Below are 121,896 nucleotides of genomic sequence, written 5' to 3' on the forward strand. Positions count from 1 at the left end.
TCAACCTCCAGAGTAGCTAGGTGTGAGTCACTGACACCCAGTGAGTAATACATTACTGGCACCTAGTGGATTGTGCTGGTTTTTATATGAATTTATTCTTACATTAAAATCGATTGAACTCTACTTATAGAATCTATTTTACTATATGCTAATATAAAAATAATATTAAAATATGATGTTTTGCTCATAAAGCATATGCTCCATTCTAGAGACAGTCGAGTTCTGCAGACTTAATCTGTGTAGCTTCACTGGACAGAATGAAAACAGTGGGTGAGAAGTCTGTGGGGAAACTTACATACTGAATAAAAAGAACTAATACTGAAGACACATTTGAACTTTATGTGGGCTGCCAAAGCACTAGGTAAATTCTACATCATCAGGAATGTTCCAATTGGTTCAGAACAATTATGACCTCAACAACCACAATCCTTTCCTAAGTGCTTATTCTGTCTCAGTTCCTTCACATACAGTAGTATCTTGAATCTCTTCACCAGCCCTATAATGTAGACACTTTGCCCATTTTTTTTTTTTTTGGCCAGTCCTAGGGCCTGGACTCAGAGCCTGAGCACTGTCCCTGGCTTCTTTTTGCTCAAGGCTAGCACTCTGCCACTTGAGCCACAGCGCCTCTTCTAGCCGTTTTCTGTATGTGTGGTGCTGGGGAATCGAACCCAGGGCCTCACGTATGCGAGGCAAGCACTCTTGCCACTAGGCCATATCCCCAGCCCCACTTTCCCCATTTTATACATGAGGAAATTAGAATTGGAGAGTCAATAAATTGCCTGAAATATAGTTTTAGTAAGTGGCAAAATTATTTGATGCAGAGCATCTAATTTCATAGCACATACATCTATATGTATGTATGTACATCTAATTATTATTATTTTGTGGTGCTGAGGATGGATCACATAGACCTTGAACAGGCTAGGCAATTGCTCTGCCACAGGAGTACATCCCCAGCCAGTAGCACACATTCTTACTACAATTCTACACTACATTTAGCCAAGAAGAAAAAAGATCAGTGACATTTAATATGACTGGACCTGAGCTTTGTTGCTCAAGGCTAGCGCTCTACCACTTTAGCTACAATCCACTTCTGGCTTTTTGGTGATTTATTGGAGATAGTCTGTAGGACTTTCCTGCTCTAGCTGGCTTGGATCTGTGATCCTCAGCTTTCAGCCTCCTGAGTAGCTAGGATTACAGGCATGAGCCACTGGCAGAAGGAAAGAATGGACTCCCACCCTGATGATTTGTGATTCAGCTATTCTTCATCTCCCATTCCCTCCCAGTGGGGAGAGGAGGTTCTTATGTTCTTGCTTGTTAGGACAACATAAAAGCCTATGGAAAGCCAGTCTATTCAGTATACATTGAATTAAATGGTAGATGGATTGGAGTGTGATGAGTGGGACACATTCAAGCCACAGGTTTGAGAATAGGCAGAGTTCTAAAGCTTTTTAGGCAGCAAAGAAATGCTAACATTTTTTAATAAAAACACTTTTTATAAAACACCATAGGGGAAGTCAACATCATTGAGGAGTCAGGCCATTTTATCTCTTTCCTTCTCTGTCTAGCCCCTTTTCTGATGCCTCACTAACCTGAGAACTCAGATGACATAAAGAAATGGGTGTGGGCATGCCTGTGGCCCTGGACCTTACTTGGGCATTCAAAGCTTTCAGAGTGGTGCATGGTATTGAAATAATAAATAGCAAGCTAGAAAATAGGAAGGTTTGTGAAACTTTATACTATGTTGAAGTTGAATGGGGCTTTGAGCCTGGTTAATTTAGTATACTTAATTTGTTTCCTGTAGTTCTGTAACTTCAGTTACAGGGCTTTTTTTCCCCCTCCCTTACCCTTTTGTCTTATTTTCCTGTTTCGAAAAACAACAACGGGGACTGAGGAGATTTTTCCTTTGGCTTGCCATGGTCCCTTGTAGGTGAAAGAAGGCAGAGCAAGTAGTTAACTTTTTTTTTTTTTTTGGCCAGTCCTAGGCCGTGAACTCAGGGCCTGAGCACTGTCCCTGGCTTCTTTTTGCTCAAGGCTAGCACTCTGCCACTTGAGCCACAGCGCCACTTCTGGCCATTTTCTGTATATGTGGTGCTGGGGAATCGAACCCGGGGCCTCATGTATATGAGGCAGGCACTCTTGCCACTAGGCCATATCCCCAGCCCCAAGTAGTTAACTTTTAAACAACTCAAAATCTGCCAACTTGCTTTGTCTTTTCCTTTGAAAGAAGTAGGTTCAGTCTCTGGACAGGTTATATTATTTCTTTCACCCAGGTAAACTTAGATATTGAGAGTGTTGTATATAGGATATTAACAAATATTTTAGTAAATATGCTGTGCCCATGTGAGTTCAATTACATAGAAGGAACAGCTCTGATATTATTAGAGTCCTCAGGATTTAAAATGAAGGCTGTAGTTTACAGAAATAAACAAAAAAGATAAGCTGCTAGGTATTGACTTTTAACATCTCACATCTGGCTCAGAATCTCACTTTTATCTACTGAACCAATTTCATTTTTTCATTCAAAATCTACCCAAGCAACCTAAGGTAGATTTCCCCTAAGCAAAGAAGTGGAGATCAAATATCAAACAAATTCTAGCTTAAAAAAGTTAACACTTCTGTTAAGACGTATTTTTTTTTTTTACCATTTTGTAAGGAAGAGCTGTAAGTTTAATAAATGGAAATAGAGGAAATAACAGCTAGCATTAATGATAATCTCCAAGAACCGAGAAATATCCACATAGTTATTTGTGTGGATTGGTTAATATTTTATATTTAATTATCTTAGGGTCATAGACTAGAATCTTAGTGGTTTTATGTAACTATATCATAAATTATAGGTAGCCTACTGATCATTAAGACTCAGCCAGAAATGTGTATAAAAATTGGCAATGAGAGAACTAAGATGTTAAAGGGACAGAAAGGCATGACCTGTTTGTGAATCAGAGAAGATTAATATTTCAGATGTCATGTTTGAAAATGTAAGAAAGTCTTCAGGCAAACAAAAAGGAGATGTGAAAGAATTCTTGTCTGTATAGATTTCTGAGAATGATAGAATATTACTTCATAGCATAATAAATATATCATCTCAAATATTATTTCAGCATATTTATTGATCACTTGATAAGTCCGAAGTATCGAACCCAGCATTTTACATTCAGCATCTCACTTGATTCTCAGTGCAAATCTCTGGTGTGTATACCATTATTATTTCCATGTTCAATATAAGGAAACTGGCCCACATCTGTAATCCTAGCTACTCAGGAGGATCATGGTTCAAAGCCAGCCCAGGCAGGAAAGTCCCTGAGAGTCTTATCTCCAATTAACTACCAAAAAGGTGGAAATGGAGAAGCTCAAGTGATAGAGGGCTAGCTTTGAGCAAAGAAGCTCAAGGACAGTGTTCAGGCTATGAATTCAAGCCTAGGACTTGTTGGGAAAATGGAGGAGAGCGGAAAAGGAATAGGCCAAACTTGATCATCAACAGGCAAGGACTGTTTATTGAGGAACAGTGAGGGGCACAGACCTTCCTACGGGATTGGAGGTTGTGCGGGAGGGTGAATTTGGGTCCAGGCTTATATAGGGTCTGAGCAAGGAGGCAGGTTATTGGAAGCACCACTAGGTGCAGGAAGTTGGGGCCCACAAAGGGTTGTTTACAGCTGGGCCTAGGTGAGATGTCCTGCCCACATATCAAAGCAGGTTCCCATAGAGGTTTTGCCTTGCTGCATATCCAAAGCAGGTTCACACATTGAGGTTCCTGCCTGGTGTCTGTATGCACCTGAGGCAATAGGGTAGGAGTCAATCCTTCAGGACTAACACACACACACACACACACACACACACACACACACACTCTCTCTCTCTCTCTCTCTCTCTCTCTCTTTCTCTCTGTCTCTCTCTCTGTCTCTCTCTCTGTCTCTCTCTCTCCCCCCGTCTCTCTCTCTGTGTCTCTGTCTCTGTCTCTGTCTCTGTCTCTCTCTCTCTCTCTCTCTCTCTCTCTCTCTCTCTCATACACACAGAAAGATGGTGGGGGCAGGGGGGACTGAAGCTTGAAAGAGCATAAGTAACTTATCCAAAGTCACATAGCTATAAATTCAAATCTAGATTTTGAATTCAAACCCAGTTCTGTTAAATTCATGTTCTTAAAACCTGTAGATCTGAAGTGATTTCCTTGACTGGACTAGTTTCTAATATATCTATCATGAACAGACATGTTATGAACGGTACTAATACGGTAAAATGGTTTGCCTCAGGTGTCCTGCTTTGGGACCATTTGTCTTTTTTCTCTTGTCAGGTGAAACTTGCAAGAATACTGCTTGAAGAGCCCTATTGTGCCTGTCAGATTTGAAAAGAAAAATAAAAGATTTGTTAAACACCTTCTATATCAAAGATATTCCTATTCTTCTTTTTTGTTTTTTGGCAGTAGTAGGATTTGAACTCAAGTCATAATGCTCACTTGGGAAGTACTTTACTGTTCTGAGCCAAGCTCCCAGCCCAATATATCCTCTTTTCTTGTGAAATTCACATCTAACAAGAGACTTGCTTTGATATGTGGCAGGGCAATTCACCTAAGCCCAGCTGTAAACAATCCATTGTGGGCCAAGAAAAAGCCACCAACTTCCTAGACCTAATGGCACTTTCATTAACCTCTGCCTCCTTGCTCAGACTCTATAGAAGTCTGGTCCCAAATTTACCCCCTTGCCCAACCTCCAAACCCCCAGAAAACCCATTGCTGTTCACTGTTTCTCAATAAACAGTCCTGGCCTGTTGAGGATCTACTCCGGCCTATTCCTTTTCCGTTCTCCTCCATTTTCCTAACACTGTGAATTACAGGCACTAACAGAATGAATGGACAGAGACTTATGCGAACCTATGCTTAGAAAAATCAGAGGTCAGAAAAAGCAAAATCAAATCAGAATCAGAAATCAAAATCAGAATTTCCTTTGGCGTATGCCACATGGCTACTGTATATGATTTTGGTACACTAGGTATTGTATATATGCCTACCTGATCTAGGGAAGGGAAAGAAAAACGAGGAATTAAGATATTACAAGAAATGTACTCACTGCCCTATTATGTAACTGTATCCCTTTTGCACAACACCTTGTCAACAAAATTTAATAATAATTAAAAAAAAGAAGGTCAGGGACAGAGCCCAAGCCCTGAGTTCAAGCCCCAGGAATGGCAAAAAAAAAAAAAAGAAGAAATCTGTTGGCCAATTCAGGGCAGAGCTTAATATGCTCCAAATCTTTTCATTCTCTTCCTTCATTCCTTCCTTCCCAACCTCTTTTTGGCTACAGGTTTTCTCATGGGGGACGAGAGTGTTGGAGCTAAACCGCAGTGGTGCTTGCATGGCCCCGGGCACAGTGCTGACTGCTCAGTGCGTCCCTGTGCCCTCTGACCTCTGTGTCTGCTGGTGGGCGCCTCTGCCCTGGGTGGCCATGGTGGGGCTGGGCTCAAGCCTCTGGCAGAACCCAGTACGCGGTGTTCGATTCTGATCAGTGCCCTTGGCTTCCTTTGGGAAGCTGAGCCCAGACACAGGCAGCAGCTGCTTCCTCGACAGAGGCTGCGCTTCCGTGGAGGGAAGCAGACATTAAAAAACGTGAGGGCTCAGAGACATGGCTCAGTGGGTAGAGCACCACCCAATGAACAAACGCGTCAGACCTAGAAAGCAAAAGAAAGTGGGGTAGTTTTGAAACATGGATCATCTCCTAGTCCTTAGTTTTGTTTACTGTTGAGGCTGCTTTGGTTTTGTTGAAACAGGTTCTTACTGCATAGCCCAAACTGGCCTTGAACTTGAAATCCTCTGCTTTTGCCTGGCAAATACTGGGATTACTGGCCTGCTTGGCTCTTGGTCATTTCTAAAGATTCTCAGGATTTATTTAGAATATCTTATCATTCCAACGGGAACATGGTGGTTCAAGCAATTTAAACACTTTTTGCAATGTAGGAGGGATTTTCCACGCAGTTATTGCTTATTGCCTCTACGCTGGTATTTATGAATTCGTATTCATCCACGCTTGACGCTCTGTCTTCAGAGCCCGAAGGGTGATTTCCTCTTACAGGAAGCAAGGGTTTCCTTCTCCTCCCGTGGTATTAGTGTAAGCAGGGTATGAGATTTTACAAAGCTGTTGCAAATTGGGAAGTGGGTGAGGCCTAAGCAGTACCGCACCTGCCTCCCCCCAAGTCTGTAAGTAACTGATCCACTGCAAAAAGTAAAATAAAATAGTAAAAGAATCTCTGGCCTGGTCTAGAAAAAGGAAGTATTGGAATGTAGACCTTATTTGCAGAAACGTGATGTAACTTAACCCTTGTTATAATTATATTGTTATTGTGTGTGTGTGTGTGTGTGTGTGCTGTAATTCTGTTCTGGACCTTGTTTATGCTGAGCACACACACTGCTACTGAGCTACCTTTCTTTTTTTAATCCCAGATCAGGACTTGAACTCAGTACCTGATGCTTTTGTTCAACTAACTGAGCCATACTCGCAACCCCTAGCCTTGGGCCTAGGCCAACACAGATCCATTTTTCTCCTCTCTCCTCTCCTGCTGCTCCATTTTTTGAATGGGGTTCAGTTTCTTCTAAAGAAAAATCACTGGGGACTTGAAGCCTGCTTTGGTCAGCTCTGGCATCATAGCAATACTAGACCTGATCCATGAATGCGGGATGTCCTTCTATTTATTTATGTCTGCTTCCATTTCTATTAGCAGCGTTGTGGAGTTTTAAAGACTATGACTGTTTTCCTCCTAGATTAAGGAATCTACTTCCAAAGATTTCATTATCCGCTTTGATCTTGTTACAAACAAGAATGGCTTCATTTTGGTTTGTGCGGGTCCTGGGGCTTGAACTCAGGGCTTGGGTCCCAGAGCTTTTGTGCGCAAGGCTAGTGCTGTACCACTTGATCCACAGCTTTACTTCTAGCTTTCGGGTAGTTTATTAGAGATAAACGTCTCATGAATTTTCCTGCCTGTACTGGCTTTGAACCATGATCCTCAGAGCTCAGCCTCATGAGTAGCTATGATTACAGGTGTGAGCCACCGGCGCCCAGCCGGTATGGCTTCACCAGGCTACTTTGAGATTGCTCCTTGTTGATGTATGGGAATACAAATGACTGGTGGTGGGATTTTTCTACCCTGAAATCTTACTGGAATGTTAGCTCTGGCAATTGTGTTGTGGAGATTCGGGGCAGTTAGTCGGTTTTATCGTGTTATCCGTGTGCAGAAATGGTCTTTCTGCTTGTTTACCATTTTAGATGGCTTTTGTTTCTTTTCTTTGTTCAGAGTAGGAGTTTCAGTATTATGTTGAATAAAGGTGGTAATGTAAAAAAAAAAAAAGAAAAAGAAAAATTAGAGGTCAAATTCTTCTGGTTCATTTAATTTTCACATATGCTTTAAGGTTATCAGTTATTCTAGCTAATAAATAAAAAGGAAGTTGGTGGGGCCTGCTCTTGAAATCTTGTTTTTTAAATGTTAATTACCAGTACCTACTATTTTCCAAATACTTGCAAGGGCATTTTCCTAGAATCAGGTGAAAATGAGAGCAAGTAAGTGACCTACTTGCATCAGAAACTGCTTCGGGTTATAGAAGATGGGAAGTCAAGTGCATCCTGGAAAGCACAGCATCTGGTCTGGTTTTATGCCTCATCTATCAATCTGTTGTTACAGGAATGGAGAGCTAGCATTTCAATTACTGTTGCTTATGTTTGGGCTAAAGAATTCCTATGTTTGTTATTTTTACCCACTTTCCACCTCCTCCATTTAAGAAAACAAATAGAGGGGCATTTATGAAGGTCTCAGTTGAGTCCTAGAAAATTCATTCTGTGTCTTAAAACTTTTGCTAATTAGATAATAGCAATATTAGACACCATCTCAAAGCAATTCCCTGGTACTGATCAATGCTGACTTTACCCACAGATAATACCATTTGAACAGTTATTTTGCATATTATATGAAAGATAAACAGCAAAATATCATACACATTAAATGAGTACCTAAAATCTTGAAAATGGTTTTAGTAGCAGAAGCTAGGAAAAAATGTATACTTGGCAAAACTGAAAGGGCCATGTAGAAACTGTAAGGTTATTTGTGAATTAATGCTATCCTGAAAACCTGAGAAAAATCACATAACTCATTTCATTTAATCTTAAATCATATGTAAAGTTAAAAAATAGAAAACCATGGGGCATCAGGGGCTCATGTCTGTAATCTTAGCTGTTCAGGAAACTAAGACCTAAGGATCATAGTTCAAAGCCAGCCAGAGGAGGAAAGTCCAATTACCCACCAGAATGCTTGAAGTGGAGCTGTGGCTTCAAGTGGTGGAGTACTGGCCTTTTATACAAAAGCTCAGAGACAATGCTCAGACCCTGAATTCAAGCCCCAGGACCAACAACAACAAAAGAAAAACAAATTTACAACAATATGTTCTTTGAACTGTGCCATTGTTGTTTAGTTTTCTAGGCTTTTCATAGAATGAGGCTACTATCTTTTCATTTATTTCAAGATGTTAATTCCTCTCTCTCTCTCTCTCTCTCTCTCTCTCTCTCTCTTTCTCTCTCTCTCTCTTTCTACTGCCCCCCATCCTTCTGGCTGTTTTTTGACTGCTTTGAACTTCTTAAACTTGCTATGAAGTATTTTACCAATGAGCCACACCTCTAGCCCTTTTATGTGCTGCTTTTGGTTTTGTTTTTTACATTCTTCCTTCCTGACCAGGCACTAGCCTGGCTGGACCATGACCTACCTATTTTAGACTTCCTTCATAGCTAGGATGACTGGGGCTTACAACCATGCCAACCGTCATTTGAGAAGGGGTGGGGTCTCACAAACTCATCTGCCTAGGCTGGCTTCAAATCACAATTCACCTGCTCTCAGCCTTCTAAGTAACTAAGATAACAGGCATGAGCCACTGGTACCTGGAAAAATGTTGAAATTTTCCATTGTGTTTGACTTGATTCCCTCTTATTCTTGCTACTGAAGTCCGAGCATTTAGTCTTGGTCTCTCCCAGTACTCTCATGGCGTCTCGTATAGTTTCAGATTCTTGCTTTACTTTTCTTTCTCTACCCTCTATTTAATTTACCTTGTTAAAATAATAATTAAGATTATTCATTTCTGATGAAACCTTTTTATACCAACCAAGGTTACCAAGTAACTATTGTGCTGATATTGTTACTGCTATATAATTTTATATGTGCTGAAGTTTTCTTTCTAAATCACTGTCAAATGAGTTATTTCCAATGAGCAATGAATATAGTTAGGTTTATTTTTTTTTACTTATCCAAAGATTCCAGATTTTTTTCTAAAGGGATTTTACTCTAAATCTAATCCTAAAGCCCCACTGACTTGATTTCTTAAGGTATCCCAGCTGGCTTACTGGTTCATATGCACCACTTCTGACTGTTTTCTATATATGTGGTGCTGGGGAATCGAAGCCAGGGCTTCATGTATATGAGGCAAGCACTCCTGCCACTGGGCCATATTCCCAGCCCCACATGTAGTCCTGTTGTGAGGTCCATGGGTTGACAGAAAAAAGATTTTATTGAGCGAGAAAGTACTGGCAAGCCAGGACTGCAGGTCAGGATCTCAAGATGCAGTCCCGGGGCTCTCAGATGGCTGCTTATAATCCCCCAAACTACAGGAATTTTCCCTTTAGCTTAATTATAGGGGCTTCTTACTTCCAAGAGGTGTCACAACAAACAGGTCAGGGCCTCTTGATCATCACTGGAAATCATATAACCAGGTGGCAAAACAGGATGAAACACCCCAAGGGGGGGTTTACAGGTGTGATAAGCAAGTTGGGTGAATACAATCTACATAACTTCACAGCAGGGACAACCTTCAGAAAAGTTTTACATTGAGCAATACAGAACAGTAAAAGAAAAGTTCTACATTGATCACTCCAGAACAGTATTAGCAATACTTTGCTGTTGAAAAGCTAGCATTTCAATAGATTAATTATCTTAATCACTTTAGTCTTTACTCACTAGAGATGAGTTTCTGAAAGTGTAGTCCAAAACTGTACCTGAACCATCTCAGATTTTTTTTTTGACTGATGTATTGACAGATGTATTTTTCACAGTTGTAGGGTCTGAGACGTTCAGGACAAGCTGGTATATTCTATTGCTCCCTGGCTTACAGACAGACATATTCTGTCATGGTATCGTCACATGTCAGAGCTCACAGATGTTTAATATGATGAAGATACCTGGTCCAAAACCTAGAGCAATTGGACTAGAGCCTAAAAGGCTGAGAACCAGGGACTTTAATTTTCCTAAGTTGTTCAAGTTGACTCTACACAATGAAACTTGAGAATACCACATCTTCTGAATCCCCTTCCTCCTTCAGGTATCCATTCAGTGCATTGATCTTAGTGGCAGAGTAAACTAATTACTCCTATATATTAATGCCGAGAGCCAAACATCTTATATACATCTATAATCCCAGCACTTAAGAGACTGAAGCAGGAGGGCCATGATTTTGATGTCATCCTGGACTACATAGTAATAATAGCCTATCTTAATCCTCCCACCTCCCCTCAAAAAAGACACCCAGAATCTTTGACACTATTAGGAGGTCTGACATATTATTTCAGGAGAAATTTGTAGAAAGAAACATAAATATTTTTAAACTTTCTACAAATGAAATGCTTATATTAAATTATATTAAATTAAAAGGAAAGCCATGAACACTAAAAAATTCTGTTTTAATTTCCTGATTAATAGTATGCATAGTGAATTATTTAACAAGTCCCTTTTTTTTTTTTTGTCAGTCCTGAGGCTTGAACTCAGGGCCTGGGCAATGTTCCCGAGTTTTGTTCAAGGCTAGCACTCTACCCCTTGAGCCACAGCATTACTTCTAGCATTTTCTGTTTATGTGGGACTGAGGAATCAAATGCAGGGCTTCTTGCATGCAAGGCAAGCACTCTACCACTAAGTCATATTCCCAGCCTGTCCAGCTCCATTATACTTTGTATTGCCAGAGACAATATAAAATTATCCTAAGATGAAAAGCATATTGGGCTGGGAATATGGCCCAGTGGTAAAGTGCTCGCCTCAGACACATGAAGCCCTGGATTTGATTCCTCAGCACCACATAAACAGAAAAACCCAGAACTGGCGCTGTGGTTCAAGAGGTAGAGTGCTAGCCTTGAGCAAAAAGAAGCCAGGGACAGTGCTCAAGCCGTGAGTTCAAGCCCTAGGACTGGAAAAAATAAAAAACAAAACAACATGAAAAGCATGTGTTCACTTTGTGGTATTCTGGGACACCCTAGTTAATTTAATGATTGCTGGAAATGAATGCTTTGTAGGTGGAAAGGAAATAATCTGATTGTTTGGGGGCCCAGATATAAGAAGTTTAAAAATTTGCTAGATGAAAATATTAGGTCCAAAATGCATGAACAAAACACTGGAATGGAAATAAGAAGCTATTTATTTTGAAGCATATCGTGATGGTCAGCCTTGAGTACTTCATGCAGAAGTTTGCTTTGCTGTGCAATCACTCCTCAAATATTAGGTAGATGAACTGAAGTTAGATTAGTTTTATTAGAGTTCCACTACGTTGGTAGTATTCACTTAGATTGTTCTCAGTAGAGTGAGCAATTACTTATTATGTGGCTCACACTGGCCTTAAACTTGCTTATGTTGCACAGGCTAGCTTCAAACTTAAAGATCCTATGCTTCAGCTTACAAGTTCTGGGATTACAGGTATTCAGGCACCAATTCTGGAGACAAATTTTTTTTTGCTCTGGTGACTGTCTCTATTTTAGTACTGAAAGTTTAACATCCCGTAGTCTTGCAAACTGGACTGGTTGGTCACACTGGACCTTGATGTAAGTCTGATAAGGTGCTTAGTTGAACTAGTTAGACTCAACAAATGGAGATCTATTGTCTTCTTGAATTTCTTTGTTCACTCACCCTACTGATGGGTCTGATTATACACAACTGGGCTGCAAAACCTAAAATTCTTGCCTTCTGTATCTCTACCCTTTTAGTTCTGTTAAACCACGTACCCACAAACCTTCTAAACAATGACTTAGCTTGTCAGCTAGGAATAATTACAGACCCACTGGGAGGGTCTTCCATAACTGAGGGGCCTTGAATTTTTTGTGTGTGTGGTCATTTTCTTGGTCTCATAATCGTTCTGTACTTCTTAAGGTCTATCTTTCTCTCCAAATAAGAACTCCCAAACATGACTTCAAATTTTAAATTAAATAATTAACATAGACACATACATGAAGCCTTAAACACCCCAAAAAAGCATGGATATAAAACAGGAACCATTGTAAACATTCTTGTCAGTGAACGTAATCATAATTTTTAAGCATTCTTACATGTCTTCCATCCCATCTTTGTCCTTCAAAATCTTATGGATTTACAAAAATGCTCTATCTCTTTCACTTAGGATTTAAAATTTAATCGATATTAAAATACAATATCAAAGAGAACATGTTGAATACTTGGTCTGAATTCGGTTCTAATGAAATTTTGCTACTTACTAGGTCCCTTAGGAAAGTTAAAAGTTTAAGCTTTAAAACGTGTTCATCTAGTAATGAACTAGTAATGCTAAGACAGTGGCTCCTGTAGAGGGTTTTACATAAGGGACATAGCACATTGCCTGAACCCTGGCAGATACTCAGTAAACTGTATTATCCCTGCTCCTTTATTACAAGTCTATAACAATGGTAGCACCTGCTTATTTCAACAAGAGGCAGCAGAATTCTGCAATCCTCAGAGATGATCGCTAAAGCGGAGACACCAACAGTATTGTCTAGAGTGAGGAGGAGGGGGAAGGGAGCTGTCGATTCCGGTCTCACGGCCTCTATCTGAAGAAGTTACTCTTCTTATATTTGGAGGTCAGTGTCCAATGCCAACTCGCCTCCTAGAAGTCCGTGTGTTCAAAACACCAGGGCTGGCTTCCAGATTTGCTCCCTTCGGGCTTTGTGTGACCTATTCTCTCGTTCCGGGAAAAGGAGGGAAGGGAAAAGAGAAGTTATCTGAATGCAAAACCTGGTTACCAGATGCCCTATCTGGAATAGCGGTGACGAACTCCACTGCCAAGCTGCCGGCGTGGGCGGCAAAGTCATTTCTCTGAAGGACACTGAAGCCCCGCCCCCCAGGTATTCGTGGGTGCGGAGAGAAGAGGGTGATTTCATCCTAGGCACCGCCAGGGAGCTCGGTAAGCGCGTCCCTGCGCATCCGCGCTTTGGCTGAAGTACAAACGGAGCAGCAGCAGGAGGAGGAGGGCGGGGCGAGGAGGTGCAGGGGGGAGGGAGGTTGTCTTTGCACACCCTAGGTTTCCCTGTAATGTCAGGGAATGTCACTCAGTCCCACGCATAAAGTCAGAGACTTCTCCAATCTCCGACGCCTAGTAATTCAATCCAGAACCTTGACAAGTGCTACCTGCAGACACATCCACGTCGCGGAAAGCCTCAACTCAGCAGGTAGCCAGCGGAGCAGCCAGGTGCCCCAAGCACTCCCAGCTGCAACCCACCCTGCAGTTCCGAGGGCTCGGGAGGCGCCTGCTCCCGGGTAGCCGAGGCGGACCGACCGCGCATGCTCGGTGTCGGGGGCGGGGGGCGGGGCCGCGGCTCCGGCCGGAAGCGTTTTCTCCCAGACCGCATTTCCTTCCTGTGCAAGGCCGGGCGAGTGTCCCCCGTCGCGCCACTGCTTCTGCCTCGGGGTGAGTAGCGGCTTCCTGCGGGCTCTTGCTAGGCGCGTGCAGGATCCTTCGGAGATCCTTTAGGAACCGACTCCGATCTGGGAAGTCCAGCCCGAAAGGTCACCGGCGTGCCCTCCGTCTGCACCTCCGCGCCGCCCCCTCCAGCGCCTCGCAGCCCTTGGTACCGGAGGATTAACCTCCAAGGGCGTCCCGGGCCTCGCCTTGGCCTCCAGCCTGGACTCTTCGGGCTGGCTGGACGCGGCCCCCCCACCCCATGCCATCTCTGTAGACCATCTGGGCTGGGGGGTCCGGGGTTCTTCCCCAGTGACCTCCGTCCCCGGGCTCGTAGGCAAAGGAGGCCGGCGTGGGTCGGGTCTGAGCGCTGAGCCAGTGCCGTTAATCACTTTGTGCAAAAGAGGATGTGGGTCTTGATGGTGATGTTAATAATAACCTGCCCTCTCCGTGAAGGTTGGCGGGCCTCCTTTGTCCTAGGCTGCTGCATGCAGGACTTGGGACTCTGCGTTAGAAATCCTTCGAACAGCACTGCAGTGAAGTAGGAGAGAAACACTGCCGAATGAACGCCATGTTCGGCTCTTAATCTCTCCCGGAATTGCCCAGTGATGAAGCATGATTTCGCTTTCTATTCTGAAATGGGCACTCTTTAAAATTGAAACCGGTATCAGGTGCGCCTGACGTAACCGAACCATTCTATGTCTTGCAGAATTTAACACTTCTGAGTTATAGGTACATATTTGTATGTATTCGTGTTGTTGAGATTAAGTGTTTATATAAGATGGATCGGAATAGGCTCCCTTTCTGATGTGTGCAGCAGAGTCGTTTACTATGGATTAAACTGTAATGATACTGTGATTCTAACAGCCTAACATTACAGATATATTAATACTATATGAATGATAGATGAGCCTAGCATTACCGGTATGCCAGCATTATATGAGTGATAGATGAGTGCATCCCATCTGTGGTACTGTATAAAGTATTCTCAGTTACAGTCTGCAAAGCAATAAATTTCAGAATCATGTCAGGATTTTGATGTCGTTTGAAAAGATGGGCAAACTTTTGAGAAGTGATATTGTTAGTCTTTAATCTGTACTGTTTTCATGAATGATTTCAGAACGGGAAACTATTTGAAGAAGCCTTTTGTGTCTTCACATGTTTATAGAGCTAAAAATTTTTACTCTCTTCGATGACTTTGAAATGTGCTTTGATAATGGCCCTACTTTGTTCTTGTAGTTCAGTGAACATCCAGTGGGTGGCAGTTTCTTCACTACCAACTCAAACTTTAAACGAATGAAAACATTTTATTGAAATGTAACCACTATTCACAGTTTAATAAAAGCCCTTATTGCCCTATAAGATTCTTTCAAACTGTGAATAATACCTTACATATTGGTAATCATATTCCAACCACCTTTTCAACTTTACTCTGTCAGAATAAAGACTAAATAATCCAATGTTTGACTTAGGAGTGTTGCATAATCTCTCTCTCTCTCACACACAAGAGTACATGCTGGTGTTATTTGTGTTACATGACATTTTAGTCGAATGACTTCCTTTCTAACTGATATAACAAGCCAATGTAATTTTATCCTACCACTTTTGTATATCCACTATACAGGAGGTTTTATATAGGTGTTCAATAAGTGCTTATGGAATTAATTTACTTTAACATCAATAAAGCCTTCAGTTACTTTTTTATTAGGTTTAAATTAAATAATGTAGCTATTTTTGTGAATGACTCCTAGTAATAGAGGATTAGGGAATTTTGACTTAGGGAATTCCTTCTGCAGCCTGGCAGTAACTTCGTTGGAATGATTGAATGGGAGGTTTCTTTTCTCTTTAAGTTACAGTTTTATATTTTGAACAGATAGCTTTTAAATTGTCTTGTTTGACAATTAAAATAGTTATTAGTCCTGCTTCTAAGGCTTTAAACTGTTAAGTAGCATAGCTGTAAGGCCAGTAATCACACAAAAAAAAATGTAGTAGAGCTAAGTGTTCAATATAGAGAGTTTTTGTGATTTGAGATTTCATGGAACAGATGAAGTTGGTTTTTAAAGTTTGGATAAAATTTGACTAATTTTGAATGAATGAGAGACAATAGCCCATTAGCATGCAATGTGAATACTGGGCTGAAGGGAAAATCCATGTGAGATATAATATGTACGTATATAACATATGTATGTATATCTATTTCTGCATTTTTCCTTCATTGATTCTTCCAAGAGTTCTGTCAGCTGATGAAGAGGAGGACTGACTTAGCAATAGCAGATTTTTTGGGGGGGGGGGTCAGTTGAGGGGCTTGAACTCAGGGCCTGGGTGCTATCACTGAGCATCTGTGCTCAAGGATTACAGGTGTGAGTCACTAGTGCCTAGCTCCATGTGATATTTTTAGATGCTAATGACTCCAGCTATTGAATGTTCCCATTGAGAAATGATAAAAGATAAAATACTTCATTGACTAGGTAGTCTTGGCTGCTGTAAAGGAAAGGCTTGGAGGTCTTTTATTAAGGAGAAGCACATACTCTTGAATGGGAAGGAAGTATGGAAGAGGGATTTTAAAATGTAAAGAAGTAGTTGGAGCTGTTTTAGAGGCAATGATAGATATTTAATGGTAGTAAAAAGAGAAACAATTTTAGAATTGGATTTTAATATGTGCAGCAACTAATTTTTACCAGTTACTGAGATGTTCAAACTGATTTATTTCCTTTTTTAGGTGAGTGCAAAACGTGTGTTCTTTTTTTCCCATATGTATCACACAACCTTGTTATTAACGGCTTAATGTCAGTGTTTGAAACTCCCCAAATCTGATAGTCATAGCATCTCTAACTAACTTATTTTGTATAGTGACTGCTTTTGCCAGTGGAATGAATGCCATGGTAGCCTAGCTAGGATTGTTGTATGTATGTATACATGTATATATGTATACATACATATGTACATATATTCAATATTGTATATATACATACATATATATATATACTAATAAATATATAAAAGCAGCCACATTGCCTCCTTTCCTCCTCTGTTCTAATGAGAGTATTGTATTCTTTTTTTTTTTTTTGCCAGTCCCAGGCCTTGGACTCAGGGCCTGAGCACTGTCCCTGGCTTCTCTTTGCTCAAGGCTAGACTCTGCCGCGTGAGCCACAGCGCCACTTCTGGCCGTTTTCTATATTTGTGGTGCTGGGGAATCGAACCCAGGGCTTCATGTATATGAGGCAAGCACAGGCCATATTCCCAGCCCGAGAGTATTGTATTCTTATGGTAGACTTCTTGGCTGAAAGATTTTCAAAATTCTGTTGCTTCATCTTTAGTTGAACTGTTAGGGCAGTTGGGTGGCCCAAAATATTTCATATCAGTTATTGAGAAAGTGCTATATTTAATTAAATTTACTCAGGCATTGTAATCTTTCGAAGTCGGTATGAGGATGGGCTGGAGGCATGGCTCTGCAGTAGAGTGGGCCTGACTAGCAAGTGCAGGCCCATAGTACCCAAATCTAGGTACTGCCAAAACAAGAAAAGGTAAGTATGAGAAAAAAGTGAGCCCATTCACAGTGTGAATTTCACTCAGAAACATTTACCTGGTGTGTATATAGATGTCCATCGTGTTATGTTACACTTGGTAGGAGAAATTCTTATCATATTGGTCAATTATTTTGTTGTCGGACTAATTTTCTTCATTTTAGGGTTAGTCATTGTTTTCCAGATTTTGAAATCTTTACTTAAAAGATGAAAAGTAAATTAAGGATTTATTGTATTTTCCCACATGACACTACTTACTCTGTTATTTAATAAACCTGTTTCTAGTCTACTCCAGTTCTTAAGAGAAGCTTTACCTATATTTACATAAGATTTAAACATCAATTTCTCCTTAAAATGAAGTACTTTTTTTATGGTTAATGTCGGATTTTGACTTAGTTATTTTTACTTGCTTAGTTCAGTCTCCTTCATCAATCATACATATTTTTAATGCAATAATTACTTAGTGACATTTCTCTTTGTTTTTTAAGGTTAACAATCAAGATGGTACATGCTGAAGCCTTTTCTCGTCCCTTGAGTAGGAATGAAGTTGTTGGTTTAATTTTCCGTTTAACAATATTTGGTGCAGTAACATACTTTACCATCAAATGGATGGTAGATGCAATTGATCCAACCAGAAAGCAGAAAGTAGAAGCTCAGAAACAGGTATGATTGAAATATTTGAAGATCATTTGTCTTAGATGTAGTAAATATTTTTCCTCCACAACTAAGAATATAGTATAATTATAAATTAGTGAGAATTTTTATAAAACCCACAAGGGAATGCATTGTTACACATATTTGACATTTTCTCAAAAAGTACTAGTTTATCAACTGATTTCTTTTTAACTATATTTGCAACTTGTTAGAAGAAAACGATGAATGAAATACAATATTTTATTACAGAATAGTTTTGTCAGTTTATAAATGAAAAAATAGATACAACTTTTAACAAACTAGACAAAATAATTTATCTTAGGGGAAACAGTGGAAGGTGTGATATTAATCAAGATGCATTATACTCATAATCTGACTTATGGAGTTGAAACCGCTTTGCACAACTACTTAATAGTTTAAATAAATCAATCTTTACTATTTTGCTTGGAATGACATGTGAAATATGAATAATGTTGATTAACTGGCAGTCTTAAATTTAACAGACTACACTGAAATTTCAGCTGTTGCTTTAAAAAGTTACTGATTATTAAGTAAAGTTGTAATTTTTTATTTTTTCATCTGCTCTCTTCAGTGGAGGTAGAAGTAACAGGACCTATTAGAGTGGTCTGGTCAGGGTAGAGGGGAAGGGTTTATGTGAAGTAGAACCTTCAGGGAGAGGATTACATGGAAAAGGGCTCTGAATACCAAGCCAGGAGGAGAACTCCACTTTTAGCTTATTACTGTTTAAAATATCCAGAATGAAAAGACTGCCATGTGATTTGCTTGGTCAAGGGCTTCTTTGCATTCCCTCCACCTCCTTCCCCCCCCCCCCCCCCGCACTGCATTCTGGCCAGCTATTGAAATATGCTGTTGACCCATTGAAGACTTCTCTATAAGTGATGGTTAAACAAGGAAATAAATATGTTTGAGTGGGCATGTAACATAACTCATAGTAGTATGTAAGAGGATTGGAGCTAGAAGAGACTAGAAGCAAGATCTGTTAGACCATAGTGATAGCGAAGAGCTTGAGAATAGAGAGTCAGAAAAGGAATGGCATGGTTGAGAGAGACTCAGAGAATAAATAAGTGTTTGTAATTATGTGTGGAAACAAAAGAATCCTAAGGTTAATGTGGATTCTTTCCTTGAAATGATGAACCAGGCCATTTAGGAAGTCAGGTGTTGCCAGATATATTTTAGTTGGGGTATATTTCAGTTGGGAATGAAGGAATTAGAATGCAAATTGAGTGCAGAGATCAAATATGAATGTGAAAGGAGCAGGGTATGACTGTGGCTAGAAAAGACAGTACTGAATCAAAAAGCATGGATGGCTATGTTGGGGGATCACACCTGTAATCCCAAGCTATTCATGAGACTGAGATCTGAGGATCATTACTCAAAGCCTGCTCAGGGAAGGAAAGTCTGATCTCAAAAAACTGGAAGTGGTGTTTTGGTTCAAGTGGTAGAGTACTAGTTTTGAGCAAAATAGCTTAGGGACAGTGTCAGGTTCTGACTTCACGCCCCAGACTGGCATTGCAAAAAGAACCTGGATATAGCATACTTTGTGGTTGCTATATTATCACTGGAACATGTGCAGTTTTAAAGATGATGACTTTAAGATGGCACTGTTGCATCAAATCAGGAACATTAACCTAGAAGTAATTTTAGGTTGGCTTAAACAGAATATTTGTCAGTAACCTCTAGTATGATCCTGGGGAAATTTAGCCTGTGACAGGTTGGATATTTAATTGGCAATGAGAGGAGAAATTTCATTAGAGGACTTTACAGGGGTGAGGATTTTCAGGGCATATGACTCTATTTCATACAATGTCTATACTTGGAATAAAAAATGGATGGTAGATGTGTCTGTGTCTTTGTGATAGGGTCAAAAGAGCTAACTTTGCCTGGGCTGGTCTTGAATTTGTAATCCTCCTGCCACTGCCTCCTGAGCAGCTGATATCACAGGTGTACGATTACAGTAACAAGGAAATAAGGACAAGCAGGGCTTCTCAGACACAATTGACATTTTAGGTCTGATAATTATTTGAGTTGTGGGAGGGGGCTTTTCTGTGCCTTTTGGAATGACTTAGCTGCATCCTTGCCTTAACTGAGTAGTTGCTGATAGCACCCTGAAGTGTGAAAATCAGAAGTATTTCCAGATATTGCCAGATGTCCCTCCAGGGGCCAAAATGTCCCTGGTTTAATCTGCTATTTTAAAGCATTACCAAAAAAGAGCACATGTGGGATGGCTTTGCATTTATGGCAGCATAATGAAAAAGAATAAATTATTGTCTTTACCAGTGCTAAAATTGGTACTTTTCATGAAAGAATCATGAAACCAACATGAAAGATTTATAGACAAATGAAGCACATTCGTGAGGTTCAAGGAATCTATGAAGGCTGTCATATTTACTGATGATTTTACAGGTGCAGTCACAAGAAAACACATAAGGCTATATATGTGTGCCTGTACTGGGAGGTATATGATCTAATCAGATAACCTGTTTTTTCATTTGCCAAGAGGTTGTTCATTGTCCTGGTTTCCATGAAGTGAGACTTCACGTATTTTCTTTAGGAGCTCAGGATGGGAAAAGACCAAGAAATCTAGAAATTCCTTGTGTGTTTGTTCATTGCTTTTGAGATTTCATATGTATATATTTTGAAATGCCAGTATCAATATCAAAGAAAAGGAAGTTGATTTTTTTCTCTTTATAGGCAGAAAAACTAATGAAGCAAATTGGTGTGAAAAATGTGAAGCTTTCAGAATATGAAATGAGTATTGCTGCTCATCTAGTAGATCCTCTTAACATGCACGTAAGTATCTTTAATCTTTTTTTGTTTGTAGCATTTTTCAAAGGTCTGAGAGACCACAAACTGGGGTGGGTTAATGCTGTAGGAGTTGCACATGGTGACATAGATAGGATTTCTTACATAGATGGATAGGTAGACTCTGCAAAGGAAAATGAGAGTGAGATGAAGCCTGCAGAAAGCCAGGCATACTCTTCAAGTGTAGTCACACAGAACATTCTTCATTATTGTATCAAGTGAGAACACATGCAATATTGCTTCTCAGGAAGCTTCCTAGAGACTTGGTCTAGGGTTTCTGTTGGGAGCTATTCATTTGTACTCTCTCTATGTGTACCAAAATTCTAGATTGATTCCAAGAAGAAATAAACCATAAGCCACATTGTTGGTACAGTTTAGGCACAGTGAGCTGTTCTTATCAAGAAGTGGTAGGAGGGGCTGGGGATATAGCCTAGTGGCAAGAGTGCCTGCCTCAGATACACGAGGCCCTAGGTTCGATTCCCCAGCACCACATATACAGAAAACGGCCAGAAGCGGCGCTGTGGCTCAAGTGGCAGAGTGCTAGCCTTGAGCGGGAAGAAGCCAGGGACAGTGCTCAGGCCCTGAGTCCAAGGCCCAGGACTGGCAAAAAAAAAAAAAAGTGGTAGGAACCAACTTAGAAGAAAGCCTTTCGAAAGGTAGCAGTCTTAGGCCTGCTGTATTAATAACTCCGCAACACATTTGCTTACTAAAGTTTGTATTTATATATATTTGTCTTTGAGGTATATAAAACTTCAAGTCATGTGTTTGAACTATAGTTTGGATCTTTTTTTTTTTTTTGCCAGACCTGGGGTTTGAACTCAGAGCCTGAGCACTGTCCCTGGCTTCTTTTTGCTCAAGGCTAGCACACTTGAGCCACAGTGGCACTTCTGGCCTTTTCTGTTTATGTGGTACTGAGGAATCAAATCCAGGGTTTCATGCATGCTCAGCAAGCACTCTACTGCTAAGCCAATTCCCAGCCCCTGAATCTAAATTTTTATAATGCATTGTGATAGAAACATAAGATCCTGAATCCCAGTTTTTCTATTCATGGCCTTGTCAGATGATTTCCTTTTTATGTTCTCTGATGTATAATTTTATAATATAATTTCTGTTTCTTTGGAGGATCAGATATCAGATATTATGAATATTTTATGAGATATATACTCAGGTTTGCTTGTCTAATACATTGTTATATTGACATAAGTAGAATAAAGTATGAAAACTATTCTCCAAATGTAGAAAATAAAAATCTACAGTGCCTTAAACATCTGTGTGTAGAGAAATATAAACCCACTCTGCCATAAACCTTTTGGTGGGTGAATTGTTTGGTTTTGGTAGTTGGACTGGTGAGAGTTGGACTGGTGTTTGCAATTACTACCACTTGAGCTGCCACCCATCCCTAAAGCTCCATTTCAGTTTGATTTATGAATTTGAAATGATACCTCTTGGGCCCTAGCCAAATTTGTTTCTGAATAAGTCTACTAACAGTATTTTGTTGCAGGCTACTATTAGTGTTAGTTTTTCTTTAGATTTGCCTTTTTCTCCTCTGTTAAATTGTAAAGAAAGTAAATCTATTAATATTACTTACAAAATAAAAATTTTAAGCAAAAATCTTGAAAAAATATCTGTATACATATACCTATTTATAACAGTTTTCCTCTTTTTTTGGAGGTACAAGGGATTGAACTCGGGCTCACACTTGCAAGGCAGGTGCTTTACCACTTAAGCCATGCCTCTAGCCTCTAAGTGTTAGTTATTTTCAGGGTAGGGTCTTGTTTTATGCTTGTGCTGGCTGAACTGTGATTCTCCTCTATTTGGACTTCCCCATGTTGCTGGAATAATAGGTATATGTCACTGTGCCAAGCAGTAACAGGCACACACCCCGCCATTGTTTGAGATTGAATCCCATGATCTTTGATACCATGTCTGGCTATAACCCTTACCCGGTCCCTTCACCTTACAAGTAGCTAGAATTACAGGCTTGAGCCACCAAGTGCAGCAACATTTTCAGTTTTTGATAAAGAAAAATAGATGTCCAGTTTAGTAGGTATAGACATTATTTCTGAAGTTCTTATGTTGAATAAGACAACATCCTGTATGACACATGGTCCTGGTAAACTCTTCCCCTCGCCAGGGCTATAGGAGTAGTCTGAGCTATTTCTGTGTCTCTTAATGGCAGAGTATTCCCTCCTCATAAATGAAACAAATTCAGTTGATTAGATTACTGAATTGCAGATTTTTAAGTACCTGCTTTAGTGTGTCCATTCCTGGGGGTTGAACCAGGGCTTTGTACTGATGGGCAAGCTTTCTGCCATCGAGCAACACTCCCTTTTTCTAATAATAAAAAGGTGATGGCTAAATTTCTTACTCCAGTACAGAATTTTTAATTTTATTACTACTGTGAAATTTTCCCTTGTGTTAATATATGCTTTTAACCTTTACTGTTTATTTGTAATATCATATTATATCATTGATTCGCTGTTAAGGGAATTTTTGCTTTTTAGCTTTTGTTAGTATGCTTTAGTTGTAAAATTCATGTTCCTGTTGAACTTAACTTTTGCCAGGTTACTTGGAGTGATATAGCAGGTTTAGATGATGTCATTACAGACCTGAAAGACACAGTCATCTTACCAATCAAAAAGAAGCATTTGTTTGAAAATTCCAGGCTTCTTCAGCCTCCAAAAGGTATAGTATAGCATAATATAATGTAATAACGTGTGTATACACATACCTTCACGTAAGCCATTAAAACACTTAGAAAAGAGGTCTATTATAGAAGTGGTATTTTAGTGTTAGATTCTGAAAAGAATGCTGAGATCCAAGGAACTGTTTTATAAATGATGGTTTTTAAGTAATTGCCAATTCTTCATATGAAATTTAGATAAATTCTTTTCTTTGTTACATGTCATAGTAAATATTTAAAACCCCTTTTTGTTACTTCTAAGTAAGTTAAGATTTAAAAACACCCAAGTCAGTGGTTGGGCACTGGTAGCTTATTCCTATAATCCTAGCTACTCAGGAGGCTGAGATCTGAGGATCACAGTTCAAGGCCGGCACAGTTAGGAAAATCTGTGACACTTAACTCCAATTAAACACCAGAAAACAGGGATTGGCTCTGTGGTTGGTTCAAAGTGGTAGAGTGCTAGCCTTGACCATAAGAACTCAGGAACAGTTCAAGCACCATGACCGAAAAACAAAACAACAGCAAACCAAATCACAATATGGGTTTGTTTTGTTTTGAAGCTAAGGTGTCTTTTGGTTGTTTGATAATTCTGTTTTCTTTTGATTTTGTTGTTTTTCCCTTTCTGGTGACCCATTATTAGATTGTAGTATTAGAGTTAACTGGATGTTAAGTAACATTGTTTTAGGAAAACTTCCTTGTTCATAGGTGTAACTTTTAACAGCTTAGAGTGCTTATAGCTGCATCTCTATAATCCCTTTATTCTTGTCCATGAAAACATTAATTATACTTAAGGTTTATTCAAGACCATTGAAGTAAAGTGTACATGATGAGGAAAAGAAAGATGACCTGAGCATTATGGTGCACACCTGTATTTGCAGCACTAGGTAGGCAGAAGAAGGCAGAATATAGTCCATTGGTGTCTATATAGCAAATTCAAGACCAGCCTGAGCTATAGAAGTTGACCCTGTTTCAAAAGTAAAATGAGGGGCTGGGAATATGGCCTAGTGGCAAGAGTGCTTGCCCCATATACATGAAGCCCTGGGTTCAATTCCCCAGCACCACATATGTAGAAAATGGCCGGAAGTGGCGCTGTGGCTCAAGTGGCAAACTGCTAGCCTTGAGCAAGAGAAGCCAGGGACAGTGCTCAGGCCCTTAGTCCAAGACCCAGGTTGGCCAAAAAACAAAAAAAAAGTAAAATGAAAATTGGTTACTGATAAGGTAGTATATTTGACACTAATGAAAATCATCTCAAATTTGGGTTTGTCAGCCAGGCACTGGTGGTTCATGCCTGTAATCCTAGCTACTTAGAAGGCTGAGATGTGAGGATTGTGATTCAAAGCTAGCCTCACAGGAAAGTCTATGAGACTCTTGTCTCTAATAAAGTACTCAGAAAAAGTGGGAAGTGGCATTGTGGCTCAAAGTGGTAGAAAACTAGCCTTGACCACAGAGAGGCTCAGGGACAGAGCCCAGGCCCTAACTTCAAGCCTCAGGACCAGCAAACAATTTTTCCTCAATGTAATTGTTTTGTGAGTGCGAATTTTTAAGCTTCTTCAAAGCACAAACTTTTTTGATTTGTTGAAATGGGTTAGGAGAATGTCACACTAAATTAAACTAGCTAAAAGCTTTCTAAATAATAATACAAATATGTTACATTGACATTTATCACATTAAATATTATATAAAATATTAGCATGTTAACATTGTGACAACCACTTACAGGATATAGAAAAGGTGCCACATTAATATTATTGCTAGGCTCACTGGAGAGAGAATATAAAGCTTATTGAAATCTAAGATACATACAGGAATGGAAGACAAATAGTTCCGTGGATAAATGTGACACTCATAAATGTCATTCCGATCAAGTGAGACATTGCTATTGTGACTTTGCTATCGTAGCTGCATCTGCCAGAAGATATATAAGTTTTAATTGTGTATTCAATCTTCTGACATTAATTGCTGTTCAAGTAATAATAGTATTTGTTGCAGTCTGTGAGGAGAATTGGAAAATCTTAACCTGCAAGGAATTAGCTAAACTAGAAGTAGTTTATTCAAAATGAGAAGTCAATGAGAAGTCAAAAAATCAGATATTCTAAAAGTACTGAATACTTTTATGAAGTTATGTTATAGAAGTTTCTGAGTGAACATTTTGTTATAAAAAGCCTGAGAATTAATATGTATACATGAGTTTGCTATTTGCTACTACATTGTATAATCAATTCTGTGATAAAATAATGAAATGTAATAATCTAAACACCTGCAGTCATTCCTGTGTTTTCAGCTTTAAATAAAATATTAGATTGTTATTTTCTTTGTTTCTCAGGGCCATTCCACAAAAAGTATCAGTAGAAGATTCATATTATGACTAACACACATTTTAACATGTAAATGGATTAAATTAAAAATCTCAGTGTTTGAAAATATTAACATGTACTGGCAAAGCTTATAGATTTCTGCTATTAAAATCAGTAATAAGGGGCTGGGAATATGGCCTAGTGGCAAGAGTGCTTGCCTTATAAACATGAAGCCCTGGGTTCGATTCCTCAGCACCACATATATAGAAAATGGCCAGAAGTGGCGCTGTGGCACAAGTGGCAGAGTGCTAGCCTTGAGCAAAAAAGAAGCCAGGGACAGTGCTCAGTCCGAGTTCAAGGCCCAGGACTGGCAAAAAAATAAAAATAAAAAATAAGATCAATAATAAAATAATTGAATATTAGGAAGATGTATGTACAGAATTGTTAATTACCTCATAAGCTGCAGTAAACATATTCTTAAAGGTAGTAATAAAATACTCTTGATTTCCAGGTGTTCTTCTCTATGGGCCTCCAGGCTGTGGTAAAACCTTGATTGCCAAAGCTACAGCCAAAGAAGCAGGCTGTCGATTTATTAACCTTCAGCCTTCAACACTGACTGATAAGTGGTATGGAGAATCTCAGAAACTGGCTGCTGCTGTTTTCTCCCTTGCCATAAAGCTACAACCTTCCATCATCTTTATAGACGAAATAGGTATGTTTCCTGTATGAGCATTTGATTTATTTTTATTAGTTTTACAAAAGCATTTTGATTCAACATGTTATTTTATATGTACAGTGCATCCTGATAAGTGTCATCCTTTCCGTTATATATGGAAACATGAAATTGTGTTCGTGTATGTGCTGAGACCAGGCCTAAGCTCCACTTGGAAGGGCCTGATACTGTAGCGTCTTTGTTTCTCTTCTGCCTCTTGACATAATGTAGTATTATAAAAGCCACAAGTTAGGAATTGTGTTTCTAACTTACCAGGGATATCAGATCAGGATATCTGAAAAGGCATAGATAACCTTTCTCTGCTTCCTTGTAATTCTTCATAAAGCTGTCAGCTTTTAAGTCAGTGATTCTAAGTTATATACAGAGTAAATAATTCATTATTGGTTTCTAAAGTGAAGAACGTTCCCATTTTAGACTCCTTTCTAAGAAACCGTTCAAGTTCTGACCATGAAGCTACCGCCATGATGAAGGCTCAGTTTATGAGTCTCTGGGATGGATTGGATACTGATCACAGCTGCCAGGTATTTAAGCAAAGTCTTCCTCAATCTTGTGTTGTTTTTGTCACCAGTAGAGAATTTTGTGTGTTGCTTCCTATACTTTGGTACAAAATTTTTTTTTGTAGTTTTCATACTTATCATTAACTGATAGGATTCAAAACAGAGTTTTGGTAACTTTTGATACATTTTGATGATTGCTACCAGATTCAGAAGGAGAAACCCACACTCACTGTGTAGTTGGTGCTGGGTGACAGTGACATCCATTTGTGCCTCGTCACTCTGACTCCATCAGTAGTGGTAACCAAAAGAAATGTGATGACATTTGGTCACTCTCACCCATTTTTTCAGTCCATTTTCAATGATTGCTTCAGTCATGGCGCTGTATGTGCCTGCAGCTGGACATGATTGTCTTCAGCAGGCTTCCACATCACGATTGCTTTGTAAATGTACTGTTGCAAAGTAGCTTTTCACACTCATTTTTCATGTTTAGCTGTTAGTCCAGTTAATCACATGTAAAGCTTGTCAGTTTCACATTTGGTGGGAAATTTACTAGTTTTAACAAACTTCAGCAAGTTAATAAAAAAGTATGTTTGAGCCCTACATTTTTGGTAATAGACCCATTTAATCCAAATACAGAATTGAACTGTGTTGTGGAACTAACATTGCTTAAATTTGTATTTGTACTTAAACTTTTTTTCCTCCAGGTGGCAAACTAGTTAATTGAAAGTAATTTAGCTCTGAGGTTCTTGCATATCATCATTAAATGTAAAGAATAGAAAGAGTTTAGACTTGGTGGATATTTTAACCAGTTGAGGAGTTCTGCTTTAGAAATCTAAAACTCCTTAGGCAGAAATAAGGTATTACTAGAGAAATGCGTTTCTATACAATAATAAATCAAGGGCTGGAAATGTGGTTTCGTGGTAGAGTTCTTACCTAGCATGCATGAAGCCCTTAGGTCCGAGTCTTCAGTGCCACATAAACAGAAAAGGCCAGAAGTGGCGCTGTGGCTCAAGTGATAGACTGCTAGCCTTGAGCAAAAGAAGCCAGGGACAGTGCCCAGGCCCTGAGTTCAATTCAAGCCCCAGGACTGACAAAAAAATAAATAAACCATTTTCATTTGGGAGGGCAAAGGTTGATGCTATTAGATTATATTCAAGTTTTGAGGTCTTTTACAAATGTACTTCTTTTGACTTTGTCTTTTAGTCTTTTTTTTCTTTTTTTTTTCGGGGGGGGGGGGCAGTCCTGGGCCTTGGACTCAGGGCCTGAGCACTGTCCCTGGCTTCCCAAGCTCAAGGCTAGCACTCTGCCACTTGAGCCACAGCGCCGCTTCTGGCCATTTTCTGTATATGTGGTGCTGGGGAATCGAACCTAGGGCCTCGTGTATCCGAGGCAGGCACTCTTGCCACTAGGCTATATCCCCAGCCCCTTGTCTTTTAGTCTTTGACTAACTCCGTTTTTGTCTTCATTTGGGTTGATACAAAATGGTTACTTGTGTGTTTTTTTTTGTTGTTGTTGGTGGTGATTTTTTGTTTTTTCCAGTGCTGGGATTGATCCCAGGGCCTCAGCTATGCTAGAAAAACACTCTGCACTGAGCTACACTTACAACTCCCTAACCCAGCATTTTGGTATTTACTTTTACTTTCTTGCTTTTACTTGAAGTAGGATTACTTGAAGTTTTACTTAAAACTGAGAAGATAGCAACTTCAGTGCTGTGATAGTTCAGTGTGAGATGATGACTTGAAAATATGTAAGACTCTTCAGACTTAAGAATCATTCTTTTCAAAATATTGTTAAAAGATTTGAAGGGTCTTCGGACTTAAACGCCTATAGTGTATTTATTGAATTATATTTTGTGAAATACAATTTTTTTTATTAAGTTGTTGTACAAAGAGGTTTCAATTCCAGGGGCTAGGAATAACGCTTAGTGGTAGAGTGCTTGCCTTGCATGTATGAAGCCCTGGGTTGGATTCCTCAGTATCACATAAACAGAAAGAGCAGGAAGTGACACTGTGGCTCAAGTGGTAGAGTGCTAACCTTGAGCAAAAAGAAGCCAGGGATAGTGCTCAGGCCCTGAGTCTAAGCCCCAGGACTGGCAAAAAAAGAAAAGAAAGAGGTTTCAATTCCATATGTAAGGTTAAAAATACAATTTTTTTAAGTCCTTTCAATTTTTGGACAAAAGTACTCATTGAATTTGTAAAATAAAAGACTACTAGGAACATAGTTCATGTGATAGGTGTTTTCCCAGCATGTGTGAAGCCTTGGGTTCAGTTCTTACCCAAAATATAAAAACTCATTATGTTCTTCAGTAATGGTATTTGCAGCTGAACAGTACATACTTTAATTACTAGAAAACCCAGTAATATGTATTAATAGAAATCTAGATTTGCTATTAACAAATCTCATTAGGATTAACTTCCATTTTATGTATAAACATTTGAGTAATATTGGAAGAAAATTAAATTTCACAAAAGCCACATACTTCTTTTTCTTTATCTTATATGTCTCAGTAATAAGGAGTGCGAGGAATATTATTGGTGTGTTTAATACTTTGTGTTGTCTTTATATATTTAGGTCATAGTGATGGGTGCTACAAATCGCCCTCAAGACCTTGACTCGGCTATAATGAGAAGAATGCCCACAAGATTTCATATTAACCAGCCTGTAGGTGGTCTTAATTTTATTATATGGTGTTTTTTTTTTTTTTAACAGGTCTTTAGCTGTGGTTTTTAGTGAGGGAATGTTTTGCTTCATAGGAATCATTTATGATGGGCATGGAAGGAATTGGGTGGGAAACCCAATTCTTCTCTATCCTTTTCATTTTCTGAGTCAGGGGTGCTCTCTCTCTCTCTCTCTCTCTCTCTCTCTCTCTCTCTCTCTCTCTCTCTCTCTTTTGTGATCAGTGATTTTATTTCTCTTCCAAGAATGTAATTACCTCAAATTGGCCTAGATGTACAAGTAATGTAAGTAATGTACTTTAGGAGGATACATAAGAAAATTTAAATTATAGTTTTGAGTATTGTAGAGTAAAATTTGGTGACAAATGTCAAAGGATTGTTTTGCTCCAAAGGCTTCACATGAGGAGTAACTGTGGGGTATATTTGAATAATTATTGGCAAATAATTATTAGTGCCTCCCCTTTGATTGGGTAGTGATTCCAGAAACTAAGGTACTGTTTTAAGACTACAGATGTATGAATGAAAGCTGAGAGCCTGTAATCCTAGCTTCTCAGGAGGCTGAGATCTGAAGATGGAAATTCAAAGCCAGTCCAGGAAAGAAAGTCCCTGAGACTCTTATCTATAATAAAGCACTTGAAAACTGGAAGTGGTGCTGTGGCTCAAAGTGGTAGAGTGCTAGCTTTGAGCTGAAGAGCTCAAGGACAACACCCAGGCCCAGAGTTCAAGCCCCACAACCGATCAAAAAAAAAAAAAAAAAGATTACAGATGTATGGATGAGACTAAACTATTGCTTGTCTTCTTTCTAGCATTTTTTAAAAGCTACTCAGCTTTCTTTGTAGTTACAGTTACTAACAGGCATGAGCCATCAGCACCCAGCTTGTAAAGTTATTATGATAAACTATTGCCAGTCAAAACCTTTGGTTTCCCTGATGATTTTTACATACTTCATTGCTCCATTTGAAAAGTTCTTGATAAATCAGTGAAGAGTTGGCATAATATGAGACTATACATTGTGTTTAGTATAATACTTATTGAGCATTGGTATGTGTCAGTATGTATACTGGAGAATGGAATGTGACTTTTCTTCTCCAAGAACTATGTTTCAGGAGAAGACAGATAAATAAGTAATGTTAAGTATGGCTTACAGATGTGTATTTTTATTTTTATTTTTATTTTCAAATTTTTATTATCAAACTGATGTACAGAGAGGTTACAGTTTCATACGTTAGGCACAAATGTGTATTTTTAAAAGCTGTGAGAAGCGGAAATAACATAAACTAGTAATTTTATCTATGGAGATAGTAGAATTTACAGAATTAAGTTGGGCCTTGAAGGCTGGTAGGACAAGCAGGAACTTTCTAGCACTGTAAACAGAGGCAAGAAAGGGGTGGATCCACTCAGTTCAGAGAGTCAGTTTAGGAGCAGTTCATTAGAGCACCAAAGGGAAAGTGGTGGTGAGATTGGAAAGGTCAATTGCTGCCATGTTTAGGTGAGCTTTATTACATTTTTTAAAAGCAAGAGATTAGAATATTTTAGAGAAAAGTAGTTTATTTCAGTAATTGTCAACACCAGGATTAGTGGTCTTTTATCAGTAATTAGTTGTAAGCCTATGGACAACTAAGGTTTTTGATGTATAAGTAGTATGGAGCCTAGGACATTACATAGGATGTAGCACTTATTAATTAAAGTTGTAAATTTAATATAGTATGCACTGTCAACTGAGTTAATGAATTTCAGCAAAAACTGTCTACTGTTAATACAAGGTAATTTTTTCTGATGTAATGACAAAGTCAAAGTGTGTTATTGACCTTACCTTAAAACGTCTCTCTAAAGAAAGTAATTACTGGTAATCATATAGCATATCAAATAAACATTCCTACAAAGCACAATTGAGTTTTTCTGGTAATTTGACCTGATACTCATAACCAACTGTTTTGAGAATAAGGAAGAATTCAGCCATGATAATTTAAAAAGCCATCTATATTTACTCTATATAAGGTAATATGTAAAGGAGTTAAGCATAGTTCCTGTTTTAACTAAAGTTTGCTAATAAATATTAGTGAATATGGAGATTACATGTTGAAATGAAGAATTGAAAGGATATGTCTCCTAGTTTCCTGATAAAAAATACCCTACAGCATTGATAAATTCTCATAAGTAAATGAAAGAAAAGTATGAAAATCACAGAGCTATGTGAAAAGATATAGTCTTAGTAGAAATTCTTCACTCACTCAAATATTAAAGGCACATTATTTCCCAGTTCTTGTGCTATATGCACTTAAGATGCAGATTAAAAAATATAATTCATTAGGACAATCACTAATGATTACAAATTCTCAGGTTGAGACCTTGCTTTGACATCTATCAGAAATTTTGTCATTCCATATAGGTATTATCAGGTAGTTCACAAATAGTGAATAAGAAAAACTAGCTCATGCTGTTTATCTTATCTGTCTCTATAAGTTATCTATCTATGCTGACTGGAAATTGTCCTGTTTTTAGGCTCTAAAACAAAGAGAAGCAATCCTGAAGCTCATCTTAAAAAATGAAAACGTAAGTAGAGAATGATGATTTCCTCATCCTGAATATATTTATAATATAAAGTCATGTTAGAGAGAAAGTAATAATGTAGCTTTGAACTTGAACTAAATCACTAATAAAACCATTCATGAAACTTGTAATGAAACTTGTAGTCAAAACTATTCATGAAATCTTGTAGTGAAAATCTTCTCTAAGAAGCTTTAGGTTAAGTACATATGTGTGTGCATGCACGTTCCCATGTCTGTTTGTCTGTTTGTCTTGGGGGTTTAACTCAGGTTTTGGGCTCTGTCCCTGGGTTTTTTCTGGAAGGCCAGTGCTCTACCACTTGAGTCACAGCTCCCTTTCCGGCTCTTTTGTTAGTTAATTGAAGATCTTCAGAGTTCACCCTCCAGAGTAGCTAGGATTACAGGCATGAGCCACCAGTACCTGGCAAGGTTTCTTTTTCTTTTTACATAGTAATATATTCACGTGGTTCAAGCACTATAACATAGGCATTAAATGATATACAGGAAAAGTTTCCTCTGCTATATTTCATCTATATATCCTCAGATTGATATTAAGCCTATTAGAAGCAAATTGGAATATATTTTTCTCTGCATTTTTACATAAATCATGTTAATATTAGGCAGGCACACTATTACCTGCTTTTTACACTTACCTTTAAGATCATTCTATATTAGTATATAGTTTATAGCTTATATATTTGGTATATAGTATATGTATAGTTATATAGTTCATATGGTATATATTTTTCTGTGTTTTATTTTGTCTGCATAGATTGTACTACAAAGGATTCCAGGATTATAGTTCTATGCTGTACTTTATCAGTTCCATACTGAAGGGCATTTTGGTTGATTCTGTTCTTTTACTAGTATAAAAATAGTATATTGAACTTATGGCTATATGAACTTGTATGTGTCATTTTGTCATTTTATACTTGGGTAGGGATATGAGCAGAGTGAGCTTTTCAGAGGAGAAATTTCTAGATCCATCAGTAGGGTGTTTGTACTTGGGTTGCTATTGCCAAGTTGTCTATGACAGTTTCCTCATACAGCCATACCTTTTTCCCTGTAGCTTTGACAATAGAAGGTCATAGCACCTAACACCAACATGATTGGTGTGAAAAGCAGTTGTCTCATTAAAGTTTTTAATTTTCATTCTTAAGAGAATAAATATTGCTATAAATACATTTTTGATGATGTCAGTGTTAATCTCATGATTCTTAACAGAAAACAAAAATGATCATAAATGACCTCACATAAAATAAGAATAATGTGTGTGTATGTATATATATAGCTTAGTATTTTACCATCAGCTAACAGATGGTCATAGTTATCATAAATTATTTTTCTTGCTCATTTTCTCCTCTTAATCTGTGTATAATTTTAATGTGGTGGTTATTTTCTACAAAGCCTGTATTTGTACTGACTTAAATGGTCTGGCTGTAAACTTACATTGGAGAGCAAAACTTTTAAATGTTTAAGTAGTGTGGAGGTAGAAGAATATTAAAACATTACATTTCAAAAGAATTTTAAGTCAAGTTTGTTTTATAGAGCCTTTTTGCCAAGTATCTTGAATATATTATATAAGTGGCAACTCTATGGCTTTTCTCAAAGTAAATCCAGCAATGTTTGAAAGTGTTCTTTCCTATCAGCATATGCAGTTTGAACACTCTTGTTTCATTCTTAATGAAAAATAATGGGAGTTAAATGATAATTTTCTAAGCCTTTGTGGGTTAGATGAAGAAAAAAACCTCAACACTTTATCCTCAACGCTTATCTTTATAATCTTAGTTATTTGAGAGGCTAAGATTGAGAGGATCAAAGTTTGAGGCTAATGAGTAGAAGTTTGTGAGACACCTTCTCATGAAGGGCTGGTTGTGGTGTTTTGCATACTTGTTTTCCTTGCTGTGACAGAAAGTCTAACATAGGCAGATTGCAACTAGATGCCTGCCTAGGTAAGAATAGAGACCTTATCCTAAAAAGTAATCAGCAAAAAGTGGCTGGAGATGTGACTTAGCAGTAAGAGAAAATCTGCCTAGCAAGCTAGAGGCCCTGAATTCAAGCCCTAGAACCAACAACAACCACAAACAAACAACTTCTAGAAATTGTGAAAGGTTTGTTTGTTTGTTGGTGTTTGGCTTGAACTCAGGGCTGGCTCAGATCCACAGATCTCAGCTTCCTGAGTAGCTAGTATCAGAGTGACCCACCAGCTCCTAGCAACTGGGAGTTGTTTTTTGTTAAGTTGTAGGGCTTGAACTTGTGGCCTGCGTGCTTATGCTGAGCTCTTTTTGCTCAGTGCTAGCACTCTACCACTTTAGGCCATATCTCCATTTCTGGTTTTCTGGTGGTTCATTGGAGATAATCGTCTCAGGACTTTCCTGCTGCAGCTGGCTTTAAACTATGATCCTCAGATCTCAGCCTCTTGTGTAGCTAGAATAACAAGTGTGAGCCATCAGTAGCCAGTCTGAAAGTATTACTAAAAAATATTTCTCCTTCTGTGCTAATTTTTTTGTTTTTAAGATCAATATTTGGAAATAGCCTTTGCATGGTGTATTTTGCATTGTTTTATAAGCATATCCCTGTTTGTTTAAGGTGGATAGACATGTTGATCTCCTAGAAGTTGCCCAGGAAACTGATGGATTTTCAGGAAGTGACCTAAAAGAGATGTGTCGAGATGCTGCCCTTCTCTGTGTTAGGGAATACGTGAACTCTACATCAGAAGAAAGGTATGTGTATTTAGGCTTGACTTCTAGTATTTGGCAAGCCTTTTAGAACTTTTAGTTTTTATTATTATTTTGTTTCTGAAATAAAAGATAAATTTGATTTTGCAACACCACCTCCCTATTTGACAAAGGAGGGTTCTGAAAATGAAGGGAGGGAGTGCTATGGGGAAAAGGAGTGGCAACTGCTAGTCAATGGGCAGTAAGTATAAGGCCTTCAAAGCCCTCAGAATCATTTAGTGCATGGTCTAGCAGACTCATACACTTCTCATATATATGCCTTTTATCTGCCCTTGCCATCTACTTGTATTTGTACTTTTGTATGGCTTTTGAATGATATTACATATACCCTTGACAGCAAAAAATGTTACCCAACTCTATAAGAATGAAGGGAGGAAAGGCTGAATTTCTTTTACTGGTAACTATGAAATGGGTTGTAGAAAGCTGACAGAAACCTAGGTTTGTCCTCTGTTAGGAAAACAAGTTTTTCTAGCATCCCTAGATTTCTTCTGCATTTTGAAACTCTGCTTTATATAAAAATGAATGCCTGCCTTCTAGAAATTTCACATATAAAGAAAGGATTGTAAAGGTGTTGAGGACTTTGTATTTAGCAGACAAACCAGTGATCACGTCAGCAAACTGTACTTAAAGATGAAGTGTGATGAGCTTGAGAAATAAATTCTGTACCATCATTATTCCAGCAAAAATGTACTAGAATAGAGCTTTGGCCTTTAAGGAAGTTTCTTACAAGCCCACTTTCCCAGAACCTGTAACATACTGTGATTTTTGTTTTTCCAGAATATCAGCCCTCTAACAAAGAACTTTTGTGACTTAGTAAACCAGTATAGTTTGAGGAGATTGTATTAAATGAGTTAAACTGTTGCTTCTTTCTTCTCTCTAAGCTTCCTGAAGTTTCATTCTAGATAACCCAAACCTTTTTTTTTTTCAGAAACTTTTTTTTTTATTATCAAACTGAATTACAGGGAGGTTATAGTTTCATACCTTAGGCATTGGATACATTTCTTGTACTGTTTGCCAAACCTTTTTTTATAGCATGGTTTTCATGAAAGCATGTTAAGCAGTAGCTACATATATGTTGATTTCTGAGTTTCATGTTTGGTAGTAGTAACTATATGCATTAGTTCAGGAGCCATCCCCAGGCCCCATGTGGACAGTGGCGTCCAATTTATTTATTGCCAGAATAATTCAGCTACTGCAGCCAAGTATCTTCCTTCTAAAAATCTTTATTTTTGCTTGTCTTCTGTCACTTTTTGCCTGCCTCCCTCCCTTCCTGTCTGTCTATCTGTCTGTCTCTCTCTCTCTCTCTCTCCTTTTTCTCCCTTCTTTGGTTCTCTCAAACAGACTAACCTTATGACCCACACTAGCCTTGAACTTGTAATCCTCCCACCTCAGCCTCCCAAGTGTTGGGATTATTGTGGTGTACAGCATGATATCCAGATCCAAAGATCTTTACTCTTAGAATAAATAACTATTGAGTATATAAGTTTTGCTTAGGTAAATTAATGAAGACTTTTGATCCCTGGAAATTTCATATTTCAGTATGAAAAATCTAGCTAATAGATGGGTTATCAAGACTTTTCCCTGAATATTTCTCCTAAATGTCTGAATTACATAGGAGGTATAATATACTTGTTTTTTTCACAATTAAAATGGGGAATATTGGATTTTTTTTTTTATTAAAAGGGATGAATTTTCCTTCCAGTTTGTCAAAAGCTCAATATACATGAGTATTTGCCTAGGAATGCATAATTCAAAGGAGTAAATTTTTATTTCTTGATTGATTTCTTCTTGTTCTGGTAAACTGGCATACCTTTACATTGTGTAAAATTTTCATCTTATGATAATGTTATATACTTAATTTTTTTGGTGTAAAGTATTTGACTTTTTTAGCCAGCTATTTGACTTTCATGGTTTTTGTTTTAAGCAGCCATTGCTTTAAAAATATTGTTATTTTGGGCTGGTTTCAGTAGTTCTCTTACAACTTGAATATGCATAGGTAATACCAAGGGAATTGGCTCTAAGTATCTTTGGGATCTTGACTAGGAAAAGACCTTACTACTAAATTCTTGTAGAGTTGAAAACAAATTTGTTTAAAACATATTTTCGTTGTTTGATATGTGTGTGTGCATTCACACATGATGGAGCTGTGGCTTGAACTTAGGGATTTCGTACTTGCACTTTTTATTCAAGGCTGGCCTACTAGTGCTCTATCCCTTGAGCCACACCTCCACCTCCACTGCGACCCCCCCACCCCCACCCTTTTCCACCTTTTGCAGTTAGTTGGAGGTAAGTCTCAGACTTTACTGCCAAAGCTGGCTTGGAACCACAGACCTTAGATCTCAATTTCCTGAGGAGATGAATTACAGGCTTGAGCCACTAGTGCCTGGCTTACCAACCATATGCATTTTTTAAATATTGGGAAATATTTTAAGAAGGTGTATTTCTAAATTATTTGACAATTTGGTGGTTTTGTTTGTGTTTCAGTCATGAGGAAGATGAAATCCGGCCTGTGCAACAGCAGGACCTGCATCGGGCAATTGAAAAGATGAAGAAATCAAAGGATGCAGCATTTCAGAATGTTTTAACTCATGTTTGTTTAGACTAAGAGTAAAGGTCATTTGTACAGTTCAGTGATCTAGTTTGGTGTGTCCTCTCATCAGTTCATGGAAAGTGCTCACAGAACAGTGAGGGAGTCCATGTGTATGGTTTTATACTAAGTTATTGAGGTATAGGTATAAAAGCGGTATTACTATTTGTCAAAAATCATGAGGAGGAACAATTTAACCCAGCCTGAGTGTGGGTGCTTGTGTTTGACCTCTTTAGCCATATGTTGTTATAGCCTTATAGCATCTAAGCTGGTCTTAAGTCATGATTCATTGAGTACGTAATGAGCAGTGGGAATGTGGTTGGGTGCTGGTTCCTAGACCTGTGAGCATGTGTGTATGTGAGTGTGTATGGATGTCTGTATATTAAATGTATATATCCGCACATTTTTTATTGACATTCTGTAGATATATTTGAATACAGAAACTTTTTTTTACCCCAATTACTGAATCCAAAAGTACCAAGTAGTAATAGCACAACCAAGCTTTAAGGTTGTATCTCACTGGTACTATGATTCAGCCATTTCTGGTTGTCATTTGTTTTAGGCTTCCCAAGTTTCTGTCTGCAGTTGATTAGTTGAATTAGCCACAGCTGCATATGTACATGTGGCTCAAATTATAATGGTTGTTAGGATAATCAAATAAAATTACTTGTTCAGTGATCAGCATGGAATGGTTGTTAGGCAGACCGATTTCACCTCTTTCTGCTAGCATGTTGAGTAGACTTTTTTTTAAAAAAAATATTATAAATTGACTTACATTAGGGTGGAGCCTTTCAAAAGAATGGGTTGGAGAAACTTCAGTGACCTTCAGTACATGTCTGTATATGACTTTCCTTTCTTTTAATGTAACAGTTCTGTTTTAACCATGTTCTTTAAATGTTATTTAAAAGTTACATGTTCTTTAATTATGGTTAAATATAATTTGGTCGCCAAAAATGAAATAATAGTTTAAAGCAAGTAGCCATTACTAAATGTACTTAAAGATATTCATTTTGTAACTAATTTAAATGTTTTTTTTCTCATTCTGGCCTCATTAAGTACAAATGGACACATTAGAATTCCCATGTTATCTGTAGTAGTCATTCTGTGCTATGTGGATTACATAGGAAACATTTTGTTATTGTTCAAAATTCTACTAACCAGAATTCTGTCACAGGCACCCAAGCACGCAGCACGAGGAAAAGAGCACAACAACAGACCTTAAGCTGCCTTCTCAATCATCCAAGATTAAATTATTTCTCAGATGCGTGTATTTCCTTATGCCCTCAATCTTTACTCTTGAGCTCTTGAATGAATAGTCTTCCAAGAACCTGCTGAATAGTTTCTTCCCCCATTTTGACTTGGTGGGGAGAGTTTAGAGGAGAACCCTGTGCAACGAGCAGACAGTTAACTGATGATTGTGAGGGTGATGGAAAAAAGAATGCCAAATACAATAACCAAAAACTTCAAAATGTGTCCCATTTTTAATAACCGTTAGATACTATTATTCTGTAATGTATAATAAAGGGGTCCCTCTTAATCCATGAGCTTTTTACATTATTTTAAATATTGAGGGTTTTGTTTGTTTATAAAATTTGTGTATAGGAAGGTTTTACCTCACAATGAGGAATATATATGTGTATATATATATACATATATATACATACATATATATATATATTTTTTTTTCCTTTTGGCCAGTCCTGGGGCTTGGACTCAGGGCCTGAGCACTGTCCCTGGCTTCTTTTTGCTCAAGGCTAGCACTCTGCCACTTGAGCCATAGTGCCACTTCTGGCTGTTTTCTACATACGTGGTGCTGAGGAATCGAACCCAGGCCTTCGAAGATGTGTACGAGGCAAGCACTCTTGCCACTAGGCCATATGCCCAGCCCTCTACATAAATTTTTATAGCTTATGTTTTAGTAGCTAATCACTATCCTGTTGATTTGTTTTTGTTTTAATTCCCCCCCCCCCCCCGGGACATGGCACCTCTGAGTTTGTTTCTGTTAATTACATTATAAAACAAAATTAGAACATATAGGAGGCAACAACTTTATATAGAAAAAGACCACTTCTTTTGTAGTCCATGGGCTTTAAAGCAGAGAGAATTTTCTATTGCCACTTTGCATTATTTCAAATAACCCTCCTCTCCCCTCCTCAAGCACTGAAAGTATGGAGTAGGAGTACAGTCATTTGAACAACTAATGAAGCCTAGGTTCAGTCATCATTTGGGAACTGTGGGCCCCAGGAACTGGCCCTGGAAGAGCCCTGGTGGAGAAGCAAGAAAGCAACTCCCATACAAGTCTTCCAAGTTAGGGCAAATAGCTTGGAGGGCCAAGATCTGAGTCCCCACCTTCCCCATCTGCTCTTGAGTGGGGTAATGGTGCAGGGGTCAAACTGTCTAGTTTGTAGATAAGAGCACCACTTACCCATCGACCTCTTCTCTGCACAGGCACAGGCCTGGGGAGAACTCAATGCTGAGCTCCTCGCAGGTTACCTTCCTCAGCCTGTGCTGTCATGCATAGATCAGCGAACATCAACAGGGCATCTGGGAAATGGTAACTGGAAACAGTTTCTGGGAGTTAAAGGAATGAGGCTAGAGAACTGCTCATGGCAGTGTGAAAAAGTCCTGACTCTAGAAGCAAGTAAAAATAATGCTTCAGTAAGGCTAGTAAAGAACAGAGGGTGCCAGAATTCTTCATGCCTTTGTTTCCAGAGAGAAGTCCTCCAGAGGTAAGCAGAAAGCCTTTCCCTGACAGCATCTGAAGGCTGAAAGATAACAGGAATAGAGAAAGGCAAATTTAAGAAACCTTTTTCTCACTTCAGTTACCCTTTGGAGTGAGTGGGTAGTCACATTTTTCTCTCATGTCAGTTCTGGGCTGCATGGTGATGAAGAACACAAGGAGCTTTTGGAAAGCCTGATCTCAGGAATCATTGAGTCAGTAGGCTCTAGGAGTATAGTATGTGATAGGAGGAGCAGGATGTAACCATAGGCTGAGCCTTTCTTGTACTTGTTAGAAACGAACAGCCATCAGAAGTACAGGTCAAGAAATTTTTTTTTGTAATTTATTAATTATAATTTTTTTGACAAGGTGTGCAAAAAGGGTACAGTTACATAGTAGGGCAGTGTGTACATTTCTTGTGATATCTTACACTCTGTTTTTCTTTCCCTTCCCTAGGTCAGGTAGACATATATACAATACACAATGTACCAAGAACATATACAGTAGCCACGTGGCCTACGCCGAAGAAAATTCGCCTAGGGCTTTAAATGTAATGTCGACAATAGACAATATGTCGACAGTCTTACATGAACGTACATACATAGCTTTTGAGCTATTGTGATCCACTGAGTGGTCAAGTTTTGACCTTTATATGTTGAGTAGTTGTTTGGTTTTAGTTACATAATGTAAGGTCGCTGACCCAAACCTGTGGGAAATAACATTTGACAAGAAGATTTTGGTTTCATAGACCTGGTCTCTACTTTCTCCTCCTCCCCCCACCTTAACAGTCATATCAGGGAGATCATTCCCCTTTGTTTTCTGTGTTCTAGGCTTGTCTCGCCTCAACATTATTTGTTCAAGTTCTGACCATTTCCCTACAAATACCAATATTTCACCATTTCTAATCGCTATGTAATATTCCTTTGTGTAATATTCCTTTGGGTACCATATTTTTTAGATCCATTCATCTGTGGAGGGGCATCTGGGTTGTTTCCATATTTTGGCTATTGTGAATTGTGCAGCGATAAACATGGAAGTGCAGATGTCTTTTTGATATCTTGGGAACTGTTGTTCAGGATGCCTAGGAGTGGTATGGCTGGGTCATAGGGTAGGTCTATGTTGAGCTTTTTGAGAAACCTCCATACTGTTATCCAAAGTGGTTGTACTAATTTGCACTCCCACCAACAATGGAGGAGGGCTCCTCTTTCCCCACAGCCCCTCCAGCATTTGTTGTTGCCTGAGTTCAGAGTATAGGCCATTCTACCTGGAGTGAGGTGGTGTCTCATTTCCTTTACTGCCAGGGATGCTGAACATTTCCTCATATGTTTCTTTGCCATTTTTTTTTTTTTTTTTTTTTTTTTGGCCAGTCCTGGGCCTTGGACTCAGGGCCTGAGCACTGTCCCTGGCTTCTTTTTGCTCAAGGCTAGCACTCTGCCACTTGAGCCACAGCGCCACTTCTGGCCGTTTTCTGTATATGTGGTGCTGGGGAATCGAACCTAGGGCCTCGTGTATCCGAGGCAGGCACTCTTGCCACTAGGCTATATCCCCAGCCCTCTTTGCCATTTTTAATCTCTTGTGAAGTCTCTCTTTAACTCCTTTGCCCATTTCCTAATTGGTTTATTGGGCTTGGAGGGGCTTAGTTTTTTGAGTTCTCTGTAGATGACAGATATTAGGCCTTTGTCTGTTGCTGTGCTGGTAAAGATCCTTTCCCATATGGTTGTCTGTCTTTCTAGTATGGTGGCTATGTCCTTAGCTGTGCAGAAACTTTTTAATTTGTAGTAGTCCCATTTGTCGAGTCTCTCCCCTATTTGTTGTGCCCCTGGGACTATATTCAGGAAGTTCCTTCCTGTGCCTATAAGTTCTAGCGTCTTTCCTACTCTGTCCTTCAGTAGTTTCAAGGATTCAGGTCTGATATTGAGGTCCTTGATCCATTTTGAGTTGATCTTGGTGCATGGTGATAGGCTTGGGTCTACTTTGAGTTTTCTGCATATGGCTGCCCAGTTCTCCCAGCACCAGTAGTTGAAGAGGCTTTGTTTATTCCATGGTATGTTTTTAGCTCCTTTGTCAAATATCAGCTGACTGTAAGAGTGCGGTTTTATTTCTGGATCTTCAATTCTAATCCATTGGTCTTCAGGTCTGTTTTTATACCAATACCAGGCTGTTTTTGTTATGATGGCTCTATAGTAGAGCTTGAAGTCTGGTATTGTGATACCTCCTGCACTGCTTTTTTGCCTAGAATTGCTTTGGCTATTCTAGGTCTTTTGCTGTTCCATATGAATTTATGGGTTGCTTTCTCTATTTCAGTGAAGAATGTAGCTGGGATTTTGATGGGGATTGCATTGAATTTGTATAACAATTTGGGCAATATGGCCATTTTCACTATATTGATTCTGCCTACCCATGAGCATGGGAGGTCTTTCCATCTCCTTGTGTCTTCTTTGATTTCCCTTATTAGATTTTTGTAGTTTTCATTGAATAGGTCCATCACATCCTTGGTTAGGTTGATCCCTAGGTACTTTATTCTTTTTTTGGCTACTGTAAATGGAATTATTTCCATAATTTCCTTTTCTGCTTGTACCTTGCTGGTGTACAGAAAAGCTGCCGACTTTTGTGGATTGATTTTGTATCCTGCTACTTTGCCAAAATGGTTTATTAGGTGTAGGAGTTTGGGGACTGAGTTTTTTCGGTCCTTCAGATATAAGATCATATCGTCTGCGACTAGGGATAGCTTGATTTCTTCCTTGCCAATGTGGATCCCTTTGATGTCCTCCTATTGCCTTATTGCTATGGCTAGGGATTCCAGGACTATGTTGAAAAGAAGTGGGGAGAGTAAGTATCCTTGTCTTGTTTAGGGGGAATGGTTTGAGTTTCTCCCCATTTAATACGATATTAGCAGTTGGTCTGTTGTATATGGCTTTTATTGTTTTGAGGAATGTTCCATCCATTCCTGTTCTCTCCAGAGCTTTTAATAAGTATGGATGTTGTATTTTGTCAAAGGCTTTTTGGGGATCGACTGAGATAACAATGTGTTTCTTGAGTTTAGTTTTGTTTATGTGGTAAATTACATTGATTGATTTACGGATGTTGAACCATCCTTGTGACTGTGGGATGAAGCCTACTTGGTCATGATGTATAATTTTCTAGATCAGTTTCTGAATCCTATTAGCTAATATTTTATTGAGGAGCTTTGTGTCTGTGTTCATTGTGATATTGGTCTGTAGTTCTCTTTTTTTGTTGGGTCTTTGCCTGGTTTGGGGATGAGTATAATATTAGCTTCACAGAATGAGTTTGGGATTTCTCCCTCTGTTTCTATTTTGTGGAAGAGTTTGAGGAGTATTGGTATTAGCTCCTCACTAAAGGTTTTATAGAAATTGTTGGTGAATCCATCTGGGTCTGGGCTTTTCTTTGTTCGGAGGTTCTATTTTTTTCAAATTTTTATTATCAAACTGATGTACAGAGAGGTTACAGTTTCATATGTTAGGCATTGGATACATTTCTTGTACTGTTTGTTACCTTGTCCCTCATACCCTCCTCCCTCCTCCCCCTTTCCCTTTCCCCCCCTTGGGTGTTCAGTTCACTTACACCAAACAGTTTTGCAAGTATTGCTTTTGTAGTTGTTTGTCTTTTTTTACCCTGTGTCTCTCAATTTTGGTATTCCCTTTCAATTTCCTAGTTCTAATACCAGTATACATGGTTTCCAATATACTCAGATAAGATTACAGAGATAGTATAGGTACAACCACAGGAAGGTGATACAAGAACATCATCAATAATAGAAGCTACAGATACAGATGGGACGTTGAAAGTAGTTACAACTGTGATATAACAATCATTTCCATAAAATGGAGTTCATTTCACTTAGCATCATCTTATGTGTTCATAAGGGTATAGCTATTGGGCTCTTGTGATGCTCTGCTATGACTTGCCTAAACTTGTACTAATTATTCCCAATAAGTGAGACCATAGAGTCCATGTTTCTTTGGGTCTGGCTCACTTCACTTAGTATAATTTTTTCCAAGTCCTTCCATTTCCTTACAAATGGGGCAATGTCATTCTTTCTGATAGAGGCATAAAATTCCATTGTGTATATGTACCACATTTTCTTGATCCATTCGTCTACTGAGGGGCATCTGGGTTGGTTCCAGATTCTCGCTATGACAAATTGTGCTGCGATGAACATTGTTGTGCTGGTGGCATTACTGTGATTTTGTTTGTGGTCTTTTGGATAGATACCCAAAAGTGGGGCTGCTGGGTCATAGGGGAGTTCTATATTTAGCCTTCTGAGGAATCTCCATACTGCTTGCCAGAGTGGCTGAGCCAGTTTACATTCCCACCAACAATGAAGTAGGGTTCCCTTTTGGCCACATCCCCTCCAACAATTGTTATTGTTAGTTTTCTTGATATATGACATTCTTACTGGGGTAAGATGGAATCTCAATGTTGTTTTGATTTGCATTTCTTTTATGGCCAGTGATGTAGAGCACTTTTTCATATGTCTCTTGGCCATTCTCATTTCCTCATCAGAGAAGTCTCTTTCTAAGTCTTTAGCCCACTTGATGAGGGGGCTATTGGTTCTTTGCGGTTTTGTTTTGGAAGAAGGTAATATTTTTAGTTCTGCATACATTTTAGATATGAGGCTTTTGTCCGTTGAATGGCCGGTAAAGATCTCCCACTCTGTGGGCTTTCTGTTTATCTTGCGAGCTATGTCCTTTGCTGTGCAGAAGCTCTGCAGTTTGATGCAGTCCCATTTGTTGTTGGGAGGTTCTTGATTACCCCCTGTATCTCGCTGTAAGTTATTGGTTTATTTAGTTGATTTATTTCTTCTTGGTTCAGTTTGGGCAGTTTATACTTCCCTAAGAATTGATCCATTTCTGTAAAATTATTGTTTTTTACTGTGTGGATTGCTCTGGGGCCAGTGTTGTTGTTGAGGGGTGGCCCACCCACCTATGCAAAATGTGCCTATCTGAGTGGGCGCTGTCGCTGGGAGGCTCTTCCCTCCTGCATGGGGAGCGCCTATCAGAGCGGGTGCTGCCTCTGGGGGGCCCTGCCCACCTGTGCGGAGTGCGCCTACCAGAGCGGGTGTTGTAGTTTGCCTGCTTGTGCGCTCCCGCGGAGGGTTGGGCGAGAGATCCTCCTGCTGAAGGGCTAGCACGCTGGCCCACGCTGGCCCTCGGGGGGGCGGGGGGAGCATATGTGTGCACTCTAGTGCTTGCTTTGGGGACATGCTGCCCCGAGTTGTTGGAATGTGCTTGTGCCCTCACGCGAGTTTGCTGTGGGGGGCAGTATGTGTGAGCCCCAGCAGGGTCAAGTGTCTGGGCGTGGGTTGGTGCCCACAGACTCTGTGCCTCAGCTGTGAGGGGGGCGTGTGTTTGAGCCCCGGTGTCCCTGCTGGCCTGGTATTAAACACCAGTGAGCCTGTGACTGTTGTTCAAAAAGTCCTCAAGGACCAGGCGCCTTAGGTGGGGCTTCCAATGCCTACCAGTCTCTGGGCCCCTGTTGGGGAGGGGGCGAGGCTGGTGTGGCCCGGTTCAGGCTCCTCTGCTGCCTTGGCACTGCTCTGCCCCTGCTAGCTCCTATGTCCTCCCAGAGTCTGAAGGGACCTTTTGCTGCCTGATTTGGGGCTCCTTTATTCCCTCGGGGTAGGGATGGGGAGGGAGGGAGCTCTAGCTTCTTTGTAGGGTTTGGGTCTCTGCTAGAGCTGGTCTCCCGTTTGGGGGCAGGGTTAATGGGGAACTTACTGGTCCTGGATTGTGTGTCTGTCCCACACTGCTGTGGGCTTTTCGGGGGTGGGGTGCTGGGGTGTGGCAATCGGTCATTTGGTGGTGGCGGCCCCGGCTCTCCCCTTCTGTGCTGCCCAGTTCCCCTGCTGCTTACGTCTGATTCCAGCTGTTCAATCCCGCGGCTCCGGTCCCTCTCTGCCACCATCTTTCTCGGTCGGTCTGCACTCTATCTGGGGTCTGTGGAGCTTCTGCTGACTGGACTCTGCACTCCTGGCGTGACTTTTCAGCTGTTGGTTTGCTGGCGCCTGGTTCCCTTTCCCAACCTGGCCCAGTTCAGGCCAGGGTTGGCTGGTGGGGGGTGTACCTCGGAGATTTTCCGGTTCTGTGCAGGTTATAGGCTCTTCTTTTTTTTTGTTCTTTTTCATTTCCTGTGTTTCTCTGTTGCTTCTGGTTGTTGGGTTTGCTGGATTCTTGATGGGGTGTTGGGTGCTGGAGTTCCCAGCTCGCTATTCACTTGGAGTGAGTTGGGGTGCCTCCCTACTGTGGTGGCGCCATCTTCCCTCTCCCAGGTCAAGAAATTTTTAAGGGAGAAAAAGTACCTACGTAAACCTAGGAAAGACTGTTAAAGGTTCACTTATTAAAAATTATTTTATAGCAATAGAAAAGAGAATCCTTTATAATAGAAGAGGATAAAATAGGCCATTTTAGTTAGAGGCTCAAGCTAGGATTTCCTAAAATGCTTTTCTAGTGCTATATATTAAAAAAGAAAAAAAATCAGATGGGCACCTGTGGCTCACATTTATAATCCTAGCTACTCAGGAGGCTGAGATCTGAGGATCATGCTTCCAAAACAGCCTGAGCAGCAAAGCCTGTGAGACTTCAATTTACTACCAGAAAACTAGAAGTGGCTCAGAGTGGACAGTGCTAGCCTTGAGGAAGAAAGCTCAGGTATAGCATCAGACCAAATTTAAGCCCATGACCTACAGAAGAAGAAGAAAACAAAACAAAACAGATAAACTATTTAAGGGGCTGAGAATTGGGCTAAAGTCAAAGATGTGAGCATCAGTGTCTTAGATCTAAATTAGTACAAGTATACTTTTGAGTTGAACAAATCTATTTTTTTGGTAGCAAAAATAAGATTCTTGGTTCATGGGGCATGACAGAAAAGGATACCTCTGTCTCCCCATCTCTGCCTAGGATGAGGATTCTCATTTGCTGCCTCATGCTGTATTTGATCAAAGACCTTTTCTGTAGAGACAATTTGTCCTTCATTCTTTTCCTTGGCTGTATTACATTTGTTAACTTGAAGATGTTGAACCATCCTTGCATTCCTAGGATGAAACCAATTTGATCATGGTATTCTGTCTTTTTAATGTATTGTTGAATTCAATTTGCAAGGGTTTATCAAGAATTTGTGCATCTATGTTCATCAAGGACATTAGTCTACAATTTTGTTTTGTCATCAGGGTGATACAGGGTTCGTGGAATGAATTTGGTAGCATGACTTCCCTTTCTATATTTTATGGAATAATTTGAGGAGCCATGGTACTAATTCTGTGAAGGTCTGGTAGAATTCAGTAGTTAATCTGTCCCATGCTGGGCTTTCCTTTGTTGAAAGACTATTACTGCTTCAATTTCATAGTGACTTATAGATATATTTTGGTGTTCTGTTTCAGTCCAGTTCTGGTAGGCAATATGCATCTAGAAATTTGTTCATTTTTTTCTAAATTTTTTTTGGTACAATGTAACTTTTCAAAGTATTAATGATCTTCAGAATTTCCTTGTTTTTTGTGATACAATAATTTTTTCATCTCCAATCTTATTCATTTTGATTTTTTTTTTGCTTTCTTTTAGTTAGTTTGGGTAAGAATTGGATCGTTTTGCTTATCTTTTCAAAGAACAAACTTAGTTCATCAATTCTTTTTTTTTTGTTGTTTTTGGTCAGTATGAGGTCTTGCACACAAGCCTAGTGCTTTTGCTTGGCTTGCTTGCTCACAGCAGGTACTTTACCATTTGATCCATGCCTGTAGTCTAGCATTGCATTTTGCTACTTGGAATGTCGTCTCAGACCTTTTCTATTCTAGGTTGAAGCTTTAATTGGATGGAGGTACTAAATTTTAGCCAAACTCCTACCAACTATGTAGCATGTGTTGGTATTTGAGGTGGGAGGGGTTTGGGTTGCAGCTTTGGATTTGTGGTACCATTCCAAAGAGATTCTGGGATCTAATTCTGGAGAATGCATAGGATATCTGACCCCTCTCCTGACAACCAGGTGCAGAAGGATTGCCTAGATTAGCACTTTGTTTTTATACTTGTGTCTCTACCTTCATTGTGTTCCTGATGGCTGAATCATGACAATTCTCTTTTTCCCTGCAAATTCTCCCCACTTAGGTTAGGCACATACTTTCCAATACACTGTATCCGCACCCCAGGTCCCACCCCTATGATTAAGAACTGCCTGGCAAGGCTCTCTGCTGATCTCTGGAGGGCTTATTTTTCTCTAGAAGCAAGTGAAATTTGCTAGCTTCAACAGAAGTATTATTTTCACTTCTTTCTAGATTCAGATTAAAGTATACATATACCTTGCCAGGACTTTTTCCACACTGTCCTGAAAAGTTTGATGTGCTTCCTAGCACTGCTTACACCATCATGTCTTCATATACACACACACACTGCCTACTTTGTCCTTTAATTGGCAGTGGAGCCAAGTCCTAGGGACCAAATGGGAGTGCCTACAAATTGTAGCTTTGCATTGATCATTTATTACACTGGCTGTATTTGAGGTGAGGATCATTACATGAAGCCTTCAGGACTGACATAAACCCTATTCAAGGATAAACAAGCTGCATGTTTAAGGGGACAACCCAGTCACCTCTGAAAAGATCCATGTCAGTGCCTGACTGAGACCACAGGTCACTGACACCCGAGGTACAAGTTAGAAATGACATGAGCCAGGGAAAACAGTCTCTTCAGAGAGTTGTTGCTGCTGTCTGTAAGTCAGAAAGCCCTCAACAGTCATGGGATTGGCCCACACCTGGTGTCACAAGACATCATAGACAGGCTTGGTTCTGAAAATTTTTATTAAGAACAAGTATCAGTTGTACACAGAAACAGTCATTTGCACTAGGTGTAGTTAAGTCTTTACAGATCAAAATACATTTGATAAGGCACTACCATCCAGTTACATGTTTTCAATAAATACGCTTCTTTAAAAAAAAGACCTCTGATTAAATGTGTACAGGCACTATACTATTAAAAGACAAACTTTGCTGTGGCCATTGCATGTAATTTACTCTCAAAAGACTTTGTATTGATTAGCATTTAAAAAATGATTATGAAAAAAAGTCACAGTTTTCTCTTTCCAGTTTAGGTCGCTGCAATAGAGACCTAGGTATAAAAAGTGCTATTCATATATTCCTTATCAACAATGAATTATAAAGTACAAAAGAGTTCTCCCAGGAAACAAAGCAATCAGAGGATGTCTCAAAACAGCTTGAGTCTTTGGTAATGTTTGTTATTTCAACTGTGGGAACATGGAGGAGTTTGGGAAACACTTGGGGTTTCTTAATGCTTTTAGGCCTTTCCAAGAATGGTGCTTGCTTTTTTTTTGTGTGTGTGCCAGTCCTGGGACCTGAACTTAGCCTGGGTGCGCTCTCGCTCTCTCTCTCTCTCTCTCTCTCTCTCTCTCTCTCTCTCTCTCTCTCTCTCTCTCTCTCTCTCTCTCTCCCCTCAAGGCTAGTGCTCTGCCACTTGAGCCTTGTAGCTCCACTCTCACTTTTTTGCTGGTTAATTGGAGGTAAGAGTCTTATGGACTTTTTCTTGTCTGGAAACCATGATCCTCACTCAGCCTCTTGAGTTCTGCTGGGATTGCAGGAGTCAACCACCAGTGCTTGGCAAATATTCTGCTTTTTAATTTTTTAATAACTCCCCCCACTCCTGATCTAGTTTTGTTAAGCAGTTGAGGGAAATCAGAACCAGTTCTTGTGTTGTTTGGTCTGGGAGTTGAGCAGCTTGGACACCTCAGTGCTGCCAGTACTTGCAAATCCTAAATTTGTATTTGTTACATTGTTTCTGTTTGTTCACCACTGAGAAGAAAGAATTGCATTCCATATGATCTGTGGTCCTTTGGTCCTTTCCAGTTTTTGTGCCTGGCTACTTGGGTGGTGTGACTCTCTTGTGGTTGGAGTGCCTGCTGCTGCAGTCAGCCCCAGCCTCTGTAGGACACAATGACCACAGCAAAGGAGGAAAAATGACTTTCCATGATATGGCCAAATCCTTTCAGCAAAGCACCCTATACTATTAAAAGTTGCCATTTAAATAGAGTTACTATTTGCAGAAGGCCATTAAGACTTCTCTTACTGTTAGATTAACTTTTGTGGCAAAAGTAGGTTGCATAGATTAAATTCACATCATATAATTGATTTCTCTAGTCAGGTCTTCAACACTTAGGATGTTGAGAAGTAAGGCTATATACAATCATGAAGTAAAAGATTAGCAAGAATCTAGACATAACCCATATCTCATTTAGTTGGTGGGGGCTGTTTATATGTGTTACTACTGGAAGATGATATTAGGATTGAAGGTTGGCAAGATTAAGCTGCCAAATATGATCTACTTTCTGGCAAATAACTAGACATGAGGTTAAGATTTGAAGAAATCTGGGATTTACCTGCTTAAATGCAGTACAGAGACAGCTAATTTCTTTCTGAAATGCATAGTAATATTGCTTTTTCCTGCTAGCATTTAGCCTTCAGTTTGACGTTAATATATATAATGAAGTTGGTTTTAAATTGTAGGGACAAATTAAATTTTCAGCTCATTACAAAATATCATTTTAAAATCAGACATTGAGACACAATTGGATAGAAAGCATCTAAGATTCACAAAAATAGAAAGGTAATAGTCAAGGAGCACTTCAGGAAGAGACTCCTAGAGCCAGAGGGCACCTAGTTGATCTTTTCCAGAGACTTGTAGTAATCTGTCAGGACCTTCCATGCCTTGGGGGCCATGAAACCATCTGGAGGATTTTCTCCTTCCCTGGCGAGCTTCCTCATGCGGGTTCCTGAGATGAAGTCAAAGTCTTCATGCCTGTCACAGTACAGCAACACAACTCAGTACAGGTAATAACATCTACCTTAAAGATTCTTGGAGTTAGGTGATGGGATTTAGATCCATGTTTTTTTATTCTTTCTGTAAAATGCTGCATCTTTGAAAATGGGCAATATTCTAACTATTCAGCAATTGTTGGGAGAAAGGAAAATAACAAGTAGCCACAGTTTTCTGTGCACGTGTTCTTTCATGGAAAGTGTCTTGAGTCCAGAGACTGTCCTCTGTTTTCTTTACTACTTTCTGTGAGCTCTCAGCATGGAGATTTGATTTCATCATAAACACCCATTGCAATCTCTTTATGTATTACTTTTTTATGAGCCATGCTATTTTTTTTTGGGGGGGGGGGGACAGTTATGGGGCCTGAACTCAGGACTTGGGCACTGTCCTTGAGCTTTTTCACTCAAGGCTAGCACTCTACCATTTGTGGTTTTCTGGTGGTTAAATGGAGATAAGAATCTCACCGAAGAGCTGGGAATGTGGCTTAGTGGTACAGTGCTCACCCAGCATGCATGAAGCCCTGGGTTCAATTCCTTAGTACCACATAAACAGGAAAAGCTGGAAGTGGTGCTCTGGCTCAAGTGGCAGAGGATAAAAAACAAAACAAAACAAAACACAACAAAAGATCTCACTGAGTTTCCTGCCTTTGAATCTTGATCTTCAGATCTCAGCCAACTGAGTAGGTAGGATTACCAGCCTGAGCCACCAGTACCCAGCTGAGCTATGCTATTCTCTTTGTTACATTCTGTAGTATGTTAGACACTCAGTGCATGCTCAAGACATATGTTGAAAGAGCACAGTGTGTGTGTGTGTGTGTGTGTGTGTGTGTGTGTGTGTGTGTGTATAATGTTAAGAGATGAACTCTATGACTTTGCATATCTAGGGGTATGCTTTACTGAACTAAGCTATACTCAGCCCCAATAGAAGTGTTTATGGATTCATCTACTATATACAAGGACTGTTCTACAATCTCACAAGACATAAAATGTGTAAAATAAGGTCTTGACTCAAGGGACTCAACTGGGAGCATGCAGAAATGCAATGGAGAGTTTTCCAAAGGGTCAACAATTTTCTCCTCATTAACCATTTGTCAAGATGTCGATTACATAATTTTCCTCTATAAACCTACCTTGCTGGATCATAGAAGTCCATAGCTTTTTTGGTTTTATTGTAGGCAGCCACTCGGAATGGAATGATTTCCACAGAGGTGAGACCAGGAGCCATGCTCAAGACCTTGCCTCCATGGGTGGCTTCATACAGGTCTTTCTTGGTCTCAGGGTGAGGCATTCCTGCAGGATCCCTGCCAACGATGTAGAAATTGGCCCCTGCAATCATCCGACACCTACAGTGCCACTGGACCTAGGAAACAAATAAGAAGCATGACAGTCACTGCAGGCCAAGTCCAGGTGTATTATGGAGATTTCATAATTCTGCTTTCAAAGTAATTGAGTGACATAGGTCAACTAAAAAGTTGCAAGAAAGTGAGTCCTTAGACTTTGTGCTGTTTCCTTCTGGTTATATTGAGTCACACAGGAGCTTTAATGATATGAATTATCAAATCCTTGTCTTAGAACTGGAGGTTGAATTTCCTCATTCTTTTTTCCAAACAGGCTAGCAGGCCAGGAACAGTGAGATTACTGTTTCCCAGAGCTATATGGATTTCCTTTCCAGTCCTTTCCCATTCAACTAAACTATATTTAAGAAAAAGTATAAGCCCTAACATTTCATTATCCAGCTGCTAGTAATGAGCTAATTTACCTTTGAGCTCAAAGCAACACTTGCCCTTTTAAATTCAGACAGAAATACAAAGTGAAGGACAGGAGAGCTAAGGATCTCGAACTTTGATATGATTGAAGGGAATTCATTAACTCAGTTGGGGCCTTCAGAAGGTCAGAGCATTTGAATTCACTGTGCTTTCTGCAAACACATTCAAATCCACTACACTGCAGAAGCGATGGGCAAAAGAAAAATCTGTCCCATAGCTCACTCTGTTATTATGAAGGGAGACCTTTATCTCTCAAAGACACCCTCTCCTACAAGGCTCACGACATGTGAATCACTAGGAGAAAGTGGGACTAGTGAATATTATGGTAGACCAACTTGCCCTATAACCTAGATAAGCTTCATTATCCACTTCATTCACATGCCAACCGCCTCAAAGCAATGTATAACAGATTTGATGTTAACATCTTTCTAAATGCAAAATAGAAACATTATTGAATTTGACAAAGAATATCAGACACTCCAGCTCTCTGTGCATGAGGAAAAAGGAGCCCAAATACTCATTTACTCTCGACTAATGTTTTCCCCTGTGCAGAGTCCCACCATCAAGCCCACCTCAGTTGGACCCGCGTATAACATGGGAGATGGGAAGATGGCGACAATGGTTGACTTGGGATCTAAGACCCCTTCCTCTAGCACAGCCGTGTGCTGCTTCATCCGCCAGTCCAGAGGTACATCGTCATCTTTGGTCCAGCCCCCAAGAGGGTGTAGCAGAAGGACTGGGTGCTTATAGCCCCTCTCCAGGAGCCGGCGGCGTGTGTCCTGCATCAACAGAGCATGGCCATTGTGGACAGGATTGCGCAGCTGGAATGCAAACACTGCATCTGAGAAAGAAAAGCAGACAGGCTGAAGTCAAAGAAGCTTTGTGTTTGTTGTTCCAAGAACAGAAAGGAAATAATGAAGTTATGTTTCCTGTTCATTCATTAAATCCACTTGCCTTTGATAATCAGCTGCAAAATCTATCTGTGTCTTTAAAGGTGTTAATCCAGTACCACCCGCAAAGCTGTGGCTCAGACACAGACAGGGTACAGTGGGAGGAAGCCATGAGGGAGAATGTGACCCAGGCATGAAGAGTTGTTGCCAGAATGTTTCCTGCAAACCAGGGCTTTGACAGTCCTCTTGTACCTTGCTCCAGTCTTTATAACTGGGACTTAAAAATATTTTTGGCTAAAAAGCACTGACTCCTTACTTGACTCCATAAGTTAACTAAAAGCAAAAGGAAAGCTTGGCATCTCTAGCTTCATTCTGCATCTGTCTTTGCTCTGAGTTATCCACCTTGCATTAAGTTTGACTCCAGGAAAGACTTATCTTTACAAGAGCAGAGAAGGCTGCCTTCAAAGAAAGGAACAGCAGAGCCGCCTCTAGTCAGACCGCCTACCCAGCAACAATAACTTGGTTATCTGGACCAAATTGATTCCCTTAAGTGATGACAGTTGTAAAATTTCCCTAAGACTAAGATATTGATCAACCAGACCATTCTTTATCCAGGACTGTCCAAGAATTATGCATATCTTTCATATCCTGTCCAAATTCTTTATTTGAACCAAAAGCTCACGTATGTACCTGGAAGATGGCTGAAGTGCTTACTTTGCCTTGTTTGTGGTGTGCCTGTGTCATACAATAAAGCTCTCTTCTCTGCCTTCGCCACTCCCTATGCCATCACTACTCCCCATCTGGCATGTTGGGTGAGTAGGCAGACCTGATATGTGGAATCTTGGTGTATGGGCCTGGCACCTACACTTCACAATGAGATGAATAATGATGGGAAGACTGTCCACAGCCATGCATGGAGCAACAATCTACAGATATAAAAACAATTCCAACCTCACTTCAAAGACATTGTCATGGGCTGGGAATATGGGCTAGTGGCAAGAGTGCTTGCCTCGTAAACATGAAGCCCTGAGTTCGATTTCCCCAGCACCACATCTATAGAAAATGACCAGAAGTGGCACTGTGACTCAAGTGGCAGAGTACTAGCCTTGAGCAAAAAGAAGCCAGGGACAGTGCTCAGGCCCTGAGTCCAAGGCCCAGGACTGGCCAAAAAAAAAAAAAAAAAAAAAAAAAGACATCATCATAACTACTTCACTTAGAAACAGACTTACAAAAGCTTTTTTTTTTTTGTCTCTGTAATGTAATTTAATCCACTGCAGAATACTTGGGAGATATTTAAAAATGTAAAACAGAATATGAAAAGCACAAATCTATTATTTTTCTCTTCAAAATGTATACAGGAAAAATTAAAATCTTCTCTCTCATCCAACTCCATCCCCAACAGGAAACTACTTGTCATGGGCAGTTTGGTGCCACTGGAATCATTTCTGATTCCATACAGAAATAACACTGGGGCTTTTAGGATTCTTTTGCTTTTAAAAGTATGATTGTACTATACTCATTTTTATGCAATTTTCTTTTTCACTCACTGACTATGTTTTAGGTTAACTTTGTGCATATTTTAAGTTGCTGCACAGTATTCCAGTATGTGAATACTTTTTTTGTTTTTGCCAGCACTTAAGATTGAGCTTAGGACCTCTTATGGGTTTGTCTGTTGCTCTACCACTTGAGCCAGATCTCCAGTCATTTTTGCTAGTTACACATGAAGTCTCCAAAAGAAAAGGACTCTTCCACCTAGGATGACCTTGAACCTTGATCCTCTACATCTCAGCTTCCTGCATAGCTAGGATTACAGGCATGAGCCACTGGCACCAAGTTCATTCAGATTTACACTTTCTATAACATACACACCAGTGGATGCATTAATTTTTTAATGCTTATACCTTACATCCTTAACTTTTTAATCAGAGAGTAGCAAGGAAAATCAACCAATTCACTAGAGCCAGCCTACATACCAGAATTCATTTCTTTACATTTCTGTTTAAGCTCCAGAGGTGTTAGGCGGTATTGGTCCAGCCCATCATTCCATCGTATTCTCTCAAAGACCTGAAGGTCTCCACCAACCAGCCAATCCCCACTTTCCATCACCATCTAGAAAGAACGTGATTAAAGTTGTTAATGATTAACGTTGCTTTCTCTGACAAAAGTCCTTCTTTTGGACCAATTTTGGGTTACTATTGAAGAACTGATCCTAGTTCTCTGAAGTTTCTAGCTTAGTATACTTTCTCAGACTTTTAGGTCTTGTAACTTCTTCATAATCCTAACAATTGCTGGGACTGCAATTCAGTGGTAGAGCTCAAGGCCTCAGGCTTACTTAATTATTAAGATTCCTCCTTCAGGTGCTTTTATTTAGATACACATATCTATCATATATAAATTTCCATATTAGAAAAAAATGTTTTAAATGGCTAGTTGATTTAAAACAATAAATCCATTACATGTTAATGTAGTAACATTTTTAGCAAAAAAATTCCTCCTCCACCTCTGGGGTTCAAGACCCCATCCCCCCACTTCACCCAGGGAGATGTTAAATCCCAAATTGTGAAAGAAACTCGGCTTTACTCCTCCCGCCCGCAGAAGGAGCAAAGTGTGTCTTTATGGACTACGCTAAGTTGAGGAAAGATGCCGAAACCTCCCCCGTCCCCCCTCACGTGTCCGGAGTAGACGCAGGACAGAGATTTCGGGGAGCCGGTTTGGATGGTCCACCAGTCTCAAAGAAGTTTAATCAGGGAGGGGTTTATAACAGTAATGGCGGCAGGAAGGGGAGGGACTAATTGAATATTAACGATTGGCTAAATGGGCTGTCCCTCAGGTGATGTCACAGAACTTCCTCTATGGGCGGAGACCACAGCCCCCCCAAGGACCGGGTTTCTGGGGACGCTGCCATGATGGCATGCACGTGCTCGCCCCCAGGGGCAGGGGCTTCTCTTTCCGGTTGAAGCCAGAAAGAGGTGGGACGGGCTAAAGCCAGCTGTCCCTCATAAAGGCACAGCCATCCCTGACACCCACCAAATAATAAATATGGTGTTAGTTTAATGTACTTGCAATTCATTTGAATGTCTGACTTAACAGAAGACAGCTGGTTCCTCATAACTTCTGTGTTTAATTGATGGCAATACATTACTTGGGCTAAATAAAGGAAGCCCAGGTAGCTGGAAAAAGGAGAAGGATTTTCAGTCTTCTGATATTATTGGATAATTTTTGATACTACACCATATGTAACAAGCTGTGGTTTCTATTTCTTTTTTTCCCTTTCACTCTCCCTCTCCTCTACTTTCTGTTGGTTGCTCCTGGAGCTTGAACTTTTGCTGGGTTTTGTTTCTATGGGTTTTTTTTTTCGGGGGGGGGGGGCTTACAGCTAGCACTCTACCACTTGAGCCATGCCTCCAGTGTCAACTTTTTGCTGGTTGGTTGGAGTTTTGAGGATTTGTCTGCCCATGCTGGCATGATCCTCAGATCTCAGCTTTCTGAGTAGCCTTGTTCTTTCTTTCTTGAGGCCTAAGCTGGCCTCAAACTTCAGGATTCTTCTTGCCTGAGACTTCCAAGTTATTGCACTATGTCTGGCTTCAAGGACTAGGGTTTTTGTTTTGTTTTGTTTTTTTTCAAGGTGAGTTACCCTTTGGAATTTGAAATCTTATCAATACATATTTCATATTGTACTAAAAATCCATTTTTCTTTGAATGAAATGTTTACTCATGAATGATTCTGTAGCATAATGGTCAACTAGAAAATGTTGATTCACCAAGTTTGTCTTTAAAAGCTGATATATTTTACTTTAGGATTTAAGCATATTAATATACATATTTATTCATGACACTCCTAGTCTCAGCAGATAATTGTAAGTGTTGTGAGGCTGACAAGCTGTGGTAAATACACATTTTCCTGCTTTCCCTTGAAGCCTCAAGGTTAATGATTGTGAGATAATTAATCATTTCAATTGTTTCCCTTGAATTGACAGCACAATTTTTCATTTCGAAAAAAGCTAGATGCCAAATATCCAAGGGTGACTCCTGGGAAACAACTGGTAGAAAGACACAGAGGTAGTAAGGGTGTATCCCCACTCATATCCAATGCTATGAGCAGATACTGGGTTTAAATGACCTTCCTCCAAAAGGACTAAGCAAGGGTTGGCCTAGAGTGGTATTTCTCAACAGAGGGTGACTGTACCTATCCTCTTGACATTTGCTGATATCTACAGACAATGTGGTTGCCTAACTGGAGTGGGAGGGGATGTGCTACCTCCAGCATCTAGCATGTAGAGGCCAAGGACGCTGCTACACATCCTACACGGCACACAACTGCCCTCACCATGAAGAAGTATCTTTGTGAGAGTAGCCCAAAGAATTAGCCCATGATGTCAATTGTGCTGAATCTGAGGAAACAGGTTTGGAAAGGGTAACTGCAGAAGATTTGTTTCTGTTTGCATGGCCCTTTTTCTAAACTCTGTGCCCCGTCAAATCCTTTAACAAGAATATTGTGAAGAGTTGGTTGCAGTGGTTCATGCCTGTAATCCTAGCTGATTAGTAGGATGAGAGCTGAGGATCATTGTTCAAAACCAGCCTGGGCAGGAAGGCTCTGAGACTCTTTATCTTCAATTAACAACCAAAAAAGCTGGAAGTGGAGCTGTGGCTCAAGTGGTAGATCACCACCCATGAGCAAAAGAAGCTCAGAGACAGCACCCAAGCTCTGAATTCAAGCCTCAGTATGAACATATGCACACACAAAAAATGATATTGCCTAATAACTGTACTGTAAGCAATGTTGCTCTCATTGCTTAGACCACCCATGAAATTTTGAATTGATACCAATTCCCTGAGCATGGAGTTACTCCTTCTGTACACTAGGGGGCAGCCATATACTCTATTGCTCTATATACTATACTGCTCTCTTGGATGAAGACAGACTTCAACTATTTCAATTACCATCAGACCTAAAAATATGGCTGTATTATTTACCATAGCTAAGAGATGGAACCAACTCAGATGAATGGATCAAGAAAATGTAATATATATACACAATGGAATTCTACACTTCTGTCAGAAAGAATGACATCACTTCATTTGTAAAGAAATGGAAAGACTTGGAAAAAATATTAAGTGAAGTAAGCCAGACTCAAAGAAATATAGGCTCCGTGGTTTCCCTCATTTGTAATAATTAGCACACATCTAGGATAGTCCTAGCAGAGGATCACAATAGCTCAATAGCTATGTATGTGTGACCATATAAAATGATGTTAATTGAAATGAACTCCAAGATATTGAAACAAGAGGGCTTTTTTGTTTTGTTCTATGTACTCTGTGGAGTACTTTAGGGAACAACACTTTGGGAACATTTTTGTTTCTAAAACATTATATTAATGTATTACTGTTTTAAGGTGTTAAACATACACACAGTTTTTCCCCCTATAAATCTTGTGTATTCTAGGTTTGCTAAATGAACCTTCAGCAGTCCAAGTGTAGTCAGTGTATGTGGACAGTGTATGTGGTTATATTATACACACCCCATTTCCTACCATTAGTTCACTGGACGTGTTTACAGAAGATACTGACAATATTGTCACTGTCAAAGACACACCATTACTCTCCCTGGCTTCTAAGAAACTGAATGTAACTGGTGACATGTATCACAAGACAGAAGAAAAGAAATAACCACTTTAAGAGCTTCCTGGGGGCTTTAGTGCAGGTCATGTGGATGTTGTATCTGAACAGAGAAGTATCAGAGGCAGGATAATGACAGACCATGCTTCTTCTGGTTAGTAGGAAAAGATAAGATCTTGAGCCTGCATGATTACAGGCAGGAAAGAAGGGATCAGTGAAGCTTGGCACTTAATAGCCAGCCCTCAAGCAGCCCTGCATCAATGTCCAGAAATCTCAACGACTGTTTATCATCCCCTGAGAAAAACAACCCGCTTTGGATGTGTGGAAGACTAGAGCCACTACTTCTCTTGAGGGCAGATAGCTGTGTCCATTTTTTTCTTTTAAAAAAATTATGTATATATATATATATATATATATTTCTCAGTATACACCTTAACTTTCACAGTGATGAAGAAAATTATCATTCTACTCTACATAGCTTATGAAGCCTATGAACTTTAACAATAAAATAATTTTCTCCATTTTGGATGACGTGTGCATTACTTTCCTTTTGTTTAGCAACATTTGTTCCCTTTTTCACTCATTCCTTGCTTCCCATTCCCACCCATGAATTGCTGAGCTCCCTTTCATCAGTGTCCAGTGTAGCTGATGGTCCCTTCTGCTATATTATTATTGTTGTTGTTGTTATTACTATTCTCTGTGTCCAATAAATTAAAAAGCTTCTTGGCTTGACTATTGACCTCATGTTTTGATTAAAAAGGCCCCAGAGGCCACCAACAGGGGCCATGAAAAAGTCCTTCCTATCTTGGAACATTTCACAACTAAAGAAAAACAAAACAAAGCCCTAATTTTCTCCAGGGTCAAGGGGCTGGAAGAGCTGCTAGGCTTATTTTGGTGTCCTTGCCTTTTGGGAGAGAGAAGACTAAAAGCCAGTATTCCTTGTCCATGTTCAGAGACTTCCAGGCCTCCATGGCTGCTGACAGTTGCTCCAGCTGGGGCATTGGAGGGGTAAAATCAGTAGAATATGTCTCTCTTCATTTCTACCCTTGTGCCCTTATCTTAGATGAGGAATGGTTTTTGCATACAATTCCAGCTTTTTAGTGGCTAGTCCTCAAGACACCTGGCCATTATCCTATCTGCAGTTAGAAGCTGCCAAAGGGTTAGGAGAGGTTTGATCTACTTTGCTTTTGGAGAGTACAGGCCTTAAGTAATCTTTACCACACGAGCACATTTTTTTCATTCTCGAAATTATCCACTGCTAAAAATTTACAGCCTTTCCTCTGGGAAGTCAGCTACTATCTGTGCTAAGTATCCTTTATTGCAGAAATGTCATTGACCCATTCACTGACAGCAGAGCACGAACTCTCAGTTCTTTTCCCAGCGTTGGGAATCTGTCCAACAATCTGTCCACAATCTGTCCAACCAAGACCAGCCCTCACACAGAAAGACGTTCTTCACCACTTTTCAAAATCTCCCAAGGCAAAAATATATCTTAGAAATTCAAGCCTTCCCTACTTGGGAGGCAGAGAATGGGAAGTTCATGGTTTGAGGCCTGCTTAGGTAATAAAGTTAGCAAGACCACTTCTCCAACCCATAGTTGGTGCAGTGGCAAGTGGCTGTCATCCTATCCTACATGGAAGGGTAAGAGGGAAAGGATCAAGGTGCCAGGCCCAAATGGGCACAAAAGTCCAAGAGACTCCATCTCCATGGAAGAGAAGCTAGACATAGTGGTCCCAATGACAATAGAAAGCCTATAGTGGGAAGCTTAGGCATGTGCCCCTCAATAAGGCAAGGCCTTACCCTAAAAATAACCAGTGAAAACCAGGACTGGAGGTGTGATCCAGTGTATCTACCAGCATAGCAAGTAGGAGGCCATGAGTCCCAACGTCAGACCCACCAAAATAAAGAAATGAAAGAAAACGAGTCTTCCATCAATTCTTTTAGTCTTCCATGAAATTAAAACGAATTATTTCTGTCATTGGTAAAAGCAGATCAAGAAAGTCCTCGCAACGTTTTTGCCACTTACCTTGATATGGGGGTGTTTTGCAGATGTTGTGCCCCACACCCGGGAACAACGCTCCTCTTTCCGATGCTCGTAGAATTCGGGGTCTTGTAAGATAGCCACCTTCTGGCCACCATAGGTCAGGACAAATGCACTGCACCCCTCAAGGCGCGCCTTGTCATCTGTAGAGATGGGCAGCACGATGGGGATGCTCATGTTGATCACTCCGTCTGTGGAAAGAGCCGGCGGGAAGCATGAATACAGGATCCAAAGGGTGTGTCTTCCTTGATTTGTTGTTGATGTTGGTTTTTTTTCTTGAGACAAGGTCTCACTCTGTATCCCAGACTGGCCTTGAACTTGCCATCTTCTTGCCTCTGCTTTCAACTGCTAGAGTGACAAGATTGTACCACAACACCTGAAACAGGTGTGTTGTCACTTACGAGTGACTCAAGCACACACAGTGCCCCTTTGAAAGAGTCCCTGCAAAGGCTTTTAAGACCTGAATCTATTGTGGTTGCATCGGCTGCCCCAGTTTCCCTGAGAGGATGACAGGCAGTCCTGGGAGGGCCTCCCCAGGCAGGAGCCAGAGAGCAGGCGACAGTGGACTGAGGCTAATCACAAAGGTAGTAACCACAGTACAGGACCTCATTTTGCAGCGAAGAAGGGGACATTTCCTGAGCTCCTTCTTAAAATCTTTGTCCTGATCCCCAAAGTTCTAGAGTTTAAAGTCTTTAACAACTATATAAAATGTGACAAAACAAAATAAAGGTTGAAACAAAACACAAATCACTTTTTCATAGAAATGAACCTTTTAAATCAATGTTGGGCACTGTCAGTGCACTGAAAAGAAGGAAAAACAAACAAGATCATTTACATTAGCCAATGAGTCCCCCCAAACAAGTAGTTCTGTTCACAATGGTCCAGGTACCACAATGCCTTTAAATACTTTTGGAGACTGATGAGCTCAGTCATCTGAGACTCACAAGTCCAGTTAGCTCAACTAATAGAAGAGATGGGCTCTCCAACATGACAAAAAACTCAAAGCAGTGAAACATAACTTACTACAGCTCATGTTAATTCTTTAGAGGAGTCTCTTTCACCTTTCTACAGTACTTTGGAGGAACTGAAATAAGCCAACTTTTCTGATTTCTCACCATACAGCACAACCACTCAGGAGGTTTAGAGTGTGCTGCTCAGAGAAGCTAGAGCTTCAGCAGCACTAAGTCTATAAACAACTTGACCATAAAGAAAGAGACTGGAGTCACAGCAGAGGATGACAAGAGCCCAATAGCTATACCCTTATGAACACATAAGATGATGCTAAGTGAAATGAACTCTCTGTTATGGAAATGACTGTTTTATCACCGTTGTAATTACTTTCAACTGCCATCTGAAACTGTAGTTTCTATTGTTGATGATCTTCTTGTATCTCCTTCCTGTGGTTATCCCTGCACTATCACTGTATCTTATCTGAGTACATTGGAAACCATGTATACTGGTATTAGAATTAGGAAAGTGAAAGGGAATACCAAAATCGAGAGACACAGGATAAGAAGACAAAGGACTACAAACGCAATACTTGCAAAACTGTTCAGTGTAAATCAACTGAACAACTCATGGGCGAAGAGGGAAAGGGGGAAGGGGGATTTTTAAGGGAGTCTTTATTGTGTAACTAGGCTTTTAAAAGAAAATCAATGACAAATACCAGAGATGAATAATCTCTTCAAGATTTTACCTTTTCATTCTGGTACAATGCAGGCATTTGCAGTCACTGGAGATCTATATTTATTTCCATTTCCAGAACTACCAATTATGATAGCTTGAATTTAAATTCATGCATAATTACACATTGCCAACGAAGGTAGTATAAGCTCGTACAATCCAACCAGGTTCATCTACTTTAAATAGTATCTTATATGGATTTGTCCATTTTAAATGTATGGTAAACATTTTGGAAAGAAATTCCAGATGTATGAAACTACAAGTGGAACAACAGTCATTGAAAGAGGATCATAAATTTAAAAGAACTCAGGAATAAAACGTGTAGTCGTAATTTAGAAGCAAGTTTACTACTATCAGCTGAACGCATTATAAACAATAGCTGCACCAAATTCAGAAGTTTCCTGTTATTTGTACTCCAAACAACAGAAAAATATGGCAAAGTATTCATCGACTATAACTGGTTGGATCATGAGCTGATAACAATTCCAGCTAGTTAATTGAGATTTTTTTGGTTATCTCTTTGACAACTTTAAATTAATATGATGTATCTAATTACAGTAATTTAGCACTTGGAAAGGGAAAGTACATACCAGGAAGGACCATGCCTAGAGAAACACAAACATAAGAAACATATTTCAGCACTCCATCAAAATAATTTTAAAGCAATGTCAAGGAAAAAAAATTCCTATTATGGCATTTTACATAGACAACATAAAAAATTACCCTGAGCTCTTTGGTATACTATTGCAAAAACAAGTACAGGATACCAGATAGCAAAAAGGTGGTAACATTAGAATTCGTGTATCAGTATATTCCAAAGCATTGTTAATAATCCCTTTAATTTCAGCAAGAAGTTATCTCTTGCAAACATATGATGTTACAACCACTGTTAAATGATTCCTAAACCATGTTTTGATACAAAGTATAAAGACAAGGTTCTCTAGAATGTCCTGGAATCCCAAATGTTTAGGGGAGATAAGTATGTCCAGTAAAAGAAGCAATAAGTAGAGCCAGGAAAACATGGATGTGAATCTATGCTTCAAATAACTTGTTGTTTAACCTTTCCGATGCTTGCTTCCTCTGTAGACAGAACATCCTCACGGTGGTGTTATCCAGGTTCATCTGGATAGCCTATGTCAAATTTGGTGCACAGAAAGTGTTGGTGGCATGTGTAGAGACCACCAAAGGATGGATTCTCACAAGGCAGCTATGTCTTGATCCCATTAGTCAACATACGCTTATTCCAATTTTAAATTTATAAGTGACATTTATAAGAGAGTCTAAATCTTGGAACTTTATCTCCAGTGAAAGATAAATTGACATAATATATTGGTATTATGATAAAGGGTATTCTTGAGTAATTGATTGGGTAACACTTTACAATTACCCTAACACATGATTGTTTGAGAGATTTTTTTGACTTTGCTTTTGGGCTGAGTAGACTGAGCTTTATGTTTAAATTCAGGAGGAAATTGAACTCTTTAGGATATATGGTGAGAATAAAAAAAAAACATTGCAAATGATCAAGAAATTTGCCATTGTTTAATGACAAAGAAGAGTGGCTATATAAAACATTTCAAATTTTCAATGGTGGTAGTACAGAGTTTCATGAGGTGGATAAAGTTAAATGATGTCTACATGAAAGATATCTTGTTGCACCTCACCATATATAAAGAAATTATTTTTTTGAGCTTAGCTCTGCCTCCTTCATCCCAAAGCTGCCAAGCCAGGCACTGTCAGGAGCCTGTGCCTTCCTATAAACAGTCCAGTGCTACCACTGGCTTTCGCTAGACACTACCCAGGCTTTTGTCCAGGAAGAAGGAGGAAAAGCACAATGCCCTTCCAGGGAAGCAGTTCCATTTTGTCTGCTGTGTGCTCTGCCTCAGATTTCATTGAAAGAGTCCTCTGACTTAAGAAAGAAGTTTCACAGCCACAGATGTGATGGGAAGAAGAACCTGTTGCTCTCAGGCTCAGAAGAGAAGCCATACCAGCTGTGTAGCGATGCATACGTCCTTACAACTGCTCTACCCTCAGTATCTAGATAAATGCTGGTATATGAGGCACTCAGGAAGGATTTGGTGCTGGCTGATGACCTTACATGTGCTATTCAAAACTTATGTGATGGTGGATAAGCCACTTAGTCCGTTCAAGGTTCCAAGTTCTCTTAACTGTATTCAGTGTATGTGCGGGGTGGGTTAGAGGGTGTTCTTGGTGACAGCTAATGTGTATAGAACATCCACTATTGGACTACTGGTCTGGACATTCTTTCATACTTTCAGTACCCCAGTGAGTAGGTGAGTAGGTCTTGCAACTAACTTTCCTATTCTACAAATAAAGAAAATAAGACTAGAGAGTCTAAATAATTTTGCCCAGGGGTCTAGCATATAACTGGCATATGAATCCAGCCAGGTTGGCTTTGTAGCTCACACTTATTCCTTAGACTTTCTGCCTTTAGTTAGGCCAAAACTAAATGGAGACAGAGAATGGTAGATGTAGGCAGGACAACATAACCCTAGTATTTGTTTGTATGCTTGTGTATGTATGTGGTATATGCCAAGCCTGGGCTTGAACTCGGGGCATGGGCACTGTCCCTGAGCTTTTTTTGCTCAAGTTTAGCACTCTACCACTTGAGCCACAGCTACATTTTTTTTTTGGTGATTTACTGGAGATAAGAGTCACATGTACTTTCTTGACACAGCTGGCTTTGAACTGTGACCCTCAGATCTCAGCCTCCTGAGTAGCTAGAATTGCAAGCATTAGCCATCTGTGACCAGCTCCTAGTATCTACTTCTATCCATTGGTTTATGAGGATTCTTCTTAGAAGTGAGGCAGGGCTCTGAATCTGTCTAATTATAAATGTGTCCCATTGTCTCTGGTTATAGAGGCAGATGGCACAGCTAGCAGATAATTCCTAGAGGCAGGATATATGGGCTTGAACCTCTCTGAACATAGCTACACTGAAGCTGCAAGATAGTGGATCCTTACAAATTCCAAGAGTAATTCTGTGAAATACAAGCAACCTTCTAGGACTATTGCTCAAGTGGAAGGATATTTCCCTTCCTCTAACATTAACACAGGGAAGGGAAACATCCTTCCACTTGAGCAATAGTCCATTAACTGCCACAGCCCCACCAGAACCAAGAACTTAGTGGTGGGGTAACTGGGCAGTATCTGCACTGCTATGGGGCAGAGAATAACACAGATCCACATTGCAAGTAGTAATAGCTATGGGCTTGATCCAAGAGTACAGGACGCACCCTCTCGGAACTCTCACAAACACTTGGAAAGCACCAGAATTTTTTATGAGCCAGTTGGGACATGGACCCAAGGGACTCAAGCTGTAGAGGGAAAATGAGCTAATTTGTATCTCAGGCCAATGAGCTGGAGAATGAGCATCAAGATCACCTGGGAAGTGAGAACAATAGCAGGCACTACCTCCACCTCAGGGTAGTGGGGACCAAATAAGAAACAGAAATTCAGTGTGATATGCCCACAAAATGCAATGGAGATGGTATCAAAGGGAAGGTGCCAGTTTTGCCTAAGATATCCAGAGGGATTCTTGGCATTAGTTGCCCTTCATCATTTTGGGTCATCAAAAGCCCAAACTCCCAACTCAGGAAAATGCTCTTTTCTCCTCTTCTCATATTCTGACTTCTAGATTCGATTGGAAAGTACACCAAGGGAGCAAAAGACCAGGTTAGAGGATGTTGTAGACTCTGGATTTTGGTTTCATGCTCTCATGTACGAATGGTATGAACTTGAACAAGTCACTTAACCTGAGCTCAGTTTATCTCTTCTGTAAGGTGAGTAATAGTGGTCTGTTTTTTTGGTGGTGTTTTTTGTTTTTTTTTTGCCAGTGCTGGGGCTTGGGATTCAGTCTGAGCACTGTCCCTGGCTTCTTTTTGCTCAAGGCTACCACTCTACTACTTGAGCCACAGCACCACTTCTGGCTTTTTCTATATATGTGGTGCTGAGGAATGGAACCCAGGGCTTCATGCATATGAGGCAAGCACTCTACCACTAGGCCACATTCCCAGCCCCATAGTGGTCTGCTTTATAGGGCTTTGGTAAGAATAAAATGAAATAATGCCCTAGAAAATGCTTTGAAAGTAAAGAAATGCTATGCAGATATGCATTGTTATTATTGTTGCTGTTTTGAGGCAAGCTAGAAATAAACAAAGCATTTGTCTGAAAATGCTTTATTCCAGAATAAATATTATTTAATCTGAACAATGCAAGCCTCAAATTACAGGCCAATTAGAGCAGAGGAGTAAGGGGAGAAACCTTGCCCTTGACTACCCTTGAGTTTTGCGCCTGAGTTGATTCCCCCTCCCTCCCTTAAAGGGCTGAAGCCCTGTTCACAATTATTCTAAATCCATGTGACACAACCCTTATTGCTAACCCCCTTGGTGGCCTTGGCCCAAGGCCTTGAACTACATAAGCTGTGTTTGAGAACTTCAGGTAGTTTTAGGAAGGAAATGATCAAAGAAGGGTCCTAAATTCTTGTGTTACATTTGTGTAACATTTCCAACCTTGACTAGATCATTTTCCTAATAGCCATTAATTAGTTTGTGTTCAGAATGGGCACCTGTGGGCTTGGGGGCGGGGGGGGGGGGGTGAAGCCTTCTGGATATATTTTAAGTGGGTTTGAACACAGAGAGGAAAAGCTGTCTGATATATTTGGAGTGGGTTTGAACACAGACACCTCAGCACCCACTGAGGGAAGCAGGTGCTGTGGCACTGGAGAGAGGTGGAGAATGGGAGGTGCCTGGAGAGTCGGTAACCCTGGCTGAGCACCCTGATGTGCTCCATCACGGGGACAGTGGCTCTGAATGGTCAAGACCAGCCCAAACCAGGTGGAGATGAAAGACTTCACCTTCTTTTGGCTATGCATACAAGTAAAACCTTTCCTTTTTCATTTCCTTAGCTTTAGATAATCAATAATCTTTTGAGAACAAAAACACGTTAAAAAGGGAAGTTTATATGGGGTAAAATTGGGCACACATAAGTGATTCAGATTATTTTTCCTGTAAAAGTGATCAAGAGAAGATGAACAGTTTGTTAGCAAACTTTCTTTTTGTCCTTTAATAATTGAGAGTAAGAAACATACCATCTAGAAGTGTGTCAAAGTGGATCACTTGCAAGTACTCCTTCTCCCGCATGAAGCCCTTCAGGGGAGTGGCCCAGCCTTCACTGAGAACTTGGACCCACTGCAGGTCCAGCTGCAAAACACAAATGCCAGGGGAGATTCCATGAATCCTGTTTCTCAGACATCGATCCAGCCCCAGGGCTTTCCTTCCTCACTCAGGTAACAAGGGCATAAAGTAGACCTTTTGTGGGAATATATCCTGTTCCAACAGGTTATTCTGGCCTGTAACCTGAAGGCCAGGTTGATGTGAGTGGAGAACTTTCCTATGGAAGAGGGATAAAACCATGACAAATGGAGAGATGGTTTATTGAACACTTCAGGCTGTAACTAGCCTCCCAATGTGAAGCTGGGTTGAAATTTCACTGTTCATTTTTTCCCCCCACAAAAATTCTGATTTGACTCTGTGTGTGTGTGTGTGTGTGTGTGTGTGTGTGTGTGTGTGTCTGTGTTTCACTAGATGGCCTTATTGAGAGAATTGATCAAGTGATTGACTGTAAGAAAATGTCCAAAATTATTAGCATGGTACACAGCCCTTCAAGGTCTGGGCCCTCAGGGTGACCCATGGAGGGACTTTCACCTCTCTCTTTCCCCAGTTGGTACCTACTTGCCGACAATACTAGGCAATGTGCAGTCTAAACACACAGGTTTTCAGGCTTGTGTTTTATCCATTGGCCTACAAACTCTTCTTCAACCTTTACAACCCAGCTTATGGATCATTAGTTGGAAACCTCTCCTGTCATTCCTGTGACCTAACAAATGATTTACTAGATTTTTGAAGTTCTCCACCTCTCAGACCAATTTGTTTTGAACTGTCAAAACCACATTGTAATTGTTATGTGATTACTTATTTGCCTAGAGTATTAGAGTGCTTAGGGTTTATTTACAGAGTCAGGGTAACCCATTGGCAAGTTGGCTATGGCTTATTAGAGTATGGGATCTGCATGAGTTGAAGCAAGCTCCCTATTTACATTGCCCCTTACCAAATCGCCAAAGTTATAAGGAATAATAAAAAGGCACTGATAAAGATCTTGTATGAAGCAATTAATGCTAACCCATAGAAAGGTCACATGCATAGCAGCTGGCTGGCATTATAGCTTAGAGCTTCTAGGTAAAATCAGTGGAGCTTTTCCTCAGACTGACTCACAAAGGGAAAGTGTGATTTGAAGGGAGAAAAGATGGACACATTCACATCAAGGTTGCTATTTGTTTGCTTCAAATTTCTCCCTTTTTCTTACTATTTAAAGAATACTTATACCAGGACATAGTCTCTAGGCATTCACACACAATGAGACCAAAGGCAGACACTCAGGAAAGGAACAGAAAAGCACATTGTTTATGTGCATCTGATCATACAACTATTTATTGAAATGAACTCCAGGAAATGAAAACAAGATTTTTTTCTTTTTTCCTTTGTTTCCTTTATGTTCTATGTACTTGTTAATAGGTCTTTGGGCATGTAAGAGGAGCACAGAAATGGAAGGACAAAGGGTGAACAAATGCAGCAATGGTACCCACTGAACACTATGTTAAAAAGCCTGTAGGTGGGAATTGTAGGGAAAAATTGGGAGAGAGTGAAGGAAGGGGTGACATTATCCAGAAAGGAATGTACTCTTTACTTATATAACTGTAACCCCTCTTCACATCACTTTTATAATAACAATAAAAAATAAAAGAATATATTAGTTTCTGTAATCAAATCTATGTAGACAAAACCTTACATATTTAATATAATGTATTACCCTTGTACACATGGAAAAAATAAGTTTAATGTTTCTAGACCAGCAAGGTTATTAATTTCTGTACAATCTCAACTCAATACAGTTGTCAAGGATGCTTTTTTTCTCCAAAACTGATAGCATAGTAAATGTTTCAAAAAAATCCAAATTGTATACACACACACACACACACACACACACACACACACAATAATAGCAGTATCAAAAGGCATTTGCCTCTGGCTAAAGGTATCTCAATCACTGCCAGTTAATAATTATTGCCCCTCCCTGCAGCACAATGACAGCTGTGTAAACTGTCCCCTGCAAATATAGAGGTTATTTTCCAAGTCTGCCTCCATTCTAGGCACTGATCAGCTACTTAGTAGCAAGTCTTGAGGAGAGATTTGCTCAGAGGAGAGATGAGAAAAAAAAGATGGGCAGAAATAAAGTGATTTAGACAGTCCTTATGTGGCTCTTATATATCCCTTCCTTATTATCAAGAGTTTGTAAATGGATTATGACTGACATGAAGCCTGATTCTCCTCTGCCAGCCCGTACCCTCTTACCTTGGTGATTGACAATGATGGCAGAGTCTCAGACTCAGCTCGGACACGGTCAAGTTTGTTTTCTGGCACAAAGAGCTCATGGATGCCTTTGATTATAGTATGGGGTACAATGTTCTGAAATGAAACAGAATTGACAACAACAGTAAGTGACAACTGTAAAAAGAAGGCTTTCATAAAAAAGTACAGATTATCTTTCATAGCTTTAGTTAACAAATAAAAAGAAAGGTTAGGAGGAGACCCTCAAGTGAGAAAGTAGTGCGTGCCTTGTAAGTGCGTGTGAAGAAAGGTTTAAGTAAGCGATAACCAGGCCCTCACCTGCTCCTGGAGGAGCTCCACCACCTGTTGGACACAGTCACTCACTGAAGACAAGTTGGTTTTAAGGACACACTCGGGAGTTTCAGGCTTCTCATAATCAGAATCAATACCTGTAAATCCTGCAAGGTGTAAAGTGATAAATCACATGCATACCAACAGGATCATTTTTAATCAACAAGATATAACACATATTGAGATAATGTGCTAAGCAAAGAATTTGGATTATAACAGAAAAGGTCCAACAGCCATCCTTGACTTCTTGCCATATGTAAGAAAATTTACAACTGAATCATTAATAAAGTCCTGAGTTATGAATCACTTTTGCAAAGGCCAAGATCTCTACTACTGATTAACGTCAAAAAGGAAAGAAGGAGAAACTGAAAAGCTCTCCCCGCCCTTATGTCCTTATCTATTCTCCTTCTCTGAACTTTACTGCTTATGGCTGAGGTAACAGTCCTCAAGAGATTTTTCAGAACCACATTTTAATAGTCCCTGATCATACTGAGCACATTATGATTTGGTAACAACTTGTGTGCATTATATGCAATTTTGGAAAACAGACTTTGAAACTTCCAACAGACTTCTGAGGACAGAACAGGAAGACCAGCAGGCTCAGAAAGTTAACTGCTAGAGGTGCAGTAGCCACTTCCCATACCTTTAATCTCCCCGGCTCTGGCCCGTTTGTAAAGTCCTTTTACATCTCGGCTTTCACAAATATTTAGAGGCGCATCTACAAATATTTCAAAGAATGGGAGTCCTGCTGATTCATGGATTTTGCGGGCATTCTCACGATCCTGAAATATGGTGTGTTGAAGAATGTAAAAAAGAGTTTTACTTTGGTTTGAAGGTGTCTGCCCCCCCCCCCATTTTTTTTTTAATTTTGTCCATTGTGGGGTTTGAACTCAGGGCCTGCGCACTGTCCCTGAGCTGTTTTTTTCTAAAGGCTAACACTCTACCATTTTGAGCCACAGCACTACTTCTGTTTTTTGGGGTTCTTTTTGTTTTATTTTGTTTTTTTGTACTTAATTGGAGACAAGAGTTTCATGGGGATTTTTCTGTCTAGGCTGGCTTTGAACCTCGATCTTCAGATTTCAGCCTCCTGAGTAGCTAGGATTACAAACATGAACCACTGGTGCCCAGCCTGAACCCCAAATTTTATGTGTTGGAAACAGTTTTCAAACGCCCATGTTTTGGAGGTGGAGCTTTGGGGAAGTAATTAAAACCAGATAAGGTCATCAGGATGGAGCACCTAAGAGGGAGACTTAGGTGGAAGGATAACTTGAATCCAGGGGTTAGAGGCCAGTATAGGCATAACAAACTCCTGTTTAGGGTGTGGGAGGACTGCTGAGCTCCATCTTTGCATTGTCTGGTCATAGGATGCCCCCAACACATCATAAAACAGCAACAGCTTCTCAGATTCTGGCACTATGCTCTCCAGCTTCGTAGTTTCCCAGATTATACACTGAATACACCCCTCTGCTATGTAAAATCACTCTGTCATATTTTAAAACAACAAAAAAGGATTAAAACAAAATTTTACAATGAAACAGTTCATGACAAAACACTGTGTGCTTAGGTGTTTGACATCCTTGAACTAACTTGGGACTTGCGCTCTTCGAAAGTCCAGAAATGTCCCTTTGATAAGCACAACCATCTGAAAGATTTCCAGAAAAATCTACAGAAAACAGCCTCCCTCGCAGGACCATGCTGGTAGCATGGGAAGATTTCTTTCCGAGGATATGTTCAAAGAGCATTGCACATCATCTGTAGCTCCCAGCAGCTTCATGATGTAAAGCAAGAACAGTGACAGTGATGTCCACATTAAGCACACATAACCTGTGTGTCCTTAGCAAACAAAACAGTCTTTTTCAGGCAAGTGAAACTGTAGAGGTTTTGAGTTTTGTTTGAATTTGTTCTTTCAATTCTGACCAAAGACCTTTGAAACTATGAAAGGGTTTATGTCAACTGGGGACATGGCATCTGGAACGTAGGAACTCTATATAACCAATAGTAAACAGTAGTAAACAGTGGAAGTTGGGTGTGGTGTATTTGTATGTGTGTGGTGTGTGTATGCGCGCATGTGCATATGCAGTAGAGGCTTCCTTCCATGCTTCCTCTCAGCCCACTTTTCTGGGAGGACACTTGCACTACGGACAGAAATGATGTGCAGTGACAAGTCTTTTTACCTTGGCAAATGGAGAAATGAAGCTGGTAATACAGACCAGACCAGCATCAGCAAACAGCCTGGCCACCTCGGCAATCCGTCGGATATTTTCTTCTCGGTCCCCGGGAGAGAATCCAAGGTTTTTGTTAAGGCCATGGCGGACATTGTCTCCATCCAAGGAATAACAAGGAATGGCATGGGAGACGAGGTACTCTTCCAGAGCAAAACTTATTGTTGTTTTTCCAGCACCAGAGAGACCTGTCCAGAATCGGCAAGACTGGGTGATTCCAATTGCTTAAGATGATAAATTGGTAACTACTCTGTCCTCATTGTATTTCTCTGTTGGATCATAAATCAAATCCAAAAAGTACAGTTTATTGCAAGCCAAGTTCTTGTATTTATTTCTACTTTTGAAATGACAACTTGTTCCCTATTTGGATTATAACATTTCAAAACAAGTGGGGTTTATAAATGGGGAGATCTGGGGGCTACATCTGATTCTTTGTGTGTTCTATTTTGCCTGCCGAGCATGGTAAAGATCAGAGAGTTGTTTATTCAAATCCGGATTCGTGATAATGGTTGTCTCATCCTCTCAGATGGCTGCAAATAACCTCTGTGGAGAGAGACAGATAGCCCAAGAGGATGCCAAACCCACTTCCTTGGTAAATGTCACCAAACAACCATCTGATATCAGAGCTCACAAGCTGTTCTTTGGCTTCAAGATTTCTCCAAAGTGACTCTCAACATAGGAATGAGGAGAGTCACATTGACCTTGGTATGTAGACCTCTTGGGAATATATTCATACTCTTAAGTCTAACAATTCTTGAAGGTCTTTACATGCGAATAGAGTTACCATGACATCACACTGTCAAAGCACAAGTGGGAACACAGGGTAATTTCTAGATAAGGGAGAACACACTGAAAAAAGAAATACAGCTTACCAAAAATACTTAAGAGCTTACATCTGGGCCACTTTGAACACTAACACTATAAAATTTCATTTGCCCTAGAGAAATCTGAACCTGAAGAATAGCCCATGGTCCCAAGTTACAGTCAGACAGCATTCAATATGAATTAGAGAAGTTGGAAGGGAAATTAAAAAAAAAAAAAAAAAAACTAGACACCAGTGGCTCACACCTGTAATCCTAGTTACTCAGGAGTTTGAGATCTGAGGATCACAGTTTGAAGACAGCTGGGGCAGGAAAGTCTGTAAGACTCTTATTTCCAATAAACTGCTCAGAAAAAGCCAGAAGTAGCACTGTGGATTACGTGGTAGAGTGCTAGCCTTAAGCACAGAGAGGCTCAGGAGGGACAGAGCCAAGCCCTGAGTTCAAGCCCCAGGACCAGCAAAAAAAAAAAAAAAAAAAAAGTCATTTTGGTGTTGATGGGTTACTCCCATAATCCTAGGAGGCTGAGATCCAGAGGATTGCTTTGCAAGAAGTTCATGAGACCCCAGCTCCAATGAACCAACAAAAAGCCATGCAGAGGTTGTGGCTCAGCTAATAGAGTACAATCCAAACTAGCAAGCTGAGCAAGGTCCAGACACTGAATTCAAATTTCAAATTACAGGCAGTGCATTTAAACCTTGGTACTGGCAAAAAGAAAGAGGGAAAAAGAGCAGAAAGGAAGGAAGGAAGGATTGAATAAATGCCCTGGAAAAGACAACAGAAGGAAAGAGGCACAGAGGGTGGAAATTCTAAGGGGAAAACATAAAGTTCAGAAGAAAGGAAGTTTGGGGGGGAAATAAACATCTGCAAAGGGTAAATAGTTTCCATATTTTTAGTTCTATGTTAACATGGCTTTGAGAGAGGATCATCAGAAGAAATGGCTCCATGAAGCCATTTGTTAAAGCATTGTTGAGGATGTTATCTGTAATTCTGTCCATTGATAAGTGCACCTTAGAATTTATGTCAGGTTGTAGGGTAGGGAAAACTGGAATCTTGACTCTTCAGTGTGTTCTTTTGCATCAGAAAAATGAGATAAATAATAGGATTGTTTTGGTCCATTGTGGGGCTTGAAATCTGGGCCTGGCACTGTCTCTCATCAGGTCAAGACTAATGCTCTACCATAGTGCCACTTCTGGTTTTCTGGTGGTTAATGGAGATAAGAGTCTCACAGACTTTCCTGTCCCGGCTGGCTTTGAACCTCGATCCTCAGATCTCAGCTTCCTGAGTAGCTAGGATTACAGGCATGAGCTTCTGGCGTCTAGCTGAAATTTCTTTTGATTTTGTTTCAACTCTTAGGAAACAGCCACATCTCAGGAACTGTATTTAACTAGATTGTTTATATATTTATTTGAACTCATTAAGGTAATACTACATTTACTGAGAACTTCACTATGGGCAAACCACCATGCTACATATATTGGCAATTTATTACAATTAGTTCTCCTACACTTTCATAAGACAGGTGCCAATCTGTATGATTATTTTACAAATAAGAAAAGAGGCTTAGAAAGGAGAATTGGTTTTCAAAATTGGTTCACACAGCTAATGTAGGTGGAGCTGGAGCTCAAATCTCTGTCTCTGGATTTAAAGTATTTGGTTTCTTCTAGTCTATTTGGTTAATGCCCTAATCTCTGAAACCTAAGAAAAAAATAATAATTGAAGAAAAGGTGATTTTTTTTTCTAAATAGTAAAAAAAAATCACAGAAGAAATACACCTTGATATTTTTCCCTTCTGCTAAGTTCTTTTTCTGTTTTCCAGTGAGTACTACATCAGAGAAGCTAGAATTTATTGGTATGTCCCCACACAAAAGTTGTCATCACTAGTAACACAAACATATGACAGGAAAGAAATTTCTGGAATACATGTAGGTACTGCAATACATCAGGTCTCTTGGAGAGAGTTGGGGTGAAACTCTCAGGAATTTTGACAGGTAGGAACTGTGTATTTGATCAAAGCAGCTCAGTGTCTGCTGTTGGTCCTTACTCTATAGGATGGAGAAAGTTATTTTGATGCAGGGCCCAAGTATAAATGAAACAAGGAAACCAAAGGCACAGGAAAACAGTTGGAAACTATAAGAAGACTCATGCTAATTTGGACAGGAACAGGAACAAACAAACAAACAAAACACCTCAGAATAATAAGAAAAGGTACAAGGCAGGTCTTGCCCTGCCTTAGCCTTTAGAATTTATCCTCTGGTTAAAATCTATTTGCCTTTATGAGCAGAAAATAACACCTACACTGATTTCAGAAGCTGGACAAACATATTGTTCATCTACACTCATTTCTAGGTGAAAAGTTACATCTATACCAAGAACTTAGCTTTTCCTTTTGAGTCTGGGCCTGTGCTTGACTCATTCTCAGGAAATAATTTCCTAACTTGTACTTGGTGTACAGTTCAGGACTAGGGTCTTAGGAACCTCAGGGATTAATTAATTTCAGTTACATCATTAGCCCTTAAGTTTGACATTCTGTGGTTACAAAAACACAAGAAAAGAAAGGTTTAATGGGTTACTAGTAGGGGCAAGTTATTTTTATAGGTGAAGGACAATTGTAGGCCAACTGGATTTTTCCATTCTTGCCCATATTCTAGCTCTTCTTGTACAGATTCTTAGATTTGAATATAGGAAGAGAAACCGTTCTTTAGAATGTCAAAATATCAAAACACTTAAGAATATCTGTCTGTAAACATCTAAAATCTTGGTTACCCATTCCTTGGCATCCTATTGCTTGCTGTCCACTTTAGGAAAGGCCCATTCATAAATGTCAGTGAAAGTACTTAGATGAGCATGAAGATTACTGAGTTCCTTAGAGCTAAAAGAGGATGACATCATCAACTGCTCCATCATGTCCCACCAAAGAGGAGAAATTGGTCACCACAGACTTCCTTCAACTTGATAAAACTGATAGGAGAATTAAGACTAACATTTAGGCATTCTATGGCAACTTTTAGCCTCCTACAAAGTTAAATTAAACAGGTGCCATGTGAATACAATATACTAATTTTCTTCAAATTGTGTCACACCCTCAATTTAAAAATAAAAATATAGATATGTTGATATATAACATATATAAATACACACACATATACACACACAGAGGTTGATACCTGTCAGCCACACGGTACATCCTCGAAATCCGCCCCTTGTTCCAACCACCTGCCCTCTCTTATTCCTGCTCACGTGGTGGGCTTGATAGACCACATTGGTGGATTTCTGCTGAAGGTCCTATAAAACAAGACAAGATCAAGCACAATGTTTGATTATTAAAATGCAAAACATTCACAGGAGCAATAGAAATTCATTTTAATCCTTTTAGTTCAAAGCAGAAATATGTAACAGCTTGTAGGAAATGTTTTTTTAAAAAGACACCCTTGGGGCTGGGGATATGGCCTAGTGGCGAGAGAGCTTGCCTCGTATACAGGAGGCCCTGGGTTCGATTCCCCAGCACCACGTATACAGAAAACGGCCAGAAGTGGTGCTGTGGCTCAAGTGGCAGAGTGCTAGCCTTGAGCAAAAAGGAAGCCAGGGACAGTGCTCAGGCCCTGAGTCCAAGGCCCAGGACTGGCCAAAAATAAATAAATAAATAAATAAAAAGACACCCTTATCTTTTCTAAGACATTTCTTTCATTCCTGCAGACTATGCTGATCCATTAGCTATATATATATATGTTTTCCATAGCTTCAAACATATGTACCTACTTTCTTCGTTCCACTCAGTTTTCTTAATGTAATTCATGAGAAGTGTTCATTTCCATAAAGTAATTGTTCTTAAGTTACTGCATAACATCTTGTTAATTCATGTACTATAACCAGCTAAATACCTAATAAAATTAGAATGCAATTATGTCTTGCATACACAGTGTGCCCCACCTGTATCTCCTTTTCTATGATGGTCAAACAGAGCTCCAGGTATTAGTTTTGGTACTTTAAAAACAAACACGGTGCTGGAACATCTATCATGATCCTTTGAGATTATAATTGAAGTCAGACTATTTTGATGCTATAGTTTTGATTCCATAACACTTTAAGTCACACACCTTATAAGGTAGTTAGGGTAGTATGTTTGTTTCGATAAACACATGCTCTTCTCAAGTCTGATGGGCTTGAAGATAACCAATTCAAATACTCCAGGAGTGGAGGGAAGGCTAGGGTAGGGTCTCCATTTTTGTGGAGCTAGGGGTACATCGAGGTGGCAATATAAATGGTTGAGAGTTGTGTCCTTGTTGCTCCCATCCAGATAGCAGCAACTAGTGAGAAATTAGTCCTTGAGAACTCAGGCGACATCCTCACTAGAACTAACCTCGGCTCCCACTTTCCCCAGGTTTCATCTTTCAAAAGCCCAAGCAGAAATTAAACCATACCACTTATGATATTTTAGAGCTTAATTCAAATGTCTATAAATTGGTTGTAATAAAATCAGCCTAATATGGTAAAACAAGACTATGTGATCCAAAGTCTAAGCTCTAACTAGAAGATCTATGTCTAAAGAATTTTTTAAAATGTGAAACAAGCCAATAAAAACAGTTTGGAGCAGACTTTAAAAAATAACGTATGGGCCAAAGGAGAGAATCTATGATGATGGTTAAACAAACAGATTAGGAACCACTTGTATATGGCTGGAGTGTGGTAGCTGCATTTCTAACACAGAGGTGATCCAAGTTTGTGAGCTGTAGCAACATCAATGAACCCCTTACACAACACACATCTGAACTCTCTACATTTTGATTTTGGTTACTGCCCTGTCCCCTAAATAGGCAGAAATCCAGAATAAATTCCAGGCCCTGTCAATCTTCTGTGGGCACTTTGAGATGATTTTATGCACCATCCTAGCTTAAAATTACTACACAGGGCAGGGAGCCAGTGGCTCTCGCTTGTAATCTTAGCTACTCAGAAGGTTGAAAGATGAGGATCACAATTAGAAGCCTGGGCAGGAAAGTCTGTGAGACTCTTATCTCCAACTAACCAGCAAGAAGTGGAACTGTGGATCAACTTATAGAGCAACAGTCTTGAGCTAAAGAGCCAAGCAAGAGTGCAAGGCCCTGAGTTCAAGTCCCAGGACTAGTACACACACAAAAAAATATGTCACAGTTCATGAGAGAGAACTACTCTAACAGACTATTATAGTTTTATCAATATTTATTTGTGGTGATGGGGACTGAGCCCGGGATGTCATGTATGCTGGGTAAGTGCTCTTTAACTGACCTAACATCAGACAGGGTCTCACTATACAGCCCCAAGCTATCCTCAAGCTTTTAACCTCCTCTGCCACCTGAGAAGCTGAGATTGCAGATGCATGCCACATCTGCAGGATTAAGTTACACCTTAACCATAGGTTTTTATACATTGCTTCTTTCACTCTAGGTATATTTAAACAAGACGAAATATTTTCAGCTGGTCAGGTATTAGGTTGTTTTGGTCCCGCAGGATATTTTGCTTCTTATTTATTTCAAAATTATCCTTGATGTTTTGCAAAAGGCAAATGAATTAAATAGAAGCAGATGTGTTCTGAATGACATCTGATCTGCAAAGTGGCAGAATAGCCCAGATCATTTCTTTTCCTATTGAATGCTTTACACTCCTCTAAAAAGCAAGTGGCATTCTAAGCTTTTGAAAGAAAATAAGTGGTCAGAAAGGAGATTCTCTCTGTTTAAGAAAACAAACAACTCAAACACAAGATAGCGGAACAATTGCCTGTGTCCCCTCGCAGGCTTACTGCTCATGCCCTCACAGGGGCAACAGTCACCTCAGCATCTTGTCTAATACTGTCACTTAGCAACCAGTGGCCCAGAAACCCAAAGTTGGTGGCATACTTCTATGCTGGGTCCTCCAGAAAATTCTTGCAACAATCTTTACTTTCAGATCTCTTGCCCAGAAAAAGTCCCAGCAAGCCCAGAAGTAGGAGGGCTATGGGCTTTGTCCAGCAAGCGTGGCTTTGAAGCTGCTTCACAGCCTTCTTGCTCTGTAACCCCAGGCAAATCATTAATATCCTTAACCCTCCTTCTCTGAAAAGTGGGCAAAGAATTCATAAGCCAGACAGTTATGTTTATAAAGTAGCAAATGAAATCCCAGATACATAGTAGGGTGTTGAAGCTAATCAGTGTTGGTGACCTCTAATCTGTACAAATGTTGGTAGTTTGAGGTCTAAGGATTCAGAATTAGGAGTCAAGAGACTGGAGTTCTGGCAAGTCTGAGGAGGTGTGGCTCATGAACAAATTAGGCAGTGGCTATCATTTTCTATGGGGCAATCAGTTCCCCATATAGATGACAGAAAACAGAGAGACACAGAGACAGGAAGACAGACAGACAGACAGACAGACAGACACACACACACACACACAGAGACTATTGCTATTGCTGTTGCTGCTCTGATTAGTAAGGCCCAGCCAAGAAGCATCCTAAGCTGAAGTGCACCAGTGTGAAGCCTCTTCTTTCTACCCTAAACTTACAGCCTTTACTTGGGCTTGCACTTGTGTTACCAGAAGGATGGCCTTTGCTATAGGTTAGCCTCAGGAGATTATCAGAGCCCAGGCCAAATCACATAGGCCAGGGTTGCTGCCAGATGTCTGCTGGGCCCACCCCAACTCCTATTGGTGGTGCAGAAAGGGGTGTGTTAGAATACCCTGGGTCTTGGCCAGCCTTGGCTTCAGCCTTGACCTTGCATGACTAGAAGAGAATAACCTGAGGAAAAGGCTTCATATGGTTTCATGGTGGGGTGGGGCAGTACTAGAGTCAAATTTAAGCCAAGAATCACAGGCAAGAGTGTCATGCAAGGGAGTGTCAAGTGTCATGAAGGGGAGAATCCTGAAGGAATGAGGAAGATGGAAACCACAAGTCTGGGTGAGCCTCCCAATGAGCCAATCAGTGAACGCATTTTAATTTTCCCTGCATTCCACTGCTTCCCAAATAGTGTCCATGAACTCTGTTTGCATCTCTGACTCCAACCCCATTCAGCCCTATTTGAACTTGTTTGTTGCACTCATTATTTTCCCATTGATTAAGTGTTTCATTCCTCTATTTCAAAGTCCATTTTCAGAGAGCAGTAACCTCCAGTACTGCCCTACGGAGCCTATGATAGAAACCTCACTTTCATATGCAATATCGTCCTTACTGCTCAATGTCCAGGAGCTAAGCAGGCTAGACACTGTGATTCACATAGAGATCTGAAAAACTACTGTTCTGTAGGATGGGCCTTAGCTCTTTATTTAAAGGTACAGGACACAGTGGGGTTTATGTCCTGCCCCTCATCCTTCTTTCAGGGTTGCTTGGCCCTTTTGCCTTTGGTCCTGGGGTACTCACTAGACTATACACAGCCCATCAAAGTAGAAGTGCATAATAGAGGAGTCATATTTATCTCATGGAGGCCAGGAAACAGAGTAAGGGGCCAGGGTCCTAATATTCCCTTCAAGGGCAAGCCCTCCAATGATGCATTTTCCTCTGTCTACAAGGTACACTGGCTCCCTAAAGCCCTAAAGGCTAGGAACCAAGCATTTAACACATGGGTATTTGGGGAATATTTTCTATCCCAACCATAGCACTATGTATCATGCTAACAATACAGCTCTTGGCACCACTTCCTCTAGCTCCAGTTTCCATCTGGTACAATCCATGGCATAAGGGGACAGCCTTTGTCCTCTGCCCACTTCTGCCCCATAGATGTGTGACTGCCCTGAACCACCCTGCAGGGCAGGAGTCCATGTTTTGCTTGGCTGGAACTTCAACTCCCCACAACAGGTACAGTGCTCGGCTGAGTGAGCATGTGCCCAAGTGGAAACCTGCCACACACAGAGCCAAGGCACATGCCATACCAGGACAATAACTAGCATTTGCTAATCTGCTATGGACAGGTAGGGAGCACCAAGTTGGCCGGCCCTTCATATCTGACCTGTGATAGGTAAGTTCTAATGTAATTTTGACATAGACCTGAAAACTCTAACAGAAGGCATTGCATAGCATGCCTGACCCATACTCCTCAAAACTGTCAAGACTGTCAGAACCAAGGAAAGAGAGGAACTATTGTAACTAAAAGGAGCCATAAGGGATAGGTGGCTACTGAATGTACTGTAGGATACAATCTTTGGACAACAAAATGATGTTAGGTAAAAATTAGAAAAGTCTGAAGAAGGAATGGACTTCAATTAATTATTTTTCTCTGTAACAATGTACCACACTGAGGTAAAGTTGCTAGTAAGGTAAACTGAGGTATATCCTACTAGTAGCTACACTGTCTAAAATCTAAAGTCTAATTTTTCTGTTTTTGAAGGTGATACTGGGGTTTGAACTCAGGGCCTCACATTTGCTAGACCGATGATCTCCACTAGCAATCAAGTTTCCCCTTCAACCTGTTTGGTTTTAGTTATTATTATTATTATTATTTTTTTTTTTGGCCAGTCCTGGGCCTTGGACTCAGGGCCTGAGCACTGTCCCTGGCTTCTTCCCGCTCAAGGCTAGCACTCTGCCACTTGAGCCACAGCGCCGCTTCTGGCCGTTTTCTGTATATGTGGTGCTGGGGAATTGAACCTAGGGCCTCGTGTATCCGAGGCAGGCACTCTTGCCACTAGGCTATATCCCCAGCCCCGGTTTTAGTTATTTTTTAAACAGGGTCCCACATTTTTGCCAGGAGCCAGCCTTATACTTCAGTCTTCCTACCTATGATTTCTGTATAACTAGGATCACAGACAAGGCCACTGTGCCCAGTTTGTTTGTTCAGTTGTGGGGTGGAGGGTCTTGCTAATATTTTTCCCTGGGTTAGTTTGAACTGTGATCCTCCTGGTCTTTGCCTTCTAAGGAGCTAGAATTACAGGTGTGCACCTAGCATTGAATCTGATTTCTTAAGAGTAAAATTTTCTAAGATTTAGAAACAAGCAAAACCATGCAAAGCTAAACATTTCATACACATTTTAGCTTCTGCACTGCTAGATTCTTTATCCTTCCTGATCATATTTCTTAAAATGGCTGACTTCATTATTTTACTTCTAATTTAAAATTGCCTGAAGTTATATGGTAACTCCTCCCATAAGTAAGCCACGGAGCAAAGAAATCAGAAGGACAAAAACATAAATTGACAAGATGTAATAGTACACATATAACAAGTATTTAAAAAAAATAATTAACTCCTAAACCTACTACAAAAACTTAGATGGAGAGGGAAAATGAGGGCCAGTCCCTCTGTCTAAAAGATTCATGTAATGGGGCCTTCAACAGAACTTCATCTGGAGACCCTCCATGATTTTCACCCACTTCCAAGGTTTGGGGAACCATCAGAATACATGGGTGATGACAGGGGGATGAATTCCACCTTGTTAAGATAATGTCACTGTGTGTCTTATGCTGGTTTTGACTTCATGATTCTCCAGCATCAGCATCTTGAGTATTGGGATTATTGGGATTGCAACCATATTTGGCTCATCTGCTCCTTTTCACAATCACACAAACAAGCCCCATGTTCCCTTCCAGAACAAGATATTCCCTTTTATGCTTCTGGGAGGCCATTGCTAGAATTCTCTTTACCTGGAACGTCCTCTTTCTCCACTTGTTTGCTTACTCACTCTTCAAGGTGTGGCCTACACAATGCTGTGAGTCTTGGCTAATGTTCCCACCCAAAGACAGACTTAGCAACTTCCTCCTCTGGGCCCACAGGATCCTGTTTGCACCAGTTTCCCCAACTTACTTCATTCTAAGGTTCTCCTAGAACATTTGTTGAAAATGCAGGGCCCTCCCCAGGAAATTCTAATTCAGTTGGTCTGAATTAGAGCCTAAAAAACTGTGGAGATTTCGTTATTCAAAGTACTTCAGACAATTTAAATGCTTAGGTAAATCCAGAACAAACTAACGAATTCTTACAACTTTCATTTAATTTTATAGTCACTTGCTAACACACCTGTCTACTTCACCAGCTGGGAACATTGTACAGGCTGATCTACTTACATTTGTCTTTGAATCTACATGCCAAGAATACTGCAGACTTAAAAGTTACCAAATAAAGCTGGGCATCAATACTTCTTGCCTGTAATCCTATCTACTCGGGAGGCTGAGATCTGAAGATCACAGTTTGAAGCCAGGCCAGGCAGGAAAGTGTATGATGAGACTCCTATCTTGAATTAACCACCAAAAAGCCAGAAGTGGAAGTGTGGCTCAAGTGGTGGACTGCTAGCCATTGAAGTGTGGATATTGGATCTAAGTGGCACCATCCTGGCATCTTGGTGGATGATAGGGACTTCCCAAAAACTCTAGAGGTAAAATTCCACTCTCCACCCCCAGGTTATAGGTGCCTGAACTGGAAGCCAGGTCTGTACCATGAACTCTCAAGACTCTTTGGATTCTCAAGGTCACTGTGACCCTGCCCCTTAACCATGGCCCTATTTAGGCCCCTCCATCCCTGCTTCCATTACGCCATGCCTCCTGTCTCCTGACTCTCCTCAGGTCACCACTGCATCCCTCTTCAACTTCCATTAGAGTTTATCTGGTTTGTGGAGATTAATTTTTGTTCTTTCTTTACTCTAATATCCTCACGGCTCAGTTTCCTAATAGTATTAACTGTATTTGAGCTGCAAATCTTTGGGACATGAGTCCACGTAGACACCTGCTTTCTAATAACGACTTCCAATTCAACTCCTCAAAATATGGCTTCTCTGTATCTTGTGATCAAATTGCCATACAATACCATGAGCACAAAAGCTCAGGGACGTGGGCTGGGGATACGGCCTAGTGGCAAGAGTGCCTGCCTCATATACATGAGGCCCTGGGTTCGATTCCCCAGCACCACATATACAGAAAATGGCCAGAAGTGGCGCTGTGGCTCAAGTGGCAGAGTGCTAGCCTTGAGCAAAAAGAAGCCAGGGACAGTGCTCAGGCCCTGAGTCCAAGCCCCAGGACTGGCCAAAAACAAAACAAAACAAAACAAAAGCTCAGGGACAGTGCCCAGGCGCCGAGTTCAAATTCCAGGACCGGCACACACACACACACACACACACACAAAACCAAATGAATATTAAGTGCTCTCTAATTTTTCATGCTTATCATATTTCATAAATTTAGTTAGTGTGGGAAAAGCAGAAGGTCATGTGTTATGATGAGTTTTGAAGAAAATGAGTGCCATTGTGATAGGACTGGGTCATAAGAATGGTAGAAATTTGGGCTGAGACATAGTTTGGTGGTAGAGCATTTGCCTAGCAGGTATAAGGTCCTTGGTTTAATCTCTAGCACTAACACAAACAACAACAAAAAGATAGAAAGTCATTTTTCAAATCTCCTCTATATGGATGAGAATCTAATGATGCAAACGTGAACAAATTCTTAGGTAAGGAAGAGTGGAAGAAAGCAGAAACTATAAGGAATTCAAAGAGACTCAGGAATTTACAGAGAAGGAAACACAATAGAAGAAAGGCAGCATGGAATCCTGAATTGGTGTTGGAATCTCTGACTGAAGGAAGGAAATCTGAAGATTTCAACACCTAAAACCAGCTACCAAAGTCAGCCATGGGAAACGATTTGGAAGGCAGAGATTAATCTGCTATGAGACGCTGGACTGTGGGGGAACTAAAGTGTTCTTTATCTCCTGTACCCCTGAGAGTGACAGAGAATCACCATCTTGATGAAATTTCTGGGAGCAAGCTCACAGTCAGGGACTAATCACAGGACACTATTGTACAACTTGTGTATAAATCAATTATAAGCGATATGTCAAGGGAGGTCAGAATAGGCTACAAGGCCATGACAACACAGCCAGGAAGCCAGGGGCTGCAGAAGCGGACGGGCAGCTCTGTACCAGGAAACAGAGGACTGGGAATACCTGCTAAGTCAGAGAGCAGTGATACCGGGGCAGTGACTGTAAGTTCTACCCTAGATGTAATAACCTGGTGGGGGGGGGAGGGGGGAACGACGAGAAGCCCCACCCCATGTTGTCATCATTGCCACCCCCCACTGCGGAGCATAAGAGGGGATCCAGCCCCATGTTGAAGGAACTGGAACCCCCCCCCCCACCCCACCCCCCAGACTGCAGGCAGCTGGGAGACTATAAGAGGGTGGGATTTCTGGGGAAAAGGGAAGAGGTGCAGAGAAAGCAAGGCGCCAGGAGGTGCCTTGTAGAGCTGAGCAGCGCCCGGGTTCCCCTCAGGCCTGAGGGGAGCCGGGGCCTACAGACAGGAGAGCCGGCCTGCTGACTGAGCAGGCTGGAGTCCCAGGCCTGCAGAGAACGGAGGCTGGAGAGGCCTAGCTCTGGGCCGGGAGAGAGCCGAGGCCTTCAGAGCCAAGCCTGCTGAGAGCCAGAGGCCCAAGGAGAGCGGACAAAGAAGCAGAGCAGAGCCAAGCTGAGAAGAGCCTGAGGCCTGCGGAGGGGCCCGGAGCCTGAGGCCTGTGGGTAAGTCTGAAGCCTGGTGCCTGTTGGAGCCAGAGCGGACTCGGAGTGTGGAGCATATGCAGAGAGTGCTGAGGAGATACAGAGAGTGCAGAGCAGACGCAGAGAGCATGCAGCGGATGCCCATGGAGAACAGAGGCCCTTGGAGAGCGGAGGCCCGTGGAGAGCGGAGGCCCAAGGAGAGAGGAGGCCCGAGGCCGAGGATGCCCATGGAAAGCCATGTGGAAAGTGGAGTCCTGCAGAGGCCTGTGGAAAGGAGAAAGAAAAGAACCTCCCCCTGGAGGCTGCAACTGCTCCTAGCTCTGGGGTAGCTCAGGGCAAGACAGTTGCAAACTGACTAATAAAACTCATTTGTCACCTTTAACAGTGCTCGGTGGATTTTCTCACTCCCCAGGATACAGCAGTGATTGTAAGTTCTACCCTAGAAAGCATTGTTGTCCTTCAGAAACCAAGAAAAACCAGAAATTCATATATGTTGTATATGTCTGTCATTCTTCTTTACTTTGGTTCAATTATTTTCAGTGTTGTATTTGTTTAACTGGTTTATCTTTTCTGTAAATTGAATAAAGGCAATTTACCTTTTAACCTTTACATTCTAGCATATACCTATTATTCTCTCTCATCCTAATCTTGTATTTTGATTTTGAATCCCATTGTCTTTTAGTATTTTTTCTCTTGAACCAGTCTTTATCCCCTGCCCCAGTTTCTCCCATTTTTACACTTCTTATATCTACAAGTAGAACTCTTCTTACATATTCATACTCTTTCCTATTCATGATCCTCCATCCATAACTCTTCCACATTCCCTAACTCATACCTAGTAACTACAGTACCCAAACATCATTTGTGTTTTGTTTGTGTGGTTGGTTGGTTTTGCTTTCTGTTTTTTTTGTTTGCTTCTTCCTTCCTTTTTCTCTTCCTTCCATTCTTTTCTTCCTTTCCTTCCTTTCTCTTTTCTTTTGTCTGTCTGTCTTTTCTCCTTGTTGAGCACTAGTGTTACCCAGTTTTTATATTTTTGTGCAACTCTCATTTCATCTGACTCCCTAACCTCATACAATGTTAACTAAATTATTTTCTATTTACCTCACTCCACATTCCAATAAACTTCTCACATAAAGTTAGCAGCCTACCCTTTCGTACCTTATACAATCAAATATTTAGTGTTAATCTGATACAATTATTCTTTTTACTACTCAATTTAAGGAAGGCCTTCCTAGAGCATAAAGATACATCTTAGCTTCTATATCTATCTGAAAAAAATCAGAGCCCGGTGCTGGTAGCTCACGCCTGCAATCCTAGCCTTTAATCCTGTAGTTCTCCTGAGATCTGAGGATTGCAGTTCAAAGCCAGGCTGAGCAGGAAACTCTTAACTCCAGTGAGACTCTTAACTCCAATTAACCAACAGAATTGAAACAACAACAACAACAAAAAAGACAAAAACAAAAATAGAAATGGATCTGTGGCTCAAACTGGTACAGCACTAGCCATGAGCAGAAAAGCTCAAGGACAGTGCCCAGGTCCTGAGTTCAAGCCCCATGACCACAAAAAATAAATAAAATAAAAAAATCAGAATACTAGCTGTGGCTAATCTTCATTAGAATTTACCACAAATACAAGGCTGTGGTTTATCACCTGCAATAGCCTGTGAAACAAGTTTCTTATCCCTGAGTAGAGAAGAATCACATCTATAGTAACTGGAGCACTGAAATCAACTAGTTGTCAACTTGGACCCACTATGTCAATACATATATCATCATTAATCCATCACCCCAACTTTATGGAAGTATAAGAAACCATCAACTGAAAATATGCGGGATATCAAAATATCTCCCTTAAAAACCAATAAGGTCACAATAAAGACTTCAGTGAGAGTAAAGAGGAAGAAAGTTAGACAAATGGATCAGAAAAATGTAGTACATACACACAATGGAATTTTATGCCTCTATTAGAAAGAATGACATTGCCCCATTTATAAGGAAATGGAAGGACTTGGAAAAAATTATACTAAGTGAAGTGAGCCAGACCCAAAGAAACATGGACTCTATGGTCTCCCTCATAGGGAATAATTAGCACAGGTTTAGGCTAGTCACAGCAGAGGATCACAAGAGCCTAATAGTTATTCCCCTATGAATGCATAAGATAATGCTAACTGAAATGAATTCCATGTTATGGAAACGAGTGTTATATCACTGTTGTAATCACTTTCAACATGCCATGTGAAACCGTAGCTTCTATTGTTGATGATCCTCTTGTATTCCCTTCCTGTGGTTGTACCTGCACTATCACTGTATCTTATCTGAGTACATTGGAAACTGTATATACTGGTATTAAAACTAGGAAAGTGAAAGGGAATACCAAAATCGAGAGACACAGGATAAAAAGACAAATGACTACAAAAGCAATACTTGCAAAACTGTTTGGTGTAAACCACTGAACAACTCATGGGGGAAAGGGAAAAAGGGAGGGGGGAGGAGGGAGTGAGGGAGGAGGTAACAAACACTACAAGAAATGTATCCAATGCCTAACGTATAAAACTGTAACCTCTCTGTACATCACTTTGACAATAAATAAGAAAAAAAAAGAGGAAGAAAGTGCAAACAATGAGTTCAACAAAACAATGTCAAGAATGGCTACTGAAATAAAGCAACTGTGCTTAATAAACTGGATAAGTTTAAAGAGGATTCAAACAAACACAAATTATACTGAAATTGAACAAATAACATCAGAAATCAAGTGAACAAGATGATTCAACAGTTAAATTAAAAAAAGAAAGCAATGCAAGACATAAGAGATGAATTTAATAAGGAGATGAGAAACACTGAAAAGAATATAAAAATCCTTGAAATGAAAAGTTCAACTGCCCAAGTAAAAACCTCAATTGAACATCTAGATAATAGAACAGAAGACAGGCTATCTGATAAAGCAGAGAAATTAGATTAAACATTCAAAGACATTGAAAAAAATACTTTTAGAAGATACCAAGGGGAATTACCAGAACTCTCAGGCTCCATCAAAAAGTCAAACCTACAAATTATGGGGATAGATGATGAAGAAGAAATAACAACTAAAGCTTTCAAGAACTATTCAACAAAGTAATGGAAGAACATTTCTTTAACCTTGAGAAAGAGAGGGTCATCCATGTGAAGGAGACATGTAAAACTTCAAAGAGATCAGAGGAGCAACACCTCTAGACACCAAACACACAGAATAAAGAAAGGATACTGAAAGCTGGAAAAGAGAGGAGGCAAGTAACTTACAGAAACAAGTGTATTAAAATAAGAACAGATTTCTCCACATAGACACTCAATGGAGTAAGGCAGCATGGAAGACATCATTTCAAGACCTAAAAGACAACAACTGCCACCCTACACTATTTTATCCAGTAATGTTATTTATCAAAATTGATGGAGAAATAAAAAGTCTTTCATGGAAACAAAAGCTGAAGGAAAGGGGCTGGGGATATAGCCTAGTGGCAAGAGTGCCTGCCTCGGATACACGAGGCCCTAAGTTCGATTCCCCAGCACCACATATACAGAAAACGGCCAGAAGCGGCGCTGTGGCTCAAGTGGCAGAGTGCTAGCCTTGAGCGGGAAGAAGCCAGGGACAGTGCTCAGGCCCTGAGTCCAAGGCCCAGGACTGGCCAAAAAAAAAAAAAAAAAAAAAAAAGCTGAAGGAAAGAAGGAAGAGTATTTCCTCAGGAAAAAAAAAATTCAAATTTAATTTTATTGTCAAGGTGATGTACAGAGGGGTTACAGTTACATACATAATGAGTACACTTCTCATAACACTTGTTACCTCCTCCCTCATTTTTCTCTCCCTCCTCAGAAAAAAAAATTTTTTTTTGGCCCGTCCTGGGCCTTGAACTCAGGGCCTGAGCACTGTCCCTGGCTGCTTCTTGCTCAAGGCTAGCACTCTGCCACTTGAGCCACAGCGCCACTTCTGCCCATTTTCTGTATATGTGGTGCTGGGGAATCGAACCCAGGGCCTCATGTATACAAGGCAAGCACTCTTGCCACTAGGCCATATCCCCAGCCCCCTCAGAAAATTTTTATTCCTCAGCAATTTGCATAGTTTTTCAGGCTTTTCCTCTGAAGAAAATAAAACGTGTGTAATCTCAATTATAAATGATGTGCTTAAAGTATTATCTTCAATTCTGTGATTTAATAAACTCATAATTATATTACATTTATTTGTATTTGATCATTATAGTTCGCAAATAATAAAATTGGTTCTAACAATGAGATTCCATGTGCCTAAGTTATAAGATGGAAAATTATTGTATGGTATTGAAGGTATTAGTATGAATTATAAATTCCTTAGAAGAAAAATACAGCTCAAAAACTATAGTAATTGTTACTTTGCAGAAAATCTCAGCTGGGCTGCAGATTTGGGAGTACTGTACTTGTTAGCATTGTATGATGAGTTCAGCAACATTAGCACAAATCACTGCACACCCTGACAGAGGCTCTGGCCCCACCCACACACTCTTGATGTGATAGATGTTCTCCTGAGATAGAAGAATCCAGAGCACCAATATTGGAATGATAGGTGCTTTAACCTCCTAGTTCCCAGCAGCCAACTGTGTGCTTTACTCATCCCTCTGTTCCTTCATTTATTCTTAGGGACAGTGGCTGTCTATGAAGATCACCTGAGAAGATGTACACAAAATACCATAGGGCCCAGCCACTAAAAATAGTGACAATGTTCATTAAAATAGTCATAACTACTAATAGTGAAATTATATCCTATTATATTAATTATATCCTATTATATTAACTTTACAATGGTAAAGGTAATGATAATAGTTTAAGTCATTTTGTCAGCCTCAGGGCTTCCCTTTGCTCAGGTTTGTCCTATTACGAAGAAACACTGCAGTAAAAAACAGAAACAACTAATAATTGCTCTTTTTTTCTTCCAATTGTGATACCTTTTCATATACTTCTCTTCCATTTCTTTCTTTTCTGTATTTTTGAGGTGGTGTCTACCATGTAACCTAGGCAGGTTTTGAACTTGTGATCCTTCTGCATCAGCATCAATCCTTGGAATGGTAGGAAGATGGGTATGAGCCATCTTGACCAGATTAACCTGGCATTTCTAATTTTAAAGTTTTGTACTGAAAATATTGTATGTTAATTAGCCTTGTATATAATGCTATCACAAATGAGAGTATTACCATAAATTATAAATTGCTTAGCAGAAACTAAAACTTATAGTAATTGTCACTTTATAGTAATGTTCCAGGTTTTACCTGAGCAGCCAATGCATATCTAATTTCATTTGATGACATTGAATTCTGCTAGAAACAAGGGTATTAATCGATTAAAGGTCTTAATTGAAACTTTAGGATTCAAGTGTGTATTTTAAAAGGTAGGCAGCATTGTATCTAGTAGAGCACTTTAAATTAGGTCATTAAAAAGATTACATCAAATTCAGATAAGACTTATTTAGGCACTGAGCAAAGCATAACTTCTTGTTGAAGTAGTTACTTGTTGAGTAATCTATTTCATAACTGAATGTTTTACCTAAGTGGGCTAGTCTATTAAGTGAATTAACCTGTTAATATTCGAAATAAGATAATACTGATATATATATAATATATATAATATATTATATATAATACTGATATATATATATATATATATATATGAACTTGCAGTTCTACCTATGTTATAAACATAATTACATTTAGCAAGGCAGTGTGGCTGAAGACCATACTCCTAGCTTCTTGGAGAGGCTTGAAGCCAGCCCAGGCCAAATGTTCACAAGTCTCTACTGATGGGTGTAAACATGTCATCCTACTACTCAGAAAAGCACAAATAGGAGGATCTCTGTCCAGGCTGGCCTGGGCATAAACATGGCCCCATCTCAAAAACAACCAACTCAAAAAGGGTTCAAGTGGTAGACCACTGGTCTAGCAATGTCAAGGCCCCAAGATCAAATCCCAGTACCACCAAAAGAAACTCATCAACACCAAACAATACAAAAACTCTAAATTCGCCATATTCTATACTTTTTCAAAAAGTGTTTATTGAGCACCAACTATATGTCAAAAACTCTGCTCTGAGGCTGTGGAAAGAAAGAAAGTTTGCAGTTCCCAGGGCCACTCTGAATCTAACTTCTGTGCCAGAAGCACTTGGCAAGTATTAATTATTCAACCTGTGTGTGGGAAAAGTAGTTAAAAAAAAAAAGAACAAACCTAACTTGCCAGATTTAATGAATAAAAATGGAATATGTTCCATGCTATATTTGGGACATAATAAATACTACAAATGTATTCATTTGTCTAAAATTCAAATTTAATTGGACCTCCTTTGTTTTATCTGGCATGCTACTAAAGGTATTACTAAAGGTTTTGCATTTATTACATAGACTTCCTGAACAATGAGGATGTGCCTCTATTCCCCACTGATAAAATGCTTTCTTGGGAATTGTTTTAGAAGGGAACATCCTTCTGTGTGTCAGTCTGGTCTTGCTTCAGTCTTCATACTGCTAAAACAAATTGCATTATGGGAGTACAACACATGCAGCCCAAGCATCTACCTTTTATAACAAGTTTTAAAATTGCAGACATAATAATTTTTCCGAGTTTAGATAATTTCCTCCAAGACCTAAGACTCGATATTAAGAACATTCAGCTCCCACACATTACCTTGACATGAGCTATGTGCTGGCTAAGAGTAGGCAGCTACAGGAGAAAGAATCCAAGAAGGAAGGTGAGTAAGCAAGCGAGTGTGAGGTGAGAGGGCTATATGGACACTTTGGGTGGGGAGAGGGGGGAGAAGGCTAGTTCACACTGCAGAGCCATTGAATTCAGAGATTTTAAACAGCTGCATCCTCCCCCTCGACCAACCAATGAGTAATAGAGGCTTTTTTTTTTTTTTTTTGGAAATTTGCCATTCTCTTCCTGACTGGCACAGCCAGCCACGTATTCCATAGTGGAAAGGAGTGTGTGGAAGGAATGGACAGAGTTCTGTGGAGACACGCTGCACATTTAAAAATACGATGCCATTAGGAAAGGGAACATTTTTAAGTTGTAAATTCATAAATACACAACTACTTTTGTCACTTAAACGTAATCATCTACACAGACTCAAAGGCTGTCAAAATTCTGATTTTGCAGAGTAAGAAACCCTGTGCCTGGTTTGCCCTCCAGGCCTGGAGAGTATCTGATCTCTGACAGAAGGAGGTGTGGCCTCTCCCAAGCTTTCTCCTTTCACATCAGAAGCCAGTAACATTCTGCCACACCCAATACTCTTCTGCAAAGCTCTCTGAGGGCCAGGGAAAGGTTTGAGACAGAGTATTTCACAGCCAACTGTTAAGGAAGTTATGAATGGGTGACCCTGCTATTACCCCTCCCTTTCTATTCAAGAAGCTGCCTGGCACTGGATCCTGATACAGGGATAGGAAACTGGCCTCCCCCTTCCCCTATGTAGGGCTTGGGCATTCTCTCCAAGCTCTTTTGCTCAAGGCTAGCACTCTACTCACTTTGAGCCACAGCTCTACTTCCAGTTTTTGAGTGGTTAATTGGAGATAAAAGTCTTATGGAGACTTTTCTGCTCTGACTGGCTTTGAACCGTGATCCTCAGATCTTGGCCTCCTGTGTAGCTAGGATTAGTCACCTGAGCACCGCTTGGCCTTTCTTTTCCATGTCAACCATACTTGCTACCTGAATATGGTTTTGGAAATAATAACAAGAAATAAATATTTGTGAATATTTCATTACACATTGACATTTCTTTTCACAGAAACATTAAAGAGAAGGTTGCATATAGGGGAAATCCACAATTGAAGAACTAGAAAATAAAACAAAAGCAGTCCTTAGGGTTCCTCTCCTATTCTCTCCCTGCCCCCTCCCCTCCCTTCCTTTCTTTTCCTCTCCTCCCCCACCACAGACACAGACACAGATACACACACACACACACACACACACACACACACACACACACACACACACACACACCTTCCTCTCTCTCCTTCCCTATGCTCTTTTCTAATGGGCAGGTTATTTGTTGAGGTTAGATAGAATTATGAACTAAATGTCTGGCTGTTCAACATAAAAATATCATTTTAAACACATGATATTCACAGTAAAGTAATTATTTTGTTATTTATACAAGTCTTAAGCTTTTCTGAAGTCCGAATGCCACACCGAATACACACAGTGAAGACAACAAATATTTATTCCATTAAATTTGGTAACCAAAATACTGCATATAAAATTTCATGACAAAGCTTGGAGCTCACACCTATAATGCTAGCTACTCAGGAGGCTGAGATCTGAGGATCGCGGTTCAAAGCCAGCCCAGGTAGGAAAGCTCATGAGACTCTTATCTCCAATTAACCACCAGAAATCCAGAAGTGGTGCTGTGGCTCAAATGGTAGAGAGCTAGCCTTGAGCTGAAGAGCTTAGGGACAGCACCCAGGCCAAGTTCAAGCCCCATGATAAAAAAAAAGTCATGACAGTTCATACCAGTGCAGCAAATACAGTTGGCTGCTCTGCTGTGCAAGATGTCACATTATTTATAGGCAGGAGTTTTAGAGCCAACTCACCTTATCAGATGTGTTATAAAAATATGAGAGTTTATTGAATGGAAAAGAACGACTTTATTTTTATCTGAAATAGCCATTTTGATTCATGGGAGTTCAATCACTTTTGTAAATATAGCCCAACTAACCAGCACCCAGATTAAGAAGCAGCTCAGCTGCCCACAAATAAACATTTCAAGAACAGCTATTATTCACTGCTCTATTGGATATCTCTAGGTTTCTATGGTGGGGAGGCAGAGAGGAGAGGGCTCTGGCCTGACTAGTGGAGGAAACACCGAGAATGACATGAACCATCATTCCAGTATCATGGTCCTTCCTGGAAAGACCTACTTGAATTAGCCATTTACCTAGCTTTGCTCCAAAATCCTTCATGTACTGCCCTCATACTAGCCCCCAAGTGGAAACAACTCAATGTCCATCAACCTATAAATGGACTTTTAAAATGTGGTATATCCATACAATGGAATCCTATTCAGTTATAAATAGGAATGAGGTTCAGATACTTGCCCAATATGGTGAACTCTGAAGTAACAGATGTCAAAATAGAAGTATGCATGTTGCATTATTAAATTTATAAGAAAATCTAGAAATGAAAATAATCTGGGGGCAGAAATGGCGATGCTTACAAAGAGTCCCAGAGTACTTTTGGTGTGATGGACACATTCTAAAATTGTGGAAACGGTTGGGCAACTTTAAATTTACCAGTTAAGGTGGATGACTTTTGTGGTATGTAAATTATTCATCAGCAAAACTGTTTTTAAGTTCTTTCATTCTTTGATGAAAACCTTGAGCTAGTCTTCTTTCTTTCTTTTCCTTTTTTTTTTTTTTTGCCAGTCCTGGGTCTTAGACTCAGGGCCTGAGCACCGTCCCTGGCTGCTTTTTGCTTAAGGCTAGCACTCTGCCACTTGAGCCACAGAGCCACTTCTGGCCGTTTTCTATATATGTGGTGCTGGGGAATCGAACCCAGGGCTTCATGTATAAGGCAAGCACTCTTGCCACTAGGCCAAATTCCCAGTCCCTCTTACTTCTTTCATTTATAATATCTTCAAAATTCTTGTAGCAGTCTCAAGACACATGACTGTGTCTATGAAAAATACCACATACAATAATTCATTTAAATTCTAACAGTTGATCTAACCATAAAGACTCTTCTTGTTTTGAGAGATTGTCTAGCTATATAGGCCAGGCTGATCTCAAACTTGAGATCTCCTGCCTCAGCCTCCTGGTGCTGGGATGGCAACACACTCAGCTGTTTGCAGGCTCTTTAGTCTGATGAGCTGTTCCAAGAATTTCAAAGCCAGAACTGAGTTATTTAATGTTCATGAATGTCAAGCTGAGGCTCCAAGAAATACACAGATAATAAACTATGATTTATTCATAGAGTAGAACACTACATAGACAGATAATTCAAGTTCAACACTGTTGATATTTTGAACCTGATAATTATAGGAAGGTTAGCAGCAGCCTCTTCCCAACACCAGTGTTTCTAAACACTACCAAACTTCCCCTCAAGGGGCAGAACCACCCCCGTTAAAAACCAGTTCTAGCCAGGTGCTGGTGGCTCACATCTGTAATCCTAGTTACTCAAGAAGCTGAGATCTAAGGATCGCAGTTCAAAGCCAGCCCAGGCCGAAAAGTCCCCATGAGACTCTTATCTTCAATTAAACTACCAGAAAACTGGAAGTCACACTGTGGCTCTAAGTGGTAGAACACTAGTCTTGAGCAACAGAGCTCAGGACAGTGTCCAAGCTCTGAGTTCAAGCCCCACAACTGGGAAAGAAAGAAAGAAAGAAAGGAAGGAAGAAAGAAAGAAAGAAAGAGAGAGAGAGAGAGAAAGAAAGAAAGAAAGAAAGAAAGAAGGAAAGAAAGAAAGAAAGAAAGAAAGAAAGAAAGAAAGAAAGAAAGAAAGAAAGAAAGAAACAGAGAAAGAAAGAGAAGGAGCGAGAGAGAGAGGGAGGGAGGGAGGAAGGGAGGGAGGAAGGAAGGGAGGGAGGACAGAGAGAGAGGAAGAAGGAAAGAAAAAAGGAAGGAAGGAAAGAGAGAAAGGAGGAAAGAAAGAGAGAGAGAGAGAGAGAAAGAAATAACCCAGTTCTGGGCTGGGGATATAGCCTAGTGGCAAGAGTGCCTGCCTCGGATACAGGAGGCCCTAGGTTCGATTCCCCAGCACCACATATACAGAAAACGGCCAGAAGTGGCGCTGTGGCTCAAGTGGCAGAGTGCTAGCCTTGAGCGGGAAGAAGCCAGGGACAGTGCTCAGGCCCTGAGTCCAAGGCCCAGGACTGGCCAAAAAAAAAAAAAAGAAATAACCCAGTTCTATATAACAATAAGAGCAAATTCTGACTATCCACAAACAACATGGACAACTCACACAAATACAACGTGAAACAAAAGACAATGTACACAGAAGCTTGTATAATGTAAAATTCTATTTGTAAGAGTTCGAAAGGAGATATTGAACTTGAGTTGGAGGCGAGTCCAGTCTCAAAATGGAGGGCCATGATCCAAAGGACCCAGAACAGCTGCGGAAGCTGTTTATCGGTGGTCTGAGCTTTGAAACTACAGATGATAGTTTAAGAGAACATTTTGAGAAATGGGGCACACTCACGGACTGTGTGGTAATGAGAGATCCTCAGACAAAACGTTCCAGGGGCTTTGGTTTTGTGACTTACTCTTGTGTTGAAGAGGTGGATGCAGCCATGTGTGCTAGACCCCACAAGGTTGATGGACGTGTTGTAGAACCAAAGAGAGCAGTTTCTAGAGAGGATTCTGTGAAGCCAAGAGCCCATTTAACAGTGAAGAAAATTTTTGTTGGTGGTATTAAAGAAGATACAGAAGAATATAATTTGAGAGACTACTTTGAAAAATTTGGCAAGATTGAAACCATAGAAGTTATGGAAGACAGGCAGAGTGGAAAAAAGAGAGGATTTGCTTTTGTAACTTTTTTTTTTTCTTTTTTTTTTTTGGCCAGTCCTGGGGCTTGGTCTCAGGGCCTGAGCACTGTCCCTGGCTGCTTCTTGCTCAAGGCTAGCACTCTGCCACTTGAGCCACAGTGCCACTTCTGGCCATTTTCTGTATATGTGGTGCTGGGGAATCGAACCCAGGGCCTCATGTATACGAGGCAAGCACTCTTGCCCACTAGGCCACATCCCCAGCTCGCTTTTGTAATTTTTGATGATCATGATACAGTTGATAAAATTGTTGTTCAGAAATACCACACTATTTGTTTTGTTTTTTTTTTTGGCCAGTCCTGGGCCTTGGACTCAGGGCCTGAGCACTGTCCCTGGCTTCTTCCCGCTCAAGGCTAGCACTCCGCCACTTGAGCCACAGCGCCGCTTCTGGCCGTTTTCTGTATATGTGGTGCTGGGGAATCGAACCTAGGGCCTCGTGTATCCGAGGCAGGCACTCTTGCCACTAGGCTATATCCCCAGCCCAGAAATACCACACTATTAATGGGCATAATTGTGAAGTGAAAAAGGCCTTTCTAAACAAGAGATGCAGTCTGCTGGATCACAAAGAGGTCGTGGAGGTGGATCTGGCAACTTTATGGGTCGTGGAGGAAACTTTGGAGGTGGTGGAGGTAATTTTGGATGTAGTGGAAACTTTGGTGGAAGAGGAGGCTATGGTGGTGGAGGTGGTGGCAGCAGAGGTAGCTATGGAGGAGGTGATGGTGGATACAATGGATTTGGAGGTGATGGTGGCAACTATGGCGGTGGTCCTGGTTATAGTAGTAGAGGAGGTTATGGTGGTGGTGGACCAGGTTATGGAAACCAAGGTGGTGGATATGGTGGTGGTGGAGGAGGATATGATGGTTACAATGAAGGAGGAAATTTTGGTGGCGGTAACTACGGTGGTGGTGGAAACTATAATCATTTTGGAAATTACAGTGGACAACAGAAGTCAAATTATGGACCCATGAAGGGGGGCAGTTTTGGTGGAAGAAGCTCTGGCAGTCCATATGGTGGTGGTTATGGATCTGGTGGTGGACGTGGTGGATACGGTAGCAGAAGGTTTAAAAAACGACAGAAAAAGGGCTACAGTTCTTAGCAGGAGAGAGAGCGAGGAGTTGTCAGGAAAGCTGCAGGTTACTTTGAGACAGTCGTCCCAAATGCATTAGAGGAACTGTAAAAATCTGCCACAGAAAGAATGATGATCCATAGTCAGAAAAGTTATTGCAGCTTAAACAGGAAACCCTTCTTGTTCAGGACTGTCATAGCCACAGTTTGCAAAAAGTGCAGCTATTGATTAATGCAATGTAGTGTCAATTAGATGTACATTCCTGAGGTCTTTTATCTGTTGTAGCTTTGTCTTTTTCTTTTTCTTTTCATTACATCAGGTACATTGCCCTGTAAATTGTGGTAGTGGTACCAGGAATAAAAAATTAAGGAATTTTTAACTTTTCAATATTTGTGTAGTTCAGTTTTTCTACATTTTAGTACAGAAACTTTAACAAAATGCAGTTTTGAAGGTGTTTCCTTGTGAGTTAACAAGTACAGATCATTGTTAATTATTATTTTGTATGAATTTTGCTAAAGTTAACCATAAAGAAACACCTTACTGACTCGCAATTTAAGGGGAATCTATTCTCCTCATTCCCAAACCATGATATGAATGGGCGCTGACATGTGGAGAGAATAGATACTTGTATGTATGCATTGTGTGTTTTATACACATAGGATTGGGTATTTAAATTAGCATATTTGTGAATTTAATAGCATTAAGATTACCTTCAAATGAAAAAAAAAACCTTCAAAAATCCCTATTTGGTTTTTGTGCATTTTCTTTCAATGTAATCATGATTTTAGTGTGTTTAAGATTTGCTGAATCCTAGCTGTATTTAGAACCATCTCCATAGTTTTGGAGTGTAAAGCATGTCTGCTGCCCTCTGTTTAAATTTGTAAAGGGTAGTGGATGTTTTCCCCATCCTTTTAGAAACTATTCTTAATTTTTGATACAGGACCACTAAGTGTGCAATGTCTGAGCCTATTAGTGGATACCTGATTTTATTCTGTTTTTCCTTTGAAACCCCTGAGACCTATATGTTTTTTATTACTTTCCTTGGTTTAATTTCTCCATGCAAGTTTTCAGAGCAAGAGAATAAAAAGACACTTCATTGTCAAAAAAAATAAAAGAGTTCAAAAGGAGGCAAAACTGATTCGATGGTTACCTAGATAGACAAAGGAGGTATGACTAGAAGGAGTTTCTGGGACTCAGGAAGTATCCTGTTTCCAGATCTGGGTAATAGTTAACAAGTACACCCAGTCCATGAAAATTTATTGAGCAGCACATTTAAAGATTTATATATTCTACTTAAATTTAAATTTTTAAATATGGGTGAGTGCTTCTGCAAAAACAGAGAGCATTCAAAGCGATTTTTAGGAGGAGGCACAACACCTTTTAACAGGCTGCTAATTCATCCCTCTGCAGGTCCACTGTGGCTCTTTCTAGCCCACCCTGAACTGTGAAACAGAAGCCCCGTTTATTCCATCCATGAATGAAAGCTTGTTCTTGAGGTTTGTTGTCGCCTAGGGATGAATGTCAGCAAAGACCCCCACCCCCATATTTAGTCCATATTTGCAAAGTAAAGATTGCAAATTGATTTCTGTGTGAATGTAAGCTACAATAAAACTGAACAAAGAAGGTTCATAATGTTGTGAATTCCCAAATCCCCCTTTAGTAATACAAGTGCCCAAGGTGACACCAGCCATACTACAGCTACTTATCTTAGTAGGAGGGGGTGATCTGTGCTGATTCATTCATGTTTTCACTCTCAGTTGACCAATAACTTGCCCTTGTAGATAACGGGCCAGATGCAAGAATGGAATTTGTGACCATGGAGACCTTTGATCTAGACTGAGTTAGATGATTGTTGATCCAGGCCTAATAATCTAACCAAGAATTAACGCATACACTCTCCATATGAGCCTCAAAGCATCAGGAGTTACTTTGTGCCTTTCACCTTCATATATGTACAAAAGTACGTATATATTTACACATAAATAAAGGACAGAAAAACATGTCATAAGTATCTTCTTGTGAGTGGAGCTGACTGCCGCTTATGCTACTCTATCTTCAAGGGCATTTGTGAGGTGAACATCCTTGGGTGCCAGAGAATAATTTCCCCATAGAGAACACCCAGCTTGCTTACTGTCCTCTCAGGTGGAGGCTCCCAAAGACTCAGTTCCCTAAGCTTAGGGTTCTTCTTCTGTCATGTGACTCCCTGCTTTACATCTACCTAGGCATCCACACTGTAGCTACAAGAGCTAAAGGCAAGGGAAACAGATGTGGTGTGTGCGCTATGTTCACACTGCTTGCTGTGCCAAAGGCAATCACATCCCTGGTCTTGCATGCAGAGATCTTTTTGATGTTAACTAACTTCCTAAATAGTAAGTGAGGCAAAAACCTCACAGGCTCTATAGTTCTTGACTAATTCTCTTGCTCTCCCTATCTCTTTTTCTCTCCCTTTCTCTCCTTTCCTCTCTTTCTTTCTCCCCCTCTCCCCCTCCTTTTATAATGTTCTGGGTTTTGTTTTGGTTTTAATGTTCTGTTTTTGAAAAGCAAATTTCCTACCCAGTTTTTCAATTCTCCTTTTGGAGAATGTTATTATTGGTTTACCATATATCCTTCTAGAGATACTGTATATACTTATAAATAATGTGTCATCATCCTTTATTTGTGCAGAATGTTACCTGACTATAGATGCCATTGTGTACTATGCCTTTTTTTACTGAACAAAATGCTTAGAGATCCTACTGTATTGGTATAATAATACAATAATTATTCAAATGGGATGTAGAATAACTTACCTCGATCATTTTAACAGCTTCAAGTTAGTCTACATTATAGATATATATTTAATAATGTAACATATTGTAATACTGTAATAATGTTTAACAGTCTTATTGTCATTTAGTTTGTAGTTTGTTTCTAACTTTCTGTTACTAAACAATGCCCAAAACATCAAGTCCACTCATCATTTCCCTCATTTGCAAGCTCTCTACAGAAAAAAAAATGCTAGATCTGAATTGATAGCTCAAAAGATAAAGTCATGTTGGGTTTTATTTTGAGAAGTATTTCCAGACTTTCTCTGTGGAGTTTGTTCTAATAGACATCTCTGTAGTGATGTGGAAGAATACAAGTTACTCCACCACTGGCTAACACAAAATGTTGGCTAAAGTGTTGACCTATGACAACTGATAGGTGAAACACTGAAAAGTCTTACTTGTAACATTTCTTTCTCATTTTCTTTGCTTTTCTTTTTTTCTTTCTTTTCTGCTACATTTTGGCAGTGCTGGGAGTTTGAAGTCAGGGTCTCAGTCTTGCTAGGCAAGTGCTTGCCCCTTTTTGCTTTAGTTTGTTTTGCAGTTAGAGCTTTATACTTTTGCTCATACTTAAATCCTCCTATCTCTTCTTCTTGAGTAACTAGGATTACAGAAAAGTACCACCACACCCAGCTTGTTTTTTTCAGATAGGGTCATACTAACTTCTTTCCCAGGAATGCTTCGGAACACAATCTTCCTGTCTCTACCTCTTGAGTATCTGGGATTACAGGCATGCACTGAATTTTCACAATAAATGAAATTGAACACTTTCATGTATTTAAGAGTCAGTTTTACTTTATTTTCACAAACATTTATGTTTGTTCTGGTACACACACACACACACACACACACACACACACACACACACACACTTTTATTTGGAGGCAGAGCTGTGTTATATTTCCCAGGATGGCCTTAAGCTCATGATCTTCCTGATTCAGCCTTCACCACCAGCCGAGCTCTCCTTATTTTTATTCTTTTTAACCACATTAGATTGCAGATTTTTTTTTGGCTTGGACTCAGAGTCTGAGCACTGTCCCTGGCTTATTTGTGCTCAAGGCTAGCACTCTACCACTTGAGCCACAGTGCCACTCTGGCTTTTTCTGTTTATATGGTGCTGAGGAATCCAATCTAGAGCTTCGTGCATGCTAGGCAAGCCCATGGGTTGCAGATTTTTAAAAAATAAGTTTTATAGATTTTGGAAAAGAGCCCAATGTCTTCTATGAGTTGCAAATTATTCCCCAAGTTGTCTGTTTTTAATACTGTTTCAATTAAAAATAAAGTATTTTATATTAAAACATTTGTAATGTCTGAACTTATGTCATACTTAGAAATGTCTTCACTAGTCAGAGATTACCAAAGATCTGTGTTTTCTTTTTGTAGTTCTATATTTTTGCTTGGTTTGGCTTTAGTTTCTAAAGGGTTAAAGTTTTGCTCCATTAAACCTCTTCATTTAAAAACCTTAAACTATACAATAAAATGATTATCTTTTTTCACTAAGATAAACCTATGATTAAAACAAGATTCTCAACTTCATGATTATATTTTAAATCTACATTCTTTGACCAGTACTGACCTATGCCCATAGATAGATATAGAGTGGTTCAAAGTACAACTTACAAGTACATGTACAGTATTAATCTTATGTAGTGAATGTTGTTATCCTATGAAGAGATAGTATGTAACTCTCTGATAGTAACTGATAAAGGGATTTTGCCTCTGTGTGTGTATGTGTGTGTGTGTGTGTGAGAGAGAGAGAGAGTGAGTGTGTGTGTGTGTGTGTGTGTGTGTGTGTGTGTGTGCTGGATCTACATAGAACTAGTAAGAGAACTTGGCATAAAATTACCTTTTCCTCCGTGTCTACTTCCTTTACTAGAAACAAATCCATTTGGTCTCTCATTTCTGGTCTGAAAGCACCCTGAAATTTATTTTCCATCCTGAGATTGCATAGGGGAATTAAGAGAAAGGAAAAAGGTTAATTTCGTATATATATGAGCATATATACATATTTTTAATAGTTACAACCAAACGTATATTACAAAATAACAAAAAAGGGAACTAGACATGGGAAACACCCTAGTAGCAGCAATTGGGGAGGTAGAAACAAGGGGATTATGATTAAAGGCTGGCTCTGGAAAAAGCACAAGACCCTATATAGGCAAAAACAAATTAAAGCTGGCCACTAGTAGCTCATGTCTGTAATCCAGATATTCAGGAAGCTGAGATTTGAGGATTACAGTTCAAAGCCAGTGCAGGTAGACAAATCTAAGACACTTTCCAATTAAACCAGCAAAAATCTAGAAGTGGAGGTATGATTCAGGTAGTAAAATGTCAGCCCTGAGCAAAAAAAATCCAAGTAAGAGTTCAAGGCTCTCAGTTCAAGTTCCATTCTTGGCATACACACAAAAAACCCTACCAACACCACCATCAACACCACCACTAATAAAAGTCAAGCCAAAGAGGTCTAGAGGTAAGGCTCAAGTGGTAGAGTATTTGTCTAACCAGCAAGAAGCCCTGAATTCTAACCTCATTCTCACAAAAATAAATAAAAATAATAAAATGTAAAAGGGACAATGGTAAAATAAAGCTGTTGTGAAAAAACTATGCAAATCATGAGATCTGCCATAAATTTTAGAATAGCTATAAACCTGAGTCATCTAATCAATTTAAGCTACTATCTGCCTTGGTCTCTTCACTATACTGAGAAGGAATATCCATGAAGAAAAGTGATATATAAGGCAATATATTACTAATTTTTTAATCTCAAAAGATAAAGTTGATCAAAAATTCATGATCAATAAAATAAGGCAATAAGTCTATTAACTTTGATGGAAAAGGTATCAAGATAAATTAATTTGATTCATTCTAAGTAATTTTAGGTGGTAAGTCTGAAACACAAATGGGTAGCACTTTATTTATGAGGTACCTAGATATTTCCCTAGAAAATAAAAGGCCACTCATTTGGGGCAGGGGGATGATGTTCTTCCAATGTGGTCTTTAATACCCAGAGTCTATCAAATGTGGCAAGGAAATTCTTTTGCATTTACTCCCCTTGTAACACTCAAGGGTCAATGAAGAGTTCTAGAGATTTACGATATCAGAATCACATACTCAATTATGACAGGAGAGTGGGGAAATGTTACACAGTGAAATGGTCATCCCAAGTAAGAACAGCTGACCAAAAAAGACTGGTTTCCAGAGTTTTCCAAAAGCTGTCAGATCTCAAGGTATCAAGGAAAGCTACTGACCAACGAGGGGATGAGGGACCAGGAAAGAAAACCCAAGAGAGGGGGTTATTATTATTGAAACATGCATATCTGAAATACCATAGTGGACACTTTTTCATACAACTAATACGCACTAAAAACAATGAATGACGGTCTCTGTGGTGTGTAGGGTATGTATCCCCAGGAGAGAAAAAGGCAAATGGAGAGGATGAATTTGGCTAAAGTAGACTATTTGCACATAGGAAGAATGATTATGGTCAAATAGCTATTCATATGTACCAAGGAGATTAGTGAAAGCTGGGGAGGAAGAAAAGCAAGAGTGATAGAGGCAGTAAGGTTAGTGAGGATACATTGTATGCATTTATGAAAATGTCATCATGAAATCCCTTTATACAACTGTTAATTTTTTTAATCTCTAAAGAAAAGAAAGCTATCTGCCCATTAGATAGTGTCAAAACAAAACGTCCCAGCTGGGATATTTAATTTGACATATTTTATGAGGAATGTGGAAGCCACAGAGGTCTACATTCACTGGTAAACAGCTTTCTGAAGAAGAGAAAACCCACCGGTTACTAACTAGCTGGTGAGCCTCAGTGAAGTCACAGTGTTCTTCCTTAGGGTAAAGGAGCCAGAGGTGGCTATAGTTCTCAAGCTTGTCTGACAAGTGAAGCTGGGTCAGAGTTTGAAGACATTCCCTTCACCACATACAGAACAATTCAATGGGATGCTCTAGGAATGGGGTCCACACAGCACTTTGAAGCCTCACAGAGCTGAGAAACCCAGGACAACACAGGCTCGAAGGTCCACCCAGGTCTCAGGAAATTAGGAGGCACATTCAGATACTAGCACAATGAACAGACAGCAAGAAAGCACAAAATCCATACAGATAGTAAGTGAATTCTCAACTGGGACGTAAATGTAAATATTAACAGAAAATTATGTTCTCAAATGAACCTTGGTTCTTCTATACAGCAGTAATAAAATGCTAGGCTAAGTAAAAACAACAAAACCATTCAAGGCAAAGAAAAGCTTGAAAATATTTGTGCTTCTTATCCAATTCCAAACATAAAATACTTAAATATTAGGTCTTGAAAATTCAAATACTCAAACATTCTTCTTAGCACACTGCTCTAACCAAGTGAGTTAACAAATGCCAGACTCATATCTTTCTAATATAAGCTAAACTAAAATTCAGAGTGTGAACTTGAGTTTCTTCTTACTGAAAAATATCAAGAATACAACATGACGCAACACAAATAAATTGCTTTATAAGGATGTATTGATCCAAAGCACAAGGCTATGACCAAAAGGCACTATGAATTACTTTCTAGAAATAAATTCACTGGAATTATTCGGGAAAAAAAACAGTAAAAATAAAAGCAAAATTAAAGCCCTCCTTCATTTGGCTTGCTATCTTGCATTGTAGGCACTAAAGGTATAAACTTTTAAAGTTCCAATCCTAGACACAGGCTTTGTAAAAAGGAATATATATACAACACTTCCCTGAAACTGTATGCATAAAGTGTGTGCATATATGCGTGTGTGTATGTGTGCTTGAGTGCACGCTTGCATAGAAATTTTTTTGAGTCAAGAACCTCTTTGATAGATGATGAGTCCCTTCTCAGAAAAATGTTTTGAAATTCATAAAACACAAAGGATTGCGAAGAACAAGATCGAAGAATTACAACTCTCAAAATGAGAATACCTGTAGTAAGAAAGAACTCATATAGTTGGTGATATTTGCAACAATACACAGTGATGTGACATGGAAATACCAGTAGTTTGTATTGTTGACATAGTTGTAAAGCACTGCTAGTATGATGCCTCTGTTCCTAATGAAGTGTTAAATTCCTATAATAGGTATAAAAACATTTTCCGCATCCAAGTTTGCAGTCCTCCTGTATTCTCTGGACCTCAGATAAAGAACTTCTTATGTACATCTTTATCCCTGCTGGAGAGAATTATTTATAAACCTCCAGGAAGGATAACACATTCAGCTGGGAAGCCCTCGGAGAGCACTTGATCAACTGGTTCTATACCCTGCAGACACAGAAATCTGAGCAATCCCAAGCAAAGGCAGAAGGCAAAGGCACCCATGAGGTAGGACATTTAATGAGAGCTCTGGGAAGTTCTAGAACTACAATTCAAATGCCTTTTATTATTAATTGTATGTGTTTTTTATGGTTCTGCATGGTTTCTTAAAATTTTACAATGGCTTACAAGATATAAAACAGAAAAAGCTCATATACCTTAAGTAGTTGGGAAGTAAACTAAGGGAAGGGATGGGGAGAAGAGGAGCAATGAAAGAAAGGTAAGGAAAAAGTGGTAGAGTACTTGCCTAGCAAGCACAAGTCCAGCATTTATCCCTAGTATCACAAAACAATAATAAAACAATGGTGAAACAAACAATTAAGTGGTGCTCATGAAGTACAGCTACGTACTCAGCTCTTGAGATTCAGATGCAAACAGAGTGTTGATTTCATCATCTGCAGAGCTGAATACTGGTTCCCGCTGTACAATAGAGGGGGCAAACTATCCTTCACAATTCAAATATTACATATTCTCAGCTTTGCAGGTACCACAGTCTGTCACAGATACCCATCCTTGTTGTGTGGGCAGCCAGAGATCCTGTGCAAATGAGATATCATATGTTCTAATAACTTTAATTTATGGATCCTGAAGTTTATTTCCTCCCAAGCCTTCTAAAAATGTAGAAATCACTTAGCTTATAGGTTTAGCAAAACAAGTAGGTGACTGAATTTGATCCATGATGCCATTTGCTAACCACTAAACTACAGAGACAAATTCCCCTCAAATACTTCCTTGGCTTCTGACTATCTTTGCCTATTGGTCTATTCACTGTGGTACTGGGATTTGAACTAAGGTTAGGCAAATGTCCTATGCTTGAGCTATATGCAAGCCCTGCTCTTTTAGCTAGTAGACATTTTTACATTTTCTCTATAACACAAAAAGCTAATCAGGATGATATGTAGATACATATGGTTTCAGAATTTTTATGTTCCATGGAAATAAGGAGGTAAAACAGGACAAGTTAGCAACAACGAAATGGCTTAAGTTTCAGTGTTTTCATTAAAAAAAAAACAAAAACAAAAAAACCCAACAAACAGCTAGGTGCCAGTTGCTCCCATCTAGCTACTCAGGAGGTTGAGATCTGGGGATCACAGTTTGAAGCTAGCCTGGGCAGGAAAGTTCCCCTGAGACTCTTATCTCCAATTAACCACCCAAAAAACAGAAGTGGGGCTGGGACTATGGCCTAGTGGCAAGAGTGCTTGCCTCATATACATGAAGCCTTAGGTTTGATTCCTCAGCACCACATATATAGAAAAGGCCAGAAGTAGTGCTATGGCTCATGTTGGCAGAGTGCTAGCCTTGAGCAAAAAGAAGCCAGGGACAGTGCTCAGGCCCTGAATTCAAGCCCCAGGACCGGCAAAAAAAAAAAAAGAAGTGGTACTGTGGCTCAAGAGGCAGAGCACTATCCTTGAGCACTGAGAGACTCAGGGACAGCACCCAGGCCCTGAGTTGAAGCCCCACAACCAACAAAATAAACAACAACAACAACAAAAACCCCACATTTAAAAGAAGACAAAAAAATTGAATGCCAGTTTTCTCTATTTTAGTTTCTAGAAGTACATATATACAAATTGCTGTCACTTATTTCATGTGTTAGGTTTCCCATGAAATGAGGCCATACCATGTTTCCCAGCACGCAGTTAATTTGGTGCAATCCCAGTAAGAAATCCTTTGTTCTAAATGTTATCTAGATATCTCTGAACTTCTCTCTGTTCTCATAGACAAAACATGGACAAGGGCACTTAAGTGGGCCAACTTGTCTTGTCTCTATGATATTGGCCCACAATAAGACCACAGGGAATTGACTTCATCTCTTTGTTTTAACATTCTGGTATATGATTTGTAATACTTTGAATTACAAATTATAAGGGGTTGCTGGAATAAATTATATGAGTAAGGCTTGATGAGTGTCATAAAATAAAAAACTATCTTGCCCAGAGAAAACCTGCTATAACACAAGTTAGTGTCAATTACCTTTGTGGGAATACAACACACATCAGATCAAATCTCTTGAAATGAATTACTGCATTCAAAAGATGCTCAAAACCATGCGATTACAATGTCCAACACAGGCCACATCTGTCTCCTTAACCCTAGCTCTGCAGGCTTTCCATTGAAGACCGTGTGTGGTACGGCTGTATGTTTTCTTAATATTCTTTTACAACTGGTGCTAGTAATGGGGCTGTGTATGTGGCATGGGCTCCTTGAAACATGAAAGATTAAATTCTGGGCTGAGCTGTGGTAATGCCAATGAAACCTCCAGTACATCCGAGAACAGGCCCGTTGCTTGTGGGGCTTTGGGAACTTGTAACTCATGAATGCTCAACTGTGTAGCATTTACATAATGAACAAGGCAAGGTCTAGAGTTACTCGCAAGTCGCTACAGTTATTTCTGAGGACACTTATTCTTGAGTGCATGCATTCACCCACTGGAACACTGAAGCCTTGTATTATTAAGGTGAAACATTGGGTTCAATTCCAAGGACTGCTGTTCCAAAAATTAGCCACAGGGCCTCATCCAAACTAACATTTACTCTCTTTTAATAGCATTTGCTGAAATCCAAATCTTCAAATGTTTATACAACATTCTCAAAAGATCCTGAGAAAAATTACTTTCAGTGTGACCATATCTTTTTAGTTTCTTCACTATATTAATCTGCTAAGTTTAACTTAAAATTGCAATGTATGTTTAAACAGTCAAAATAATCTTCATTCCCATAGCCAGAGTATCCTTTATATCTGTTGTTATTCATAGGGGTAGAGGCAGGACAGTGATTAAGACATGGTATTCATATTTTCAATAAAACTGAATGGCTTCATTTTGGTGCATGTGAAAGCAAACAGTTCAGAACATCGACTACTTCACATGTTTATGAGGATGAGAAGGGGGTACTTGGGGTAGTGTCTGGAAAGTCCTTGGCTAAAAGCTTATTCCCTTCTTCTATTTGGAGAACTCAAATACATCCCAAGTGAATTTATTATATTGATAAGAACTAATAGCATAAAAAGATGCCTTCACAGCTTTTTCAATCCCAACCTCAAATCTGAAAAGAAAATGAAAGACACCAAGTATGTATGAGGATCTAGACTCTTCCATTCACTGAATATGGCTAAATGTGCTGAGACTACAAACTCCTTCGTTTTCTAGCTTTAGTGTGTTTTTCTACCTAAGGTTTGATGCTTTTGACAAGCAACCTCAGATCACAATCCTTTGAGTAGCTGGGATTATAGTTGTATACCACCACTCTCAGCTACAGCACATCCCTTAAACAGAATTTTGTGTACTACTATGAAGACATGAATTGTGAGATTCAGTGTGCATGTAGTGAAAGCTGTTCTTTTTGTTTCAATAGTGTAACACTTCCCCAGTGAAATGCCCCAGCATTGCCCCATAGAATATACCCAGCCAATGCTCTTCCTCAATAAGAACATGGAATCATTGTCTTAAACATGCTCATCTGGAAATGGAGATATACTATTTGAGTACCTATCACAAACATGCTCACCCAGGATTTCTAAAAATCTTGGACTTCTTTGACTTACACTATAATCAAAGAATTTTCCCCAACATCATATAAGATGCCATTTACAATCTCATGGTTCCTAGGCACTGCAAGCAGCATCTGGTTACCAGCATTCTTAAGCCTGAATTCCAATAGGGTCAATTTTTTTTTTTTTTACAGTGTAAAAAAGTTAGGGCTTAGTTTCCTCTTACCATCTACAAATCACAATTCCAACTTGATTCGCCTATTAGAAGCCTTAGGAGAAAAAAAGTCATTCATGCCAGACACTGGTGGTTCACGCCTGTAATCCTAGCTACTCAAGACGCTGAGATGTGAGGATCACAGTTCAAAGCCAGCCCAGGCAGGAAAGTCCATGACACTCTTATCTCCAATTAACCACCAGAAAACTGGAAGTGGCATTGTGGCTCAAGTGGTAGAGCACTAGCCTTGAGCTGAAGAGCCCAGGGACAGAGCCCAAGCCCAGAGTTCAAGCCCTGCAACTGACAAAGGAAATCATTCTATCCACATTTACTGAATATTGGCATAGCAATAAGACTAAGCAATAAAAATTATTACCCAATTTGGGTAATCTGGGAACAAAGAAAAATTTATTGCCTAATGCATTCATCTTATATCATCACAAGAAAAGACATATATGTGATAGTTGGGGGAATGTGTTTGCTAATTTATGCCATTTACCTCTTTTTAGGTGTCTAGGAATGTCTCTAAATTGAATTCACTATTATTATCTTGAGATATCAGTGGTACATAACTGCCAAAATATTGCACCAATGAGGCAGTAATCATTTATGATTCACCTAATCCAGCTGTGTTTGTTGTGTTATGTCTCATTCTGTCAATGAAATAAACAACTTCTTAACTATAGAGAAGCTGGGAAGATGCAAGCTTCTCATTGAAGTCTTCTCTGAAAATTCATTTCAGTTAAATGGGTCTGGGTATTTGTTCATGAACTTGCTCTATATGCTGGTGAAAACAAAGGATAGTTAGTGCAAAGACCACCACTGGACTGGTGCCCACTGCCTGAGTGCTCAAGACATGCCCGCAATAAACAGAGCACATTCAAGTGAACTTGCATGAAACACTCCCCAAAAGTGAAACTGTAGAGAAACAAACATGCCACAATCGGAATTTTAATATCTAGCTTGTATTTGATCATTTTAAAATCTGTACAGATAATTTAAACCCAAAGAATGAATTCAATTTTTCTTATTTGTTAATAACTACTCCGAATGTTGTCACATTAATGACTCAATAGGACAAGGGTTGTAATGACTTTTATAATCATGGAAAACAAGCTTTTATTAGTCTCAGCAAGTTACATGATTACTCTCATCGACTACTTGGTGTTTCATGAGCTTAGGAAATAACCAAAATGGATGGATTTAGAGATAAAACTGAACTGAAGCTTTAGTGGACAACTGAACTTAGTCCAGTGTTTTCCTGTAAGGTTTTATCTGTATTGCATACCATGTAATCACTGGTCTCCCTTCCTCTTTTCTTTCCCCTCTCCCCCTCCCTCTCTCTTTTCTTCAGTTCCCTCCTTCTCATACTGGGGACTGAACCCAGGGTCTTACATAATCTTTTTTCATAAAGATGGCTATAATTGAATGGCTTGAGAAGGCTTAAGGAAGAACAAATGAAAGGGAAGTGGGTTGAATTTTTCTGAAGGAAAACAGGTATATTTTGAAATAGCCAAGGAACATCTTTTAAAATACTGCTCTTTGGTCTATTCCTATCTCCAGAATGTCAGACAAAGTACTATACCTAAGTCAAGGTGGAGTATGACTCATTCACAGATAAAGCATCCACAAGGGAGTGTCTGTTATGTTTGGAGGAAGTATTGCTTAGCGAATAAAGGAGACAAAATTGTGAAAAATAGGCAGGGGCACTTTTAGTGGGCATGTGATAAAGGGAAACGTGCTAAGTGGGTGATTGGGTAGTCAAGGCTCCAGCCTAGTGGCGTCACTACTAACCTGTCAACCAGGAAGGGGCCACAGAAAAGAAGCCCTTGAATGCAGTAGGTCATCTAGAATACCACGCCCACCAGAAGGTGGGATCTTCCTTTCAGAAGAAAATCCCTAAGATTCTTTAAACATACATTTGTTTTTAGTCATATACACAGTTTTAAAATGGGGACAGCTTAAATAAAACGTGAAAAATTTAAGAAAAGTTAACTTAGTTTAAAAAAGGATTTAAGTATGTAAAAAAAAGTCAGCTGGAAATTTTATTGCTTTGGGTTCAAAGCTACCAAGAGATTTACTGGGCAGAAGGTTTAAAGAATATAAAGGTGTGGGTGGGGTGCTTCATTTAAACAGAAAACAAATGTTCTGTTTGGAAGAGATTTAGACAATGTGAATGGACTAAAACCCATGGATAAAGAATTTAATGCTTCAGTAGCCAGAGTCAATTGTGACAGGCTGAGTTTCTGGTTTGGCCATTCCATAAATATTTGGAAAACCCAAATATTTGAGAAACTCAAATATTTGAGAACTTTGTCAGGAATTAAAAATGGAAAGATCTTCAAGAACTTCAGGGAAAAGAAAAACAACATGTAATGGGACCACTGGCACAGGACCAAGAAGTCAATTCAGCTTTTTAACACTTTTGAAAACAAGAAAGTAAAAATCATCACCAAATGTCTTGAGTTGCCTCTTTTTTCTGGAAATCAGGAAGGTGTGACTTGTCCATAAATTAATGCGAGGAGCATTACTTAAGGTGAGGAGTATGGAGGAATGAGGCATATGAAGATGAAAATATCAGATCCTATTGGGGGAGGTTTAAATTGATAAGAAATCTACATATGATTTCAGAAGAACCCACCATATGTAAGTTAAGGAGAAATTACAGAATTACCAGATTTGGTAAATAAAAATCAATCTTTATAACAAAACATACAAAGCAGACATTAGCTAGATATTTAAAGCAAATATTAATTTAGCATAGAAATGATCAATATTAAAATAACAGTTTATATTTACAAACATATGATACATAAACATATCATATACTTTGAAAACTTTATAACAAGTGCCTTTTTTTTGAATACTGGGATTTGAACTCAGGGCCTATACTCTCTCAGCTTTCTTGTTTACAGTTAGTGCTCTACCACTTGAGCCACACATCAAACCCAACTTTTTTTTTTTTTTCCTGGCCAGTCCTGGGGCTTGGACTCAGGGCCATGAGCACTGTCCCTGGCTTCTTTTTGCTCAAAGCTAGCACTCTGCCACTTAAGCCACAGCGCCACTTCTGGCCATTTTCTGTATATGTGGTGCTGGGGAATCGAACCCAGGGCCTCATGCATACGAGGCAGGCACTCTTGCCATTAGGCCATATCCCCAGCCCCAAACCCAACTTTTTAACTGGTTACTTTGAGATGGAATATCAGACCTTTCTGCCTGGGATAGCTTCACACCATAATCCTTTGGGTCTCAGCTTCCTGATTTGCTAGGATTATAGGCTGAGCCACATGTGGCCAGCTCCTGTCTTTATATTTGAAGATAGGGTCTCACTCCTTTCCCAGGTGCACACTTAGACCATGATACATTTATTTTAGGCTTCCTTTCATAGCTGGGATGACAAGTGCATGTCATGCTCAGTTTCCTTCTATTGAGATGGAGTCTCTCAAGATCTTCCTACTTGAACTGACCTAGAATCATGTCCTACCAGATCTCAGTCTCTCAGACAGCTAGGAAGACAGACCCATGTCACTTTGCCCAGCCATTGGTTGAGAGGGGTATCTTATGTGCATAACCAGTCTAGCCTAGATCCATGATCTTTCCAATCTTAGCCTACCAAGTAGCTAGGATTACAGGTATAGACCGCCAACCCCGATTGAAACATCATTTTTATTGCCAAAAGTTAATAATAGTGCTTTGCGATGCTTACACTTGTTAATTATGCTTCCATAATACCAATGATAGCAAAATCAACTATTTTTGAATTGCATAAAGTTGCTGGTAAAATTTTAAAGGAAGTCACATCAGCTAACTGATGAAAGATTTTAGATACTCGGCAGAGAAAAAGCTGTATGTTGTGCATTTGCAAAGAGGCAAAAACAAGTTTTGGTTTTTTGTGGTTTTTTTTTAAGGCTGGGTTGTAATCCCAGTTACTCAGAAGAAGGAAACAGGAGGATCTCTGACTGAGGTTGAACCTTGGGAAAGGAGCAATCCTACCTGAAAATCAAACTAAAGGCAAAAGGATGAGGAGTATGGTCCAAGTGGTAAGGTGCTTGCTTAGGAAGTGTGAGGTCTTGGGCTCAATATTCAGTACTGTCAAAAATAATATTTTAAAAAATCTTATAAGCCAATTTATTCTAAACTGAAACTGATTGATGAATAACAAACAGGAAAGAGCAGACCAAAATTGTAACAAGTTAATCAATTAACCTTTCAGGAGAAGCAAAGGAGCTTAGAGACCACCATGAATCTGAAAGAGGGAAGTTGATGGTCCATACCTGTGGGAGGCTTAGGGGAGAGGGAGGCCATGGGTGTATCTCTGTTCTCAGAGAAGAGTTCCCAGAAGGAGTCTTGAAGCCCCCAGAGCTACTCAGTTTCAACACAGACACACCAGTTGCCACACTCCTGAGAGTAGCAGAGAAATAACCAGCCCCATCAAGTTTCCCGAAGAGCCCAAGAATTCACTGGGACAGCACAGCAACCTCTAGGTATCTAGGAAAGCATGAAAGAAGCAAAGGGTGTTGATGAGACTGAAGGGGCCTTTTAGATAGGAATGCACTTGAACTAGACCACCACAGAGGATCAGACAGCAAGGACCAATTCTGGAGGCCGGCATAAGCACAAGCCCCCCAGGTGAGTGCCTCCCTCTATTTCAGACTAAGCTATCTGCTCAAGTTTATTGTTCTGAAAGTCCTCCCTTTAAAAGAACAACAGGTATTGAAAGGCTCAGGTGTGATATGAAGTACTAGTGGCAGGAGGGGATTGAAAAGAGGCAGAGGCTGTGTTTCTAGCTATGAGAGTTTAGGTCACTTATTCTTCCTTCCACTGAAAAGCATCTACAAACGTGTTATGATAGAAGGTAACCCAATTAAAATAGTAAATAGCTGACAAAATAGAAAGTTCCAGGCCAAAACGAGGAGAAAACAGGAATCTATGGAAGTAGGCAATTAGAAGGTATTTTATCCTTACAGGGGTGGATAGTTTTGGGGAGGGTATGTGAACTGCTTTCTGCTGGTGGAGGTGAAACAGAAATCAAAGTGCAGAGCCCATGTAAGTGGGGAGAATAAAAAGGCCTTCTCACACCCTAAAATGAAGATGAATCAGAATAAGCCCTCTACCCCTAAGGACAGTTGTCTTAGTATATAAAACATAATAAATGTGGCTGGGAATATGGCCTAGTAGTAAAGTGCTCTTCTCGTATACATGAAGTCCTGGGTTCTATTCCTCAGAACCACATATATAGAAAAAGCCAGAAGAGGCATTGTGGCTCAAGTGGCAGAGTGCTAGCTTTGAGCAAAAAGAAGCCAGGGACAGTGCTCAGGCCCTGAGTCCAAGCCCCAGGACTGGCAAAAACAAAACAAAACCAAACAACAAAAACATAATAAGTAAGAGTAAGTAAGACTTCCTGAGAAGCTGCATTCAAAAGATAATGTTCATATTTGGGACCTAAGTGCATAATATCTGGGTGGTCTGAAAAAATAAGTGGTGAACTTGAGTTCAGGTGTTCTCAGATTTAGGAGGGCAGCCAGGCACCAGGCTAAATCAAAAGCATCGAAATGCTCCCTGAGAAGGGTCATTCATCCTAAGCCTCAGAGAACCCCTAGTCAAAGATAACTATACACATGGGTGCGCGCACACACACACACACACGGACAGAAAAGAGGGGAGAAAAGTATAGAATCTACTGAAAACATGTGCTAAAAACAAATTCATAATGCAATGGGTTCTGGTATTTATTCATTAATTCAACAAATATATAGTAAGCATCAGCCACTAGGCTTTGTGACAGGTGCTGGGCACACATGGATTTTTATAAATAAATCTCCAGGGGAAACAGGTCAGTTGAACTACCATTTCATTATGTTTATTTACCTTTACTTTCTGAGTTTTCCTAAGATGTCCACACACCAAGTCTAATGAGTGCCCATTACTATTTGGTGACAGGTTTTGAAACAAACAGCAATCTCTTAGGACAGGGACTGACATCATTGATTCCTTTCAGGTTCTTATTCCCTAAAGGTTCCATGGTTGAAGTAAGCCTAATTATGCCCCAAGCAAATCACAGAGCCACATGTATTAGCAGAAAATTGATGAAAGACAAAGATAACTATCTCAGAGACAGAAAGTACAAAGAAAACTAAACTTAAAGAATAATAATCTGCACTGGGAGGTATTGAGTGTATGTGTGCAGGAAGGAATGCACACGTGTGCCAGTCCTGGGACTTGAACTCAAGACCTGAGTATTTTTGCTCAAGGCTAGCATTCTATCACTTGGGCCATAGCTCCACATTCAGCTTTTTGGTGGTTAACTGAAGATAAGAGTCTCATGGACTTTCTTGCCCAGTCTGACTTCAAACTGGGATTCTCAGCTCTCAGCCTTATGAATAGTTAGGTTTACAAATATGAACCACCAGCACCCAGCTAGAAGTATTGATTTTAAGGTACATCTGGAACTAGTTGAAGGAACAGGAAGGGTGGAGAGAAGTTGGGTCAATATTTACTTACACATAGACTACCTTTCTTAAGCCAAAGGTGTAAGCAAAATTTTGTTAATATTTGATCTACATAGGTGTGTCTATACTAATCAACTGTGTGTTCTCATCTAGGCTTTCCCAATAAGGATATGGAATTATCATCCCTATATTTCATTTGTTTTTTCTTATGAAATATTCTGGTGGTGGTCACTTGCTGAGCCTTCAGAACAATTTTGCTTTCACTTCTTGATATGTCACACCACAGTAGTATAGTGTAATACTAGAAGCTCTACGTGATGGTACATGCTTCTAATCCCAGCACTTTGAAGACTTAACTAGGAGGATCATATGTCTGAGGCCAGTCAGGGCTTCATAGTGGTTTCCAGACTAATCCAGGATATATACAGAAACCTGTCAATAAATATAACCATCACTCTTTTATTATTATGTTGATCCTCCTTTACAGGTGAGGTAACAATAGGCTAGGGAGGTCACATTATGAAATACAGGTTTAGAGGTGGATGTAGCATGAGTGTTGCTGTTGGACAGACCTAAAGTTAACTTGTGCCTTGCTCTTGGTTCTTCTTCCCCTGAAATGAAGCTCAGTGGCTTTTTGGGATGCTGCCTGGCTGCTATAGAGATAGAGGGATGAGACAAAATTTGGAGTGTCTGGGTGCATGGCACTAGGAAGTACTTGTTTCTCCTCCTCGTGGCTCCTACTGTAGAAATTTATGTTTTGCCTTAGGTAGTGTCTATAAATGAGTTTAAATGTAATGACTTCAGGGAAAATAATGCAGCCCTGTACAGCATTTTAAAAAACAATGAAAGTATAGATAATTTCTTATAGCTACAGAGCCACCTTATAGGGATTTTTTTTTTTTTTTGCTTTTGCCAGTATTGGGGTTTGAACTTAGGGCTTCATGTTTCCTCAGCTTGCTTGTTTACATGGTGCTCTACCGCTTGAGTCACACTTCCAGTCAGCTTTTTGTTGATTATTTTGGAGATGGATTATGGTAAAAATTACCTTCCCTGACTGCTGCAAACCATAATTCTCTGAGGGGCTTCCTAAGTAACTAGAATTATAAGTGTGAGCCACCTGTACCTTTCATTTCTCCTCAACATTGATTTGTTTGATTTTTTAAAAGAAAATAATGTAGCATCTCAATTTTTTGTTGGGCATTCCTAAAACATCATAACATTATCTGTGGGCCTTGAAAAATGCTAATCTGGGAAATGATGCAAGAAGAATGGCCCAGGCCTCTGCTTTCCCTTCCTCCACGTCCTCCCGTGGCACTCTGCCTCTTTCTCTTGTGTGTAGGAGGTCGAGTCTGAGGGTAGCCAGGGTTGGAGGCAAATCAGGATGGAAGGGAGGATGGAAGCAATATACTACTTACCTTCAGAAAAAAAAATCATTTTCCCCAAATTTTCATTTTTTTTCTCAAGCACATGCAAAACCCATCTTACACTCTTTCATTTAACCCCAGATGTTTACTCTTCTTAGAGCTGGTGTGAAGTGAAAGGCTATATTCATCCACAGAGTGCAAAATTCCTGAGAGAGATGTTTTGTTGTTGACAAAAGCTGGGCCCTGGTGGCTCATGCCTGTAATCCTAGCTACTTAGGAGGCTGAGATATGAGGATCAAGTTCAAAGCCAGCTGGACAAGAAAGTCTCTTATCTCCAATTAACCACCAGAAAACCAGAAGTGGCGCTGTGACTCAAAGTGGTAAAGTGCTAGCCTTGAGCAAAAAAAGCTCAGGGACAGCAGCCAGGCCTCAAGTTCAAGCCCTACAACTGACAAAAAATAATAATAAAAATAAAATAAATTTCTAATACAGGACTTAAGTGGTGTTGTTGTACTTATAATAATTATTAGACTGTGTCTTCTACCCAGGGTTTTACAGTAAGGATCCAATCATCACCAACTGGACACAGAAGAGTTCAGCAAATAATCTAAGTTACTTCAGAGGTTGCTGTGTGAATCGATTATCCTCCACTGATAATGCAGAAAGCCATGTAATAATGTCTGCAGTTCCCTCAGGAGGCCAGCACAGCCTCTTTCCCAGGCTGGCTTCTGAGCTAAGCAGCTCTCATTTCTTCAAAGAATTGACTAGCTTAGAAACCACATCTGTGGACTGGTTTGGTGTGCAAGGTTTCAAAACACCTTTTTGAGTTACCATTTAAAGTTTAAGGAGATTCCATATTCATTTACAGCTGCGTAGTAAAGAGTACCAATAGTACCTAAGTGGTCCTTTTGGGAGTGTGGGTTGGTGGGTGGATTTATAACTGTGTTAGGTTAAGTATAAATCCTGAAATCTTATTTCAGTTAGATATCTGGGGGGCATTAGTAGAAACCCATATAAACTACACACATAGTGACAAAAACTAGAAGCCTCAAGTCATGTAAATACAAAAAATCAAACTGTGGTCCTCAAATTCCTCACTGTGCCAAGTCCCCAAGATGATCTGGGAGAGCCCCATCCTCCCTCCTTTACTTCACACTCTGGCTACCTCGAAGACTGATAAGGAGTGACCACTTTCTGACCAATGCTTGACAAAGCCCCTCTTCCCTATCAGAATTAGAAGTTTCTGATGCAACAGGTGAGAACAAAATTCCACTGAAACTCTGACTGCCACAGCAGCTTGCCATTTAGAAGACACCATTTAGGATCTTATAGAAATTAAGTGAAACAGGAAAAATGATCTTCTTTTCATATTTCAAAAATATATTATAAGGCTGAGATTCAATCATGTAAGAGGCCGTTGGACCCTGACCGTTATCCCATCCCAAAGTGATTCCAGCTTTCCCTTGGACCTTCCCTCTGGTCCGGTATGGCGTCTCCCAAGACCACAGAGCCCCTTCTTCTTCCCCTTGCTGCTCAAGCCACACTTCCAACCCCTGCATGGCCCCTTCCCTCTCTTTGTTTGGTTCACCTCTCCTACAGTCCACCACCAAAACTGTACACTTTAACGATATTTCAGTAAGAAGCAACACATAAGAAGAGCAAAACCTATTTATTGAGCACCTACGACCTGCCAACCACATACCTATTTCTGAAAGGACTATCCATTTAGTAACCACCACAGCCATGTGAGGCCTGCAGTGTAACAATGTAAAACTTGTGTTTAGCACCCAGACTGCCGGGCAGATTTTAATCAAGGCTCGTAGACCACATCAGAAGCAACCCAAATGCTGTATTAACGCTTAGAGTGAGATAGCTACTGTCACTTCCCGCACCTTTATTGGAGGTATCTCTGGACAAACACTACCACTGTGTTTTGTTGGGGGGGGGGTAGTCTCTCTCTCTCTCTCTCTCTCTCTCTCTCTCTCTCTCTCTCTCTCTCTCTCTCTCTCTCTCTGTGTGTGTGTATGTGTGTAAAATGCTCCATACTGAACCCATATGTGTCCGGCATGCATTCTACCACGGAGCCATGTCTCCAGCCCGAACGACGACCACTTTTAAGGATGCAGAATTGTTGAGCCAGTGTTGCTACAGAGAAAGGAACGTTTCTCTGATTCGCACTCATCTTTCCCATTAAAAAGAAACAGCCCGGATCATGGGTGGAGAAAACTGTCACTGCTGGAAACAGACCCCTCTCCTTACCCCACCACACCGAGGGGACCCATCCTCCCTCCAGCAACCAACTTGTGCCCCCCAGCGGTTGCCTTGGGGGAGCAGAATCGTGCTGGAGGGTGAAGTCCTGCCTCCCTAGACATGCCATTCTTCTAGCTAGCCTACACAACTGCCGTTTCTTTTACCAGAGTCTGTCATTAAAGCCCACGGTCCAAACCGGGTGACGGTCGCAGGCTCGTGGCCATCGCTCGGCCCGCCTGTGCCCCGCGGTGGACCCGGAGGAGACGGGGGACCCCCCCTCGGAGCCCACCGCCCACCCCTCCCGGAGCTCCTGCGGGAGGGAGGCGGGTCTGGAGCACTGAGGGACGGAAGGCACTTGCCTGTCTCTGGTGCTGACTCGGATCGAGGTACACTGTGCGAGCTCCGGAGGTCCCAACACGGCGCGACCCTCCCCCGCTCCCCAACCAGTGCAGGTTCCCCGAGGCGCGGGGCGGACCGGGCGGACCGGGCTGCCCGGGGATCCCGGACGCCGCCGCGCCTCCCGCTTCCCCTCCCCGCGCCTCTTCCTCCTCCTCTTCCCGGCGCCGGAGCCTCCTCCCGGGGAGGGTGGACCCGACGCCAGGTCGGTCGGCGCTGCGCGGTGGGAGGGGAGAGGAAGGCAGGCGACTCCGAAGCCTACCGTCTTCTGCTTCTTGACCCCCGACATGGTGGCTGGCTGCGGCGGAGCCCGAGTCCGGAGACTGAAGGAAGGGCGCACGGATGGCGGTGGCGGCGGCTGCTGCCAGACTCCCGGGAAGGAGGTATAAAAAGGCTCAGCAGACACGTCGCACTTCCCTTGACCAGCCCCCTTCTCCTACTCCTCCTCCCGCCGCGCTCCTCTCCGCCCCGTCGGCTCAGCCGGCAGCGCCCGGCCCCCGGGGACCCTGCGGCCGCTGGGCGGCGTCCCCAGCCCGGCCCCCGGTTCGCGGGCGCGCGCCCCGCCAGCCCCGGCCCAGGGCCAGACCTTGAAATTCCAGCGGCAGACGGAACGTTCCGCCCTGGGAGCAGCCCGGGCCCAGCTCACCCCATCTCCGGACACCTACGGGGTCCCAGCGCGCCCTCCATCTCTCATCCCATCCTGGTACCTCCTCCAGTAAGCCTTTGGTACCTACTAGCTTAGTTAGTTAAGGGCGGTGACCGCTGAGGCCGCCGGGCTTGCTGACATGGTCCTCCTAGGGCTCCGAAGCGGGTGGACTGTGTTCAAATGCCGTATTTAAAACGACATTCTACATTCATGGATCCTTGTCACGCTGCTGAGCTTTTGCT

At 40.3% G+C, this 121,896-nt stretch overlaps 2 protein-coding genes across 3 annotated transcripts; one reads left to right on the forward strand and one right to left on the reverse strand.

Annotated features, from left to right (window-relative positions):
- Positions 1 to 13,521: 13,521 nt before the first annotated feature.
- Positions 13,522 to 38,951, forward strand: Atad1 (ATPase family AAA domain containing 1). 2 transcript variants are annotated; one of them, XM_048338756.1, is made up of 10 exons: positions 13,522 to 13,669; positions 17,673 to 17,847; positions 20,551 to 20,649; positions 23,226 to 23,346; positions 26,150 to 26,350; positions 26,786 to 26,892; positions 29,440 to 29,529; positions 32,046 to 32,096; positions 34,679 to 34,812; positions 37,312 to 38,951. In XM_048338756.1, the coding sequence occupies exons 2-10, from the start codon at positions 17,686 to 17,688 to the stop codon at positions 37,430 to 37,432; spliced, it is 1,086 nt and encodes a 361-aa protein (XP_048194713.1). In that variant the 5' UTR covers positions 13,522 to 13,669; positions 17,673 to 17,685; the 3' UTR covers positions 37,433 to 38,951. The 2 variants fall into 2 exon arrangements, with proteins under 2 accessions (XP_048194713.1, XP_048194712.1); XM_048338755.1 differs by lacking the exon at positions 13,522 to 13,669 and adding an exon at positions 14,129 to 14,331.
- Positions 38,952 to 49,705: 10,754 nt separating this feature from the next.
- Papss2 (3'-phosphoadenosine 5'-phosphosulfate synthase 2) lies at positions 49,706 to 121,460 on the reverse strand. Its single transcript, XM_048338754.1, has 12 exons — positions 121,271 to 121,460; positions 76,919 to 77,036; positions 72,886 to 73,121; positions 71,355 to 71,493; positions 70,700 to 70,818; positions 70,385 to 70,498; positions 68,065 to 68,176; positions 61,257 to 61,462; positions 55,588 to 55,723; positions 53,297 to 53,565; positions 52,089 to 52,318; positions 49,706 to 50,941 (listed from the first exon to the last, which is right to left on the reverse strand). Exons 1-12 carry the CDS (start codon positions 121,295 to 121,297, stop codon positions 50,800 to 50,802), a joined length of 1,848 nt encoding a protein of 615 aa, XP_048194711.1. The 5' UTR covers positions 121,298 to 121,460; the 3' UTR covers positions 49,706 to 50,799.
- Positions 121,461 to 121,896: the final 436 nt, after the last annotated feature.

This window comes from Perognathus longimembris, chromosome 2 (genome assembly GCF_023159225.1).
Source record: "Perognathus longimembris pacificus isolate PPM17 chromosome 2, ASM2315922v1, whole genome shotgun sequence".
Classification (NCBI taxonomy): Eukaryota; Metazoa; Chordata; class Mammalia; order Rodentia; family Heteromyidae; genus Perognathus; species Perognathus longimembris.

Excerpts from the sequence above, each read along its gene's own strand:
- Atad1 (XM_048338755.1), top strand. The coding sequence starts at position 14,276 with ATGATTTCGCTTTCTATTCTGAAATGGGCACTCTTTAAAATTGAAACC. Across the intron at positions 29,530-32,045 it reads GATTTCATATTAACCAGCCT|GCTCTAAAACAAAGAGAAGC; the intron begins GTAGGTGGTCTT and ends TCCTGTTTTTAG. Across the intron at positions 34,813-37,311 it reads AACTCTACATCAGAAGAAAG|TCATGAGGAAGATGAAATCC; the intron begins GTATGTGTATTT and ends TTTGTGTTTCAG.
- Papss2 (XM_048338754.1), bottom strand. The coding sequence starts at position 121,297 with ATGTCGGGGGTCAAGAAGCAGAAGACG. Across the intron at positions 73,122-76,918 it reads ATGTACCGTGTGGCTGACAG|GTCTCTCTGGTGCTGGAAAA; the intron begins GTATCAACCTCT and ends GATTCTGGACAG. Across the intron at positions 55,724-61,256 it reads CAAAACACCCCCATATCAAG|ATGGTGATGGAAAGTGGGGA; the intron begins GTAAGTGGCAAA and ends CGTTCTTTCTAG.